At 33.7% G+C, this 134913-nt stretch overlaps 9 protein-coding genes across 11 annotated transcripts; 7 read left to right on the top strand and 2 right to left on the bottom strand.

Moving 5' to 3' along the window:
- Window positions 1–22596: 22596 nt before the first annotated feature.
- Window positions 22597–32498, bottom strand: LOC144852494 (tubulin epsilon and delta complex protein 1-like). Its single transcript, XM_078710331.1, has 6 exons — window positions 32336–32498; window positions 27902–28333; window positions 27194–27292; window positions 25175–25261; window positions 24180–24380; window positions 22597–23264 (listed from the first exon to the last, which is right to left on the bottom strand). The coding sequence occupies exons 1-6, from the start codon at window positions 32492–32494 to the stop codon at window positions 22911–22913; spliced, it is 1332 nt and encodes a 443-aa protein (XP_078566457.1). The 5' UTR covers window positions 32495–32498; the 3' UTR covers window positions 22597–22910.
- A 1087-nt stretch (window positions 32499–33585) lies between these two features.
- Window positions 33586–46674, top strand: LOC144852493 (WD repeat-containing protein 26-like). Of its 2 annotated transcripts, XM_078710330.1 has the most exons (13): window positions 33586–34018; window positions 36352–36451; window positions 37202–37395; window positions 38438–38535; window positions 38894–39050; window positions 39226–39364; window positions 39834–39974; window positions 40549–40668; window positions 40979–41124; window positions 42056–42264; window positions 43267–43434; window positions 43863–43925; window positions 44266–46674. In XM_078710330.1, the coding sequence occupies exons 1-12, from the start codon at window positions 33807–33809 to the stop codon at window positions 43886–43888; spliced, it is 1710 nt and encodes a 569-aa protein (XP_078566456.1). In that variant the 5' UTR covers window positions 33586–33806; the 3' UTR covers window positions 43889–43925; window positions 44266–46674. The 2 variants fall into 2 exon arrangements, with proteins under 2 accessions (XP_078566456.1, XP_078566454.1); XM_078710328.1 differs by having other exon boundaries at window positions 43863–46674.
- Window positions 46675–49462: 2788 nt separating this feature from the next.
- Window positions 49463–51687, top strand: LOC144851952 (uncharacterized). The gene is made up of 4 exons (XM_078709625.1): window positions 49463–50132; window positions 50252–50434; window positions 50551–50685; window positions 50785–51687. The coding sequence occupies exons 1-4, from the start codon at window positions 49811–49813 to the stop codon at window positions 51201–51203; spliced, it is 1059 nt and encodes a 352-aa protein (XP_078565751.1). The 5' UTR covers window positions 49463–49810; the 3' UTR covers window positions 51204–51687.
- A 139-nt stretch (window positions 51688–51826) lies between these two features.
- LOC144851951 (uncharacterized) lies at window positions 51827–54079 on the bottom strand. The gene is made up of 2 exons (XM_078709624.1): window positions 53408–54079; window positions 51827–53056 (listed from the first exon to the last, which is right to left on the bottom strand). The coding sequence occupies exons 1-2, from the start codon at window positions 53649–53651 to the stop codon at window positions 51975–51977; spliced, it is 1326 nt and encodes a 441-aa protein (XP_078565750.1). The 5' UTR covers window positions 53652–54079; the 3' UTR covers window positions 51827–51974.
- An 18154-nt stretch (window positions 54080–72233) lies between these two features.
- Window positions 72234–77826, top strand: LOC144851807 (uncharacterized). Its single transcript, XM_078709430.1, has 6 exons — window positions 72234–72315; window positions 75113–75260; window positions 75931–76053; window positions 76579–76717; window positions 76809–76901; window positions 77474–77826. The coding sequence occupies exons 2-6, from the start codon at window positions 75114–75116 to the stop codon at window positions 77659–77661; spliced, it is 690 nt and encodes a 229-aa protein (XP_078565556.1). The 5' UTR covers window positions 72234–72315; window position 75113; the 3' UTR covers window positions 77662–77826.
- A 1355-nt stretch (window positions 77827–79181) lies between these two features.
- Window positions 79182–83149, top strand: LOC144852093 (multiple coagulation factor deficiency protein 2 homolog). The gene is made up of 5 exons (XM_078709798.1): window positions 79182–79284; window positions 80572–80707; window positions 81606–81692; window positions 81959–82101; window positions 82713–83149. Exons 1-5 carry the CDS (start codon window positions 79260–79262, stop codon window positions 82823–82825), a joined length of 504 nt encoding a protein of 167 aa, XP_078565924.1. The 5' UTR covers window positions 79182–79259; the 3' UTR covers window positions 82826–83149.
- Window positions 83150–95435: 12286 nt separating this feature from the next.
- Window positions 95436–97666, top strand: LOC144852004 (F-box only protein 48-like). Its single transcript, XM_078709680.1, has 3 exons — window positions 95436–95558; window positions 96105–96346; window positions 96873–97666. Exons 2-3 carry the CDS (start codon window positions 96137–96139, stop codon window positions 97032–97034), a joined length of 372 nt encoding a protein of 123 aa, XP_078565806.1. The 5' UTR covers window positions 95436–95558; window positions 96105–96136; the 3' UTR covers window positions 97035–97666.
- Window positions 97667–99768: 2102 nt separating this feature from the next.
- LOC144852505 (methyltransferase-like protein 27) lies at window positions 99769–108404 on the top strand. 2 transcript variants are annotated; one of them, XM_078710348.1, is made up of 6 exons: window positions 99769–99899; window positions 105329–105476; window positions 105777–105899; window positions 106206–106341; window positions 107345–107437; window positions 108198–108404. In XM_078710348.1, the coding sequence occupies exons 2-6, from the start codon at window positions 105330–105332 to the stop codon at window positions 108383–108385; spliced, it is 687 nt and encodes a 228-aa protein (XP_078566474.1). In that variant the 5' UTR covers window positions 99769–99899; window position 105329; the 3' UTR covers window positions 108386–108404. The 2 variants fall into 2 exon arrangements, with proteins under 2 accessions (XP_078566474.1, XP_078566473.1); XM_078710347.1 differs by having other exon boundaries at window positions 99882–99941.
- Window positions 108405–116630: 8226 nt separating this feature from the next.
- LOC144852506 (methyltransferase-like protein 27) lies at window positions 116631–125323 on the top strand. The gene is made up of 6 exons (XM_078710349.1): window positions 116631–116832; window positions 119840–119984; window positions 120153–120275; window positions 122882–123017; window positions 123245–123337; window positions 124025–125323. The coding sequence occupies exons 2-6, from the start codon at window positions 119841–119843 to the stop codon at window positions 124210–124212; spliced, it is 684 nt and encodes a 227-aa protein (XP_078566475.1). The 5' UTR covers window positions 116631–116832; window position 119840; the 3' UTR covers window positions 124213–125323.
- The last annotated feature ends 9590 nt before the right edge of the window (window positions 125324–134913 follow it).

The following is a 134913-nucleotide window of genomic DNA, read 5'->3' on the forward strand; positions in this document are numbered from 1 at the left end:
GTACTAACAACAAACATACAAACACAGTACTATAAAGTGGCAAGCCAAGTAAAAAACAAACACACGCGATCGACTACATATACCTTTTTGGTGGAGATTTTGGAGGCAATCCGGACCACGGTCCCAATTCTGGACCACTTTTTAGTATAATTTTAAAAAACCTATTTCTTTTCAAATTCACTGGGTTTTTTTTGGCGTTGCTATTCTATTGTTAGTCAACTGAAACTATTGTTTATTGAAAGCCAAATGAGCATACACATGGTTGTAGTGAAATTAGCCAAAATGACACACAGCATTAAGACACACACACTTTTCCTGGAGAAATCTTATGTAGGAGAATTTTACAGTAGGCGGAGGTATGCACTCTCGGAGTGGCTTTGTAGTTTATAAGTGAAATCGTAATTTTCTTTAAACAACATTATTCAAACTGCAAAGTATTCAAAGTCTGATTTATTTGTTTTTATTTAAAAAAAAATGTTTTTGGAGTACAATACACATTTAACTGTGAATGCAATTATTAAATAAATATTACAAATATGATGATTATTCATGTTTAGGTATATTTGGGAACACGCTCGTTCTATTAACGATTTGGCGACACAGTTCTATGCATACGGCTACCAACTACTATATCTTCAGCCTAGCTATCAGTGACTTGCTTATGTCATGTTTTGTTGAACCTCTGAAAGTTATGGAGTTTACGTTTTCATCGAACCAGTCATTTTTCAGTGACTCGCTGTGTTCTTTTACCCATTACGTCATGCCTCTGGTTGTGTTTACTGGTATATGGACACTAGTTTCTGTCTCAATTGACCGGTGAGTTTACTAAACGTTTGGTTTAATTCTCTTCTTTAAAAGGATTATTCTATAAAAGTGATTATATTGTAGGTCTAAGTTCAGCTATGGGGAGGGGTTGATCAAATAAAACTATTAGTGGTCGCTGAAATTCTCGGAAAATAGAAATTCAAAAATGAAATTGAATTACTCATCCAATAATTGGTCTAACAACAGCTAACAGAAAAAGGAAAATAGTACGTATGTATCGTTAGGCATTACAGCCAATTCGTTGTTTCTATTAATCAATTGGTTCGATTTACATAGGCCTAAAATACATCGGAAATTTGTCATTAACTTAACTGTATTCATTACCAAAACGGCAAATACAAGATACATAGTAATAAAATACGGTTTTGTTTTGTGAGGTCCTATAACAGTAACTAAATTAGCCTATATCAAACCACATTAAGTGCATTAGCTTTTAAAAAAAAAGATATTTCATCAAAAAAAAATTTGAAGCTAAATGAAATTCCTCGAAATTATATATCATTTCAAATCTATAATTTCTCCATGCTATTATTTACTTCTCATTATATTTGACCTCTACTACAGTATATCGACGCGGTGTAGTATTTTTTCCAAATATTTCACAATATTAATACCACCATGTATCCAAATCATGCGATTTTTGTAGTAACAGAACACGTTTAAAAAACCAACGAGTTTAATTCATTAGCTTGTGACGTGTAAATTGTCGAAAGTAGAAATTTGACATACGTCAGTTTTGTATCAGTAACTTTAAGGCATATTATTTCCATGATTTCTCACGTTCCATTTAATCAAGCGTCCAAATACACCATCGTCCACTTGGCTTAACTTCATTGGCGGCCTGGGTAAGATACTTAACAGGCTATTATATAAACACATAATGTCTTGAATAATAATAATATACTCTTTACCAAATTACATAGAGAAAAGCTTATTCGTTTCATTAATATAAAATAATATAATAGTATTTATAGGGCGCTCTTCTAAAAAAGACCAGAGCGCCGTACATCAAATAAATAAAAATGATAAACATTAACATTATAAATCAGTGAAACAAACTAATATTCGTATTATGCCTTTTTCAGATACATTGTGATCCTATACCCGCTAAAGGCACGTGCGTTCAATACGAAATCACGTGCCAAACGCAATCTGTGCATCATCTGGTTGAGCGCGTGCATTGTGAATACTCCTTATTTGTACCCATTTAAAGCAACTAAATTTCATTTTGAGAGTAAGTACGGTACTATGAGTCGATTGATGTGCATCGATCGGTTTGGACTTGCTTTTGGACAAGTTTTTTCTTCAGTACTCTTTCTTGTGCTCTACTGTGTTCCAGTGGTTATTCTGACTTTCACTTGCTTTTCCATTGCCCGTCGTCTATTCTACGAAACAAATGAGGTGAAAATGCTGAAGAGATCTATTAGGCGCGAACACGAGAAGAGAAAAAAGGTAAATTATACTAGATGATTTATTGTTTGTTATAACCGTTTACACTAATAGGTCTACTTATTATCGTACATTATCATTTGACATATTTTCATAACCCAGTTGTTTAAAAAATGGGATTTATTGGTATAATGGGTTTTATCATTATAAATTATAACTTATAGTGTATTGCATAACATGTTCAATTCTCTTCTTTTGTTATAACAGTACGTTATTTGATACTCTATTTGATTATTATGTTTAATAACACAAGCCACCTACCGCCGTATGTAATCAATATTATTCTTAGCAAATAATGTTTGAGTTTTTGAATAGGCAGAATTTCAAGATTTAATCAAAATATAGCAAAATAAAAAATGGGCACGTGACGTATTGCTTTATTCAAATGTCCTCATAATATTTAGTTTCTATGTCAGAATAGACAACAAAACAAAATGTATTTGTAATTTAATATAAAAACATGTATCCAAGTTATATACAACCGTGCCTCATTGTCGGCAAAACAAACATTGTTGAACGTTGTTGAATGAGCACATTCACACTTATACGCAATTTGGCAAAGATTTTCAAATGTATTAGCTTTTCTACATTGTTGGGTTAGTTCTCTGATTAAATGGGAAAATAGTCATGGAGATTTTGTGACAATAGTTGAAAGCGTGTGCTGAAATTAGCTACTCAAGGTTGATCTGGTAAACTAGTGTTTAAACTTCTTCAAATGTGACAAATTGCAAATCTAGTTTATATTCATTTCCACTAAAAATAAAGTTCGGTGGAATTGATCAAGTTTGTATTTATAGTCACTTAAAATGTTTACGGGCTTAAGCAATGTTGTTGACATATGCATTACTTAAGTTGAAACTTGCCTTGTCATCTAGGTATGTTATGTATACGAAGTCACGTATGAGTAGAAATGAAGAAACTTTGTATAAATAATGTTCAATCTTCTACAATGTTCTGCCTAAAATGACTGCGTCTTATAAGAAATTGAGCATAATACTAGTCAACGTAGCGATGATAATGATCATTTAATCAACATCTAAATATCACGAACTTAAATGATTAGAGCATCCAAACCACCATGTTCTAAAAACTAAGGTCTTTTCTGAGTTTGATAGATGAAGCAATAACACATTTAGATTTGGGTAGTGCATTATGATACAAATTTAGTGATTTGTTTTATGATAGATTATAATCTAACTCAATTATGTACACCTTAAACGTAAGGTCTGTCATTATAAACACAATTTAAGGTTTACAGATTATGACAAATTCATTTGATTTGCTTTCATTCATAATTGCAGGTTGCTAAGATGGTACTGGTTGTGATTGCCGCCTTTGTTGTTTCATGGACACCATTTTTTATGGTCAACATGGCGAATTTAGTGAAACAAATATTACAAATCAGGAACTTTGTATTTATGTTATGCCTCATTCATACGTGTGGTACAATAAACAGTATAGTGAATCCATTCATTTACGTATGTATGAGTGCTCGATTCCGCCAAGGGATGTGTAATGTCTTGGCTTTATTCATTTTCCCCTGTGGCGGTAGACGTTTTGTCAGAAATATTGAACACAAGCGCAAGATAAGTTTAAGCGACAGCGCTCGTTCATCTGAACAAGATTTTAGCTTACGAAGAAAATCATCAGCAATGTCGAATCTGTCGTCCGATCATCGACGGCCATGCGCATCACTGCGATATTTCGCGAATCGTGAAAGTACTAGTACACTTACACATACGACAGTCACGCGAATTTATGACGAAGGAAGCGATGCGAATTCTAAAGCAGTGTCGATTAATAATCAAGAACAAAAAAGCACGGTGTGGATGTAAATCCTACCGAGAACTCAAAAAGCGAATCACAATGAAAACGAGTTAATATCACCAGTATCGCTCTATTTACGTCACGAGTCAATTACGACTTTCGATGATTATAATTCTTCATAACTTCTCTCAATACCTTCTTTTCTGAAATTGTAATTAATTACATCTACATCTTTTATGTGTACTTCAAAGCAAATAAAACAATGCACCGTACCAATTATTAGATGAGGACATTATGTTCAAATGTTTAATGTAACAGTAAAATACACCTCATCCATATTAATGGACATATACTAGTAAGTTAGACAAGTTTGATTACAGTTCAATATTGCAATTGTGCATCTTTTACATTATGACGGACTAAATGCTGGTTTCCTTGTTGCTATGAGCTAATTGTACCAATTATGATGGAAATTATTACTAGGATCAAATGTAGGTAACAGATCACGTGGTGTTTATTGATTGAGCCTATCATGGCTGCTTTAACATTCATGAGGCATGTCCAGTTACCCAAAGTAGAACTTGGTGTCCTAACACTCATTATTGATCGATGAGTAACTGTTTAGCTGTTTAGCTGGCCTATCATGGCTGCTTTAACATTCATAAGGCATGTCCAGTTACCCAAAGTAGAACTTGGTGTCCTAACACTCATTATTGATCGATGAGTAACTGTTTAGCTGTTTAGCTGGCCTATCATGGCTGCTTTAACATTCATGAGGCATGTCCAGTTACCCAAAGTAGAACTTGGTGTCCTAACACTCATTATTGATCGATGAGTACTGTTTAGCTGCCAGCGTGTTGTATATATATTTATATTAGGACCTATTAGACCTAAATGTAAGGATGGTGGCATACTACAATGGGAGGATCTCAGAATGCAGGTAAATGCATTCACCTCCTTGGTGCTCCTCCCCTCCTCGATTAAGTGTATAACTACGAGGAGTGAGAGTGAGATTGGAGCTATAGCTGTCACACGCTGGCTACACTGATGAGACAAGAACGTTAACATAATTGCTCGTTGGTTTGTGAAACTGGCAACCAAATGTAGAAATGTTATTTAATTTCATAATAGAATACATGCCTATGATGTCGGTAAGGAAAATGAGGAAATGGTAATGGTTTAATAATATACCCCTTGTATATAGACGGAAAGAAAGATATATTACAAACATCAATTTCATACTTGTGCCATAATCTACACCTATATTTGTGGTTCAAGTTTAAGTTCATTTTATTTATACAAAGCAAAATTTATTATTATATTTACATAATATGTAGCAAAAGTGTATGAGTTGTGTGTGGAGAAACCAATAAGTTCAAAGACCTTTAACACTGGTTCCACCTGGAAAAAAAGTTCACAAAATACGGATCAGAGTTACAGACGGTAGGGCTACACACACTACACAAGAGACAAAGTATCGATGAAGACAAGACAAACAAGGGTAAAAGTGCAGTTTGAAATTGGTAAAATTAGGGTGAAATATTTAAGTAGTTTTGTATTTTGATATTAGGTATGTTTTGTATTTTAATTTAAATGTTATGAAATTTTGGTCAATTATAGACTTGTTAAGGGAGTTTCAAAGTAAAGGGCCTGTGTGGTTATCGAATAATATTCGATTGTTTTAAAACGTATTCTAATAGTAAATAAAAACAGCACCAACAGAATAAAAAAAGAGGAATACATATACATACATTGTACCAATGATGGCATAAATCAGTGTGATATTTGTTGATATTATTTTGGGTGTGATTTTTTAAGAGATTTACTGGGACTATACTGTATATATAAGTGATGGGATTAGAAGGGCGTAGATACTGGTATAAAACAGTATATTATAATTAATTATAATAGCATCAACGCAAAGCTTAAACTGAGCCACATCGTACCACTTTCATCATAAGCATAGTCATCATCAAATAAAACGAAACGGTTAAAAAATTGTTGATTTCTCACAATGTTTGAATTTGGTCTTTACAAATTAAAATTAATCACAAATAAAAAACTTCGGAGTCTTTTAGTAGTTAAGCCTAAATGCGGTTCCAAAGTATGGCAAGCCTCAGCTGTCTGAAGTATTCAAAATATTATATTATTATATCATTTTTTTATTATATTATATATTGTATTGTAATGAATTATACGTTTTGCATTATATTACTTGGTTTTAGCATTATATTATATCTATTTCTAATATATTATGTGAAAAATGTAACAAATTATTGACTTTTTGTATTATATTATTCGGTTTTGGCATTATATTATGAACATTTACTATTATATTATTAATAAAATACATTATATTATAATATAATTGTATTATATTAAACGCATTTACCTTACTTTATAACATACAACATTATTATATTATACGGATTCGTTAGTTATATTATTATTTTGTATGATGTTTATTATACGTCACGACTTATTTCAGTTCTTCTAACTCTTTCTCTCCCTCCCCCTGCTCACTAACAATCAGCGGCAGAATCTGAATTGTGTGACTGTTGAAGAATAACTAATTATCTTTACTACGTACTAGGCCTAGGCCTACTAGGGGATCTAGCCTAGACGTAGCTAGTTAGACAAGTGACCAAGGACCACCGGACAGCTACAACTAATACTACAATACAATAATACTACTACAATAACTAATACTGCTACTACCTAGGCCTAGCTAGTAGAGTACTAGGTAGCTACTACTAGGCTCTAGGGCGTATGTATGATGTTAACTACTAGGCCTAGGCTAGGCCTACTAGTACTAGGCTAGGCCTAGACTTAAGTTGTAGTAGGCTAGGGCCGGGCCTGCTGCCTTAGGCTAGGCTACTACTACTACTAGGCAGTCAGCCCATGATGGGTACGAGTAAGCCAAAATTTTGGATAAGTAAACCAAAATTTGGGTACGAGCGAGTTGGCATGGGTACGGGTTGACCTGTATCCTTCTAGCTAATTGTACTAGGCCTCAAGTAAGTCTACGCTACCCAGTCCGGCTACAATATGGTTTATTTTGTTTTATAGCTTTATTGATAGCTGGGTTCAAATCTGGGTTGGGATGGCTTTTTCTCATTCAAAAACAGATTTCCTTATCATAATAAAATAATATATGAATTTATTTGTAATATTGTAATGTATACATAATATAAGTAATTGCCATTGCATTTATTATTATTTATTATATATTATACGGTTACCCCTTAATTATACTATAGTATAATTTCCTTGTTATATTTTACAATATTTTCTTCATAATTCTACAATTTTGTCTTTCACAGCACAAATTTATCATACTGAATCATCACACACCAAGTCTCATAAATTTCTACTGTATTTGTCCAAGCTACTCCAGCTACATGGTATTGCCTTGAGGCTAAACTACACGGTATACTGGCACTACCATTATTCCTGGCTCGTCAACCTGGACCACATAAGCACAGTTTCAGTTTCAGTTTATTTACCATTTCAATTTCTGAACATAAGAGATGAACAACTTATATGGATGGATAACCGTAAGAGCGTTTACCGGTCACCCATTAGTGCAGTAACATTACGGACAACATAAAGACAGGACAAAGGTGCAATACATGTGAACACTTGTGTTTGCAACCCCTTGGATAAAATAATATATTTATATAAAGGAGAAAGTTAGATATTATAATATTTCTTTTCGATCATACAATGATAATTTTAAAATTAATTAAATCCTAAGAAGTCATACTACTGATTCAAAATAGTGACTGACTTACACCCTGTGGTCAAGACTTGCTCTTATGCTTATTTCCTCCAACATACAGAGTACATAGGACTATTTTTATTCATAACTGTTGAATTGCATCCCAATACACAGTACCTATTGGTATTACAGTATAACTAAAAATACAAAGGCAACTAACACAGATAGTTCCATATATACAGTACTCTCTTATAAATAGATGTATCTCTCCAATCTACTCCCAACTACCTAATCTAATAATAGTACTATTAGCATACTACTATACACTTTGTAGACAAGAAGTAAGTTGTATACACCTAGAGGACTTATGGTAGTACAGTCGAACGCCCTCTCACTGGCCCGGTCAACATAATCTATACCTAGATTATTGCAGTAATTAAAGTACATTATTACAGAGATTTTTTTTTTGTTGCAGAAATCAAAGTTATGTGTATAGAAAGCAGTACTCGTATTAAAAACTAAGCAGGTTGTACTCTTGAACGCAAACTGGCAGGATATTTTGAATATTTTTTATTGTTGAAATGAATGGAATCCTAACTTCATTTTCTACGAACTGGAGACGAAGACATATTATGACCCTTTTATTTAAATTTATTTGAATAGACCTCCATGTAAATTCATTAAAGGCTACATGATTGTTTTATATTTTAATATGTGATACTAATAGTAGAAAATTATTGTGTATAATGAGGACTAAGAATCTGATATTCACTTGCATTCTCATCTTTTTAAAATTTTATTTATAATGCTGGTAATGAGTTTAAAATTTAATTATATTATATTATAAATTCATTTACATTTCTTTTGTGTAATATAGTTCATATATTATGTATTAAATAAATTGGTAAGGCCCTGTACTGTTATTATTTAAGGAAAGTTTATATACACTTATTTTATGCCTACCAATATTAGTATAATTGTTTATATAAATATTTTGTCTAATTGCCTTGATTTTTTGTATAGGCCAATGGCATCAATGTTTTTCTCAAAGCAAATTAGCCTAATAATGCCACATTTAGACACATGATTCATTGATTTCTGATATTCTGTACTTGTGTATGCATTACTAAAATAACCTAGTAGTTAATATATTTCATTTGTAATGTATGTATAAACATTCATTTTTTTTTCACATTTTTAAATTTAAACATTATTACAATACCTACCTTTCTGATATTGTTACTATTGTATGATATTTTTTGAGGCAGATTGTTTTCAATAAAAAAAAATTTTAACAAACAATTATTTTGACTTATACTGTACTATGTTAGTTCAGGAGATGAAGTGTGTGTGGGCAGAATCTGGTGTGAGGTGTATATTTGTCACTTTAAGACCTAAATTAGATGTTTTCTGAAGAAAAGAAGTAAAAGGATACGCTTTCAAACAACTCCAAGAAGATTCACACAAAAATAATTACTTTCCAATAAAATAGTATAACAGTGTATATTACAGTACATTGAATAAACTCGAGCGGAAAAATAACGCACATAAAAAAACATTCATTTTCTTGTCGAAAGGTGCCCTCTCTAGTTTTCTATTAATTTATTAATAATTATTATTAATTAATGAGTAATATGAACATATTTTTAACATTCAATGCTGGAAACTGGTTCTACTCCTAACAAAGTTTCATACCTCCAAATTTCATCAACGTATTCAAAGCACTTAAATAAATATCATTTAACATTACAAATCCAGGTTTTGATAGAATTTTGCTTAAAAACATATACAAAAAACATCGATAAAAAATACTTTTCGTATTCAAAAACATTTGATACTTGGTATAAATGTTCAATATAGGTTGCTCCATCCATATTGCAAAAAAAAAATAACTATCAAGCCATATCACTGACTTTTTAAATTTACGTTTTTACAAAATGTATACTTATGAAAGACTATACAATTCCAACTCATTTTTTTCAAGCTAATAACTATTTTGAAAAAACAACCAACAAAAAACGTTCATGAATGCAATTTTGTTTCTGTGAATAGAGCAACCTATAGTGAACATTTATACCAAGTATCATCTGTTTTTGAATACGAAAAGTATTTTTTATCGATGTTTTTTGTATATGTTTTTAAGCAAAATTCTATCCAAAACCCGAATTTTTTATGTTAAATGTGATATTTAATATTGAAGTGCTTTGAATACGTTGATGAAATTTGGAGGTATGAAACTTTGTTAGGAGTAGAACCAGTTTCCAGCATTGAATGTTAAAAATATGTTCATATTACTCATTAATTAATAATAATTATTAATAAATTAATAGAAAACTATAGAGTGTTTTTTTATGTGCGTTATTTTTCCGCTCGAGTTTATTCAATGTACTGTAATATACACTGTTATACTATTTTATTGGAAAGTAATTATTTTTGTGTGAATCTTCTTGGAATTGTTTGAAAGCGTATCCTCTTACTTCTTTTCTTCAGAAAACATCTAATTTAGGTCTTAAAGTGACAAATATACACCTCACACCACCAACCTCCAACACACCAGATGCCCACACACATTTCATATCCTGAACTAACATAGTACAGTATAAGTCAAATTAATTGTTTTAATTTTTTTTTATTGCTGCCTCAAAATATATTATACAATAGTAACAATATCAGAAAGGTAGGTATTGTAATAATTTTTAAATTTAAAAATGTGAAAAAAAACTTAATGTTTATACATACATTACAAATGAAATATATTAACTACTTGGTTATTGAAAACAATCTGCCTCAAAAAATATCATACAATAGTAACAATATCAGAAAGGTAGGTATTGTAATAATGTTTAAATTTAAAAATGTGAAAAAAAAATGAATGTTTATACATACATTACAAATGAAATATATTAACTACTAGGTTATTTTAGTAATGCATACTCAAGTACAGAATATCAGAAATCAATGAATCATGTGTTTAAATGTGGCATTATTAGGCTAATTTGCGTTGAGAAAAACATTGATGCCATTGGCCTATACAAAAAATCAAGGCAATTAGACAAAATATTTATATAAACAATTAATACTAAGTAGGCATAAAATAAGTGTATATAAACTTTCCTTAAATAATAACAGTATAGGGCCTTACCAATTTATTCAATACATAATATATGAACTATATTACACAAAAGAAATAATGATTATCAAAACTAGTCAATATAATTAAATTTTAAACTCATTACCAGCATTATAAATAAAATTTTTAAAAGATGAGAATGCAAGTGAATATCAGATTCTTAGTCCTCATTATACACAATGATTTTCTACTATCACATATTAAAATATAAAACAAACATATAGCCTTTAATGAATTTACATGAAGGTCTATTCAAATAAATTTAAATAAAAGGGTCATAATATGTCTTCGTCTCCAGTTGTTGCAAAGAAGTTAGGATTCCATTCATTTCAACAATAAAAAATATTCAAAATATCCTGCCAGTTTGCGTTCAAGAGTACAACCTGCTTAGTTTTTAATACGAGTACTGCTTTCTATACACATAACTTTGATTTCTGCAAAAAAAAAAAAAAAAAATCTCTGTAATAATGTACTTTAATTACTGTAATAATCTAGGTATAGATTATGTTGACCGGGCCAGTGAGAGGGCATTCGACTGTACTACCATAAGTCCTCTAGGTGTATACAACTTACTTCTTGTCTACAAAGTGTATAGTAGTATGCTAATAGTACTATTATTAGATTAGGTAGATTGGAGAGATACATCTATTTATAAGAGAGTACTGTATATATGGAACTATCTGTGTTAGCCGCCTTTGTATTTTTAGATATAATACCAATAGGTACTATGTATTGTATGATAAAAAAGAAATATTATAATATCTATCTTTCTCCTTTATATAAATATATTATTTTATCCAAGGGGTTGCAAACACAAGTGTTCACATGTCTTGTTATGTATTGCACCTTTGTCCTGTCTTTATGTTGTCCGTAATGTCACTGCACTAACGGGTGACCGGTAAACGAGCTTCGCTCTTATGGTTATCCATCCATATAAGTTGTTCATCTCTTATGTTCAGAAATTGAAATGGTAAATAAACTGAAACTGAAACTGTGCTTATGTGGTCCAGGTTGACGAGCCAGGAATGATGGTAGTGCCAGTATACCGTGTAGTTTAGCCTCAAGGCAATACCATGTAGCTGGAGTAGCTTGGACAAATACAGTATGATAAATTTGTGCTGTGAAAGACAAAATTGTAGAATTATAAAGAAAATATTGTAAAATATAACAAGGAAATTATACTATAGTATAATTAAGGGGTAACCGTATAATATATAATTAATAATAATAAATGCAATGGCAATTAGGGCCTAGGTACTATTACAAATAAATTCATATATTATTTTATTATGATAAGGAACTCTGTTTTAGAATGAGAAAAAGCCGTCCCAACCCAGATTTGAACCCAGCTATCAATAAAGCTATAAAACAAAATAGACCATATTGTAGCCGGACTGGGTAGCGTAGACTTACTTGAGGCCTAGGCCTAGTACGATTAGCTAGAAAGAAGGATACAGGTCAACCCGTACCCATGCCAACTCGCTCGTACCCAAATTTTGGTTTACTTATATCCAAAATTTTGGCTTACTCGTAACCATCATGGGCTGGCTGCCTAGTAGTAGTAGTAGTAGTAGTAGCCTAGCCTAGCCTAAGGCAGCAGGCCCGGCCCTAGCCTACTACAACTTAAGTCTAGGCCTAGCCTAGGCTAGTACTAGTAGGCCTAGGCCTAGTAGTTAACATCATACATACGCCCTAACCCCCCTAGAGCCTAGTAGTAGCTAACCTACCTAGTACTCTACTAGCTAGGCCTAAGTATTAGCAGTAGTAGTTATTGCATTAGTAGTATTATTGTATTGTAGTATTAGTTGTAGCTGTCCGGTGGTCCTTGGTCACTTGTCTAACTAGCTACGTCTAGGCTAGATCCCCTAGTAGGCCTAGGCTAGGCCTAGTACGTAGTATAGTTATTCTTCAACAGTCACACAATTCAGATTCTGCCGCTGATTGCTAGTGAACAGGGGGAGGGAGAGAAAGAGTTAGAAGAACTGAAATGAGCCGTGACGTATAATAAACATCATACAAAATAATAATATAACTAACGAATCCGTATAATATAATAATGTTGTATGTTATAAAGTAAGGTAAATGGGTTTAATATAATACAATTATATTATAATATAATGTATTTTATTAATAATATAATAGTAAATGTTCATAATATAATGCCAAAACCGAATAATATAATACAAAAAGTCAATAATTTGTTACATTTTTCACATAATATATTAGAAATAGATATAATATAATGCTAAAACCAAGTAATATAATGCAAAACGTATAATTCATTACAATACAATATATAATATAATAAAAAAATGATATAATAATATAATATTTTGAATACTTCAGACAGCTGAGGCTTGCCATACCAAAGCGTAGTTAATTTGTTATTACTATTATTAACTTAGATATTTGTTTCTACTCTGTCAATTGACGTACGCTTTTTACACTTTAATTAGGAAACCCAATTCGATTATGTCTCCTTAGTGGAAAGATAAAGAAAAAATTAAAATAATTATACATTATACATAACCAGAGAAGAGTGCCATTCTTTTGTTTCTTTCTTTGTGTATTTCTTTCTTTCAGGTATTTATTATTTTTAAAATCAACCAAGATAAAAAAGTTAGGGTAAATGGTATAATAGATTAGTCGTATTCAAAATTTCAGTTATGATTAAAAATGGCTGACTGAATGGTTGAAACCAGGAAGTCGCAAAGTGATGACTCACTGAACACGGAACTAACTTCACTGACAGTTGAAAATCTACCGATGAAATCCAAAATTTCGCTTCAAAACCCTTCATGATAGATGCAAACTAACTTATGGTTGTCCTGCTTGGCGTCCATCAGAATCCAAACTGTCAAAACTCACTGTAACACACAGCCGCTTCTTAAGAAGAATGATCCCTTATAGATTCACAAAAACAAACCCACAAAATAACACCACAGACACAGAGTGTCAAGCAGAAAATAACGAAGGAGAAGAAAAAGAAGAAGAAGATGTGGACTAGATATTTATTATCTCAAATACAGGCGCTATCAGCTTGCAGGAATATTACGAAATGAACCAACAACATAAATGAATCTCGCACGTGATTAGATCAAACAACGAGCCTGTAAAAATCCTCAATTTCCATTGTACCAGCCAAAGAGATGAGGTAGGAAAATAAAATCCACCCCACAAAGCGTAAAATAGAGAGAAGTGGAGATGGTTTCAACTATACGAAAAAAACCCCGATAGTGGTCTAGTGGGATGCAGGAGTGATTGATGTGAGCATCAACATGCAGTGTCTGTAAGCGCTAACTGTATACAGTCAATAGCCACCATATGTGATCTAGTATCACGGTTACAAGGACCAGTACCATCTAAAATGTTGTAGAATATACCTATCGGGGCACACACATGTAACTTCAGGATGAGTAACTGATACGGAGTTGGTAACACGCGTTTTATATTGTGTCTATCTATTCCAGAAATAAGCATATTTAATATATAGATACTAGATTTATGAAGGGATACGATCGACGATAAAGATAACATTTTATTTCTGAATTATGGATAGCTTTAATTAAGGACTGATACAAAATTAGTTTGAATATACTGTCAGATCTTACGCGTTCGCGCCATCGGAAATTACAAACAATCACACAACCAACGTTCTGAAAAAAAAAATCAAAATGATTAAATCTGACAGTTGTCATTGCAAAGACATTTAAAGTTATTGCATTCAGTAGGTGTTAGCATTCAGTTTACATGAACGATACATTTTATTACAACTTGGTTAAGAATACTATTACATCGTCTGATGTGTAATTGCTTTAAAAAGGGGTCGCAGCACTAACTTTTTAACAGAATACATTGAATGACAAGATGATTTGATTTAATAAAGAATTATAAATGGTGGATGCATAATTATCGCGTAGGCGCATGGTATGCATACATATTGTATTTAAGTGCAATGAACCAAACCTAAAGTTAATAGTGATATTATTACTTTTATGCATAGAACATTGCAATAACAAATCAAACACACTTTACGTTAACATAAATAAAGGTCTAGGGAAACATTCTGTTATAAATTTACTGTCGAATGGTAAATGTGAGGGACTTCTTGAGTGTCTTAAAAGACATTGAAGCAAAACCTTCTAAAAACACAAAATGCAACTCATACTAATTAATTTTGCATCTACTATCAACTACTTACTATGATTGTGTTCCCAAGTGTACTGGGTCCCATGCTATTCATTTTTTCGGCAGCATGTACTGATTTCGTTCCTAATTATACGATCGACGGACACTATTGCTTTTCAATTGTACATGCTTCTGAGATTCCAGACTAGACAAATCACCATCCTCATTTAGGCCTACGCCTCTCGTCTGGTTTCCCACTACTTTTGGTTATTGTGTCTCTGTCATGGGCTTTGTGTGTTTGACTAGACAAATGGTAACTTAAAATTGACAGTACAGGCCTAAGATAAAAATAAAAAATAATAATAGCGTTTGATATTCCGCAAGGACGTATGCGCAACGCAAGTGAGTTGACAAATCGCGCCGGCCGTAATGGTCAAATTTCTTTGCGTTGCGTTCAAGAAGTGGGAAGGACAACCATTATGTATTGACTATTAATTGCCTCTCATTTTATACCATTTTACTCTATGATCACAGTTTACTGAATAATGTATGAACATTAAGAATCAGAAAAACTTCAGAATAATGACGCTGCCGTCTAATTATTTTCGAACAGCGCAGTTCACTTTGTAATACGATACTATAATCATCATTTCAACGGCGTAAAGCAATTCATTTCTAATAATGACAATTTTAGATTAATAATGCTATTGTGTGTAGGCTTTTGACAATACTTGATACGTCGACTATATCAGAGGAAATGACAAAAGTGGCGCCGGGGATCACAGACCCGACGAATTGTTAACACGCAAGAGCGCGAGAGCGAGCATGAGTGTTAACAAAGAACTTATAACACAAGAATCTCCTGTTCTTCAATTTGCATTCAAAACACAGTATCGGAAGTACAGGGTTAAAAGGTCAAACTGGGCGACGCCATTTCACAGCATGGAGCAGCGCCCCCTCCAAACTAGGAAGTCAATTACTCGACCCCTCTAGAGTATTAGCAGATCCCCTCTATGATTTTGACTTTCTAATTTGATGCGGGCGCCCTACTCCTCAGTCAATTACTCTACCCCCCCTAGAGTATTAGCAGAACCCCTCTATGATTTTGACTTTCTAATTTGATGCGGGCGCCCTACTCCATGGCTCACAATGGCGCCACCCATAGCTCTATTCTATCCCACAATGCCTTTCGAAATTGTTACGCGCTTCGGACGAACAGGAGATTCTTGTGTTATAAGTTCTTTGGTGTTTAACAACACCGATTTTCGAATTTGTTCACGCGACTCGAAAGCGTCAGAAATACGCAGGCGTATTCATGTTTCCATCTTCAAAATCCCTCTCAACGCATGCATATAAGCTGACGCTTTCAATTCGTGCGAAAAAAATTTAATCTATTGGAAAATAGTACCAATGTTACTTTAAAAAAAAGAGGCGATGAGACGGAGATGGTCGCTGCTGGCGCTATAACCACGAGGAATGAACCGGTCAAAATAATACAGCAGATTGTCCGGATTGTCCAAACCTATTTTTTTTTTAATTAATAAAATACTTTATGGTATCGAAGCTAATACAATAGCAGACATGGGCAGACATAACGTGAGGCGAATGGATCCGTTTAGACTCAACTGTCGATCGATAACCAATAAACTGTTTTAATAAAGGCATTGTTTCCTGAACATAAAAATAAAATAACAGAAAAGTGTTGAATAGGCTCTATATTGTCACATAACCTTTATTAAAAACCCGATCAATTATTGTAATTTAAAGTAGAAACAGTGATTATAACACACAACATTTAATAATGTATGTTGTCTTTATTTATAAGCGCGACCATTAGTAATTGATCAAGTTGAGTAACTTTATTAAAACTATAAAATTACCTATTCAAAGTTTTATTTAATTCATCTTTATTTTTCACGTTTTTACGTGGCACGCGGACACTAAATTTCTGAGCTCCGTAGAATCCCGCATCACATTAAAAGCAGTCTACAAGTTTATTGTACATAAAAAACTCACCGGAATTGTAAATTACATAATATATCTATGATTCACCAAAGAGAAAAAGAAAGATGGACTAGAAGCTATATAAGTTACATATCAGGTTGAAATTAAAGCAATCTAATATCTAGGGCTACAATCTTTTAATAACGACTGACCATGTATAAAAATACACAACTCTGTTAGATTTATTTAATAAAATCATCCTATTTAAACATCCACCAGAATACTGGAATTTAAGTTGAATTATTCCTATCTTTAAAGATGGTGATAAGAGATATTTGAACAATTATCGTGGAATCTCTCTTATATTAATACATATTGTGTTTCAACATTATTTAATAGAGTAATTGCAATTAATGTATCAAGCTATTTGTAAAGTGATAATGCACTGACGAAATTCCAGGGTGGTTTCAGAAAAAAAAGTATAACTGCTTTAAGAAAAAAAGAAAGAAAAAACAGCTATCTGGCTTTCCTGGACTTCCGAGAGGCATTTGATTCCGCCTGGAGAGATGGGCTCCTGAAAGCCAACATAGGAGGATTAGAGGGCGTTTGTGGAGAATTATTGACCACATGTATGCAAATGTAAAAGGGAATGTAAAATTTGGGGATAATGTCACACAATTCTAAAATCAAACGATATAGGAGTACATATTAATACAAATATCTAGGTGTAATGACATCAAGAGGTGCAAATGACCATAGCCATGTAGAATATGTTATACAAAAATGTAACCGACTCATAGGCTATATATAATTGGTAACAATTTTATAGTACATTATGGTGATATACTCTGGCGAACAATTGCACTCCAATCAATAAACATGGTAGTACTATTTGGGTTGGTAGTAAAAGTGATTGTAAAAGAATTGAAAGATTACAATTACAAATGGCAAGGTTTATCCTTAAGGCCTCTCGGAATACCCCTTGTGCTACTCTTTATGGGGAACTTGGGTGATAACAAATGTCATGTATTCAAAATGTACATAGAATTATATGGAAATAATTTTGAAGATGGAAGACTTTAATGATCTCTCATTTAAAATTCCATTATGTGTTCATTGATAATTGGGGTACACGTGATATTTTTTTCTGATATTCGAAATGGTAATGATAACTTTGATGCTCACTTGGCTGCCAATACAAATATTATGAAAGATCTAGCTCTCTCTCATTGGGTTGAAGAATGAACCAAAACTTGAACAGTATCTGCTTCATAAAATTGACTTTAAAGGAGCATCGTTAAAATTTAAGCTGCGATAAAACACACTTCCCTTGAAAGATATGGTGAAATGTAAATTGTGCAACAGAAAAGAAGAAGAAACCATTATGCACTTTCTCTTAACATGCAGCACTCTAGAGGAAGAAAGAAAAACCCAAATTGCTAAATTCAACAACTTTTGGAACTTAATTTTTTTATTTTATGAATATTTTCAAAATTTAGATTTAATCAACAAAACTCTTCTTATTCTATGCAATGACAATGATTTATTTAATAATACAGTACTATTACATCTTTAATTGACAAATTCTGTAAGTCTTGTCTAAACCTTTATGGAAGAAACGAAGTGCTATGTCAATGCTGTTTTGTTATAAATTGCTTTTTCATTCATTCATTCATTCATTCAATCTTTTATTTCGGAAACTCTGGTCCATAGAAAGTAAATTACATATAAATGAAATAAATAGAGTAAACAAAATTACTACTACTTACGGTGGCCCACAACTGTCACGCACACTATATAAATCATATTCACACAATTAAAGAAGGAATCACACAATTAAAGAAGAAATCACACAATTAAAGAAGGAATCGCATATAAACAAGAAAGTATTAAAATATAAAACGAAATGCACAAATAAAGAAGAAACGCGCAATTAAAGAAGAGCTAAGCACAATTAAAGAAGTCCGCAACAAAATCAAAAGCTCCTCGCACAATTAAAGAAGTCCGCAACAAATTCGAAAGCTCCTCGCACAATTAAAGAAGTCCGCAACATTAATTCAAAAGTACCTCGCACAATTAAAGTACAGTAGTCCGTATGGAACGCCATCGCTGCCTCCGGCAGCAAACTTTAATTCTATTCGGCTCTTTTACCATTACGTTCGGCTCTTTTAGCATTCGGCGCATTTCTATTCGGCCCATTTACCATTACGTTCGACTCTTTCAGCATTAGGTGTATTTTTATTTGGCCCATACCATTACCTTCGGCTCTTTCAGCATTCGGCTCTTTTTTATTCGGCCCATTTACCATTACGTTCGGCTCTTTCAGCATTCGGCTCTTTTTTATTCGGCCCATTTACCATTACGTTCGGCTCTTTTTGATTCGGCCCTTTTTTATTCGGCTCTTTCTGCATTACGTTGGGCTCGGCATTTTTTTTATATGGCGCAATTAAAATCTAACCTTTGACATGGGGTCAAATGGAAGAAAATCAACGACTGGAAATAAGTCTATAAAAACTTTACAAACATTTCATCATCATGGCGCCAACCATGAGTAGCCAACCGATTAAAGATGTGTTGAATAACCTAAAATTAATTCATCTTTTAACCAATTTTGAGAGAGAAAGGGTAAATTATTATTATTAAATGTTAGGCTGACACTAGGCTAGGCCTAGATAGCCTAGGCCATAAATCAAACCCTTTCTCTCTCTCAAAATGGTCAATAAGGTAGGACAATTGCTCTAAAACGTTCTCTAAAACACATTAATCATGTCAATAAAATGATTAGTCATATTGAAATAGCCTTCACATTCATTTAATTCAACCAACCAAACACTCTACATGCTGCATCTATAATATGTTTTGTAATTTTTCATAGACTCATTTCCAGCCGTTGATTTTCTTCCATTTGACCCCAAAGTTAGAATTTAATTGCGCCGTATAAAAAAGGGCCAAATCAAAAAGCCGAACGTAATGCAGAAAGAGCCGAATAAAAAAGGGCCGGATTAAAAAGAGCCGAGCGTAATGGTAAATGGGCCGAATAAAAAAGAGCCGAATGCTAAAAGAGCCGAACGTAATGGTAAATGGGCCAAATAGAAATGCGCCGAATGCTGAAAGAGCCGAACGTAATGGTAAAAGAGCCGAATAGAATTAAAGTTTGCTGCCGGAGGCAGCGATGGCGTTCCATACCGGACTACTGTACTTTAATTGTGCGAGGTACTTTCGAATTTGTTGCGAACTTCTTTAATTGTGCGAGGAGCTTTCGAATTTGTTGCGGACTTCTTTAATTGTGCGAGGAGCTTTCGAATTTGTTGCGGACTTCTTTAATTGTGCGAGGAGCTTTCGAATTTGTTGCGGACTTCTTTAATTGTGCTTAGCTCTTCTTTAATTGCGCGTTTCTTCTTTATTTGTGCATTTCGTTTTATATTTTCATGCTTTCTTTTGTTTATATGCGATTTCTTCTTTAATTGTGCGATTTCTTCTTTAATTGTGTGATTCCTTCTTTAATTGTGTAATTCTTTCTTCAATTGTGTGATTCTGTGTTATAGTGTGCGTGACAGTTGTGGGCCACCGTAACTACTCATCTCAGGATGGCATTCCATCTGGAGAGCATCTTCGACTTAACTAAGACGTTGCTTATAATCGTTGAGATTAAAATATTTTTGCTTGCATTAAGTCTACACATCAGACCATATATTGAAATTCTTAACAATTCATAAAAAGAGGACACTTTTGTGTGTCATTTTGATTTCTGTTTAGTTAATGTTGACAAGTTTTTAAGTATCTTTGTTTAATGGTATAGTCTGTACTAATTTGTGTAACAATTATCTCAAAAAGTTAAATGTTAATGATCACAACATTTTCAAAATATCTTTCAAATAATTTAACCTAATCCTAATAAACTTTTCAGCGTGATCACTCATCATGACGTCATTTATACGCCATTTTGTGAAATCACATTATCAAATATATCTCCTTAACTCTTTATCACATATCAATAAAATTCACTATACGTAAACTTCAGGTAAATGGTAAAAATATTAGCAAATAAAAACTTACGCGTTCCAAATTCATGCACGTGAAATTGCACGTTAAAAATTTAAAAAGCTCAAAATTACGTTTTGATCAATTTAGAGCATGAATTAGGCCATTTGCGTGTTTCAAAAAATTACTGCATAAAAACACGTGTTTGCGCGCGCGTTACTTAGAAAGCGTAACAAATATGTATTTTTGTACAAATTGCATTCAACTCGCCCTCCTTAGTACATTCACCAGATTTGAGTCGATTCCGACTTAAAATAACGCTATAAAATAAATATAATACTAGCAGGTTACAAATGAAATGTGCACATAAATTACACAAAAGTGCTGAAAATGGTTAAAAATAAGGCATTTTTAAAATTAAAATAATTCTTCAGAATGCACGATGACCACCAATTTTTTAAAACTTATTCTGGAAGCCATGAGTTGTAGATATTAATTCATGTACACATTTGACGTACAAAATGTTGTGACGTCATCATATGGCCACCTGAATTTAAAAATTAGGATTTGTTATCTTTTTTTGTAGGTTATCATATTCAACAGAGCGCATCTCGGTTATTTGAGCCTAATTTTTGCTCAAATTTCAGTATGTGCTTGCTAAATTAATTATCTTTCTCATACGTTTCCACCATTTTCATTTTGCTGACATCATCACGCGTAAAGTCTTGAATAACGTAGGTCGTGTATTTTCACCTTAAGGGTATATTTGAATATCTTACAGCTCTTCTGAATTAAAGGTGACCTTGATGATTATAATTTATTATGAAAGCTGATGAAATGTAGATATTAATTCATATAAAAATTAAGCCTATCGGATGTTGTGACATTATATGGCCAGTTGAAGTTAAAAAGTGTTTTTTTTTATATCTTTCGTCAAATTAATTGGATGTTTTGCCCTACTCTGACGTAATTTGTACTTTATACTAAGTACATTTGAGAATAATTGCGAAAAAATTCGCAAGTAGTTCTCGGGTGGGACTCGAACCCACGACCTCTAGATCACTAGCCTGGGGTTCATACCTCTAGACCACCGAGCTTGCGCTGATGGCTAGCAGTTAGATTCGAGCCCAAGTAAGCAGCGGGTACTGCACCAACAAGATTGTAATTGTAGTTTTGCGTCAGGGAGTTGAGTAATTGGATGTTTTGCCCTACTCTTTCGTCAAATTTATACAAATTTCAAAGAGCGCGCAGTGCATTACTACGTGCCAAATTTTCTTCCAAGTCTTTTTTTTCCTCAATTCATTATCTTTCGAAATTTTTATCTTCAAGTTTATTTTGATAACATCATCATACCAAATAAATTAGAACATGATATGTGTCCCGTAATTTCACCTATTCTACACTGTATATGGATATACAGTATACTGTACAAATTCTATATGACACATAATAGGTACAACTCAGCACTATAAGCGTATATGCATCGTGTCATCAACTTGTTACGGTCGTATGTTAACGTACGTGCATGTTTTTAAAAATTAAATGTCAGTAATATTATAAAAATGATCATCTATAATTCTAGTTTTATTTTTGTTTTGTATTTCACACTACACTCTATCATTTTTACATTTATTTTGATTCATTTTTAAGTTAATAGTTTTATCTATTCTTGCATGCTGTATTTCACACATTTATTTTGTTTCATTTTAAGTTATTATTTGTTATTACCTTTATCATCAAAGTGTGCCACTGTTGTAAAAGTGAAGTTTCCAATAAATTATTATTATTTTTATACAACAAGACAGACCTCACTATACAAAGTACGTATCCTCTATTTCTAGATTTGCATAGATATATTACATATTTCTTACACTACTGATTCTAGATTTTGAAAGAATAAATTGTTAAATAAGTATTTAAATTAATCAGTACCTAAATCAAATCAATAAATAAATCATTTAAAAGTTAGTTTGTTTTAGCTAAAGGAGGAATACATATACAATTAACACCATCAAGTAAATGTTCTAATCCCTCACGGTGATTAGACATTAATGTATTTATCAATTCCTTTCTTTCTTTTACTTTTAATTCTAGTCTACTTATTTCAGCCTTTATTCCAACAATCTTTTCACTGGTTCCCAACTTTTTTGATTCAACTAAACTTGATCCAGTTTTATTTTGTTTGTAAAGAAACCTTTGATGGTGAACACTCCTATGGACAATGCTTTTAGATTGGTAACCATTTATTTCTGCATCCGTTTCCTGCTGAATTTGAGTCAATTTCATGGAAGGTATTGACAATCTGCTGTCATCTAAGACCTATTGAAGATAATTGGATCATTAGAAAAAACACTTAAAAAATATAAGAAAGTTAACAATTCACAAATCTCCCAACTTGGAAAAATGACAAATCGGGAGGACATTTAAAAGCATGTAAAAACTATAGAGAGTGCAATAATATTTTGGAAAATTACCTCGAACTAATTAGGGGGCTATCAAAAAATAGAAAGATATTGGCATCTATAATAGTAAACATATTGGGAGACTTCAGCCATTATCAAGACAGTTGGGAGGTCTGTACAGTATATACACAACAAAGGGAACACTTCGTGTGTTTATAACCTGTCCCATTAGAGCATACAGTGTTTATAAACTTATATGTATTTTTATTTATTTTATTTTATGTCTTTAGGCAATGTGGCCAAGGATTACCAATAGTGAATTAATCACTGTCCTATCAGATAGGTGGTAATCCCCCTGATACAGGGGCTATTTTGTGAACCAGTTCACCGGGGTAACCCCCTACTCTTTTCGAATAATGAACTGGGTTTTTTAAAGTGCACACAGGTTATAACTGTGTACACTGGACCTACAGTTTATATATATATATACGACATACATCATTAAATTGGAAATTACCATAAGTAAATCACACAAGCTATGATATGGTCTGTACATAATTCAACCCATTGTTATAAGCATTTGAAATTATAACGTAGGTAATCTATTTTTCCATTTTGATGAGATTGATTTCAAATTAAGCTAATAATAATATAACAATAACAGGCTCTTGAAATGTTCCAAAAGGAATGTATTCATAATTGATGCTTTTATACATTTTTGTATTAATCATTCAGACCTATTTTGTTGATTATATCTGTGACGTCACCAATGATGATAATCATGTTTTGGTGAGACCTCATTTATTTAATCTTTTAGAGAGAAGAAACTTACTAAGGTTTTTACCATGTCATTCAAATGTATTAACTTGCACTGTTCTAAAGATGATAATAACTGACAGTTTAATTTGCGAAGTTGTTGAGTTCTTCGTTTCCTACTATCATTATGAACAGTTGGAACATGTATGGCTGGAGTAAATACTTGCAAACCGTCTGATGCAGTATTATTTTGCAATTTCAAATTAACAACACTCACCTTCAAATTATGAAGAAAATAAAGACTGGTAAAATATATACCTTACAAAATTTTAATACGAGAATTTTAAAGAATTAAAAAATAATTAGCCTTTTACACAAAAATAATTCGTACACAGTTAAATTTAACCAGAAACCCAATTGACTTTGAAACAATCGGTTGACATTTATGTTTTTTTTATCACTGTTTTATCAATTATTTTTTTCATTCATTTATTCTTTATTTTGTAATCCTTTTTTTTCTCTTTTGTGGGTGCAGCCCACTTTATTTACTTATTTTATAATCCAATGTATAACAGTAGAAAATATAACATTACATAAAGCAAAAACAGTGCACATTCATTGATGAGCCATAAAGGGCATTTCTCATAATATAATGCACATAACCAAAACGTTATTAGAGTGTTTAATTCTTAGTGAGAAACCATAAAAAGATTGTCTGATGTTTTCTTTGAAAGATAAGAAACCATTATGACAAACCATTATGTGACATTAAAATGGCATATTAAAAAAGATGTTGCATCAGGCGGATATATCTATAATTTAAGTGTGATGTTAAATTAATCAATTGGATCCAGATGATAATATTTCAAAAGTAAAATAATAAATTATATTTGTTATTGTTTCCAAGTACTAAAGACACAGTACAAAAATTAATAAACAATTTGTGCTTCGAAGTACTGTATCCAGTGGAGACAATAAACAAAAAAATATAAAAACTATTACATTTTTTTTAAAAGTACTAAAACAAATACGACAAGCAAAATTATAAAAATGCATTATTAATAGTCTTACCATCCAGCTCCAAAATACAGATTCATTTTCCTTCCATTTTAAATATGATTCTAACTTACAATTTGTTCTCTCTAAAATCAACTGCACCTACAAAATTGAAATACATTTTTTTTCAAATTACATAAACATTGTGGCAAGCCACAGTGAAGGAAAACAGATAAATATTCAATATATCATTATTTATCCATCATGGGGCAATTAAAATGGATTATTTAAGTTTATAAATATATAATACAACAAATTATAAAATGTTAGTTTTCTAAAATGTTTAGTTTAAAATAGTAGAGAGCTTTTGCTATCTCAATTGGGAAACTTATTGTGTATGACGTAACTGGTTTAGGGTTTTTTTGACCGATCCTGTTATCTTCGTGGATCAAATGCTTGTTCTCGTCCGGTGAATCGAAAATGAAATATAATTTGTCTGATATAATTACTGTGAGATATTGATAAAATTCACTCAATACTCGCCTTGAAAAAAACAAAAAAACATTCTTCTTATATTTTTAAGCCTAATTAAGTAGGGCAATACAGTACAGTATTTGTAGTAGCCTAGGTTGCTGGGTCTGCACGACTCTGCGCCATTTAGAGTGTAGCTGTGTAAACAGAACAGGAAGGAAAATGTCTTGTCGTACCGTTTTCCCATTGAGATAGAGAAAGCTCCCAAAAATAAAATTTTAAAATATATTTATTATAATATATAAAGCATTTGTTTTTGTTTAAATGAAAATAAATAATGCAGACAAAATAATATTTACAATTTGACAAATTAAAAAAAAGCTGAAAATATAAACTACAAAATAATACTGCAAAGGATTGCAATTCATTAACTAATTGCCATGACCATGAGTGAGAATAATCAGTGATTACTTGTCATCAACTTAGTTAAATATAGTGATGTGGGTTTTGTCATTGATTTGACCTTTAAAAATTAATTCTACGATAAGGGAATTTCATTCTTCCCTGTTTACAACAGTCATATTCTTAATATTCTAATTAAAGCAGGTAGATGGTTAAAGGGATACCTCAACACATACTCTCCAAGAGTTTAATTAACACGTATACATGGTTTCTCAACAATAAATAAAATGTACCTGCAATACTAATGTCTAAAGCATAGAATAACGTGGGATAGTATACAAATAATGAACAAGTGTAATGGAGTAATAATTTCATGAGGTGAAAGATGAAATGTATAATATTCATGTTACCCACATTCCTCTAATAAAATGACCATAATAATGGTTAATACAATTTTAAACTAGTATTTCACCTACTAAAACTCATAAGACAACTCCATATTTATGATCTAAACACTGGGGTAAACAGATTTAATAGACGCATAGGGACACAACAGGGACTCACAATGTCAAAGATATTCCCATTTTAATGTCTGTTTATTTTTAGAGTCAAGAAAATCACTCACTAATAGTAATACTGTATTTATTTAGTGATTGGGTTGCTCAGCAAAACTAAACAATCAACAATTTAAAGTTATTATTAACGCTATATAAAAAAAAATAAGTAAGAAAAGAAATGAGGGCAGTATTATTGTTTTGCTGACAAACTTTGTCTGAATTATGGCTGAATGTGAATGGGTCTTATTGAAGTTTCTTGTCGATGTGAATGGTATAGCATTTCACAGACCCATTAGTACATATTTCTCTAGAGTTTCATCCCAAAGGTTAATCCCCTAAACTGAGCAGTTCATACATGAATGTTAACTGCCTGTTATGAACAGCGGAATGTCAGCCACAGCCAAACGTCTGCTACTATAATAACTTGAGCTCACTAACCGACCAAATTTGGCCGGTCCTCAAGTAGCCATTTCAAGTAGCCTTTCCTGGTGGTTTAGTAATTACACAGAATCCATTTCTGTTTATACAACATGCCAACGTAGGACCGTGTTGATTTAGCGTGTTGTATAAACGGGCCTTTAGTCTCAATGTTATTGGAAGTAGAAAAGTGAGTCAAAGAAGCTCTCCAGATGGAATATTAATTCTAATTAAAAGAATTAGTTACCTTGTGTAGATATTGTGGATGTCGTAATAAGAAAACTTCCAGACCTGAGAGATGTTCAGAAAAAGACGAAATAGAAACACCACAAGTATAGCTGTTAATCTAAAAAAACACCAAAAAACAATGAAAATATTGCATTAGAAACACATTTCAACACAAAGAAAGTATGGTTGGTAAATTCTTAATTTAGTCTGGTGTGCTTCAACACATTTTCTGTATTTGATTTGAACTTTATGTGTTGTGTTGAGTTGAGTTACAGTTAGTAACTCAACGAACAACCTTGTGAAGAGTTAAAATGTAAATTATTACCATTCAAACGACAAAATTTAGATATTCTGTTCAGCACAATATTTCATAATTTACCTAGGATTCAAATCATTTTCAGTTTTAGCTAAATTGAATACGCCAATTAAACAACTGACTTTTAAGAATGCATCCGCTCCGATTGAAAATATATGTTTATCTTAATTTTTAATCTAGTATTCCAGAATTCAAGCTGTTAAATGGTGTCAACAATGTCAACGATCAGAGCAAAACAAATGTTTAGTTATGTTTATGTTTTTGCTTGTGTTGTTGCTTTGTATTTATGGTACTTTTTTCTACCGTTTTAACTCTTAATTTTATACTGTTGATGTTATGTTTCTTGACTGCACCACAGACTTTGTGAGTGCCCAACCATGTTCGGAAAATATGGAAGTATACTCTGCCTACCTTGTGGAATAATGCTGTATACTCTTGAATATAAAGACTTAAACTTCTCATTCTCATCTTACATTTGCCCAAAAGCCAAGCAACTTGTTTAATCTTATCATCACTCATTTCAATGTTTGATGAAAATATAATAGGATTGTCTGTCTTCTGTTTACCCAATTTTTGCAAACAATGTATATCAACAGGAATAGTCTTCAGAGCATTGATTACAATTCTTTCAGCAAGATGTTCCTTGGCAAGAAGCCAACTAAATGCAAGAAGTAGATCTTGGCTTTCTGTATACTTGCCGAGTGCTACATGGTAACCATACATTTCCATGGTCTCTGTTACTAATGCAATTACTTCAGAGGTATTTGGATGTACTTCATTTGGCAACTGATCAGTAGATACCAAAACACACATATCAAACAACAGATTCCAAAGCGGCGTCACCTAGAGTAGCAAGAAACACATGTTATACATTATCACATTGTAAATGCCTTTTCGGGTTTTCAGATTTCCAAGCAAAAACATTACATTGTAAAGATCCTCTATTATATCTAATCTTCCAAATTACTGGACTTACAGTACACTGTTTTTGGAGATTAGTTATTTTAGAGGTGTGGTTGTCCAGGGGTAGTTGTTCTAGATGGTAGTTATTCTAGTGGGTAGTTGTCCTGGAGGGTAGTTGTCCTAGTAGGCAATAATTGTCCTAGGGGTAGTTGTTGCAGAAGGTAATTGTTTTAGGTAGGGGATAGTTGTCCTACTGTAGGGGGTAGTTGTCCTACTGTAGGGGGTAGTTGTTGCAGAGGGTAATTGTTTTAGGTAGGGGATAGTTGTCCTACTGTAGGGGTAGTTGTCCTACTGTAGGGGGTAGTTGTCCTACTGTAGGGGGTAGTTGTCCTACTGTAGGGGGTAGTTGTTGCAGAGGGTAATTGTTTTAGGTAGGGGATAGTTGTCCTACTGTAGGTTTAGTTGTCCTGCTGTAGGGGTAGTTGTCCTACTGTAGGGGGTAGGATTTCGATCCAAGTCGGCCCTAAACCGTCTCGGCCAAAGTCAAGTCGGCCCCAAGTCAAGTCGGCCCCAAGTCAAGTCGGCCCCAAGTCAACTCGGCCACACGTCAACTCGGCCAAAAAATAATCGGTCAACTCGGCCCCATTAAAGTATGGAACGCAAAAAGTGCTTAATATTATTATGATTATTACTATCCACACTTTAAAAAAATGAAGAAACTACCCCCTACGGTTTGGGGCCGACTTGACCTGCACCCGGGGGTAGTTATCCTACTGTAGGGGGTAGTTGTCCTACTGTAGGAGTAGTTATCCTACTGTAGGGATAGTTGTTCTAGGTAGGGGATAGTTTTTCTAGGTAGGGGGTAGCTGTCCTACTGTAGGGGTAGTTGTCCTACTGTAGGGGGTAGTTGTTCTAGGTATGGGGTAGTTGTCCTACTGTAGGGGTAGTTGTCCTACTGTAGGGGGTAGTTGTCCTACTGTAGGGGGTAGTTGTCCTGCTGTAGGGGATAGTTGTCCTACTGTAGGTGTAGTTGTCCTACTGTAGGGGGTAGTTGTCCTACTGTAGGGGGTAGTTGTCCTACTGTAGTGGGTAGTTGTCCTACTGTAGGTGTAGTTGTCCTACTGTAGGGGTAGTTGTCCTACTGTAGTGGGTAGTTGTCCTACTGTAGTGGGTAGTTGTCCTACTGTAGAGGATAGTTGTCCTACTGTAGGGGATAGTTGTCCTACTGTAGAGGATAGTTGTCCTACTGTAGGGGGTAGTTGTCCTACTGTAGGTGTAGTTGTCCTACTGTAGTGGGTAGTTGTCCTACTGTAGAGGATAGTTGTCCTACTGTAGGGGGTAGTTGTCCTACTGTAGTGGGTAGTTGTCCTACTGTAGAGGATAGTTGTCCTACTGTAGAGGATAGTTGTCCTACTGTAGGGGTAGTTGTCCTACTGTAGTGGGTAGTTGTCCTACTGTAGAGGATAGTTGTCCTACTGTAGGGGGTAGTTGTCCTACTGTAGGGGGTAGTTGTCCTACTGTAGGGGGTAGTTGTCCTACTGTAGGGGGTAGTTGTCCTACTGTAGGGGTAGTTGTCCTACTGTAGGGGGTAGTTGTCCTACTGTAGGGGGTAGTTGTCCTACTGTAGGGGTAGTTGTCCTACTGTAGGGGGTAGTTGTCCTACTGTAGGGGGTAGTTGTCCTACTGTAGGGGGTAGTTGTCCTACTGTAGGGGTAGTTGTCCTACTGTAGGGGGTAGTTGTCCTACTGTAGGGGGTAGTTGTCCTACTGTAGGGGGTAGTTGTCCTACTGTAGGGGGTAGTTGTCCTACTGTAGGGGGTAGTTGTCCTACTGTAGGGGTAGTTGTCCTACTGTAGGGGTAGTTGTCCTACTGTAGGGGGTAGTGTAGTAATTGTCTGACAAACTATTTTGATGACCTAAAAAAATGGACTTTTATTAATTTTAGATTAGACAAAAAACTTTAAAGATGGTTAGATAGAAATCAATTTAGGGGAAGTGGAATGTTAGAGCCTGTCAACATTTGATTACTCTAAGCCCTGTTTTAGACACATAATAATTAAGCCTCGTATTGAAATTGTATATAAAATGTGCATAAAATCAGATCTAAATAAGATAGATGCATGATCTTAGTGTCTAAACACATGCATTTCAGACAAAGAATCCATTAGGCCTTGTTTACATCTCAGTTTTTCCTTTGTATTGAAATGGTTGCCATTTTGAAAAATGACTGCCAATTTTATATAAAATATGCATAAAATCAGACCTAAATTTAAGATAGATGCAGAATCTTGGTGTCAAAACACATGTACTTCAGACAAGGAATTCAGTTGTTCCCTTGTATTGAAATGACAGCTTTGACAACTGTATTGTCTCTAGTGACATGGTGCATCTACACGTTATTGTCTATTAATATTATTTGAAGTTCTGTTTAGACATTTCAAAATTATGCTCTAAATTATAAAAGAGTTTCTATACCATCTAGGTCGGTCAGACTTCAGACAAGGAATTCATAAATATATTTTAATAGTATTATATTTAGGCTTATTTTCTGAAATGGCCACTTAATTTTTGTTTCTAAAATGTGCTTAAAATCGAATCTAAATTAAGCTTGATGCATGATTTTGGTGTCTAATCATGTACTTCCAACAAAGTATTTGATTTATAATAAAAACACCATTTAATTTTATGAACTATTTAAATTTATAACAACATGAGTTTAGACACCAATATAATTTACCTACAGTAGCTTAATGATTTTTTGAATAATTAAGCAGCCATTAAAAAAATTAGCAGCCAGTTAAGCCTAAATACAATTAACTTTTAACCTAATCATATTTAATATTATAAATCTAATGGATTCCTTGTCTGAAGTAAACCAAGATCATACATCGATCTTCTTACTATGTGTTTCTTTCTATATTTGTAAGTTAGCAGGATTACTCAAAAGATTTTAAAGGATGGTTCATAGCTATATGGGAACATGTCATTACATTTTCATATGCCTAGGAGGAGGTTTGCGCTCTTTGAATTAGGTAATGGTTTTATATCTGAAACTGAATCATATAAATATCTCGGTTTACATATTTCTCGTAAATTTAATGACCATATACAGTACAAATTGAGAATGTTTTAAAAAAAGGCCAAAGATTAATAGCGTACATTAAATCAATTATCAGTAGCTTTGATAACTTTAACAGAGTATATTATGGGGATACTCTGTGATGAGACGATATAAACCTTCCTGTGCGCCTGTTGTTCTTCAGCACATGATTTTGTTTACTGTGATACAATCTGGGGATTCTCCAAAATACGGAATAAACATCAAAGCAGTAACAGTTGCCTGCCAAAAGTGGAAACAGTTTGAATTTATATTTTCAATAAGGTTCTCTGTCATTATAATTGCAGTAAAATAAAAAGCAAATAAAAAAGTCTGTGTCTTATACAATGGTTTGTAATTAACATCTAGTTAATTTCTGCATGTACACTTTTGTGGGTAATCATATTCTTATATCCATCATAGCAATATGCTACGGTAGATTCATCTTTCCTCAATCAACAGTATTATTTTATTATAATATTGGGTTAAAAAATGTAATCTGGTAATGGTATTCCACTTGTATTGTAGGCATAGAAAGAACTAATAAAAATAACTCTATTACTAATTATAAACTATTTTAACTAGGTCTAGGCCCCCTATTAATTTCTTTTTTTGGGACGACTTTGCGATGGGGCGACTTTGTGTTGGGGCGACTTTGCGATGGGGCGACTGTGTCAGGGCGACTTTGTTTTGGGGCGACTTTGCGATGGGCCGACTTGACTAGCATTCCCGTATAGGGCCTAGTAGTAGGCTGGCCTAGTACTAGCTTAGTAGTAACTAGTAGGCCTAGGCCTAGGCCTCTAGGGCCTAGCTAGGCCTAGAGTGTAGCAGTCAAAATTTACTCACGGCTTCTTTCTTGTCAAATTTGGCCTGTCTAATAATTTCAGGTACAACTGAAAATGTACTATCTACTATGTACAGTATTTTACATAATGATTCTATAGACAACCTTACTTTTTGATGGGGTTTTCCACCACCACCAAATTCGACATTCCGCTTAGCCATTGTTTGGTTGTGTTTTGTTGATGTTGTTTTTGTTTGTAAAAAAACCCGCCACCTACAGTTTTCCCAAGCACGCATAGTAGTAGGCCTACACTTATTGCTGCTCCGGTTTTTCAAACGCGGGAGAGACACAGGGGGGTTAAAATAATGGAAATCCATAATTAAAACTGTATTATGAAAAATTTAACGGCGAATGTACTGCAAGATAGCACATTAACATTAGTCAGTCCCAGTCAGTAAATGTTTCTATCTGTGTCATATTTTTTAAATAAATAAACAGTTTTTTTTATATATGGGTCATTCTTCAGTAATATTGTCTAATTTCAGGTTTATGGAAAAAAAAAACGATTTTAAAACTTGCATTTTTTTAAGTTTTAAGAGTTTATTCAGATAAATCAACATGTATTACATGGCAAGCGTATGTTTTGCGCAATCTTTATTTTATATTTCGTATTTTATTCGTATTTTTAAATACATGGTTCCATATGTTAGTGTCATTATCCGTCACTTTTATGGAATACAAAGATAGACAAAATAACGGGTTAGGAATTGTAAAAGTATTTCCATTATTAATTCTTTGATACTATACAGTATTTTTTTATCGATTACTCAAACAAAAATGATTGTTTAAACATAGGATTAGTACCGTATGATGTTAAACGTTCAAAACGATTTACTAATTCCAAAATCATAATTAACTAACTTTTTACAATATTGTCATGAACAAAGTCCATCAAATATAGGCCTACGGTGATCATAAAATTGAGAATGACCCATAGGCCTAGCCTATACTTTACTCTAAATAACCTTTTAGGCTCAATGGGCCACTCGATCCAAACTACTCCATTTTCTTCCAATTTCCATTTAAAGACCACAATTCAAATTCAAGTTTTTAAATGCATTTTTAAGGTAGAAGAACTTGCTGAAAAGAAACAGATTTTTGTGAACAAAACAACAAAGTAGGCCTAACAAAGTCAAAACAATCCAACAAAAGTTTTCTTTGTTCGTGATAAAAAAAATGACGCATGCGTAATACATTGGTTAAAACTCATGACGTCATTGAAAATAAAGCACAGAGACAGCAGCTTCGAGCAGCTGACGGTGATGGGGTGTATTATGGAATTGTTTCATAAGGATTCCGTCAAAATATTATGAACATTTTGTTAAAATATTGCCAATTGGCCGATCTAGCTGAAGTAGTCAGATAAGTACTTTATTTGAAGCAATTCTGGCCTCTTCGTCCGATTCAGAGAACGGTGGTTTGTCTCCGCCACCGCCGAAAAAACAACGCCTGTCTGCTACTACTGCAGCAGTCATGCAAACCAATGGTTCGGGCCCGAGCTTTGAAAATGGAGACACTGCTGCTCCGTTGTTGGTTAACCTTAATGGAGCTGCAAGCTCGGCTAGCAGTAATGGATCTTTCGTACCAGAAGATGTTTCTCGTAATCCTGTAACGATTACTCTTAGTCAGGGCGACAAAGATATTATTCGCCTAATAGGGCAACATCTGAAAGATCTAGGTCTTCAGTAAGTATATAATTTAGGCCTGACTAGGTTAGGGCCTAGCTAGCCTACCTAGGAATAGTTATTTGAGTTCCCCTGTCCTACCTTTAGGCCTAGGCCGAAAAGTATAGACCTAGGCCATAGCCAGTCTCTAGTTAAACAAATGTTTATTAATTTGTTGCCGCGCTGGGGCCTACTACTTGCTTGGAGCTTTAGGCTAGTCCTACCTAGTCTACTTGATTTTGGTTGTGATTCAAATCAGTCAATAGTCATGTCTCGCATCGGTCGTGTTGTGCATTTCGGTTGCTGCACCGCTTGACTTGGTATGTAAATTACCAAATATTATGGACCGCCGTCAGCCAGTGTTGCTTTTATTAGTAAAGTACTACTTTATTACTACATTCATTCCTCTTTTCCTGATTATATATGTGTATGGCAGGTAATGAACAATATGTCGGGAAAACAAAAAACACACTCCGTATGAGAATGACACAACACAGATCATCTATCAAAACACTAAAGCTTGATCAACATATAGCCGAACATTTTAATTCAGCTGGTCACTCGATTGGAAATTTCAGAGTTATTGAAATAGACCACTGTCAAATGGAGCGACAAAACTCGCAAAGACAAAGAAAACCACTGGGAATTACTACTTAAAACCACAAAACCTTTTGGACTTAACATTATGAACATACTCTCAGATTGGTAAAATTACTCCATTGACGACCTAAATTTAAGTTTCAATATTAACCACCATTTAAGCTGTTAAATTTTAGTTTTATTCCAAAATTGTTTCTACCAAGCTATCTTCCTTGTTTTCTACCTTTACTATCTCCACCCTCTATTCACCAGCCTGTGCCTCTCCACTCAGGCAGTGCTTGCCTGATATATCTATCTATCTTTGTCCAAGTACCTTCACTTGCACTGATGACGGGCTAGTGTTGCCCTAAAGCTCTGCTAACTTTTCTGGCTGTTTTACTTTATCGTTTTGATTTAGCTTCTCACTTTTTTTTTGTATCCATTGAGATCCAGCCACTGATAGTGATACCCACAGCATTGTCATTTTTCCAGTGTTTTGCCTTTGGAGTTGTGTATGGTAATGAATAGGCCTATTGAGATATAAAATTGAGAATAAATGATAAATACTAGTATTAATATTATTTATTATCTGTGTATAATTTAAGCACTATATAAGATTAATTATTATATATTGGGTACATTTAAACTTCCTGTATATATCATATTATTATGCATTCATTATTGGAATGGCACTGCTATATATATCAAACGATTGATTATTTCCGTATCTTTGGTGCACCAATGGAAACCTATGGTTTGCAAAAAAAAAAAGAATGTTTTTTTATATTTTGTACCTTATCAAGGCCATTATTGTTTGCTTGAATCATGTTGCCCATACGGTATGACCCTGCATGAATGAGCAAAGATAAATATACATAAGGCATGGCATGGATTTGAAAAGCAACCCATTTGAAAAGCGACCCATTCAAACCACGACCAATTTCAAGCCAGCTATGGCTACACTAGGAAGCTAGGTCTAGATGCTAAAGCTGCTAATAATAGGCTTACAAAACCTTCTGTCAACTTACTAAACTGTACCCAAGAAAGAAATCCATCAAAAGTAAGGAATATAAATTAGATAACTAAATATCAAATAATTGGCAATATTATTAAATTTAAATATAATGAAGAATTTTGGGCTTATTCAACCCAGATTTGTGTGATGATTCCATCCACTTTTTGGCCCAAACGTCCTACAGTACTTAACTAGGCCGAACTAAATGATTGCTAAATAATGTTAATGTGTATATTATGTGATATTTATTATTTTTTTAAAAGCTGTTTAAAACAATCATGCATTTCAATTTCTGAACTATAGAATATCTTTGTTAAATTAAATATTTTAGAGATTTTCAATTCAACCCCACTGATCTTTTTGGCATATGCAATTTGCAAAATACTTATTGAGTAATTTCATTCAATTTCAAGTGCATGTCGATCACTGTACAGTACTTTACTTCCCAAAAAAACAACCGTGTAGGTAATGATGAGTAAAAACAAAGTAAAGTCAAGCTGACCGCAATATTGGTTACAATACAATCCAGGTTGTCTGTCATAGGTCATTTTTATGCTGCGAAGATATAACCGGTTATTAAACCATGTGAATAAATTAGTTAACTTCAATTCCTTACAGCTGAAACGGGACAAATTTTCAGTATAAATGGTTAAATGGCGGCATGAAAATAATTGTTAAAAACCCCTAATTAATAATAATATAATAGATTTGGCCATTTATTTGCAATCAATTATTCATTTTCTTGCTGTTTATATTATAGCCAATCTGTTGAACAATTGATGAAGGAATCTGGATGTACCTTAGAACACTCTGCTGCAGCTCAATTCCGTACTCATGTAATGGAAGGAAAATGGCAGAATGTAAGTACTGTACTAATTACAAAACACCAAATCATGGCCTAAAAGTGATCCACAATTTGGATCTTGGTCTGAATTTCCACAAAATTTGGTAAGATTCCTCTTTTAGTTTTAGTTATCCTGCTTTACTAACAGAACAAATAAAACAAACAAATACATTTCACGGAAGAAAATAACCTCCTTGGCTAAGGCAATAATACATATACCTAGTAGTAGTAGTGGAAGTCAGGGAAGTCATTTCAAAATTTGAGAGGGCCTGCTTATTATTTGTTAACAATTTACACTTAGACATGTTTTGTTTAAAAAAAATCTCTTGAATTCTAATTCTAGACAATGAAGCTATCATTTTAGTTAGAACAGGACAATGTTACAACAATACAGTACCTACTATATGCTATAATTAAGACATTTTAAAGAGCTTTATTGGAATCATGTATTAGAGCAAGTTTCTTGTCAAATGCACGATCCAAAAGAAAAAGATAAAAAAAAACTACTACAATGCAACAAAAAGCATTTCAGAAAAAATGACTTACAACGTATTCTAAAGTATAAGTGATTTGAAATTTAAAACCTTTTAATTTTTTTTAAAAGATAAATATGGATTTAGCATGTCTTGTCTAATCTTGCTTAGTTTCTATAATGAGTTGTGTCTTTATTTGAAATCTTATTTAAAGAAATTTTTATTTCAAACAAAATACCCTGAAAATTCCTTTTATTTATTTAAATTTTAGCAATTTTGTTTTTTATATTCAGGCTGAAGAAGACTTGCAAGAAATTCGGCTTCTTATAACCAGTCCACAAGAACTGTTAAAGATGCAATTTCTACTATTAGAACAAAAGTACCTAGAATATTTAGAAGAGGGTCAACTTAATGAAGCCTTGCATTGTCTTCGTCATGAATTAACACCTCTCAAGTATAACTCAGAACGGGTTCATTCGCTAAGCAGGTTTGTTACATTTTGAAGGTTCATTTGGGCCTGTTTCTGCTGCATTTCTCTAGAAAAATATACATCATAAAATATGAATGTTGTCTATCCTGTTAAAGTTAAATCCTCTATATTTATTACCCAAAATATATTTTTTAAGTTGGAAAAGCTTTCCGACAAATGTGATTTCTTTTAAGAATACTGCAATTTTTCATTTTCTTTTTAAAGTTGCAGCGAAAACAATTTTACACCTCTCTTAAGCTACAACCTAAACATTTTAGATTGGGCTTTTAGAAGATTTGACCATGTCATGTGTAAACAAATATACAGTATTTTTAAGGCATAAAACTGTATAATATCCACAAATCAATTAGAGAAATATACGGTGTATAATATTAAGATACATATTTTATGACCCCCAATTCTTACTGCTAACAACTGTTTAATGCCATTAACAATATCTGTATACAGTAAGCTTTTACAGTGAACATCTTTTATTTATAAAGTTCACTATACATGTTTACCATTTCTTAAAGCACGATAGTCCAATGTGAGTAGTAATGTAAGCGCAGGTAATGATGGTAGCATCTATTTATCTTATTTATAGAGGGTGACCCTAAACAGCGTATGCTGACAATCAAGGGGCCCTCTTGATGAGTAATGAGAAGTGTTTGTGTGCGACAGTCACAGTGTGAATACTAGTACACTGGGGTAACCTCCTACTCATCTCAATAGTATTAGGTTCTTCAAAGTGCACATGAGCCAGATGTGTACACTGGACCTACGGTTTATAGTCCTTATCCTTGAGGACCCGTTCTACCACCAGAACCATGGAGGGAGTAAGGCTTGAACCCTTGCCGATTTTAATATGGCAGGGTATTACGGTTCCACTGTCTTAACCGCTTGGCCATATACCAGCAATTCCCGACAATCATAGTGTCGGTTTGTTTTACACAGGGCTTAAAAAATTCTTTTCTTTTCCTAAGACAAACAGAAAGCTCAGGGTTTCTAATAATCTACTCCCAACCTGATTTGTTTAATTTTCAATTTATCTTATATTCAGTTTTTTAATGTACACTAACAAAGATGAATTACATAAGCAAGCCAATTGGGAAGGAAAAGGACTTGCATCTAGAACAAAGCTAATGGAGCAGCTACAAGGTAAACATACATTCATACCTTGAATTTACACTGATGATAATGGTTGCTGCAAATCCGACTATATAAAACACCACTACAATTAGGCCAATTAAAAAAATATGTCAATGTCATGGCCAAACATCAAAGGACAATTACAAGTTTCTATCTTGGCAAGGCGAGCTCAGTGTCCTGTTGTTAGATTGTCTTGATCTAACACAGCCATATTTGATGCCTATAAAGGTTGCCGAATTGACACAGAAACATAGATATATATGTTATATTTTAAAAATGTTTGTATGTAAATCGAGTGTGTATTGTATTTTTATGGAGACAAAATAAATGAAATGTATGTATTTCCAAATCTCAATTTTTGTTTTAGTTTTTTTCCCGCCATCTGTGATGCTACCACCAAAACGAATGCATAATCTATTGAAACAAGCACTTGAGTATCAGCAGCAGAGGTGTCCTTACCATAATACTAAAATACCTGATAGCATAGAATCAGTTTCATTACTTACAGATCACACCTGTAGTAGGTAAGGTTAACATATTATTATTTACTTCATTATTCTCATTTTAAGTGAGTTCATTCAATTTCCATCTCAAATTACGTGGCAATCCCTTTCACAAGACAAACATCGTTTTTAGTTATTTTGTAATTGTATTTTTGAGAAATAAATATATTATCATTATTTATTTTGTTTTATATAGATTGTCATTTCCTTGCAAGACTAAACAGATTTTAACAGAGCACTGTGATGAGGTGCTGTATAGTTGTTTTTCTCCAAATGGGTGCAAATTAGCCACAGGTTCTAAGGATGGTACACTGATTATTTGGGAAGTTGTTAAGGTAAATCAAGATAATCTAGCACTTTTTTTTAATGTTGACGCGTAACGTCTATTTGTATTGTAGCTAGCATAAATAGTACCAATACCAGGACCAATAATCACCTAAATCGTGCTGCCAAATTTAAGAAATTATAGCATGTAACATGGCCAATTAACATTATTACTATCATGGACAAAAGAACGCAAGGACTTGAATCACTCTAAGCTCAAATGTCAAGCAACACATATCATGCGTTTATGTTTGAGGGCGTGTAGTGATGCAAAAAAAGCATGTTTGTTTGATTGACAGCAGTGCTTTAGCATATGCAAGCATGTTAGTTAATCTTTTGTCCATGGCATCATTCAGAAAAAAACACATTTTGCTAAGATCGGTTTACTTTCTTAATATATAATATGTCTATAATTAGTTTGCCATGTGTCAATATATTAAAATAAAAGTCCTTTAGTATTAAAAAATGATATTTTTTCAGGAAACACACAAACTAAAGTTGGCTCACACTCTTGATGGTCATTCTAGTGGTGTGTTTTTTATGTCTTGGAGTCCAGATAGTAAATTTATTATAGCATGTGGACCAGATGATTGTGCTGATTTATGGATATGGAATACTGAGGTATGGCTTCTTAATACTGTGCATTTAGAACCTCTTCTTTTGGGACACCCCTCTTGTAAATGTAAAAACTTAAAATGTAAAATTAGATTGCTACCGAGTGAAAAGCTAGGCCTTGATCAGCTGGCACCTCATCCTCAGTCTAAAATCGCTAAATTGTAAATAGCTTGTTATTATAAAGTTTGCGGTACAACACATATATATAGTTCTGAGAAGAACTGTTGAGGTTATCGACGTTTCGATAAACATATTTTGATCTTCCTCCAGAGTGAAAACATATTGATTTCACCATGCACACCTCCAAACAATAGTAAATAGCTTATAACATTTCTTGGGTAAATTTTTAAGTTATACTTGTAATGTGTGTGTGTTTAAAGTTGGGTGTAATTATTCCACCATTACCTTGTGTTTCTGGAACATGAGGTACTGTAGATCCATGATGGCAAAATACATTCGCCAAGAGTATATATTTTTTTAAACTGGTTCTCTAATTGCTATTGTCTATTTGGCGAATGAATAGTGCGAGCGTGTTTATGTACACCTTTTGATTATCATGTGATGTGTTTTATACCTTTAGACTGGTATATTAAAAACTAAGATGACACATTCACCAGAAGATAGTCTAACATGTGCTGCTTGGAATGTAGATGGCAAGAGGTTTGTTACTGGTGGAATCAAGGGTCAATTTTATAGATGTGTAAGTTTTTGTTAAAATTTGGCATTTAACATTACATTATATTATGAAATGTTTGTTCATGAACTTTGTAATCTGTGACATCAATATAGATTATATACAAAATTATACCACAGTGAGTGTATTTGAACAACATATGTGTTGTTCAGTATAGATCTACTGAAATGAAGTGATGTTTATGTGAACAGTACTTTTTGTGAAAATGTTGAGAATTTTTCTGCTGGCTGATCTGCATTAAAAAATCAATGTTATAGTGTGCGTCTTCAATAATACCAATTGGATAATCTAAAAAGCACATTCTCTTTTCATTCAGCATATTGATGGTGGAATTATTGATTCCTGGGAAGGGGTTAGAGTTCATAGTATATGTACTAAGTCCGATGGCAAGACTGTTCTCGCATCGGATACGCACAAAAGAATCAGAGCTTACATTTTTGAAGAAATTACTGACTATAATGTGTAAGTAAAATACAGAATTATTAGTGAATTTATCAATTCAAAGAACCAGGGTGTGCCTACACTGTGTGGAGCTACAGTATGCCACAGAATTCTATGGATGCGATTTTTTAAAGATGTTATTGCAACATTAAAAACATTAAGAGGAAATAGTGAAAAGTTCTTGAAATTTTCTGGAGAGCTATTTGATGGCGGTCAATGCACCCAACACTCGGATATATTTGGGCACATCCCTGAAGGAAAATGATGTTAATCCAATCGAACGTCAATGTTTCGTTTTCCAATCGATTGGCGCATAGCCATGTAGAGCGAAAACGAAACATTGATGTTTGATTCGCCTGACCGGAACCGTGCCGGAACAGGTGTGAAAGACCCTTTACTCTTGCTATTATTGCACTGAATGTGAGATGAAATTATGATATAGTGCATTAAATAAATATAATATATGATGATATTTTAATGTAAGTAAAAAGCAAAATAATAAATATTCGAAATTTGAATTTGAGATGAATTTGATTAAAGATGTATTGTCCCCCAAAAACATGAAAAATGAAGATTAATTAAATCAGACTTTGAATTTGTTATTTTGTAGTTTTAATAAAGTTAATCACTTCCATAGAAAACAAATGAAAAAAGTAATGTTTTCACCTATAAATTGACAAAATAAATGGTTAAATTCAACCAAAAACCCATTGGCTGGCAGCCAATTTGGCCATTTTTTGCTTTAAATTACAGTTTTTTCAGGTAAATACATTTTTTTTCGATCCAATTTTTGGTCAAAGTGGATAACTATTATGTTACATTAAAATGGCATATTCAACAAAAATGTTGTTAAGAATTATTTTTTCAGGGGGACAATACATAGATTAAGTAAATACACTGTATTTATTTCTATTTCCTACTAAAATTAAGCATTTTCTGACTTTCATTTCAGAATTCAAGAAGATCACCCAATCATGTCTTTTGTTTTGAGTTCTAATGAACGATATGCATTGTTAAATGTTGCCAACCAAGGAGTTCATATGTGGGATATTAAGGATAAGATATTGGTGCGCAAGTTTCAGGGAATCACACAGGGCTTCTATGCCATTCATGCTTGTTTTGGAGGTGTAGGGGAAAATTTCATTGCCAGTGGTAGTGAAGGTATGTTAAATTTCTAGGTGCTTCAAAATATAGATAGTGCCAAAGCCATGTTATGTCAGTAAATTGAAGTTGTTTTACCCTTTTCTAATAAAAAACAGTATAGAGCTCATGGCATTTAGGTATACAGTGCTTGCAGAACCTTGCTTGCAATTAAACGTCAGCTATTTAGAATTTCTCTACATATAGATCCAAGTTTCTCCAAGCTGGACACTTGCCTAAAGAACTGTCTTATAAGATTGATAGCAAGGAAGACTTCCTTGTTATATGTACTGTGTGGTAGGGAAGGTAACCCCTGGGTTTCCTCCGTTTGCTTTTGCAAGTTATCAATTCTACAAGATGAAGCATACCAGCTGATTGGTAGCCAGATAAGCATTGTATTTCAAATTCTTGATTTTGCAATTTACAATTTACTGCTGTCCAAAATATTTTTTATATGTGCATTGTTTATACAAAAGTTTGAAATATGTAATTGTACATCATACTAAAATAATGTATCTACAGTATAAAATGATCATGGCTACTGTAACTAATTAAAATTCAAATTTTAAAATTCTGCAAGACCTGGTATAAATACAACAAAATCATCAGAATAGAGTAGAGCTCAATTGAATACACTTTTGAATAATTGAGACAACACATTCTGTTTGGCACGATACAACCCATCCACTACGTTATGAGGTTCTACATAGTGAAAGATGTTACTGATCGATCATCATCTGTTGTATAGATAGCTTTTTGCTTAAATTATTTGTTATTTCCATTTAGATCCAGCCACTGATACCCACAGCATTGTCATTATTTTCAGTAATTTGCCTTTTGATTAATATATTTTGTATTATATACACATAGTGGAAATGATGTTTCCACCAATAAATGGAAAAAAAATATAATAAAATGTATTTATAATTATAACTGTATGTTGTTAATGTTATTATTATAATGCATTTATGAACTCCATCCATATTCAGTAAAGTAAATTAAATACATTTTTGCAAATTGCAGATAATAATGTTTATATATGGCATATAAAACGTGAACGGCCATTAGTAGTATTACAAGGTCATACAAGAACTGTTAACTGTGCATCCTGGAACCCAAAGGTGCCTAGCATGTTGGTAACGGTTTCAGATGACTTTACTGTTCGTGTATGGGGCCCAGAAAGCAATGAAGGTTGGTGAATAGCTTTTTAAAAAACTGCAAATGATTTGTAAATTTTGTTGGAACACATTGTTTTGATGTTTCCTTTACATTTAACGAACACAAATAGAGTCATTTTAATCTTTTAAAGTTTTTTTTCCTATAGAAGTGATTAACTTTATTAAAACTACAAAATAACCCATTCAAAGTCTGATTTAATTAATCTTCATTTTTCATGTTTTTGGGTGACAATACATCTTTAAATGAATGATTTCTACGAACTTTGATTTTTGAGTAGTACTGTATTGATAATAATCACAGAGCTTTGGTGGTTAAAATTCTAACTCCCTGTTTTTATTTTTCTCTTCAAATTGGAAAACTGATTATTGTGAGTGATATGGTTGTATATTTGTCGATTGACACAGTATTGAGTTCAATTATGTCATTGTTTTTTTTTCCAGATAATGTATGCAGTACAGCAGTGTGATGCTGGCTCAAATGTTCTATTTGAATGTACAAAATAGGTAAACAGGGATTTTAAGTTTTAACTTTAGCATGCCGACTAATATGAACTGTACAAAGCAACTAAACAATATTAAAATGTTTCAATTTGAGGGATTGATCCATTTTGTCTCTTAAAGTAATTGTTTGATTGCATATTGCCATGTTCAGCATTTCTATGGTTACAATTTTAAAACTGTTTGTACGTTAGACAGCAGATTCAGCAGAATGTGCACCAGCAAAGACATTTGTGTCTGTCTTTATTTTTATGGGATTCAGTTATGACAACGATTATGGGGTGTGATCATATTTGAAAGTTGAAATGATTATTTGACACTAGATTCTACAACCTTGTATGTACAGATTCTCTTCTGGCCTAGGCCTGGAAAAGTCTATGTGTTGGCTGTGCAGCATAGCATAAATTACAGCATGAGATCATATTTAAGCATGGAATTTTAGTTTGCCAAATAGATACCAGCCTTGTGAACTTATTGCCTACCATCAGCACTGAACTATGTCTAGACAAATGTTCTCATATCTAGCCAAATTCTGTACAACACATCGTGTATGATCAGTGCAACATAAGGACTTATCCTAAGGTACATAGAGTGTCACATGTGACATTGTTCCTATGATACAGTAGTGGCATACTTGAATCTCTCCAAAGAAAAGCATGCAATGATGTTTATGAATGTGAAACTACAGTATTACTGTAATCCAATTGTTGAATGAATGTACAGTATTGTATAATAACTGCCTTATAATAGTGAAAACTCTACTTTATTTGAAGATAATAAACATTATTATTTATATAGCCCTTTTAAAAGGTATGTTAAACATGTATTGCAATTAGTATGATATCTTATACATTTCGATTGTGGATTTTAGGTTGTTAAAGACGCTGTACTGTTTAAATGTTTCATTTAGATTTGTATAAGCAAATAAAAACTATGTACAGAGGTTTTTCAAGTACAATACAATCCATCAAAAATGTATTTAAATTCTTCATGAGTGCATATATATGATGTTTTTTAAACATACAAATTGGAATAAGTGCAAAGATGCATCAAAACAGTGAGTTAAGAGTGAGTTGATGTACTATTTTCTTTGGTTTTATAATTATCACATATTTCAAATAATTATTCTGTGATATTGTGTTAAGCCTGATTTTCACTAAAATGTTTTATACAACACAGACATTTCTGAAGTATATCAAGTATGAGTGAGACTTTATACAAATGGAAGCCACAATGACAGTGTATTAGGTTGTGATTCAGTATTTTAGGGGTTTTATTAGAAAATGAATAACTAATGAAGTTTAGAAATTCAGACTTTTGCTGTTGTATAGTAATTTTACTTAAAGTTAAATGACATACAGTGACCGTTTATGTTGGTTGATTTTTAAAAAATTATTTTGGCTAAAACTACTGTGTACTGTATATAAGTTTATATTATTCAATAATTCTTTAATGAAAGTAAACTAGAGATAGTTTATTACATAATGTATTGTTTTTATTAAGACCAAAATCCTGAGTCCACTAAACCCACACAATAACTTAGTGCATGCAGAGCATTGTGAATATTATCTGTTTAAACTTAGTTGACATTGTCAAAGTAGTTTATTATTTGTTCCGACAATGATCACCTGTTATAAATTACGAAATCCAGCATGCAACATGTATAGTTTTAAGTCAATGCAATCCACCCTTAAATACCACCTGGTAGCAATATCAAGATGTACTAATGTAACTCCCACAAAATATCTGAATTTCTTTGATTTAGAACGGGTAAATGCTATTACTTTCGGCTGGTGAAACTTTTTTCTAATATGATGACTGGTAATTGGTTCTTATGTTTTCTGTGCATTGTACACAGTGTACACTACACAGATAGTGAGCTGATATGAGAAGGTTTGCACATGGTGCATTGTACATCACAGTAGATTGTGAGCTAGGAGTAGAGAACCAACAGGTTTGCACATGGTGCATTGTACATCACAGTAGATTGTGAGCTAGGAGTAGAGAACCAACAGGTTTGCACATGGTGCATTGTACATCACAGTAGATTGTGAGCTAGGAGTAGAGAACCAACAGGTTTGCACATGGTGCATTGTACATCACAGTAGATTGTGAGCTAGGAGTAGAGAACCAACAGGTTTGCACATGGTGCATTGTACATCACAGTAGATTGTGAGCTAGGAGTAGAGAACCAACAGGTTTGCACATGGTGCATTGTACATCACAGTAGATTGTGAGCTAGGAGTAGAGAACCAACAGGTTTGCATATGGTGCATTTATTCACAATAATCTGGGAGCGAAATGTATGTAAATTGGTGTTGTAGCTGATCTATATACGCAACTTAACCGTTTTTATATACAAAACCAGTTTTATGGAATAATGGAACAGCTCGTGAAGATATAAATAAATGAACTCATTAATGGGTAATATATTTTGTACATAAGTAATTACAAGCTATAATAATCAGTAATAATAAATTAACTTTTGTAATTTCTTATTTACAATTTTTTTTTCCTAGAGATAAGCTTTTTGATATCTAATCAGATTAATAAAGTTTATATTGTAAATGCATAGTTTTAGATAAACTAGTTGCAGTGGCTGTATTTTGCTTTACTATTTATTTATCTTCTATTTACTGTAATAGTAAACTTGTATTTTGTGTAAATGTTTTGTTTGTTTTCATTGTCAATAAAGGTATTAAATTACTGATGATTTAAACTTGTGCACAAGGTGAAATAAAGAGATTCGAATTCACCTTGTGGGTGTTTTTACATTTATTTATTTGTGCAGTGAACACTGGTCAAATGTTTTTAACATCCATCTCGCAATTAAATGGTTGGTCAATATTAAAGGTCCTATGACAAGACTCGCATCGCACACGCCAAATAATCGGAGTTTACATAATAATGTAGAACATGTTTTTAGTCGCGTGGACGCGACTCTATAGTTCACTATGTCGGTCGGTCGGTCGGTCGGTCTGTCGGTCTGTCTGTCTGTCGGTCCGGTATCACTATGCATTGTAGCACGCGACTTAATGGCTGTTGGCCTTGTTAAATAGGAGTTTACTACCAACAATAGTACAGTATTATAGACTAGTCCAGATTTGAGAAAAAATAAATGCTGTAGGCATTTCGTGTTAAAAGCAAAAAAACATGTGTTTTAGGGTAATTTCGGGGTGCTGAATTCAAATCTGCTGTATACCCGGCTCAATTTTTAGATCTTCACCCTTAAAATGTGAAAAACAAAATGGCCGCCATTCCAGACTTATTTTGGCTTATAACTTGACTTTTAAGTGACGTAGCAAGTTAAAAATGGTGTCTATACCCATGTTTGTGATAGTGAAGATTCCAAATATATTGTTATTAAACTTGTAAATATTCTATTTCAGCCGCCATGTTGAAATCCAAGATGGCCGCCATTTAAAACGTATTTTGCCTTAGAACTTGACTTTTAAGTAACATAGTAGGTTAAAAATGATGTCTTTACCTATGTTTGTGATACTGAGGATTCTAAATATATTGTTACTAAAAAGTTGTAAATATTCTATTTCAGCCGCCATGTTGAAATCCAAGATGGCCGCCATTTAAAACGTATTTTGGCTTATAACTTGACTTATAAGTAACATAGAAAGTTAAAAACGATGTCTATACCTATGTTTGTGAGACTGAGGATTCCAAATATATTGTTATTAAAGTTGTAAACAGCCGCCATGTTGAAATCCAATATGACGCCTATTTTAAACACACACACACACATATAATTATATATATACAGATGAAGGGCTAGTGTTGCCCGAAAGCTCTGCTAACATTTCTGGCTGTTTTACTTTATCGTTTTGATTTAGTTTTTCGTTTTTTTGTATCTCTATTGAGATCCAGCCACATGATACCCACAGCATTGTCATTTTTTCAGTAATTTGCCTTTGGATTTATATACTGTATATATATATATACAGTATATAAACATCACAGGCACAGAATAAATTCTAATCCGTCCGGTGATATAATGAAATTTAATTAATTAGAAACAATAAAAATGACGAAACCTGTGAGAATGAGAGAAAGCCCTAACTGAGATTCGAACCCGGAACCTTCTGCTTAATATGCAGATGTTCTAACCATTAGACCACTGGGGCTTTCATTGTATTGTTCCAATTCGATTGGACAGACTCGCGGTGGGGTATGGCTGAATGTATCTGTACATAGCTGTGCCTACTGTAGGGTGTGTAGAAAGCGACGACCTCGAATTGGACGACCCCAACGACCCGGGCGACCTCGAATTGGACGACCTAGAATTGGACGACCCATAACACGAAACCGACGACCCCTACAGCCTAGCCTAGCCTGGTAACGGGACGATTCGGCCCTGAGACGATTCGGCCCGGGACGATTCGGCCCTGGGACGATTCGGCCCGGGACTATTCGGCCCGGCACGATTCGGCCCTGAGACGATTCGGCACACTTACATTTATCGGCTTTGATATGCATTTATAAGCATAAAATAAGCTTTTCTCCCCAAACTTTATTTTCAGAGAGACTATGGGGTAGCACTACTAGGGATAAAGATGCAATAAAGCAAACATTTTGAAAACATTGTCGAAAATAATCATTTTTTAGTCACGCGAACGATGTAAACAAGTTACGCCCTCTGTTGGCCGCTTGGCGAATGCACGAAATAAACAAGGTTTTCAAAGTAAAAAATTGAATATAAATTTACGTTTTTTAAAAATTTATTATATATATTATATCAACTTTGTCAATATCAATAAAATACGGATTGTTAAACACCTTTAAAAACTTGATAAATAAAAAAAAAATGAATATGAATTTGGTCTAAAGTGAGACGTTTCGGCCCACAAAGTGGAATGTTTCGGCCCAAAAGTGGGCCGAATCGTCCCACCAAAAGTGGGCCGAATAGTCCCGGGCCGAATCGTCTCAGGGCCGAATCGTCCCTGAACCCCTAGCCTAGCCTAAGTGTGGTATAACATCCCGAAGCCGAACATAGCCAAAGATCTTTAAACCATACTTTATATAATAATCGCAAGCAAGCAATTGATTGAAAAAATACAGAAATATCGCCATTTGATACTGAATGTGTCGACACGAACAAACGAACAGATATGGAACGCAAACTGGTGGATATACGGTATATATATTGCTGCTACTAAATTTGTCGAGTAATTTTACGTATCTCCTCCGAAACCGCTGAATGGTACGTGCTCACATTTGGCACACTAATGTTTCTTGATGGGCCGGACACGATAGGCTATATCACTTTCATGAATTTTAAGGATAAACACTAAAAAAGGGCAAAAAATAATAGTATATTGACGTCTCAGTAGCCATGTTTCGCGATTGTTACGTCACATATCAACTACGCAACCTGCGTGTTTAGTCTCGGCAGCCGGCCAACCGTATCAACTGGTCACACGTCGTTGAAGTTTTAATCAATTACACCTATCCTTTGAACAGAATTAATTGCATAAATCATGGTGAGCTCAGTGAGTAAAACTCATTTTGGGCATATCCTATAGGCCATAAGCAGTAGCTCAAAAGATGCCTAGAACATGGATTTCGTTCCCACCTCTTGGATCTACATTTTGAAAGTTGATATTGTGAAATGAATATAGCCTCATTCGCACTTGATTAAATTATAGGCAGATTTTACCGAGATCCCGGTAAAGTTTCCGAAGGTAAAATCTTACCATCATTCGCACTTGGATTGTTCCACTTGGTTAGTTTAACCTCAACTAACAAAACAGCCTAAACAAGTAACTATTGAGGGCGCAATATTGTGACCTTCATAGTGACCTTTACTTCCACATTGTCAAAAATCGCGCGAACGGTAAACCATTTTGAGAAACAAAACTAGCTGTAGAGAACGTATAACGATGGCAGACAAAAGGAAGAAGAAAACTGAAATAAGAAAAAGAAACTGGAGCCATGCGGAGACGCATGCTCTTATTGAAATATGGGGCCAGAAATCCCATCAAGAAGGATTCGAGGGAATGAAGTACAATTCGAGGGTTTGGGGCAGTATCACCCGAGAATTGCTGGAAGCCTTTCCAGATTGCCCATACAAGACATGGGAATCTGTACGGGATAGAATTGAATATCTAAAAAAAAAATACCGTGCCGCCAAAAAATTAAACAATAGCAGCGGACGTGGACGGACGACATCGCCGTTTTACAACGAGATCGATGAGATTCTTGGTAAGTGATCAGGCTTACTTACAAATTGAAAATATGTAAACTAGTAATAGGCCTAGGCCTATATATAGTAATGTTCAGTAATTGTAAAATATGAATTACTTATGTTGCATTCATCGCAGGGAGAAGACCAATGAATAATGTTAAGGCCTACCACCACATGGACGCCAATCTGAGTGGGTCAGATGAAGAGGTTACAGTTCATGTGGGGGAGGTTTCAGAGCCACCAAACCAAGCTGAACCTGGTTCATCGGGGATGGAGTTAACAGGCCTGGATTCAACAAGCCTAGATGAAGAGAACAGAGGTATGGTCTAACTATTGCTTTTAATTTATATCTAGTTTATTTTGTTCTAAATAAAAAGAGTATTTAAAATAATTAGAATCAAAAGTTCAAATCTGATCTTTTTATTTGTTTAACAGATTCTGACACTTCATTTGAAGTTCCGCCGCCAGAAAATGAGAACTCACTGCTTGATGGCTCGCTCGACGAAGGTCCCGCAAAAAAAAAAATAAAACTTAAAAGTACAGAGCGCAAGACTGAAGCAAAACATGATGGTAATTATGTTGTATTTTAATTTGTTTAAAAATTGGCTGAACATCCCCTAATTTCATAGCATGATTTTACTGTGATCTATGTTGTATTGCTTTTATTAGGGTCAGTTTTTAGAAAGAGAAGAGGAAAGAAATCCCAAATGGAAGATGCCCTTGATAAGTCAATTTCCAAACTGATTGACTATCAACAAACGCAGAACAATCAAACAACAAATACTCTAATGGAAATGGAAAGGGAACGCCTCCAATGGGAGAAGAGTTTAGAAGAAGAAAGAAAACGAAATGAAGCAGTGAGAGAAGAAAGGGAGGAAAGGCGGAGGCAAGAAAACAATCAATTCCTGTTGCAGTTGGCAGGTATTCTTGGTAATGCAATGCAAAATTTTGGCAGCAATTCTGGAGGCAATACTGGCGGCAACCAATTTCCTCCAAACAATTATGCCCCAAACAATTATGCCCCAAATAATTATGGACCAAACAATGAAACACCACCTACATTTTGGCAAGATCCCCGAAACATGTAAAGTTTAACAAATGTTGTTACCATTACTACCAATAATTCAAACCAAAGTTCCTTAATATTTAAACAGTTCCCTAACCAATATATTTTGTAGTGCAAAAACACCTTGTAAAGTTTACTTGTAAATAAAATCAAATCCAACTATAACAAATTTTCAATATGCAAGTCAAATTGTTCATATCTGTGTTTGTGTTTAAAAACAACTATTGGTGCTAATACATTTTATTTGTATTTTAATTTTTTATATTTTTACATTTATTGTACATTTACTACAGTATTTACATTTTATATATATATTATATATCACCTTGCCTTGTTTTATTCTAGCCAAAAGTTCACATCTATAATACATTTTAATAGGGTATTTTCTGTATGTGTGACAGAATGCAAAAATAGTGATCTTTCATTTTTATCACAAAACATGTGTTGGTGCTAACTTGTATTGTCTTTCTTTATATTAATGTTATTAAAATTATCAGTGTTGAGAAGTATTGTGTTTTTATTATTGATGTTCTGTTATGCATCATTCAAGTTGTACTAAAGAACAATGTCTGTTACAGTACGAGTTGCTCAGGAGTTGGCACATCTTCATGATCAAGGGTATGAAAACAAAAACACAAACTGCAATTTAAAAGCAACTTTGTATTGTTTTATTAGCATGTAACCTACTCCAAATTTAATATACACAAAATTCTTATTACATTGCATTTGCTAATTTATCTAGTGGGATAGTACTGGTACATTTTGCAACCAAATCAGACAATTATTGATGAATCTAATATGGGTGATTAATAAAATATTGTGTAAGGGTTGAGCGAATTTGGTTTTCATCAACAGCATTCTCATCTGGATGGTATTCATTACCAGCTGGTTGGTCAAGCCCATTGTCTACATGCTCTTCATAGTCCATGTTCCAAATTTCACAAAAATTATGTAGGACAATGCATGCAGTAACGACGATGTGAATATTTTGTGAATTGGTATCATTTCGCTTCATAATTGATCGCCACCTTCCCTTTAACCTACCAAATGTATGCTCAACTATTATGCGCGTACGTGATAATCTTTCATTAAAACGTTTTTGGGATTGGTTAGCTAAACCCTCGGGATACGGCTTCATAAGAAATTTTGATAGTGGATAGGCAGAATCACCAAGTAATACAATTGGAATTTCTTTATTATCAATTGTTTTTGTAAGTGGGGGGTAGAATGTTCCGGCTGTAAGCTTTTTGAATAGTTTTGAAGATTCATACACATATGCATCGTGGCACTTACCAGGATGGCCAACATCAAAGTCTATAAACTTATATTCATGATCCACAAGACCTTGCAAAACAACACTGTACCAACCCTTCCTGTTATAGTAGTCAGTATGATATTTTTTGGGTGCAATAATAGGAATGTGTGACCCATCAATGGCCCCACCACACATAGGAAAACCAAATTTATGTTCAAAAATTTGAAGCATTCTTTGAACTTCGTCACCTTTGGGGCGCTTAACATACATGGGTTTAAGGTTTGTACATAAAGCAATACATACATCCCAAAATGCTTCATAGGCAGTGGTCATACCCACACCAAATAGGTTACTTATTGTTCTGAAACTTTCACCGGTGGCCAAACGGTACAAAGTCATAGCAACTAATTTTATGACGGATACAGGCCGTCTCATCCGGGTGTCCATACGTACAATGTGTGGGTGTAACTGGTTGCAGAGTAGGTGGAATGGGCCTCTGGTCATCCGGAAGTTCGCATACCACTGTTGGTCATCATACTGCATCAGACAGTCAATATCCCACCACTGCGTACTGCGGTTCCTACTCCAAATTGATGCTGCAGGTGCACACAATGCAGCCACTAAAAATACAATGATAAATTTGCTTATAAATTAATTATATGGCCCTATATATTAATAATAATAAATTGAATAAGCTTTTAGTTTATTTACATTGGATTTTTATTTTTTTAATAGCATACTGTATGTGAATTCTTTCCGTCCGTATGGGCTACCACTACAGATCCATAGTACATACAGTATTACTGGTGTCAGTGATACTAGGCCTAGTGTAGGCATAGCATATTCTATATTATTATAGAGCTGGCCTGGGCTAGCCTAGTAGGCTACATACAGAGTACTACTAGCCTATTCTATTTCATTCATTTTCTTAATATTTTTATACATTTACAAATTATCATACTGTAACTTACTAACTCCAGATATAAAAATTGCTATATTTATGATAGTTTCAGATTGGGCTTGTTGTTGTTCGCGAACCATTGATTTGATCAAGCGAAACCGCCGCCTTGCTTGGTCATTTCTTCGTCTGATTATAACACGGTCAGCTGCATCATCATCGCCGTCCAGATCAGGCCTCCTCCGAGGGTTATTGTCTGGCCTAGTAGGCCTACCAAGACGTAACAAATCGTTTAAAATATAATTTATATCAACCATTCTACAGGGGAAGCAATCGACTAACCGACAGAGTAAAATAATATCAAAAGTTATAATAAAATTATCGAAAATTCAACAGACGTACAGAAATCTCGCGCGTATTTGTTGTTTTCCTGTCTTTGATCTTTAGGTCATATGAATTGTACGCATGCGTTATTGTTCAACAAAGCGATAAAGGTCAACCAATTAGAAGCAATCTCAGTAACCTCGGTAGGTTTAACCGATTCCCGCTGTTCGCACTGGATTATTCAGGCCGGTTAATCTCCCTCGGTCAGTTTTCCTGGGCACATTTCACTCCAGAAAACTAACCGCCGTGAAAGGGTAAGTTTAACGGAGTGAGACTTCCTGGGATGTACGCACTGGACTTTTTCCGGTCAAACTAACATACATGTCGGTTAGTTTGACTGAATTAAGTCCAGTGCGAATGAGGCTTATGTTACACATACTATATCAAAAGTTCTCCATGAAATACTTGTACACTTTTGAGCAATGGCCTCTCAAAGGTACCCCACTACTGCAAAAAAGGCACTTTTTGAGGTCTGGAGGTACTTTTATGGGCCAATATCTTTAAAAGTCTTTGTCCAAATGCAATTGTCTTTTCTCTGTGAGTTGTCCAGTATATTGTGAACACTTTTCCAAAATTTAAAATTTTAAAAATAAGTATTTTGTATGTGAGGAAAACTGAAAAATTACAATTATTTAGTTGTAATTGCACTTTTCAAGATTTTTAAGACACAATATCTTCGTAACTAATTGACATACCATATTTATATTTTTTTCCCAACTATTTGAGAGGGTTGTTAAACAAGATTCAAAGTTTCAACTTGTCAGCTTCAGGAAGTTTTTATTTATGAAGATGCAAAAACTGAGATTTGGCCAATTTTAATATCTTTTAGTCGTTTTTTGAGCAGTTATAATTATCTTAATAATCAACTCTCACTATGTATTTATATTCATGCAATGGGTATCCTAGTGAGTTAGTGACACACAAGTGAAGTTTCAACGCAAAAGAAATTATTATGCAATAATATGATTGTAACTTACATTGCATTTTTTTTGTTTTTAGTGCCAATTTTGTGTGAACTCGACTCAAACCATAAAAGGCGCCTGCATAAATACTATGCCTTTTCTGTACAACTACCCGAGAGGGTTGATAAACAACCTTTTCAAACCAGCTTGATGATTTTTTTTATATAGGAAGATGCACTGCACCAGCTGAGAATTTGCTAATTTTATAGATAATTTTGATGTTTTATTTGTTTTTGAGGAGTACGTCGTAAGCCTACATGATTTCTTAGAAAGTGACTTGCCATAATAATATGGGTATGCTAGTAGGTTAGTGACACCCGAGTAAATTTTCAACACAAACAATAAATGATTATGCAATAACTTATTTATTGTAACTTAAATATTGCATTTTTTAGGAGTTTTTAGTGCCAATTTAGGCCAGGAGCTTCCATAAAAACAACCCATTTTTTTCTGAAACATCAGATAAGTAGGCCTGCCAGCCCATTTTTACTGTTGTTATATTGATAACATGAATGTAACTCTTGTGGAGAGAATTATTATTGTTGATTATCAACAATAATAATATGAACTGGACATATACACACAATATACAACAAATACCTTGTGTACATGTACCTCATGGTACATGTATTTTCTTTTTTTTTTTTTTTGTTTCTTTTGGATTTGTGTTTTTTTACAACCCTACATGTTGCATGCCCAATATACAATGTATATAATCCTACTCTTCTCTAGATACGTTGTACCAGCAAAACTAGTAGTCAATTAGAAAAGTTGTCAATTTCAGGTGCGGCATGGCCAGTGTACAATGGAAATACCAAATATACTTTAACTAATTAATAAGTAATAATTACTATGTGCAATATCCTTCATATACAGTATGTACATACTACGTTGTAGGTAGGTACAATTAAACAGAGAGATTCAGCAACATTTGCAGTAAGTATTTTACATTCAGCCAGTTGATGTTTGTGAAGTTTTTGAAAAATTCAAGATGACGACAATTGTTTTGAAGCTGGTATCATTTCTGTAACAAATAATCAAGAATAGATTATCTAATTTATATCGATTACTTAATATTTTAGTTAAACTGAATATTATTAAATTACAATGAATCTTTTTGGTTTTATATTTAAAAACATTCTCAACTTTACTTACTCTACCACACACTTTACATTACTATATAGTGTTTATTGACAATGCAACCTGATATATAAAACATTTTTAAAGTAATGGATGTTTTTCAGCTATTTCAATACAATAGGATGATCATAAGATGCATCATTTCTTCGTTTACAGTAGAATTTGTTCGGTGGGGAAATCAAACAAATTTTCCTCCACGTCTAGTTACTCCATTTATGATTGAATATTTTTGTCCACGTGTGACGTTGCCGTGTGTGAGTTTTGGGGATTCCCCTCATCTGTAACCAGAGCATGATTGGTGAAATACGATCACGTGGTACAGTTTTTAAGACGTTGCGGATAATTTGAACGTGTAACGTTCGGCCCGACCAAATCACTCACGCGGTGTATATTAAAATAAAGTACCAAAATAAAACAGTAATTTCTCAAAATTGTCTAACACGATTATGGAGAACTTTTGATATGTTGTTATTTATAAAATTATTATTCTAAATATGTAAAGAAATTGTAGATCCATGACATCGGAACGAGATGAAACGTTAGAATTTACTGCTTATGGCCTACTAGGCCTGTTGTGAAAAATAGTTCTCTGTGCCATGGGGACCTGTGAATATCTAGACCACACCCTTAGTTATGTAGCATGCATATAGCCGGCCTAGCCCATCAAACAATTATTACTCAATAAACATTAAGCTATATGCTTTGTAATTAGTGGTAGGCCTAATATGTAGGCCTACACACATATATAAGTTTAATTTGTAGTATAATAATTATATATCAAATTAATAGTTTCATACAATAATATCGTGGATTTATATAGTGCCTAATGTTGTGAAACCTCTAAGCGCTGAACATTATTACCCCAGTCATTTTTGTGGATCAAACGCGTATGGAAACATCCAAAATTGAAATGACACATGAAATAAATAATGTCATATTGCAGTTTTTGGTATCAGCATCAGGGAGATGTTTACATCTCCCTGGTATCATCTTCATCTGCAATCAAAGTTGCTATTGAATTGAATTTTACCTGTTTGGTGACCAAGTCAACAACTTTTTTGGCTTATATTATAATGCTGTTTCTATTCTATGAGCATAACAAGGACATTCAATATTGTGCCAACATTACAAGAATGAAGAACCATCAGTTAAAGATACTGCATATCAACGGCATTCAAAAGGACTTGGGAGTATAGTAAAGTAATTTTCGAACTTGCCACCACTACCAGTGACCGGTAAACAAGCTTTGCTCTTATGGTCATCCACACCAGCATTTGTTATAAATCTTTATTATGAATTTGAAATGGTGAATAAATTGATAATTGGTACTTAATTACAGTATTTAAATTTCTACAAGCAGTATTTAACTTCCTTGGCAAAAAAATGTCAGGAAATGGAATCGAAACTTTGAATGCAGATGGAGCATTACATCTATTAGGGGCCTACTATTACTTTGCCATCATTAAAAAATGATTGTGTTTTAAGACAGAAGAAGCAATATAGTGGAAAAATCTGTAGTTAAAGAAAACATTGGGGAGGAAATTGCAATATCTTCAATGGCATTTTGAATGTGAAACGATCTGTACTTGCAAAGAAACAAAGGGATGAATTATGAATGAATTCAAAACATACATCTTCTGTTCAGTCCAAAATTAACAAGACATCAGAAAAGCCAGGGGAGTAGATTTGCTGTGCCTATAAGGTGAAACTTTTGGATAGCTTTGATTCCTGGCAAAAGAAAGACATTTTAGCTTTGAAGGTTTCCATAAGTATTTTGACGGCGCCAACGATTACATATTTTATCTATATGTACTTTGGATGTACCGTTAAGGAGATGCGGAGCTTCAAAATGGTACAGTAAATAGCAGCCATTTAAGCAGTTATAACATAATATGTGACATCACAACTATCTTATGACATCATAGGTACGTATGATAATTAAAATATCCTATTTATAACTACTCGTAATGCACTTACAGTAGGTGGTCTATAAGTTAAACCGTTAAGGAGATAATATACAAGGCTTCAAAATGGTAAATGGCGGCCTTTTTAATTTATGCTAATGAACCCACTTCCCGATGTCCGATTTTGGTAAACTTTGGATATGATGTTAATTTGGACCATATCAACCAGACAAAACAAAAGAAATTCTGTTGCAATTTGTTCTAGGTGTAACCATACTTTTACTAGACTATGGTATAAAAACCATTTTTAACTTGCTATGTTAATTAAAAGTCAAGTTATAAGCCAAAATACGTTTAAAATGATGGCGGCCATCTTGGATTTCAAAATGGCGGCTGAAATAGAATATTTACAACTTTAATAACAATATATTTGGAATCCTCAGTATCACAAACATGGGTATAGACACCATTTTTAACTTGCTACATCACTTAAAAGTCAAGTTATAAGCCAAAATAAGTCTGAAATGGCGGCCATTTTGTTTTTCACATTTTAAGGGTGAAGATCTAAAAATTACCCTAAAACACATATTTTTTCGCTTTTAACACGAAATGCCTACAGCATCTTATTAGAGTGGAAATATGACTATCTGGACTCTTTGTTATGCATGATTAGTTTAAGACAAAAAAAACTACGAATGAATTTTACTTACTTGCAGAATTCTCAACGTCAATATGTGAGAACCCCCATTCATGATTTTGAATTTCGAACGAATAGAATGGCTGTTTAGCATGGCAATAGTTCGTTCACCTGTCAGCAGTGTAACCGGCTTATGTACACTAGAATGTAAATAGGTATTTGTATACCAATGTAGCCTTAGTAACCGTTAAAGATGGTTCCCAAAAAACATGAAAAATGATTAATTAAAACAGGCCATTTTAAGTTTATTTACTTAAAAAAAATAATGATTTCACTTATGAAAATTAAGACCAAATGATTGTTATATTTGACTAATTTTACGAAAATGAGTAAAAATCATTATTTTACGTAGAAAGCTCTAATTGTAACGCAAATTTAAAATTTATTTTTGACATCCAATGCCATATTGGAGGTTTTACTGCATTAAAGACTCGCTTTGTTGATATCACAGTTGTTTATTCAATAATACGTATAATACACAATGCAATATAATTATACAGAAACAGGAACATAGTATAATAGTAGAGGAAGCAATGCCCAAAAAGTGGCTTATTTAAGGAGTTAGTGCAACCGGCAAATTAACAAGCTGAATTATATATCAAAATGTTTATAATTTTATAGGCTTTCAGAAACTGCATGATGACACTTTCAAAACTGCTGGCATTTTTTATTACAACCCTTTAAAGACAACTCACTTTTTTATTCTATGAAAAAAATCCACAAGTAGTTTTAAAAAGTTTTTGTAACTTATCATTATAAAATGGGGAAAATATGAATTTTTTTTTTCCGGTTGTAGATTTTTATATCTTCACTTCTATTTCATGATAGGTTTTCTTGTTAAATTTCGATTAAACTTAAAATATTATGAGAAAAAAATAAAAGAACCTGCTATTCAATATTCTCTAGGTTCTTTTTTAGTTTAATACATCCCTATTTTTCATAATGGAAGAGTCCAAAACTTGTGTGTTTACATTTTTCGCTGGTCATTTGCTGACTATTTCAACTTGAATTGTAAGACTATCTTTTAATTTTTTTAATTAATATTTTATATATAACTACAATCTGTAAAGTAGTATTAATAACTTAATAAATCATATAGCATCATAGTAGCTTCTCAAAACATTGATTCTAGCATTACTATGTGTGTTTGCTGTGTTTTTGTAGAAATACTAAAGAAATATGTGTAAATTATATACAAAAAGATTATTAAGAGAAACAAAAAACTTTGATTACAAAGAAATGTATTTATTTGAAATGGAAATATAGGTGAGTGATTCTCACAAAAGACAAAAAAAATTCATTTTATGACATGAAAGTAATTTGTGTTTTCTATCAATTACTACTATGGCAATTCATACAATAGGTTGGCAATATCCTAATTTAATCTTAAAATGACCTCAATTATCTAGAATGTTTTGCATAATTAATTTTTAAAATTTTTTTTTTAAATGACATGTCAGGGCAGTTTTTGAAAATAAATTGCATTGAGTTGACAGGATTTTTTTACATTATTTTGAAAAATATTTTGAATACATGCAATTTTTGAGCTAATAACAATAAAAACTACATTTTTTCCCCAAAATTTTAACCAAAATAGTATGAAACCCATCAAAATTTTGTATAAATTAAAAAATAAAGTAATCATCTTCAATACGACCAAAAAATAATTAGTGTCTTTTATCTCAAATTCTATGAAAATAGCTGTCTTATTGCCATAGGTTGCCAATATCCCAATTTCATCTTAAAATGACCTCAAATGACCTCAATTATCTAGAATGTTTTGCATAATTAATTTTTTAATTTTTTTAAAAAAATGACATGTCAGGGCAGTTTTTGAAAATAAATTGCATTGAGTTGACAGGATTTTTTTACATTATTTTGAAAAATATTTGGAATACATGCAATTTTTGAGCTAAAAACAATAAAAACTACATTTTTTCCCCAAAATTTTAACCAAAATAGTATGAAACCCATCCAAATTTTGTATAAATTAAAAAATAAAGTAATCATCTTCAATACGACCAAAAAATAATTAGTGTCTTTTATCTCAAATTCTATGAAAATAGCTGTCTTATTGCCATAGGTTGCCAATATCCCAATTTCATCTTAAAATGACCTCAAATGACCTCAATTATCTAGAATGTTTTGCATATTTAATTTTTTAAATTTTTTTAAATTTTTTTTTTTAATGACATGTCAGGGCAGTTTTTGAAAATAAATTTCATTGAGTTGACAGCATTTTTTTTACATTTATTTTGACAAATATTTTGAATACATGCAATTTTTGAGCTAAAAAACAATCACAATTACAGTTTTTGTCCCTAAATTTGTAACAAAATGATATCAAACCCACTAAAATTTAGTATCAGTTTAAAGAAAAAAAAATTATCTTTAATATGACATAAAAATATTTTTTAAATTTTATAACAGTAATAAGATAGACCTAAAGATAGGAGTGTATATCAAATTTGACCTCAATTGACCTTTGATAACCTGTAAAAAAAGTTGCCATGGCAACCAAAAATTAAATCATCCATTTTTATGACCCCAATATGTCATAGAACATATTTATACATGTTTCAGCTTGTTAATTTGCCGGTTGCGGTACAATTTTTTTTTTGCTCCAATTTTCCTCTACTATAAGTGATGCTGTAAGTGAGGCGTTGCTGTAGATTTGCTTCTGAGGAAGTGTCGGTAAGGTGTGTTTGGAGGCTCCTCGAACTTGCGGGTATATTGGCTTCAGTTCATTAGCATATGTCATTACATCTGTGAGGTAATGATTGGTCCTAAGTCAGTGTCCAGGTACGTTTGGAGGGGAGTGATTAATCTTATCCGGGGGGGGGGGGGGGGGTGGTTTTAAATTGATGAATTGGTCCTGTCGAATCTCTGCTTAAAACTGTCAATATCTAATAGTTTTTTACGCTGTGAACTGTTAGAGGTAAAATCAACTGTTTTCTTTTGGGATCTAATTATGGACATTAAAACATCTGGACAATTTCTTCACTGGATCTTTCTGGGGCAAATCCGTGGACCCAATTGAATTGTAATACAAAGGTTGATTTCTCAATTATAAATCTATATCATTACATTACAATAATGACTTAAATTACTTAAAAATAATCAATGTTTAGATGAGTACATATGTTTCTCGAATAAACAGTAATTTCAGCATAAACAAAACTGGCGATTTCAAATAGACTAGGTGATTTATGTAGTCAAATATCACCCCGGGAATTACTACAAAATGTGACCATACTCCCTTTTAAAGAAACAATGACGAGGGACTTCAGCCAGTTAGTACCAACCTATCCGATTAGTGGATACCTTTCCTTAGCTGACGAGAAACATCATAAGTTAGGTAGGTATGTTTTATATTAACTATAATAATAGGCATTTGTCGTACGAGGTGGCTTCCACTAATCTTTTCTGGATCTGAACATGTTTATTTCGACTTTCTATTGTAAATAATCACGGTCAAGAGAAAGGGAAACAAATTATTCCGTAAGCCATGGGATATCAGGGTATGTTCAGATCTATGGAGTTATGCTTTCGTATCGCAAGCAATGTCATATTATAATGAGCGTCTAACAGAAAAGTGTTCAACTAACGCTTTCGTTTCAAACTGAAGTGTCACTGATTTGGGTGAACATGGTATGCAGGAGTAAATTTGATTGGTTACAGGTCAAAATCGTTGATGCATGACTTTCATATTGTAAGCGGCGTCCACTAATCTTGTACCTTGAGCTGTCGTAACGAGGTAGCTTCCACTAATCTTTTCCTGGTTCAGACCTATGGAGTTGTACGCCCCCGCGTACAATACGAAAGCATAACTCCGTAGGTCTGAACAGGCCCTAAGTTCTCTTCCTCCTGACCGTCAACTTGGGAGCATGAATCACAAATATCTGTAAAAATTCTTGTCCAAATTTCCCACTTTAGTGCCAATTTTGCAACCAAACAGTGATTTTTAATACGTTTCCAGCGAGCTGTTTATCTACTTAAGAAGTTCATACCAAGTTCATTCAACGAAGTCTTGGAATCGTCCATTATAGTGCGGGCTACTAAATACCCCGTTGAGCGTGTACAGAGTGTACGAGGAATAAACTTATACACTACTATGCTGTACGTAGGCCTACTACATAATTGCAAATCACATTGAATGACAGAAAGAAACAGTTTAAGTGGTATATTTTATTGTATACTTTTAATGCCCATAATTAAAACTATATTATTATTCCATAACAATCTAGGGCCTACATAGCGATAATTCCGTAAGTTTTTCTGCCTATCAAATTTGATTTTATTTAATAGATAGTCCCACATATTTTTCTACTATTACGGTACTGTATAATACTAATACCAATAGTCATTATAATTATATTAATACTCATAATTCATAAATTGATTCTGCATTTTACTTATATAAACTGGATTAATTATTTGGATTACTATATAACTACAATCATAATATTTTATTATACTAATTTATTATTAAAAAAAGATGAATTGTACATTGTTTTTGTATCATGGGTTTTCTCCATGCTTACATGAACGTACATTATGGCCTGCTTTATGGCCGGCCATTAGGGTCAAAATAGACAAACGTTGCCGTACGAACAATTCCGCTCCCGTAAAGCAAACTAATGGCGTTAAAGACATAATTCCTCGAGTGACAAACAAATATTGCCGTACAGACACACAAACACATTGCCATATGAACAAATTGCCGTATGGTTAAATTGGCGTAAGGACAAACATTGGCGTAAGGACAAAAATTGGCGTAAGGACAAAAATTGCCGAAAGGACAAAATTGCGGAAAGAACAAAAATTGGCGTACGGACAAATTGGCGTACAGTCTAACTAAATACAGTCCAGTCCTGCTGGGGAATAAAAACATAATAGTGGAAGGCTTGTGTCAAGCTAGCCAACAATAGGCCAGCCGACAATAAGCCAGACCACTTTTATTTTTTCCAGCCAACAATAACTATGAAACGCCGTTTGTGTATTTTATTACGATTTTTAATATTATAGTGAAATTCGATCAATCAATCAATCCGCCGTTTTCTCACAAATACAGTATACAATTCAAAAGATAAATGCTGAGTAAACGGGACCAGCGGTCATATATATATGCACTACTGAAGTTAGAACTTCTTACAAAAGTGAAAGAGAATTTATCAGCCTCTAGGATAAACGACCCTGAGGTAACAATACATATACCTATTCAACAGGAAACGTTCTATAGATTCATCCGAGAAACTGATGCTACAGAAGACGGTATCAAGTATCGCTTACATTAAAGGTGGTTTCGAATGTTTTGGGTGAAGAATGGGCCATCAGAATTATCAATGATGCTGACTACTCAAAAATCGAAGAGTGCACTTTGAGAGTATGGCTCTCAGAAAGGAGAGTTTTGACTGAATATTGTATTGTTAATGGCCAGTTAGTTCAAAAGCGGCTTCATAGAGGTTTTTTATTAGTTTTAAGATCTGTACGCACTTCTGGAAATAAATTTGATTTAGGTGCTTTGGGATATAACGTTGATAACATCCAGTAAATACAATTCTCTAAAATATAGCACGATTTTACTTAGATAAACATGCGGCCAAAAATGTGTCTTTTATTTACTTGCATATTGTATAACCTTTTTATTTCTTGTTTTAATCAATCTGATGAATGGATAATAACATTAAATAATTATGCTTTTTATGAAATTTCAATTAAGTACCATCATTTAAATGTGCGATTGCGGGCTGAGAAGGCCTCGAGTGTATATTCCAAGGGGATAATATTGATAAGACCATAGTTGAAAATTATGACTTGTCTTGTTATGCGAGTAAAAAATAAGTATCGATCAATTCGAAGTTCAATTAGCAAACTTAAACATGGTGGTAGGCAACGGACCCAATTTTTCCATGATATGCACAGTAAAATTTTCAATTAAATTAGGTGGTGTGAAAAGAAAATTAATGTGTGATTATGAGAAAAAAGAAAAGAAACAATTAAAAGAATCTACTTCCAATCTAAAATATGCTAAAAAGGAATTGAAGAAAGCGCGTTTAACAATTCAAAGATTATTAAAGAGAAAAGTCCTTGGCAGAAAAATGACCAGAATTCAAACCGAGGCAAACAATTGGCGACAGAAAAAAAAAGAAAACAATGTGTTACTGAATCAATTAGAAATGTAACGTATTTCTGATCTTGCGTCTGCCCCGTGTTTTGTGATGCGTTCGAGCATGCTTACGAGGCCATATGAATCTCTTATCGACTCAACGCATGCCGTTGGGACACGACTACCGCTGATTTGATACGGGTTGGGTAGTTGTAGGGTAATTGTTCGTACGGCAATGTTTGTATATTTTGGCCCTAATGGCCGCCCATATTGCTTTGCCACATTTACCGCAATGGTGAACAAGGATTGGGTCCCTTTGGCAATCTTTTGTGAGGCACTCGATTCGATTATTTTTTTGAAACAGTTGCGTCATCGCCTCTAACAACCTATGGTTAGTGCCTTTAAAGTAAGTTTTAGTTAAAGTATCATTTAACTTTTCATAACCCTGTTGGGAAAATGTTGATAATGACCCATGTCTTCTGATAGCATCACCAACATGTGAACACATTACGTGCATATATACAGTTATGTCTTTAGAGGGTAGGCTCTTCGCCAGTCCTCTAACCATAGTTTTGAATCTGCTTCAAATTTTAAAATTTCGTGTTCCTCTGAAATATGTTCAAGTCTGCTATTAATTGAGGAAATAGGCCTACTGCACATACAATTTTAAGTCAAAAAAAACGATCTGTTGCCCAATGCTTTTTAGAAGAGTAGTAATAATAATTTGTAACATAATGTGGTAATTACTATTAACATTTAAACATAATTTTGACCAAACCCAGTAGTATTAAATAAATAACCTAATAAAATTTTTCTTTTTGGCGTATTTTGGCATGATTTGCGTATTTTGGCAAAGCATAGCGCCCTCAATTTGCGTATTTTGGCAAAGCATAGCGCCCTCAATTTGCGTATTTTGGCATGATTTGCGTATTTTGGCAAAGCATAGCGCCCTCAATTTGCGTATTTTGGCAAAATTCTTGCGTATTTTGGCAGGGTACTCACCAACCCTAATGGATTTAGATGCATTCGGTTCAAGATAATTATCATCACAATACTTTAAAAATAAAATTATGAATTTATTGTATATAGTGGGAATTATCATCGTTTTTAATGAAGCCGAACATATCAGAAATCATCCACAAATGTGCGTTGTTATTTTGCAAATAAAGTACATAAAAATGAATGGAATTTATAACAAAAGGTTTGAAGAACAAAAATCAACGACTAAGACAGCATTTCTACGCTAAATACTGGCTGTGTGTACAAGTACGCACGTGCAACGCAAACAAAATTAAAATTTTGAAATGATCAATATGGCCTGAAACGTGCTCAAAATTAATATAATTTTTATTGCGCGTAACACGCAAACACGTAAAACTTGCTCCATATTACAAAGTCAAGTTAAATGTTGGTTCTGAATTTAATGACTAATCAGAGAATTTCGTAAACTCGCACGTAACTTTGCGCTGTGCGGCTCTGACGTCATAAAATGAAGGTTGCTGCTGTACATCACATAAAGGTCTATATTCATTCAAAGTCGCAAAATGTACTGTGTACAAGTTTTAGACAAACCTTCCAGACAAAAGTTGCATAAAGAAATATTAAAAAAAGATCCCGACAATCACAATGGTTATCCGCTAAGTGACGATAACCAATTATTGAATCGTGGTGGCCTATTGCATTTATGATATTCAGAACCATTCTAAACATGCTTGTACCACCTATCAAGAAGCCCAAGATATCTAACTTGAAAAGGTATGGAAACATTAGTCTAATATAAACCAGAAAATATCTTAAGATAATAGGATCAATATACGCATTCAGCGGCCATTCAAAGTATGCTATAGAATTATTATGCAAAATAACAGTAATAAATCAAATTTTAACCTTTTTCAAATGAAAGCCCATGGCCCAATACCCCACTTTGCAACTTTAAAGCATTCAAATAGGCCGTTTAGAGGTCAAATTATTGAATTTTGGCATTTATTTTTTATATTTTATGCAAATTAGACGTCTCTTCCCTATTAGGATTTGTTGGGACTTTTAGTATAGTGTTTGAAAAATTCTGTTGCAATTAGTTCCAAGTTTGGCTAAATTTTAGGCTAAAATTATTAGACATATCTAGAACTGAAAGTATAGCCTACTAGTTGGGACCTGGTAATATAGGTGAATTCAACATTTCATTTATCCTTCCAGAGTTAAGGTTTAGAATGAGTTCTTCGTCTGATACATTAGGTTTTAAAAACAACATACTGCGTGTCCAATAGCGTGTAATATTTATGAAGATACGTAAAAAAATATGTTGTTTTTTAGAGATCCATTCGTTCATACCAGCTCTGTTAAGGGTTTCATATTGTAGAAATATCATTTATAGGTTTCATGGATATTATTAACATTTACAAAAACAATTATCGCGCTCAGCATATGGACGACAGAGAAGTATTTATCGTAAAAGTTCAAATGTTTTTGATAATTTACAGGGTGATACACACAAAAACGTAATTCAGGAAACCAGAGGCGGATTTTTATTTCTTATATTTATCTCTATTGTTCAAAGATGTCTGTTACTTTAAAACAAAAGCAGTGATGAATATCCTGTGGTTGTCACCAATGCAATCCAACCACAAGATGCAGATCTCCGAAAATCTTTAGTTTATCTGTGGCTGCGACATGATCAGTTCCACGCCCCTTCAGACACCAGCCACCGTAGAGAATATGTACATAGTACAGTACTGGTATTTGTTCCGTATATAAAAATATGTACATGGACAAATTGTTTTCCTCGACAGAAAAATATGGCCAAAAAAATTTCAATTAAAAACATTCAATAAAACATACATCAATCCCACATAAAAATACTATGTTATATTTAGGTTAAAAATGATATTCCCATTTAAAAACTGTAAAACGCTATTATGATCTAACAATCTTTAAATTAAACATAACATGGGATTTGGTACAAATGACAGTCGGTTTCTTGACGTCTCAGTTTTCAAAGTGAAATAAAGAAATCTACACGCCTGTGAAAACGGTACATAAATTACATTTAATACATTATAAAAAGAAATGTATATATCTTCCAAATGACTTTCATTGTCTATCCTTGCATCTCTCTAGGTGTCTGTTTGTCCATGTCCGTTTCTCTTTTTAGTTTTATCTGTTTAAAACACAATCCTATTGTAATAATGTATTGTTGTAATGGTTTTTACTGTGTAAAGTATATTGAAATGCAAATAAAAATCAAAGCAAATCGCAATCCCATCAGAATTTGAACCATCCTTGGAAGTCCGTTTTTGATTGTGTCATTTTATTGTCACATAATAATTATTCACGTTAAAGCCCCCTTCCCTACGTTTTTTAGATCTAATTTAAGATCACAAACTATATTTAATGTAAAAATAATACTATATGGTCCTATTGCGATAACTTTTTTCGTCTTTAAACGGTTAAAAATGTGAAAAATAAGTCGATTCTAATAATTATAGCGGCCCGCTATAAATCCCAAAATGCATTGCGCGCGGATTGATATTTTTGTTTTTCACCTGTAATTCGCCCACTTTTCGATCGATCGTGAGGCCAAAACAAATGGAAGACTCCTAACTTTTCAGCGAAAATACCGGGTTTTCCCCAATTTTGTATCAACGGAGTCTGGCAAAAATAGAAAGACAATTAATGCAGCAACTATACAACGTCAGGCTAGGTATATAGCTAGCGTACGATGTTCGTACGTTACCGATGTTTACCAGCTAGGCCTACAAAACTAAGCCTAGCTAGGCTAGGCCTAAGACCGTCCACGAGAGGTCGATCGCCGCGAGCTACTTAGGTAGTGCATTGTTTCTCACTTTTTATCATAATTTACCATAAAACGTACATTTAAGACAAGGAATGACATGGTTTAATGTTTTTAAAGTGATATATATGTATTATTTTCCAAAAAACGTCCAAAATTGCAGGGAAGGGGTCTTTAACCAAACAATTACTATTTACCTAAAAATTGTAATTTAAAGCAAAAAATACTTAAATTTTCTGTCAGACAATGGTTTTTGGGTTATAATTAAACGTTTATTTTCTCTTTTTATACGTGAATAAATATTATTTTTTTTTATACAGAAGTGAATAACTTTTGTATTTGAAGTAAAATACAACAAGAATTCATACTTTGATATGTCATACTTTTGAAATTGAAAAATAAAAAATACTGAATCTGTAAAAGATGATATGCTTATTAAATAATTTAAATAAAAATGATGTCTAAATAATATTACTTTATTTCTGTCACTTTAGTTTATTTTATTGCTAATGTCAAGTCTGGTCTTGATTGACAGTCAAATGGGACTCATTGTAAATACCAGAAATAATGTTTTGATTTTTTGACAGTGAATTATTATAATACTTGTCTAGGTTGACAGCAAGAACAAAGTCATTATTTATTGAACAAGATGTTATAGTTACTGTCTATATGCATTTATGTAATACTGTATTATCAGCAAATTTTTTCATAGACTCTCTTCTCACAGACGTGCTTTGGGGTTTGTAATTTTAGTATTACCCGTCCTAGTTTACAAATTATCAAAAACGTCGGCCTCTAGAACTATAACTACACTACCACACCCGTACCTACAGTACATACATTTTTATTCATAATAAACAATACAAACTATACTTGTCAAATGTATATGTTGTAGGGGAAGAGTTGGGCTAGTACAGGCCCTATCGCCCTGTTAAACAAAATTGAGAAAATGACAGTTACTTTCTGGCAGCTAGTTACTTTTTATGTTGGTAGCAACACTTAATAGTTGGCAGTATTTAACACCTGACACCCATCTCAGTTTTCGCCGCATTCGTTTGACTGTTGATAACGAAAAAAAAGTCTCCAGTTCTTCTGAATATTATAATATCACTACTGTAACCTTTTCGGCATGTGCCTTATCATCACGATCCACCACTTCGTCGAGAATATCCATATGTTTAATTTCAATTTTGGAAGGTCGTCCGGAACGGCTACTGTCTGCAATGCTTGAAGTACGTTTGTACCTTTGAATTATACGTCTGATGGTAGATTGGTCTGGTACATGGCCATCGGTTTCTAGTACACTTTGTATACGGTTAACCGTGTAACCGGCAGCGTTGAGTCTTATTATTTTCGATCTGATTATACGATGTTCGTCCCATTGCAAAAATAATTTTGATAATAAATTTAAAACGTTAGTAGATATTTATATACCAGACGGGTATATCGTTGTTGTAAGGTTGGACTGACTAACGCCCAGATTTTACCCTTTTGTTTCATTGACTTAATTTTGTATTACTATCTCTTTTATTTTACGTTACTGCACACTAAGTATGTTATCACACTAGTACCGTATATAAAACAAACAGCCACGCATGTAATATGTATGTTTTGTTGGTCAAATAAATAAATGAAATGTACTGCACTAATATTATTTCATCTTTAACATCAAAGTAAAAACGTAATAACAATAACATATTCAACAATATTTTGGACTTTATTACAAAATTATCTGTCTTAAAAATGAATCTTAAATATCAGTAACAGAACTATATAGTTGGTTATTTACAATACTGGAACATCTTTTAATTTTGCTTTTAAGTGTCGCCTATGTGTGTCTATTGATTTAATACATTCTTTCCAAAGTCTTTCTTCTTCACTGGGAGGAGCTGGAGCAATCTTAAATGTCTCTTTCCTAACTACATCCATTCGCTTAAAATCTAATTTTAACGCCCCGTTTCTGCCAGACACATTGCTGCTTAACCTTTCCTCGTAAGTAAAAAAATTCTCTACAAGTAGCCTAGCTACTTTTCTTCTATCATCATTGAATGCCAAAATCCTATTTCTAACTGATTCAGGTAACAATGAGTCTTCAGTATTGACATTTACCGGGGCATTTACAATATTAATAGGTGTGCTTATAATTTGATTAGGCGTAGGTTTGTTTTCTAACACATTGATTCGTTGGTGTATTTGAATCATTACTCTGTGTGTGCTTTTTAGCTGCATCTCTAACTCATGGTTCTTGTTTACTAAGGTTGTGTTCGCCTCTTCTAGTTGTCGCATTTGGTGCTCAATTTTATTTATCCATGCTCTAGGGTTTTCTGCTGGCCACTGGGATGTTGCTAAAACTGTCTTTGTGTCTTTTTGCAGCGTATCCATTAGTTGTTGCCTTTCGTCGTTGGCTAAAGGCCGGTATGTGAAAACACGATCTTCTTCGCTATCTACAATACCATTTAACGATATAGTAGTCGTTGCTGCCTAAAAAGAAATATAAGACAGAAATTTAAATAATAGATACAAAAACGTAATTTATGTTATCGTTCCTATTAAACCGTTTATCATAATGCACCGTAAAACTCACGTAACACGAGTTTCATGGCACATATACGATAACAGTAAATATGGAACGATAAAGAACGAAATAAAAATAAGTATCAATAATAAATACAGAAGTTGGGCTATTTGCAGTATTTGAGATACATTTTACCATCTAAATTTGTAGGTCTATTTAATTTTTTTTAGAATGATAATTGAATATTAACATTCCATGTTGGGCTATATTTAATTTATTTATGTTGGTAGCAACACTTACTAGTTGGAAGTATTTAACACCTTCTGACACCCATAGTTTGTTGATAACGAAAGAAAAAAAAGTATCCAGTTCTTCTGAATATAATATTACTAACCTTTTCGGCATGTGCCTTATCATCACGATCCATCACCTCGTCGAGAATATCCATATGTTTAATTTCAATTTTGGAAGGTCGTCCGGAACGGCTACTGTCTGCAATGCTTCAAGTACGTTTGTACCTTTGAATTATACGTCTGATGGTAGATTGGTCTGGTACATGGCCATCAGTTTCTAGTACACTTTGTATACGGTTAACCGTGTAACCGGCAGCGTTGAGTCTTATTATTTTCGATCTGATAGTATACGATGTTCGTCCCATTGCAAAATTAATTTTGATAATAAATTTAAAACGTTAGTAGATATTTATATACCAGACGGGTATATCGTTGTTGTAAGGTTGGACTGACTAACGCCCAGATTTTACCCTTTTGTTTCATTGTCTTTTTGTAGGCCTATTGTTATCTCTATTTTGTATTATTGCACAGGGTGTTATTACACATAGCAAATAAAACAAATAGCCACGCATGTAATAATATTGTTTCAACTTTATTTAACATCAAAGTAAAAAGGTAATAACAATATTTTGAACACATCAAATCTTAAATATCAATATTTACCAGAACAATTTATTTACAATCCTGGAACATATTTTAATTTTGCTTTTAAGTGTCGCCCATTCTTTCCAAAGTCTTTCATCTTCGCTAGGTAGATATACTTGAAAACTCTATGATTTACATTTATTGATACGCAAATAATTGTAGTCTAACATAAGCCTATGGTAGGCTAAATATAACCTTTCAGTAAATTATTTTTTAAAAGATAAAACTTATTAAAACAAGAAAGAAAATATGTTAAAAGTGATTACATTTTGTAGACAAGTGCTTTTAGTTAAAGTTAAATTTAGATCGTACGTACTTGGCATCAAAATGAGGCCCATTTCCATAGTAGATTCTATAACCAACATTTGCACACGCCCATTTAGCCAAAATACAGCATATGTTAATAACACGTTATTCTTTCATTTCCGTTTAACAACCTTTTTGGCTAGTGGCCCATCATATAAAGAAACAACAATGAGGGACTTTCGATTAGTTAAAACCTTCTTTAGCTGACGTGGTGTTTAAGCATCGTCATAAGTAAGGTATGGTTTACATCATTATATTTATTTTGTACTGACAATTTTTTGATTGTGAGTCTCGTATACGACCCACTGGAAACATTTCAGGAGATTGGGGTGCGGTGAGAGAGAGAACGAGTTATCAATCGACTATGACAGTGACAGTTTTAACAAAGTATTAAATCGCAAACGTTTTACTGTACTTAGTGGTATATTATTTATAGGCATATGAAACATTTCGTTACTGAGTGGTTAAAGAATATATTTAAAAATTGTTCCTATTGTACCCATCCTCTTCCCCATCCCTCAACCCTAATGTTACATACAAAACACAAATTGGGTTTGTTTGTGAGTCCAAATCAAAATGTGGACTCACTCATGTTTCTCTTTCGGAAGTAATTCCCAAGTTTAGTTGGCTACATAAATCATCGTGTCTATTTATTCGTTGCTGTAAACGACAATTATAGTGCCGTACGTACATTTAAAATCGCTAGTTTTTTTACGTTGAAATTACTGTGTATTCGAGAACCATCTAGTACATTATAATTCATAATGAGTGTGCATAAGTACAAATATGTAAAATGCCCATGGACTACTGGGGTAACTACACAGTTGGACCATCTCTTTAAATTACAGAAAAAGCGCTTCGTATTTGTTCTAAACTTATCTAGCCCATACCAAACCACTCTTTTTAAAATTTAAAACATTAAATATATTTGATATCAATAGTTTGCAATCTGCTTTCTTTATGTACAAATAATAAAATAATAAACTCCCAAAATCATTTAATAACTATTTACTTTCTAGATATGTTGAACGTTAAATATATATATTTTACCAGACCAGTTAAGATAGGATAATATGGTTAAATAGAAATTGTAGCTTTGTTTTCTTTTACTTATTTTTAGTTTATGAATATTTTTTATTCTTTTCGTATTCGTATTTAATGTTATATCTTGGAGTGGGTCAAACTTAAAGTCTTTCTGACTTATATGACTCTCCCCCACGTATGCTTCATTGCATTTAGTATCTTGTACGTATGTTATTATATTGTGAAAATAAATTAAATTGAAATTAAAATAAAATGTATCCATTAATCGACATTTATTATTTATTTATCTTTATCATTTCTATATTTATATCCATAAACCTATAGGCCTATAAATAATTAAAGCAGCATTGTGCTGGTTATAATCAGCACTGTATCTACATGTGCACGTGCACACACACACAAACACTTTTTTATATAATTTATTTATATAACTATTTATTTTTCAATGTTTAGGGGCTGAACCTGATAAGTTTTAACTATTTTAAACCCATCACTTCATATATTTTGTTTATACTTTATATCTGTGGGTAAATAAAAGAAAGAATATAACAATAACTCAGTGACGTGCGTTACAGAAAGATACATTCTAAATCTGGGTCATTGATGATAAGTTTATGATAAAGTTAGTAACATAATAAAGAAGAGGCCCATTCACTTCATAGTAATTATCAATGGTTAAGAACTGGAAGGCGATTGAGGACTGGTCGAGCTAGAAAAAAAAGCGTGTCCTTAATTCTTTTGTTCCACGTTCAATCTGGCTTTTTAATAAATATAATTATTGTTCGATAAATATTGGGACAATAAGGCTGGTTGCCCATTGCTGTGGAAATTGGCCTCTATTATAAATTGTATTATATCATTTTGTTATTAAATTGATTACATTTTGAGATGAGTGTATACATAGTGCTGGTAACTAAGAGTCATTCGTAACAGTCTTAATATCAATAATCAATAAATATGTTGATTTTTGGCCCTCTGTCTTTTAATTTCAACTCCTTTCTACTTGTCTATATATAAATTATGGTTAATTCTGACATAGGCGAGCACAATGGAAAAACTTCGGGACAAATCTCCGCCTTGGAAATATCCTGATCTATCTCAGATGTACCGCGAAACGTAGAGTTGATAACATTATTTCTCACTATTACGATAGTATTCTATATTTCTATCTTAGGAAGATATTATACCCGGGTTTTAAAACAAAATTTCTGATTCCCTCGGTAGATTTTCAGCTGTACGCGGTCAAACTAATTTCCGGGTTTACGGTGAGTTCACAGGTTCACCTTCTTGCAACTTCCTCTGGTTTTAACTAAGTTGGCCGTTGGTGGCGATAGCCATTTTAGTGTTTTTTTTATTTTCGGTCCGCGCGTGTGAAGGTCCAGTAGTTAGCAAAATAAAAATTATACTGCAAATTAATAAAGATCAAATTAAACAAACGCTATAAAACATCGGAGTATATTGTGTTGGATATTATATCAAATTACATGGGTGTTTGAAATCGGGTGAAACCCAGAGTTATTAATAAGCTTACATCAATAACTGTTAGCTTTCTGTGTCCCGTTAAGCAGTTGTTATTCTTTTTTACCACCTTTCATATCAGAGGATTTTATTTGATTATAAATGTTACCATATTATTAAAACTAAACATGGCCATATACATGGCTGCAGTCGCGTGCTCAAGTTAGTGTTTACCGACCGACATAGTGAGCTGTAGAGACTAAAAATTAAACGTATCCCTTGAATAAGCCCTACCAAACAATAAACACTATACTTTAAAATCATCTAAGACACTGTGAAACAGAGTAGGTTTAGTTTTACGAATATCAATCATTTCAATAATAGTAACCGACCGAAAACGTACAAGCCAGAACGTCATTCTAAAACCTTTCTACCCGAGTCATTATCATTCCGACAACCATTGTCTACACTTCCTAGAGAGGGAGCGAGCAAAGCGAGCTCACCCTCTAGTACTAATAATTGTTTGTATAGGATGAAATCTGAGGATGCGCCATATGGGCAGTATGAAGATATCAACGCAGACAATAGACCGTCTCGCTTCAATAAGTGTTTGACAGATAGCATCAGTACGACTGAACGGATTGCACACTACGATAAGTGGTCAAACACTTATGATGAGGTATTGTTTTGTGAATTAAAAATTTTAGTAAAAGGGCTCAGGAAGATAATAAAAAAACATACGACCATTTTATTAAGCACTTGAATATGCACAGGTCAAATGTGTCGACCAAAGATTTTATATAGCTGGTGTCGACATACATTTTGTTAGACACGGTAAGCACTCAGTATGTGGCCATACCAGGAGGTGAATGGTGATACCTAAATACGCGCGCAAATTAACTGTGCGAAACTTGATTCCCACACTAGGACGTAACACAAGGACGCAACGCAAGCGTGTTTACCAATGGCAAACGACAGTGATTGGTGAAATTACTGGTGTTGCGCTTACGATGTTGTTGCGTTGCGTCCTAGTGGAAAACAAGCATGCCAGTACATATCATAGTCATGCTTTTTCTGATTGAGCCACGTCCTTATTGGCCCAGCTTGCATCCAACAAGACATCATAAATTCATCATTATTGTGATTTTGATTTGAATGGTTTATTTTTTTTCATGCTAAAACATTTTAAAATAAACAAGATAATTTAGCATTAATACTGAAGTGATACTTTAGTGACACGGAACCAACAGAAATATCAACATTAGCATCGTCTGCTCACGTCTATATAACATGTGGTGCTAAAAGCTTTTCGTATTCCATTTTCACGAATTACAATTTTTGTTTATAAGGACATGAGGTCATATGGTTTTACTGGACCGGAGATAACTGTTGAATATATGAAGAGGTATTTTACAGACATACATGGCAGATACTTGGATTGTGCATCTGGTACTGGTCTTTTAGGTGTGCATGTAAGTGTTTGTTATCTCAACGATTTAAACAATTTTCACCTATCACTGATAATCTATCTGCATTGGATTTCAACATGGCGCCTTTTTTGTTTATGACATTTGTAACAATTTTATTTTGCTAAAATGATTGGTAGTGTCCGGTCATCCACTCATATTTATTGTTTATACTGAATATTATTTTTTAGTTTAATGTATGAGAAGAAGAAAAAAGTTTTAAAAAAACAAACAAAATCAGCATCATGATAATCTACTGCAGCCAATGTCATGTAACTCTGGCGCTAGAGCTGTGCAAACTTGGATTTATTAAAGAAATCATGAAAATCGCATCTTTTAGTCCAGGCGTATCAAGAGTTATAATCTTATTTTACATTCACACAGATTACTGTGTATTTTATCTTAATGTAAATTGTTAATGTTGAAACACGCCTTGAAAACACATTTTTTTAAATTTCAGGGCTAAAGTACAAGATTCATCATCTACGTCAATTATTGTTCTTTTTTTCTATTCTATTCTATGTTAACTAGATTAAGGAGTTAGGGTACACAGACTTCCACGCAATCGATGCATCGAGTGTGTCACTCGAGAAGGCAAAATCTCGACAAGCATATTCTAAACTTATTCAAGAATTGATTACTGCAGAAGAAAAGCTCAGCATGGAGGCAGGTAAGAAAGTGTTAGAAAGGCGATGGGATAGAAGCATTATAAAAGTCAATGACACATTGTATGAAAATGTTCTACTTTTTTTATCTTAAAGATACATATGATGGTTTGGTAAGTCTCGCTTGTTTTGCATCCGGGCATTTAGAACCAGACTGTGTTGAAGATTGGTGCCGTATTGTTAAACCAGGTAGGCCTACTACGTAGACAATGATTCGCATTTTATAATTTTGTAACAATATCTAAGCAGTTGAATCTGAGCAGTTTTCTCCTTCGATCTTGTCCTCCTTCTTCTAACCGTCTTTCTAAGACATTCAGTATCATTGACTTGCTGTTGACATTCATAATAATATAGTGGCTTCTACTTTTTTTACTTTAGGAGATCACCATCAAAATGTAATTTTAGACTAATATGTATTTCAATAATTTATACCAATGGTATGAAATATTAACATTACGGAAACATAAAACAACTAACTCCCAACTATTATTTGAATTTATATGTTTAAAAAAGCTCTTACAAAATGGTGTAATTCACAGATTTTATTAACTGCTTACTGAAGTTTCGGTGAAATGTTCTTTTCTCCTCCTGATCGACGTTTTTGTTGAATCGTCGGCGCGTACTTTCGGCTAACTGCATCTTCAATAGCAGCCTAATTCATTATTAAATGAAATGAAATAAGATGTTTTATAATTTTTGTATTGTAATTTATATTATTTTTCTGAATAATTGATTCAACAATTTTGTATTATCTTATTTAGGTGGCATTGTGTTAATTGTAATGAATCAACGATGGCTATTTCATGAGCCATCTTACAACGAAGGGAAGCTTGAAGCTGCCTTCCAGAAACGTGTCAATGAAGGCAAATGGGAGTTTGTTGTTAGAGAACAGAGAGATAAATATTTTGCCAAGGATGTAGCAGAAGTGTTTGTTTTCAAAGTGAAATAAAGAAATCTACACACACGCCTGTGAAAACAGTACATAAATTACATTTAATTTATTAAAAAACGAAATTTATATATCTTCCAAATGACTTTCATGGGCTATCCATCTCTCTGTCTGGTTTTTACTGTGTAAAGTATATTGAGATACAAATAAATAAAAGCCAATCGATCTAAATCTATTTTTAGCCAGTGAAGTTATTTAAATACATGATACACATGATCAAACAATTAATTTAAAAACCATAGCTTGGCTGCCTTATTTTGCAAAACTTGAAGACGTTTGATTTCATTTCATGATGAATGTCGCTCTTCTTTGTGAATTGAAATGAATAATTAATGCATTAACATGCATCACTGGATAAAAGTACAAATAATGTTGATATTATTCTGTATATCTGTATTTCGAACTTAAAAAGGTTGCACATAAAGTCCTTATCTTATTAACATCGGAAAAGAAATCCTTGCTCTAAAAAGTAAATGGCTACTGTAGGTATAGATGTAAACGGATATCAATTGCCTGATCAAATTATCCGATTAACGAAATCATTACTTACTTAATTATGACAACACATTATTCTTTGGTAACAACGCTTTAATTTTAAATGTTTTTAAAATCATTAACATTTATCCAGATTATCAAGTTTGCATTTAAATAAAATAAAACAGCAGGCCCTTTGGCTTAGTAGTAATTAATAATAGTTTATTATGTCGGTATTAACTAAAACCTCAAACTTTAAACAAGATTATTTGGTACAACCCCTGTATTAAATATTAAAAAAGTAATTAGGCCTATATTAAAAAATAATAATAGACATTAGGATTGCTATAATAATAAAGTCGTAATTCCACTTGTACATAGATAATAATGTTGTATCAATAGGGTCTGAATAGCAATAATGAATGAAATCATCCATTAATACTTTAAACACCCAGTCAAGCCCATATTTTAAATGAGAGGATATTTATAACAACATAATACTTGATTCCTAATATCTGCAAGAGTAAAATTCTCTACAAACTGGAAAACCTAATTAATCAAACACATATTTAACTTTTAAGACTTGTTTCTATTCAGGTCTTTATGTGCACTTTAAAAAAAGAAACACATCCATCACTTTTCTAGTTTCGGTTCTATAATTAACCCCATGGATTTTTTTTTTAAATAGCCTCTCCATTTGAAATCCTGGATATGCTATTAATTTTGCTCCTTTTCCATGATGAAAAGAAAACCCACTACACTACTGCACATGGTCATATTATGTACTGCTGCACCGATGCCCACTTACGATTATTCGAACATAATAAAACTGATATTATTTTACCTAAGTGACAGAATTAGACTTTCAAACGATGTACAGCAGTGGTTAAATTATTATTTGGTTTACTGTAGACCTAGACCCATTGTTAAATACGTACACAAAAGACCTTCTAAGAATAATAATGTCTAGCGCACTTTCCATCACCGCTGTAATCAGTATGCTATCGCATTGAACCACTAGATCGTGGTTGATAACGTATCGTTCATTAACATAATTATTCAATCTATTATGCATCTGAGCGTACGTTCATAGAAACAAGAATCCATATTAAGTACTTTCAACAATGATTCGGATAGCAAGCATAAGCGGTAAGTATCTCTATTTTAAAGCTTATTGGACATATCTAAAACTGAAAGTATAGCCTACTAGTTGGGGGCCTGGTAATAAAGGTGAATTCAACATTTCATTTATCCTTCCAGAGTTAAGGTTTCGGATAAGTTCTTCGTCTTATACATTAGGTTTAAAAACAACATATTGCGTGTCCATAGCGTGTAATATTTATGAAGATACGTAAAAAAACCATATGTTGTTTTTGAGAGATCCATTCGTTCATACCAGCTCTGTTAAGGGTATTATAAATATTGTAGGAATATCATTTATAGGTTTCATGAATATTATCACCATTTGCAAAAAAATTATCGCGCTAAGCATATGGACGACAGAGGAGTATTTATCGTACAAATGTTTCTGATAATTCACAGGCTGATATAAATTTGATACACACAAAAACGTAATTCAGGAAACCAGAAGCGGATTTTATTTCTTATATTTATCTCTATTGTTCAAAGATTTAGTACTGTCTGTTATTTTAAAACAAAAGCAGTGATGAATTTCCTGTAGTTGTCACCAAGGCAATCTAACGACAAGATACAGAGCTCCGTAAATCAAAGAGTTTATCTGTGGCTGCGACACGATCAGTTCCACGCCTCTTCAGACACCAGGCGCCGCAGAGAATATGTACATAGTAGCCTGCCTGACTTGTTCTTATAACATCTCACATGTAATGGATGTTCTTCTAAAATGTTACTTAATTTACTTGGGACCTGTTTTTCATAAAGATATCTTAAATCATTAACAGTACAACCAATTATATTTGAAGCTATCTTAGTAATTTTAATGAGACCTTTCTAGTGTGTGTGTTCAAATTTGTGTAAATTAGACTATTTAAAGTATATGCAACCTAAATTTCAAATTTCGTTGGGTTGACAATAAATAATGATATGATTTGTATATATACATTTCGACTCGCATAGAGCCGGCCCGTATCTAAGTACAAACAATTACTTTTGATTATTAATTTGTTAGGCGTGTGGGATAAACCACATGGCTAACAAATAGTATCAATTAAACTCCAACCTGACCTTATACAGATTGTTTTATAATATTATTGATAAAATAGCAAATTTTCAACGATGCGGGCGATTTTTAAAGAGTCCAGAGTAATGTTAACATCAGCGCACATTTCTATGATAAACGCATAATCACTTTACATAACATTGGTTGAAATATTATTACTACTTATAAAGGTAAATAAGGACCTGTCTATTGTAATCTCTACCAATATCATTTTTGTTTTGCATTTGTTGTTAAAATAGGTATATTGCGTTTAAAGATGCCATTTCACATTGTAATGCTGACGTTTTTAGTTTTGATTGGTGGAGATTATTGTCGATTATCTTCAGCGGAAGAGCACTCTAGGTTTCACGATAAAGACATTGTTAGAGACGAAGAGTAAGTTTTCGTTGTTATTTTAAAACTGTTTATTTTATGAAATATAAGTGAAAATTATTTATCCGAAATTCATTAATTAATTCCGAAATTCACCACGTCTCAAACTGGTTCAAAACTAACAAACTTTCATTAAATATTGATAAAATTAACTTTAGGCTATACACTTCTCAAATCTAAAGAAAACCCTATCGAAATCTTCATGTTTTAATTAAGCAAGTTGATCATACTCAATTCCTTGGAGTGGAAACTGACGATAAACTGAATTGGAAGCGTCACATTAATACAATCTCTCGATCTATAGATATAATAATAAACAAACTCATTCACTTTCCCTCAAAACATCTTACTTTCCCTTTATAATACCCTTATTGGTACATTGCTTTTTATCAGATCGTCTAAACTTTAATAACCTATTCACAAACATATTATTTTCCTTCTATTTCATATTGATTTAAAAAAACAAATCATTTATTTACAAACATTTTATTTTTTACTTTAAAATTATTTTGTTTTTAAATTATTCATCAATTTAAACATATGATTATTATTGCATTATCATCATTACTAGCAAACAAAGTTATTGTATTTTCATTCATTTTTATGAACAATATACAGAGTATACTCTATATCAGTCGGATAAGCCCTTCATTTTAAAATTTAGAAAAATGGAACATCGCCTAATCAAATTCCAGAAGTTTACACACACTTATCACAGAACGCAGTTTTAACGCTTTTGCACAGCAATGTTGGTATTATTTGCTATGGTTTTACCATATGTGTAGTACTACATTTTCAGACTTCACTAATTAATATTCTTGCAAAAATTATTGTAAAAAAGTGCATTACCAACCATAACAATTTACTAAATTCATAACTATTGCGTAAACCTTTTTTATAGTCATATCAAGGAGCATCTTCAACAAGAAATGGACATTGACATTGAAGAGAAGATGTCGGATGAAGAGCTAGAGTTTCATTATTTTAAGTAATATAACGTTTGAATTGTTACCTCCGCTTATTATTCTTTACTCAAAGATTTATCCTCTTGTCTTATTTCGCCCCTATATTCTTTTATTCTTACAAATAATATTAAATTGTTGAATGGTGTTTTTCACCAACAATTATTATTTTGAACATTGCTATAGTCAAATATTTCATATTGGTATGATTGAAAAAAAAATAGATAGCCGACGTGTAACGTATAATACTGTGATTATGTAATACACAACGGTAACAACTTTCCTTTTACAGATTACACGATTTTGATAATAATACAAAACTAGATGGCCTAGAAATACTCACTGCGATCTCTCATGTATTGCCGTTTGAACCAAAATCACCTGAAACAAAAACTCAACAGCAGATATTAGACGAAAAAATGGAATATTTTGCGGGTTGGTTAGCTATTCTGTTACATAAATATTTGCATATATCAGTTCCAGTAATTTTTCCTAACGTTAACATTATTAGATGAAAGAAACTGACAGAAGGAGATCTGTGTCTATGGAAGCTTGAAATATTTATTTAGATACCGGAAAAGAAGCCCTTCTTGCAAAGAAATCCCCTTTTTGGTCTGCAAAAGTAATCTCGAAAAGAAGCCCATCTCGAAATCCACTGGGCTTCTTTTCAAGATACTATGGCTTCTTTTCGAGTACGGTATCAAAGGAACAAGATGAATTAATGCAAAATACAGATATAATGTATGATCGAGTATCGTACATTAATTTATTCAACAATTTAAAATGGTAGTTTGATCATAAATATGTAAAATTGGCATGTAATGTCTAAAAAACCCTATTATTGTAGTAGAGATTCACAAACTTTCATATCAAAAAGTTATCTCGAAAAGAAAAGCCCATCTTGAAAAGAAGTCATCTTTTCGAGCTTTTACTGTATGTTGCATGATAAAGATAACTCACACTTGTTTCGTGATACGGAACAAGTTTAAGTGTAGCTTTGAGTCTAAATAATTCAAACAATTAGTTTTGATTTCTTTATTTTGCAGAAGTTATTGAGCAAGTTCTTCAGGAAGATGACTACAACAATGATGGTTATTTAACTTATTTAGAATACGTTTTATCAAGACGTAGAACCGATCGCCATGATAGAAATAATTGAGTTTAATCTTGACTTATGCTTTATAGTCCACCAGTATGAAAGTATATGTACGTTTTTATCAAGCAGTTTTCGCCATATATACCCGGACTGTATCATCTTTATTTCAGTTTCATAAAATAAAAACACAATATTTTTAAGCATTACAATCTTGCATACTAAATCGGTTCACAAAATAGTGAATTATGTTGTTCAATAGACTCGTTTTTAAACTTCATCATTATTTCAAAAATATACAAGCAAGTGCCTGGATCTTCTGATTCTACTAAACTGCTATGAGACAAAAATGAGGTGTAGATAAGTATTCATTGTAAGATTTTATGGAAAATAAAGGCCTTGCTATTCATATTTGTTTAGTTCAAGAGATTTTAAATATTAGATAATGTTCAGTATGACTAAATGGCACGAATGTATTGGGCTTACTTACCTTTTCAACTCGACATTTTTTGTCATCCTCTTGCTCTGATCTGTCTTATCATCTTATTCTATATGACGTACATGTCTGCTCTTATTTGTCATCATCTTCTTCTTCTATGCCATCTTCCTGCTCTAGTCCGTCTTCTTCTTTATCATCTTTCACTATATTTCTTTCACTTTCATTATTCTTCTGATCTAGTACAGTACGTCGTATTGTCTTCTCCTCCATCATCATCCTCCTGCCTTAGTCCGTCTTCTTTATCATCTTTCACTTTATCATTCTTCTGCTCTAATACAGTACGTCGTATCATGTTCTTCTTTATCATCATCCTCCTGCTTTAGTCCGTCTTCTATATCATCTTTCACTCTACCATCCTTCTTCTCTCATTCCTCTTCTTTATCACCTTTTTCGCTGTCATCGTCTTGCTCTAATCTGTATTCTTTATCATTCTTCTGCTCTAGTACAGTAAGTCGTATTGTCTTCTCCTCCATCATCATCCTCCTGCTTTAATCTGTCTATTTCTTCTTCACTATCATCCTTCTGCTCTAGTCCGTCTTCTTCATCATCAATATTATCATTCCAGTCTACCATCCACCTGCTCTGGTTCGTCTTCAGTACCTGCTCTGGTTCATCTTCTTTATCACCTTCCAGTCTATCATTATATACGCGTGGACTAGTGCTGTTCCGCCGTACCACGCCGAGAATGTTAAAGAGTCGCTATCCAATCGAGTTTGAACAATACCACGAAAGCCCCAGTGGTCTAATGGTAGGACATCTGCATATCAAGCAGAAGGTTCCGGATTCGAGTCTCGGTTGGGGCGACATTCTCTCATTCTTACAGATTTCCTCATCTTTTTCGTTTCAATTTAAATTAATAATTACATATCAGTATATCACCGGGCGGTTTAGAATTAATGTTCTATGCCTGATGTGTTTATATATATAAGCCCCCAGTGGTCTAATGGCTAGGGCAACTGCATATCAAGCAGACGGTCCGAGTTCGAGTCTCGGTTGGGGCTTTTTCTCATTCTCACAGATTTCCTCATCTCTATCGTTTCAAATTAATTAATTACATTTCAGTATATCACCGGGCGGTTTAGAATTAATGTTCTTTGCCTAATGTGTTTATATATATATATCATACTCCTATTCAGACTCCACCCTGCCTCCTTTTGTTGTATTTCTTTTATTCCTGTCCACCCAGGCAGGGCACTTGCTAGCTCTTATACTATGACGTTATCCAAATTCCTTCACTTGCACTGATGAAGGGCTAATGTTGCCCGAAGCTCTGCTAAATTTTCTGGCTGTTTTACTTATCGTTTTGATTTAGCTTTTCGCTTTTTTTTGTATCTCCATTGAGATCCAGCCACTGATACCCACAGCATTGTCATTTTTCAGTAATTTGCCTTTGGATTTATATATATATATATCATATATAAATAAAATAACAGCAGAAAACTTGGTTACTTCATTGTTTTAATCACTACAAATTTGTTTCGTACGACCAGCATGTAGCTGGCCGCACTCTTCAGGTGAAATGTAAAACATAAGTGACACAGTTGTCTCATAGTGCTTAATAGAAGTGAGTCATCAGGAAGTCGTATACAATAGCCTATTGTTTTAGATTTAGATAAACTATTTGGATCTGCAATTTAGTAAGAATTTTTTCCTATGTCTACAAGTAGAGACTAACTCGTTCTTACGGTTCAGTGAGCATAGCTCTGGTTGACATAATAATATACTTTTCATATATACATAAATTACATCTTTTGTTAATATTTGAGTAAGGTTTGCATTTCTTTATAATTTTCCATTTAATTGAGTAATTTGTTTTAGAGTCTTTAAGTGTCCATATATATTTACTGAGTTCCGTTGCGTTTCTTAGTTTTTCGTTTCGGAATGAAGACGTATGGTTTCTGTATCTGGTTTTAAACTGGTTTTCAGTTAGTCCGAAATATGTTTCTTCTTTTGATGAATCTTCTCTCTTTACTGTAGCTTGGTAAACTACACCTTTTGTTAGGCAGTTACCTGGGAGCGGGCATTCATTGGGATTGCGGCAGTTACATTCGCTTGTTTTCGCGTTGGTTTCAGTAGACTTTTCTTTGGCTATCACATATTTGTTGTGTGCGTTAATTACTTTGTCTACGCTCGGCATGCAACTGTAGCTTAGTTTCAAGGTATTTCTGTTAAATATTTTTCTGAGCTTGTTGCCGGTAGGAAAACAATCTTCTACTATAGCTAAAAACTTGTGGCCGATGTTGGTTGCTACGTTTTTGCTGAATGGTGGGTTAAACCAAATTATGTTTCTGGTACGCGATTTTTTGGGCTTCTGCTGTTCAGCATTGAACTCAAGTTGATGATTATACCCGCTTTCTTTGAGGGCTTCCTGGTACAGGGGTGCAGATGCATGGAATGTATCTTTGTCTGATGAGATGTCAGAAAGGCGTCTATTTATAGCAAGTGGGATGTTGCGGATACTAGATGGAGGATGGTTGCTGTCATGGTGCACGTAGGTTGGTTTGTTATTAGGCTTAGTGAAAGGTCGGAAGATCCCTGTCCTTAGGTCGAACGTTACATCCAAATAATTGACTATTTTCTTGTTAGCATCAATTGTTAGCTTGAGGTTGTTCTCCTGGAAAACCTTACAAATATCTTTCTTGATTAGCTCAATTGTTTTGGCTGATTCGCGAAACGCAGCTAGGCCATCGTCGCGGTATAGACCAATTTGGTTGCCATATTTGTTAGACAGTTGCGACAAAAGATATGTATCTACGATTTCACAGGTTTCAGCACCGTCAAAGCTTCCCATTGTGACGTCAAACACAGGTTGGTTTTCAGTTCCTTTTTTGCACCATGTAGCGTTATCATGGAAAAGGAGTGACTTTTTCGCTTGGATGATAATATTTGTTTCTTCATCGGAGATTGCTTCAAACTCGGATGCGAATTCAAGGGCTTTTTTAAGTAGGTCAATGGTTATTGACGGGTAGAAATCAACTATGTCGAAGCAAATAAACGAGTGCTTCTCCTTGTTTTGAATGTTCTTATACCAATCAATAACAGAATTAGTGTTCTTCCATTGATTTAATCCTGTTGACGCTATTATTTTCTTATTTATTCTTTCAAGGATTTGTTTACTTACGATGCCAATTTCTGATTTCGATGGGTTGATCAATCTACATGTCAGGTTGTTCTCGAAGTTGGGTTTGTGGTCTTTTAGTGTTATAAAAGCTTCCTTCTCGGCTAAGCATTCGATTCTGCTTTCCAATTTTAGTTTTGCGGCGGTTTCATATTCATCTCTGGCTAATTTTGAAGTTGTGCTTTTGTTCGTCTTCTTATGGGGCATTCCACAGTATTTTTTTGTTACGGACGGGACATTTTTGAGAATATAACTAAACATATCTTAAAAATAAAAAAGAATACAAGATTCAAAGTAGAATAAATGTATACATATATGGCCAATGTTTATTATGAAAGTCAAAAAAAGAAAAAAGACTGTACAAAAAAATTTTTATTATGAAAATTGTATGCGTCGCGGACAGGACGGCAAATGGACATGACTTTTGAGAAGGTTTATGTATTGTAATATTTCTCCTCATTTAAAAGAGATTTTAAAATTTGTTTTGTATTATTATGTTGCCAGATAGTTGTTTTAGATAACTGAATGTTAATTATAAAAATTGAACTGCAAATTTATTAATAAATATGATTTATATGTCGTTACGGACAGGACATTTCTAACGTCGCGGACAGGACAACTTTGTCCACGTTAAAAAATTGTATAATTTTGCTATTAAAAAAATTAAAAAATAAGTTTTTTACATCAGTGTAATCTTTTATTTACAAATCAAAAAATAATTCAAACTTTGAAACACTGTTTAAAAGTTTATGTCAAGTGAAAATATTAAAATTCATAAATATGAAATATTATTTATAAAATTAATTATTCAAAGAGTTATAATGAGAAGCAATATTGTAAAATGTTATCAAAATATTTATTTACACTAATATAAAAGTTATGCTTGGCATATTAAACAAGACTTCAAGATATTAACACATTTAAGGCGAATCTTTAAAAATTGGCGTTGGCGTTTGTCTAAATTTGTTAGTGGATTCAAGTTGCATCTGAAATTTTCTTCTATCCTTGCTTAGATTTAATAACTGTAGGCCTACTTCTATTAAAATTCAATCTTAATTATTTAGTATCTGATTTATAAAAGGTTCTTGGTTGCAAATTCACCAAAGAATGAAATCTACAAAGCGATGACCGCACCCAATACTCCCATTCATACTGGTCATGTTGTTTTGAATTTAGGTATTGTTCTTTTGTGGATTGTTATTTTAAATACAGACCACAATGTTTTGTGATTAATAAACAACAGTTAACACCTTTGTACAGTACTTCTCAGCCTACAGTACAAAAACACTTTTTCATTCTTACAATATTGTCATCACATCTTTAAAAAAAATGTCCCATCCGTAACATTCAATAAATTTTGATAGTAATGTATTTTTAATAAAAAAATACAAGTTTTAAAAAACTTGTTTAAATCTATTGCAATTTAATATCCTTAGGAGTTGAAAATTAAGATTTAAAATTAGGAATTAAATAACAATTTTGAAGCCATTACTTCAATAAAAAGTGAGGAAAAACCCCCAATCGAAATGTCAATTATGAATTTTGAAATGCAAGTATGAAATTAATAAACAATTTTAATAAAATACTTTATTATGAATAATTGGAGCTTACTTTGAAAAAAAAGTAACTGCAGTATATTTATGGGCAAAAATGTTAACAAGATGCATGGTTTTATTATGAAATAAAAAGGATTTAAATGATATGTCCCGTCCTTAACAAAAATGTCTGTCCCGTGCCTACGAAAAATGTCATCAATATATTTTTGAATATGATATTTTCACCAAAAGTTTCAAAATATTTGTTTATAATATATTGCATATAGTTTTAAAAGGAGAAAACAAAATATTAAATTGTGGTATCAATACTTTTAACTGAAATGTAAAAAACACCATAAAACTACTATTAAAATGTCGCGGATGGGACAATTATGAATTTTGAAATGTATATATGAAATTTAATAAACAAAATATGTGTTATAAAATGCTTGAATATGTATAATAGGGACATAGAGTAACTATATCTGGCAAAAAAATGTTCAAAAGATGCATGGTTTGTGAAATAACTAGGATTTAAATGATATGTCCCGTCCGTAACAAAAATGTCCCGTCCGTAACAATATATTTTTGAAATATGATATTTTCATCAAAATCTAAAATTAAAAAAAAATTTGTTCATAATATAATGAGATATAGTCCTCAGGAGGAGAAAATGAAATATCAAGATTTTTGCATCATTACTTTTAAAATAAATGTAAAAAAAACACCTAAAACGTCGCGGACGGGACATTTATGAATTTGAAATGGATGTATGAAATTAATAAACAACAAAATTTTAATTAAATACTTGATTATGTATTATTGAGACATAAAGTAACTATATCTGTTGAAAAAACAGTAATAAGATGCATAGTTTATGAAATAAATAGGATTAAAAATGTCCCGTCCGTAACGCCAAATATGACTTTTTCATATTTAATATTCAATAACTTAAAAAATCAATATCAGAAAAATAAAAAAAATGTTATTTAATAAACTTCAACATGTCTACTTTGAGAAATGGCCAAGAGTTACATCAAAATCAGTAAATGAAATTTTTAAACCCACGGACCAAATACTGTGGAATGCCCCTTATAAGATTTTGTAACATTGTTGTTGAGTAGGTTGTTGTATACTGGGGTATCGACTCGATAAAAATTCGTTGTTTTGTCGGCGGGTATTATTAGCTTGTTGTCTTTCTTGATTTTCTTGACATCTTCTAGCAATTTATCTTGGAATTCACTGTTGCAACTCTTGAATTGAACATTTCTGACAAGATTTAACATTTTTTCTTCAAATTCACAAAGCTCCACTACGGGTTTCGGAGATGTAGATGTTTTAAATCCATACGTTTCATTTTTTGTTGATGTTTGCGGTTGCGGATTAAGGAAATAATATGCTTTCCAGCGAACTCTTCTAAGGAACGACTCAGTCTTCTCGATTAAACACTTCAAATAATCCTGTGGTTGTGCCAGTGGGATGTTTTTAGTGGAGTATCCAAGGTTAATGCGTTCCATATTGATCTGGAGAGTGCTCGACAATTAAGGAGCGTAATATTCAGGTTGAAATTATCAGACCGTTAGGGATAGAGTGCTCAATACCAAGGTAGAGCATAAATAAATAAAATACAGCAGAAAACTTGGTTACTTCATTGTTTTAATCACTACAAATTTGTTTTGTACGACCAGCATGTAGCTGGCCGCACTCTTCAGGTGAAATGTAAAACATAAGTGACACAGTTGTCTCATAGTGCTTAATAGAAGTGAGTCATCAGGAAGTCGTATACAATAGCCTATTGTTTTAGATTTAGATAAACTATTTGGATCTGCAATTTAGTAAGAATTTTTTCCTATGTCTACAAGTAGAGACTAACTCGTTCTTACGGTTCAGTGAGCATAGCTCTGGTTGACATATAATAATATACTTTTCATATATACATAAATTACATCTTTTGTTAATATTTGAGTAAGGTTTGCATTTCTTTATAATTTTCCATTTAATTGAGTAATTTGTTTTAGAGTCTTTAAGTGTCCATATATATTTACTGAGTTCCGTTGCGTTTCTTAGTTTTTCGTTTCGGAATGAAGACGTATGGTTTCTGTATCTGGTTTTAAACTGGTTTTCAGTTAGTCCGACATATGTTTCTTCTTTTGATGAATCTTCTCTCTTTACTGTAGCTTGGTAAACTACACCTTTTGTTAGGCAGTTACCTGGAAGCGGGCATTCATTGGGATTGCGGCAGTTACATCCGCTTGTTTTCGCGTTGGTTTCAGTAGACTTTTCTTTGGCTATCACATATTTGTTGTGTGCGTTAATTACTTTGTCTACGCTCGGCATGCAACTGTAGCTTAGTTTCAAGGTATTTCTGTTAAATATTTTTCTGAGCTTGTTGCCGGCAGGAAAACAATCTTCTACTATAGCTAAAAACTTGTGGCCGATGTTGGTTGCTACGTTTTTGCTGAATGGTGGGTTAAACCAAATTATGTTTCTGGTACGCGATTTTTTCGGCTTCTGCTGTTCAGCATTGAACTCAAGTTGATGATTATATCCGCTTTCTTTGAGGGCTTCCTGGTACAGGGGTGCAGATGCATGGAATGTATCTTCCAGCTACATGCTGGTCGTACGAAACAAATTTGTAGTGATTAAAACAATGAAGTAACCAAGTTGTCTGCTGTTATTTTATTTATTTATGCTCTACCTTGGTATTGAGCACTCTATCCCTAACGGTCTGATAATTTCAACCTGAATATTACGCTCCTTAATTGTCGAGCACTCTCCAGATCAATATGGAACGCATTAACCTTGGATACTCCACTAAAAACATCCCACTGGCACAACCACAGGATTATTTGAAGTGTTTAATCGAGAAGACTGAGTCGTTCCTTAGAAGAGTTCGCTGGAAAGCATATTATTTCCTTAATCCGCAACCGCAAACATCAACAAAAAATGAAACGTATGGATTTAAAACATCTACATCTCCGAAACCCGTAGTGGAGCTTTGTGAATTTGAAGAAAAAATGTTAAATCTTGTCAGAAATGTTCAATTCAAGAGTTGCAACAGTGAATTCCAAGATAAATTGCTAGAAGATGCCAAGAAAATCAAGAAAGACAACAAGCTAATAATACCCGCCGACAAAACAACGAATTTTTATCGAGTCGATACCCCAGTATACAACAACCTACTCAACAACAATGTTACAAAATCTTATAAGAAGACGAACAAAAGCACAACTTCAAAATTAGCCAGAGATGAATATGAAACCGCCGCAAAACTAAAATTGGAAAGCAGAATCGAACGCTTAGCCGAGAAGGAAGCTTTTATAACACTAAAAGACCACAAACCCAACTTCGAGAACAAACCGACATGTAGATTGATCAACCCATCGAAATCAGAAATTGGCATCGTAAGTAAACAAATCCATGAAAGAATAAATAAGAAAATAATAGCGTCAACAGGATTAAATCAATGGAAGAACACTAATTCTGTTATTGATTGGTATAAGAACATTCAAAACAAGGAGAAGCACTCGTTTATTTGCTTCGACATAGTTGATTTCTACCCGTCAATAACCATTGACCTACTTAAAAAAGCCCTTGAATTCGCATCCGAGTTTGAAGCAATCTCCGATGAAGAAACAAATATTATCATCCAAGCGAAAAAGTCACTCCTTTTCCATGATAACGCTACATGGTGCAAAAAAGGAACTGAAAACCAACCTGTGTTTGACGTCACAATGGGAAGCTTTGACGGTGCTGAAACCTGTGAAATCGTAGGTACATATCTTTTGTCGCAACTGTCTAACAAACATGGCAACCAAATTGGTCTATACCGCGACGATGGCCTAGCTACGTTTCGCGAATCAGCCAAAACAATTGAGCTAATCAAGAAAGATATTTGTAAGGTTTTCCAGGAGAACAACCTCAAGCTAACAATTGATGCTAACAAGAAAATAGTCAATTATTTGGATGTAACGTTCGACCTAAGGACAGGGATCTTCCGACCTTTCACTAAGCCTAATAACAAACCAACCTACGTGCACCATGACAGCAACCATCCTCCATCTATTATCCGCAACATCCCACTTGCTATAAATAGACGCCTTTCTGACATCTCATCAGACAAAGATACATTCCATGCATCTGCACCCCTGTACCAGGATGCCCTCAAAGAAAGCGGATATAATCATCAACTTGAGTTCAATGCTGAACAGCAGAAGCCCAAAAAATCGCGTACCAGAAACATAATTTGGTTTAACCCACCATTCAGCAAAAACGTAGCAACCAACATCGGCCACAAGTTTTTAGCTATAGTAGAAGATTGTTTTCCTGCCGGCAACAAGCTCAGAAAAATATTTAACAGAAATACCTTGAAACTAAGCTACAGTTGCATGCCGAGCGTAGACAAAGTAATTAACGCACACAACAAATATGTGATAGCCAAAGAAAAGTCTACTGAAACCAACGCGAAAACAAGCGGATGTAACTGCCGCAATCCCAATGAATGCCCGCTCCCAGGTAACTGCCTAACAAAAGGTGTAGTTTACCAAGCTACAGTAAAGAGAGAAGATTCATCAAAAGAAGAAACATATGTCGGACTAACTGAAAACCAGTTTAAAACCAGATACAGAAACCATACGTCTTCATTCCGAAACGAAAAACTAAGAAACGCAACGGAACTCAGTAAATATATATGGACACTTAAAGACTCTAAAACAAATTACTCAATTAAATGGAAAATTATAAAGAAATGCAAACCTTACTCAAATATTAACAAAAGATGTAATTTATGTATATATGAAAAGTATATTATTATATGTCAACCAGAGCTATGCTCACTGAACCGTAAGAACGAGTTAGTCTCTACTTGTAGACATAGGAAAAAATTCTTACTAAATTGCAGATCCAAATAGTTTATCTGAATCTAAAACAATAGGCTATTGTATACGACTTCCTGATGACTCACTTCAAAGCACTATGAGTTGGGATCCAGTCAAGTCGCCCCATCGCAAAGTCGCCTCATACAAAGTCGCCCAATACAAAGTCGCCCCATCGCAAAGTCGCCCCAAAACAAAGTCGCCCCGGCACAGTCGCCCCATCGCAAAGTCGCCCCATTACAAAGTCGCCCCAACGCAAAGTCGCCCCATCGCAAAGTCGCCCCACCGCAAAGTCGCCCCATCGCAAAGTCGCCCACGGTTTTATTTCTGTATGATTATGAAGCGCCGCCGCTAGTAGTACGCTGTTTTAATCATATCGGTTGCGTTTGATATCGATTGCGTTGTTACTTTGGTCGCGCTAAATGTCGCATACATTATAATGTTTATCCTATTATATACATAATTTGTGTTTTAATTTTTATTTTACAGGTTTTAATGGAGTGATGTGCTTTTAAAAATCATTAAAAAAATACTCCCTTGTTTGAAAGTTCTAAAAAGATTATCCCTGATTTATAGTTTCGAAAATGTTAATTTAATATGATTTTAAAATTAGTTACCAGAGCCACAATTACGAATCTTTCTTCAACCTACGCGTGGATACCAGCTCAATTTTTAGGATAATATAATAAATGTATAAATGTGTAGTAGGCCTTCGTATAGATTTACAGTAGTTAAAACAATAACAGTGTTGTAAGACAATGAGTGTTATAGGCTACTTGATCATTTTGCATTTATTGACAAGTTATGTGTCTTAATTTTATGACTTTTCAAAATGAAGAAAAAAAAAAAATATTTCATCGCCGATATGATTGTTTTACATGCAGGTATTTTAGTAAAATTTAAAACGCTACATATTGACCATGGAAAAACCATCGTACAGTATCGTGTGCGTGTTTTTTAAAAAGGGGAATCCCCGACGGTCAGCAGAAAGACGTAGCAGCTGTGAGGAAACAGATACCAGAAGGCGCAGCTCCGATTGGTTTCAGAGTTTCAGATGGCGAGTCGCCTTTTATTCAACAGCACAATGATCATTTTACTGAAGAAATTCTTTTCAACCCTTTTGGTTATAGAACATTCTAATTATCATGCCTAATAAATATCCTCATATCGGGTGTTTATTTAATTTTAAATTAAACAAGACAGAGACACGGAGTAATACGTACACGGACGTACGACGAATACACACACGCACGTCATCATTTACGACATATAGTGGTGATATGATGCAATTTTATAATGGATATAATGATGGGATTGCCTTTCAAGGCTTACAATCAATGTTCATTGTAATACTATGTATATAATAGTAAACTGAATGTTTATAAATAAATTGTTTTACGTAATTTGTTGCATATAAAATAAAAGACACAGACGCAGCCTACGTTTCCTATAAAATATTTCACATTTAAATAATTATGTAATGTTAAATGACATTACATTATGCTGGATAATACTATAATCTTAAACTATGTTTACAAATTGTCATTTTTTAAGGCACACATCTTTCTCATCATACTGACCTGTAAAATAAAAACAAAAATCAATTATTAATATAGGCCTAATAATAATAAATATTCATCGACCAAAGTAAAAATAATCTAGATAGTATAACATCATTTTATCGCGACCAAAATTAAACGCGACCGATTTCGAACGCGACTGATATCATCGTAAAACTCCGGCGGGGTTTCCCCATCTTCAGATGATGCGTTGTAGTGCGACAACGGCGGAGTATTACGGGGGTTTCCCTCTGGTAAGCTAGCACGTTAGTGCGACCGCGGAGTGATTAGTCGGGGTTTCCTCTCTGATGATCAGGGTGCGTGACGATCGTGTAACCTGAGACTACATGGCGGGACTTCCCCTTTTATGCATACACGTTCCGTGTTATTTTGTGTATCATTGCGACATTTTACGCACTTGTAAACTATTTTTTAACGTTTTGGGGCGACTTTGCGATAGGGCGACTTTGTGATGGGGCGACTTTGCGATGGGGCGACTTTGCGTTGGGGCGACTTTGCGTTGGGGCGACTTTGCGATGGGGCGACTGTGTCGGGGCGACTTTGTTTTGGGGCGACTTTGCGATGGGGCGACTGTGTAAGGGGCGACTTTGTATGGGGCGACTTTGCGATGGGGCGACTTGACTAGCATCCTATGAGACAACTGTGTCACTTATGTTTTACATTTCACCTGAAGAGTGCGGCCAGCTACATGCTGGTCGTACGAAACAAATTTGTAGTGATTAAAACAATGAAGTAACCAAGTTTTCTGCTGTTATTTTATTTATTTATTTATGCTCTACCTTGGTATTGAGCACTCTATCCCTAACGGTCTGATAATTTCAACCTGAATATATATCATATATATATATATCTAAATTTACCGAAATAGACATTGCTAAGACGGTTTGATAAATAAGCTTAAGTTCAGCTTAAGCAACGATAATATTTTTATATTATAAGCAAATATTGATAATGACAACCCTAATTTTTAGCACAATTGCTGATTTCACAACAGATGCTGTAATGCCGTTTTGGCGTGCCATGAATATTAGAACTCGTTGTTTGTTGTTTGTTTATAGAAACATCCGGGATGTCAAAATGGGCGTGTGACGTCGCGTTTAAATGCCAAGAGATGATGATGTGGGATTTCCCCTCGTCGTAAGATAAATAGGTTTCTCTAGATAAATGACCATCTATGTAGAATGGAAATTGTGGTGAGTTTTGCCTAATTAATACTTATTAATAAGCTAGGCCTAGCAAGGTCAGGTATAGCTAGGCCTAGACTAGCCTTACTTACTAGCTATAGGCCTAGGCCTAGTTTAGTAAGGTCGGGCCCGGCTGATAGAGCGACTATAATAGGCTAGCCCATACATAGTACTGTAGGTAGGTCAGCAGCTGCTACTACTATGTAGGGTGTCCCTATGCAGGTAGGCCTAGGCCAGACTTAGAAAGCCTACTACTATGTGGAAACATCTTGACGTCTTATTATAGTTAGTAATACATTTTTTTGTATTGGATGATGTTTCATTAGAGTACATTTTTGTTTATGAGGAATTTCCTTCCTTCCACATAAAGAAGCAACTTGCTGGTTAAGTTGTTATTGTTAGTGGAAGGTTTAAACAACTCCCTGGTTTAAATTAAGAGCTTATTTTAGGAAACAATGATTAATTTTTTAATTATTATTCAGCCTTGATACTTACTGTTATACTTTTATTTTGAAATAGGGCAAACTATCATTTACAGTATTCTTTAAATTTTAGATTTGTGGTTGTTTTGATAAAACAATTCAATAATGGATTTCATAGATGTGCTTCCTCCTGAGATGATTTGCAATATACTACTGAACCTGGACTCAAGAAGCATGTGCAGCATGTCTGAATCCTGTAAGATATTGCATGACATGGTTGAGACTGATTGGCTCTGGATGAAGTTGTGTAGCAACCATTGTGATACATCTAATCAACTGTTTCTCAGTGACCGAAGTCAAGGTTTGTCTTGGAAAGTAAGGGAATGATTTTTGCAACTGAAATTGTCTTAATATACAAAATAATGAATGTTTATGAGTTGGATGCTGAGAATATTTCATGAGTTGAAAAATTGACTGCTGTATATTTAATGAGGCGGAGCCAAGTATAGAACTCAAACAATTTTTCGTAAATAAAATATTCTCTCCACACAATGAATACAAGACATTCATTATTTTGTTTTATAACAAACCTAATTTTTTTTCACTTTATTCATCGTAAATTATTGACAAACGCTAGGCTGGGAAACTAGGCTAAAATAGGCAGTACTCCAACTTCAGATGCTGGGAAGAACAGTTATAGGGGGTAATATTTTAGGGGGTGGTGTCAGGATACTATGAATGGTGGTTAGCCATGCATACAGTATAGCTACATCCTAATAATATTAAAGTTATATCTAATAGTCATGATCACCACCACTAGAGGGAAGTGCAACAAACATTGCACTGCATATCTAAAATGAGTTAATTTCAACCATAATAATTTTCATTTTTATTTTTTCAGGAAACTTATATACGCAATGTTGGCTGTAATCTGATAAGGAGGAAATGGAAGCATGGACTTTTCAGCAATATTACTTGCTATGAAGATCTTCCATCGCAAGTGTTCTGTCAAATGGACCGAGAAACATGGGGGGAAATACTAGAATTAGAGTTAACAAGATAGAGATGGCAAACTGTAGGAATAGTGTTTCATACAGAAGATCACTAAAATGTGTAAAGAATGAAAGAAAACAAGATGACTGGATTTTATCAAAGATATGAAGTTCTTGGTGGTTTGGATGTGTTGCTACTATTCCCTGGGTTCAAATACTGTCAAATTTATTGTTTCATTTTTAACTATAATCCCAAAAACTTTCAAGACGTTGTTTGTGTAGCACATGTTATGTCCTGTAAAACAGATTGCTGCTTCTCTTGAGGACAGACAGCGTAATGCAACATAAAATACATTTCATCGGTTGCAATATTCTTATTCAATATATATATACTTCAATATTTTATTTTATTCTTCAATTGCACATTTTAAATTATGCTATACTGTTGCTATAATAGTATTTTTAAATCAAGGAATTATAATAGTTTATAAAAATGTATAAGAAAATGTATATTATTTAACTCATTTAGAAAAAAAGAACTTAAAATAGCTCTTAAATTTACCACTAAATTGTTAATGTAAAAACATATATTTATATATTATTATATTGTAAATATAAATAGTTTTGAGATGCAATATGCAGTGATGCATATGGTTTTATAAAATATGATTTTTAATATAATAGAACTAAAATACAAGTGTATATATTATCATATATTATCAGAGAATTTTAATAGTTAAAACTATTAAACTATTATAAATTATCATTTCTTATTTTATATATTCATTTTTCTAATTTATTTTATCAAATTGAAAAAAATCATCATCATATAAATTTTCGTTTATAGTGAACGACACATTTGTCCTTCACTATAAACGAAAATTTGGTTTCATATCTTGTTTTATTTATAGTATGTGCACTTTAATCAAGGCAATCTAACAACTTGCCTGGCTATAATACAGTACTTATAATAAAGTATTGTAGTTATAATGTATAACTAATATTTTAATTTGCAATTTATTATTTGATTATAAACAGATATACTCTTGACTCGACTCTTTGTGCGCGCGTGGTGAACCGTTTATAATCGCGCACCTCTACAAAAAGACCACCATCTCTATTAAGGGACCGCTTCTCATAATCGACCACCTCTCTTAAAAACGATTAACATATCTTGCATGGGACCACCTCTCAATATCGACCATATTTCATAACACCTCTGGTAAGCGACCACCTCTCCTAAAGGACCACCTTCTCTCATAAGGCACTGCTTTTAATAATCGACCGTGGCTCGTAAGCGAGAACCTAGCTCTCTCCTAACGACCATTAGGCCTACCTCTCGTAAGCGACCAACTATTTAAAAGTACCACCACCTCTCGTAAAGCCACCACCTCTTGTAAGGGTCAAAGTCTAATAGACCACCTCTCGTAATCATATCTTAATAATAACCACCACCTCTTTTAAACGACCACCTTCTCTCATAATTGACTACCTCTCTTAACGACCACCACATCTGATGATACCATCTCTTTTATATTTATATTACTGTATATTTATATTTTATTAATTTCGGCAAACACAGTTATACAGACATAAATCAGCCGGTAGCCCATTCCACATACGAATAAATCGAATTGGAATACAATATTTTTTGCTATCGGTTTTAGATATGAGATGTTTGAAAGTTAAAACATTCAAATGCCTGCTGTCAATAATCAGCGTATTTAAAATCAAACAATTCTGTTTCTTGTATAAAATATTTAAAACAAAAATAAAAGTGAAATAATTGCTTTTAGATTCAATAGTGTTTGATTTAAGTACAAGTAATCTGTCTGCATAAGACGGTTCCAAAATTCGCTGGTGAAGTATAAATCTGCTAGCTCTTCTTTGAATCTTCTCTATCTTATCTATGTGAAATTTTCAGTAATGATACCAGATTGGAGAACAGTATTGGACATGAGGCAAAACAAGAGATTATTTACATTATTATTAGAGTTGCAGCAGGACTGAAGTAGAACATCCGGTTGCAATGGATCGAAAACCCAGCATCTTATTGCATTTTAATGAAACCTTGTCCACTTGATGTGACCAAGACAAATCATGAGATATTACAACTCCAAGTAAAGTAATATCCTTAACATTTGAAAGCAAATTTCCATCAATTTGATGGAGTAGAAGGAACGATCGCCTTCTCGACAATGTTAGCACTTGGCCATCACTTCTCGTAAGCGCAACCTCTCTTAACAAGCACTATAACCCCTCTATTTAGTGACCACCTCTGTTAAAGAAGACCACCTCTCGTAAGACCATCTTTTTTAAAGGACCACCTCGCGTAGAGATGGTTGTCGATAATGAAGCGGTCCTTATAATTATGAGAGGAGGCGGTCATTTACGAGAGGTGGTCGATTAAGACGCGGTCCCTTAAGAGAGCGGGTGGTCGTTTATGAGATGTGGTCGTTTTAGGTAATCGATTATAAGAAGCGGTCTCTTAAGGGAGGTGGCCGCTTTTTGAAAGTAGGTCACTTACGAGAGGTGGATGTAAAGATGCATTTGCACATGATTAGACACTAAAATATACTGTATAACATCATTTCTACATTTGCTGGTAATACTATTATAAACATTATCTTGAAGAAATTTCCGTTACTACATTAGCCGTTGACTGTTCTACATTAGCTGGTGTACTACATAAGCTGTTGGTGTTTCTACATTTGCTGGCCATACTATATTATAAACATTATCTTGAGGAAATTTCCGTTACTACTGTACTTAGCCGCTGACTGTTCTACACAGCTGGAGTTTTTACAGGCCCTCTAGGAAGGAGGAGAATTATATGATACCCCATTTTGGCTACCATCTAATACCCGATTATTCTGAAACCTTATGCAGGTTTAAGCTGCTACAGCTGTAGTACATCAACATTCAACATAAGCTAAGTATGTTTTAGATCAATGACATATCATTCCATGATACACTAGGTAATTGAGTAATTGTACATTCGTATACAATAGAACAGTTGAAGGCTTGTCAGTAATACCTCAGTGGTACTGAGGTTTGTTGTTCGGGTGGTTCAGCGGTGTGTACAACGGCTGCTGCAGTTACCGATCACCCTGGCTGCTGGTAAGCAATGCCTCGTCTGTTGTTTTGTTCGATATTTTCTATGATAAATACATGGGGAGTAGGCCTACATAAAGACAAATTCCGACTCGTAGCTGGCCTACTTGCCTTGGTGATTAATGGTAGTACGTTCACATCTATAGATATCTATTTATTCGATTGTAGGCTTAGGTTAGGTTTTGTGTGAAGGTCAGAAGGTTAAAATACATAACCTCGTACGATTGATGTAGGCGATAATATGATCTGCCCATGAAATTATACCTCCATGATCTGCCATTAACTGCTACCCAAGTCGATAAAAGTTCAATAAAAGTGAACGCTGTTCATTACTTTTTCTTATGAATAAACATTAACATTATATTCGAAATAGATTATATTTCAAGGCTCGCTGAATTGTCTGGCCAACTCTAAAGTGATTTCAAGATAGCCATTACATATTGAATTGTAGTAATACAGGCTGGAAGCCTAATCTGTTGTGAAGAAAAAAAAACACAATCATGTCCGGCGAGCGATATTTCTTTTTGTACAAAGCTGGGGACCCCTCGTGAAACGTCACAAAATAAACATGAATATTCATTAGACATATCCATAATAAGGTGTGACGTAAGAATTGAGCTAACTACAATTCGCTAAAGCAAACGATTTTAGTCTGTGTAGTCGAGTGGATAAGACTATGAACTTTACATGTCGATGTATGGGGTTCGACTCCCATGAGCTACTTATTTTACTTTATAGTGAGAGAGAGATTATTTAGAGGGTTATGTTTAGTTATATTTAGGAAGTAATTCGGCTATCTTATACATGGGGTCCCCAACTTATGTACGAAAAAAAAAAATCGCCTACATGCGTACCATTTCAGATATCATGGATCACAGACCCTTCTGAGACTGCAGCTGTAGGCTAATAACTTCTGTTACTTACCAGCAAAAATAGTAATAGCTTTGATTGATTAATAATTCTATAATAAAATATGATTATATCAACGTAAGATGAAGCGGCTGACTTACCGTATTGAACTTAACTGTATATCCGGCATCCCCATAAGGCTATAGCTAATGGGCGTAAGGCTAATCACCTTTCCCTGACAGCTGTTGCAACCAGCTGGAAGGGCAGTCTATGAAGTGTATAGATCCTGACCAGTTGATGACTATCCCCTACACGTCAGACAGCCAGACATACTGAATGTAAATGGAGGATACAGTACTTGTGCTCCGACAATTCCATGCCCAGATCGGAATATAAGAGCAATTATATATTTGACCTCCTCTGTCTGTCTGTGCCAAATTCTGATAAGTTAGTATCACATCGTGACATAAACCATCACGGAATAGGGAAGAAAAAAGTCTCCTGTTGACCCTTTGTGCGGAGAGACAACTGGTAATTACTAACACATTGTACAACCTGGAGTCATCTCCGTTGGCAACAAGTAGATTTTGTCATCATCAGACAACGCGATTTTCATGTCAAGCATCAACTTGCCATTCAGACTAGCATACATTAAACTATTAACATACGTTAACATTTGAACGGCAAAAATGATTATACCATCCTATGACAATGACATGAAGTAAATGTTTAGAGTTATGAATTGTGTCTATTTTGTTTCATACAGTACACAGTATTTTTACAGAATACACTGTATATATTATATACAGTGTAGCATAGAAGAAATTGTGAGACCCATCTTTTATTCTAATTTTTAACATGATGACGTCATCAAAATGAAACATGAAGGTAACAATTTTAGAGCATAATTATCTGAATAATTACATTCTTAAAAAGTAAGATGCGCGCTCTTTTAAACGCGACAAACATTTACGAACGAGATGAAAATCCGACTTTTTTAATTCAACTGGCCATATGATGACGTCATGACATCAGATAGACAAATCTGTATATGAATTCATATCTACAATTCATCAGCTTCCATAATAAGTTTAAATCACGTGGGTCACTTTTCATTCCGAGGAGCTATAACAGGTTAAAATATAACGTATCGATGAAATTAAGTAAATCACGTTATTCTATTTTTTATATGATGGCGTAGTAAACATTAAAATTGTTTTAACTCATGTGAAAGAAAATTGATTTAGCAAGAACATATTAAAATCTAGGAAAAAATGGGGAACGCATTAGCGCAATGCGCTCTATTAAATGGGATTACTTAATACAAAAGAGAAACAAATTAAAATTCGCGTGGCCATATGGTGACATCCTGTAGGTACAAATTGTACATGAATTGATATCTACAACTCATTAGCTTCTATAATACATTTATAAAAATGGTGTAACCGGCCATCCTGAGGAGCTATAACTGATTAAAAATAGGTATATTTTTGCACAAATTTGCAGTAAATTACCTTAGCACACGATTATTAAAGTTTAACATGCACGTGCGTCTTTATTTTGCAATTAAAGTTCATCAAAATAAATGAAATCTACTACAGGTGGTATGAAAAATAAAATTCAATTGCAATAACCATTTTGTACGAGCTGTGCGCAAAACGCAAACAATATAGAAAACTCTGAAATGCTCAAAATGACCTAAAATGTACGCGAAATTGATTAGAAATTAGACAATTTTCCGTATTTTTTGCGTAGCATGCTATTTTTATCATGTCAAAATTTGCTCTATATTATGAAATACACTTTTGTTTATAAGTTTCACAGAAAAATGAATTTTTGTTCAGAATTTATGATCAACCATAACATTTCATAAAATCGCGCGTAACTTACGCTGCGCGACTCTAAAGTCATATAACAAAGTTTCTTGCACATTTACAGTTAGAGGTCAATCTTCTGACAAAATTCATAGAAAGAAAGACGAATAAGATAGAAAAAAGATCCTGACAATAACCAGGGGTTATCCGCCAAGATAAGAGATATGGCAATGCCTTAAAATTTGGGTCAATATATGGTACTTACGGTAATTTTCTTTCATAAATACTTAGAGTAATTAGGAATGTTTCATCATCAACTAAATTGAGGAGGATTATCAACAGAATTCTTATTATAATTAACAAATTCAACAAAGTTCTTATATGAATCATTTTTAACACAGTTCAATAACTTCCTGTTAAAAGTAACATTAACATTGGTCAATAGAAAAATATCACTTAAATTTGGACATATTAAATTAAAAAAGAATAAAAATAGATATAACAAGCACGAATGTGCAATACTCGGGGTACAGCGAAAGAAGCTGTAATGACGTCATAAGACCGGATGTAAAGTCACATACACATCAATAACCGCGCTACCAAATACGGCTATACGGTACCATCTTCGAGACGTGATGTGGCTGCATCCGGTATGAAATTAAACAATGCCATATAGATGGCTGCAGTCGCGTGCTCATTAGGTTTACCGACCGACCGACCAACTTACCAACTGACCGAAATTACTGAACATGTTTAAAAATGTTGAAATGTAATTTCGAGTTGAAAAGTAAGTCAAGAAAACAGAAATCGGGCAAAAAGAGTGCGCAATAACATTTAACGCGCACTCATGGCAATTTTGTAAACGCTTAAAATTGCCTGAAACGTACTCTTATTTCATCGAAAATAAATTTTGAAATTTTTAAGCGCGCGTACGCATGCGTTACATGCGCTACGCACGTAATTGTATTGCCATATGATGATTTATGCCATGAAATTTATGAGTACCAAATTTTATTTAATTGTGATTCATGGTTGTGAAGATATGATTACAAACGTGATTTCGTTAAATCGTGCGTAGACCGCGTAATTTTTTATTGCGCGCCGTGAAAACATAACCACATCGATTCCTGGCCATAAGGAATATACTGTGAAAAATTTACATAGCTAGATTAAACTGATATCAAGATAAGGTCAGAAAGCGATAAAACGCATAGTGATACCGGACCGACAGACAGACCGACCGACAGACCGACCGACCGACATAGCGAACTATAGAGTCGCGTCCACGCGACCAAAAATCCGGCTCTATAGCTTTGAGGACATGTCCCTGTAGTATATTCATGCTAAATCCGAGCTCAATACTACAACGAATAAGGGAGGAGTAGTACTTTATAAATCGCACTTTTTGCTCAATAGTGTCCGGATGGAAGAAGAAGACGAAAAGATGAGAGAGTCCTAGACTCAGGTACCCCGAGTAATAAAACGAGATATACTCTATATCATATTACGTATACAGGATATTTCACCATAAAGTTAAAGAAAAATTGGTTTCACCAGGGCTCGAACCGAGACCTTCTGTGTGTTAAGCAATCTTGACAACCACTACACTACGAAACCACTTACACTAAAAATGTGGGTTACAGAAAGTTTTTTAATCCATTTAAATTACAAATAAATATGGTAATAAGCACAAAGCAAAATAAACATGTGTAAAAGTGATAATTACCGATTACACAAAATAAGTATTTAAAAAAATAATAAAAATAAGATATACTGTATAATTATCATATTGCGTATACAGTACTTTTCACCATAGTTTAAAAAAAAAGGTTTCGCCCGGGCTCGAACCAGGTACCTTCTGCGTGTTAACGTGATAACCACTACGCCAAGAAGCCGCATATAACTACATAACGCTGTGGTGTGTGTCACACATTGTTAACAAATTAATTAACAAAAAAGCACGAATGTGCGTATACTCGGGGTACAGCAAATGAAGCTGCAATGACGTCATAAGACGGGATGTGACGTCACATACACATCAATAACCTACCAAATACGGCTATATGGTACCATCTTCGAGACGTCATATGGCTGCATCCGGTTTGAAATTTAAAAATCCGGCTCTATAGATTTGAGGACATGTCCCTGTAGTATATTCATGCCAAATCCCAGCTCAATACTACAACTAATAAGGGAGGAGTAGTACTTTAAAATCGCACTTTTTACTCAATAGTGTCCAGATGGAGGAGGAGGAGGAGGAGAAAATGAGTAAGTCTTAGACTCGGGTACCCCGAGTAAAAAGAATCGCGTATGGGCTTGTTTAACCACAGCATGAAGCACCAGTCTGCGTCATTTGGTACTTAAACAGAAATTCAATATAATGTCTGTCTTGCACTGTAATCTGGAAAAGTAATATTTTTTCAATAAAAAAACATGTTGGAACTTAAAAATAAAACATTAAACTAGATTGCTATAAGGAATCAAAATGAATGTCGAAATGTCTGGTCGGTGAAATGTTCGGTTGGCGAAAAGTCTGTCGACGAAGTGGCGTTCCGTTGTAACCTTAATTTTATTTATGTTCTTTGTAGGATGTCGTCTGAGCCTGCGCCGTACGGACAGTATGAAGATATCAACGCAGACAATAGACCGTCTCGCTTCAATAAGTGTTTGGCAGATAGCATCAGTACGACTGATCGGATTGCACACTACGACACATGGGCAAAGACATATGACGAGGTTAGAATTGCGATAAAGGGCAAAAACAACACTTTTTAAACGCGCGAGTAAATGTGTTTAAAGCCTGTTTTCCATTAGCGAATATAATCACGCTAATCAAACATTACTTACAAACGTTTCTAGTTCTGATCATAATTGCGCATTTTTCATATCAGAGATCCATGATCTGAATGGGTTGTTTCTTAACGCTTAGAGGATGAACGTTTCGCATGTCTGAAATCCTGTAAAGTTTTTTTACTATGGAAATTGGAGTAATTGCATATACATTTTAGATTGATATTAAACATTTTCTTTTTCAAGGATATGAGGTCATACGGTTTCACTGGACCAGAAATAGCCGTTGAATATATGAAGAGGTATTTTACAAATACCAACGCCAAATATTTGGATTGTGGAGCCGGTACTGGACTTTTAGGTGTACACGTAGGTTATTGTTACTCGGATTCATTAAAAAAAACACTATCATAACAATAGAAATTTTGAGATAATCTCCTACAACCGACAGCGTTTTTATATTTGATTTTCGACTCATTTTTAATTTATTTTATTTCATCAAACCCAACAGCAACGAAAGTTGCCACTTAAAGGTATGAAACAGAACAGATACAGTAAATACTATATAAAGCAAACTTAAAAAAATAAAAAAAATATGTTAAATTAGCCTCTTGAGCACAATGGATGGTACAAGGATTAGCATTATCAATTTGTTTCTATTTCGTTTTCGACTAGATTAAGGAGTTGGGGTACACAGACTTCCACGCACTAGATGCATCCAGCGTGGCACTGGAGAAGGCAAAATCCAGACAAGCATATACTAAATTTATTGAAGAATTCATTACTACAGGGAAACTTGGCATAGAAACAGGTATGACAGTGCTGGAGGGTGAAGGGCTGAGGCCTTTACTTGTTGTGTAGTACTGATGATTTTACCAGAATGAAACAGCTTCTAGCGTCGGACATAGCGCTCGCAAAGAGACATAGTTAGTTAGTTTTTAGCTTGAATGAATGCGTGAATGGCATGGCTCTAGCTAGGCCTAAAAGAGGACGGGATCGCAGTCCCTATGTTTAAATACAAGGTGCATTTATTTATTTCAATTGTTAGAAGAAATAATGGTATCAGTTAATATTTAGTTTGTAGCCTAGTTTTTTTTCAACAGTTGTATTTGTAGTCAAGTTGGGCCTTATTTATTCTAGCCTTTGCTCTAGCTAGGCCTAAAAGAGGACGGGATCGCAGTCCCTATGTTTAAATACAAGGTGCATTTATTTATTTCATTTCATAGAAAAAAATAATGGTATCAGTTAATATTTAGTTTGTAGCCTAGTTTTTTTTTCAACAGTTGTATATGTAGTCAAGTTAGGCCTTATTTATTCTAGGCTTTTTTGTTGTTGAAATCCATCTCACACATTGACTATGACCAACTGTTCAGACACACATTCTTTTAGCGTCGTACGCTAAAACGGTCTAACGCCATGGGTCTGAACAGGGCCATAGTGTCCCCTACGTCTGCACATGGAGAAATAAGTTAAGAAGGAGTAACATCAATCATAGCCTACATCAAATGAACAGACCTCCTCTCCGCTAATTGAATTATATTACTGTTACGTAACATTTAATTGACGCTGATTTGTCACGTGTCAAATCTGAGCATACGATATCCATTGTTTTGCTTGTGACGCGTCATCACTCGAGACTCGACCAAACGGACGGTTCAGCGAGGGCCCACGCGGTGCTGTGACTGCCTTGTTTTTTATCACACAACGTTCTCGAAAACGTAAATTTTTGTTTGCGCTTTAAAATCATCAATAATTAATTTGTATGTAAATTTCTGTCGTTTTCTATCTGCATTTTCTACGTTTTTGGTCTTTAGATACATATGATGGTTTGGTGTGTTGTGGTTGTTTTGTTCCCGGGCATTTAGAACCAGATTGTGTTGAAGATTGGTGCCGTATTGTTAAACCAGGTAGGCGTGACACGATTATTATTTTATTTTTTATGGCCGATGTCTGTCATTCATCTGGATTGATGAAACTAAGCCAGGACTGTTTAAAACACCTTTGGCCGGTCCTACCATTGACCAAGGGCTTCTCTCGTCCCGGGCCCATCTTGACCAGAAAAGAGGCATAAGCCAATGCGGCCATAAGAGTCAGCAGCGCTGATTTCAAATGCCTAATGTGACCCCAGCACCATATACAGCACCCAATATTGCCAGATGGTCTCCCATCCAGCTCTACCGACCCAACGTTAACTTCGGTGATCTCACGAAAAGAAGAACCGGTGTTTCAACGTGGTAAGGCCGCATACACGATACACGATATATTTATTCTCACCTTTGGAAAATACAAAAGTAATTTTTTTTTCTGATGCTAAAACAAGTAAAACGATTACTTAAAAAAGTAGATATGGTGTGGATTTAACATAAATTTTGTAACAATAAACGTAACCACCAAATGACCACGTAAAATAAGGTCCAGCTTTGATTTTATTAGAATTTGGAAAATTATTACTAAAAATACATACAAAGTGATAATATTAACTACTGACATTTACAAATGAATCTATATTAGATTTTCCAATAATGCCCAAAAATTGAGTGAACGTTACCGGTCGACCACAGGTGTTTCTGCCAATAAACGAATTGTTCAACGAAGTGCTTTATGTTGGTATCGAGCTTTGCTCCATTTCTTAATGATTTATCTAAACAGTTTTTTCTCGCTTTTTAGGTGGTATTGTATTCATTGTAATGAACCAACGATGGCTATCGCAAGAACCAGCTTACAACGAAGGCAAACTTGAGGCTGCTTTCCAGAAACGTGTCGACGAAGGCAAATGGGAGTTAGTTGTTAGAGAACAGAGAGATAAATATTTTACAAATGATGTAGCAGAAGTGTTTGTTTTCAAAATAAAATAACTACATAGACACACCTACACAGGGTCGTCAAATCGAAAGCCCCTAATATATAGCATTTCCGTACATATTATACAGTACAATTTAACTTGTACAACACTATACTTAAATTCTATAAAAGTCATTTAAAACCATGTATAAAATAGTTTATGTAATAAAGTAATTAACAGTTCTTTAGAATATAATTATATGTTATTATATACACCCTTTAAATGTAGGCCTATTTTTGGTGATCGATTTCCGTCAGTGATAAAACGTTTTTGTTTGGGTAATTATAATGTTTAAAGTGATTTAAAATTATACACTATGGAAATGCATTTCCATGTACGTCACATAACCGACCCGGGTTTAAGTAGGCAACGTTGTGCCTCAGTAGATGACCTAACCAGCTAATTACCAGGCACGACAAAATTAAATCTTATAAAGGAACTTAGCTTTAGGACGTTTCCGGAACAATATAATCAAATATAAAAATCGCATATTTCATTATACGCCTAAACAGCGGTCGTAAGAAAATGAACTTTCCGTGGTCCAATTTTGATGACAACATTAAAGGCAGTTGTTCATAAAAATGTTTGTTGTCGATTAATCCTCGACGCATATACATCATGTCAATAGAGAGACTGACATTAGACTGTGCATACGAGATACATAAGTACAGTATCGTTGTGATTGATTTAGGATATTACCATTGATTTGCAACTTCCTATAGAGGGCCACGGTGTTAATAGAGATTGTTTGAACTTTATTGACAGAGCATTGTCCCCACTCCGAAACCTTGTTTAGCTGCAGCACTGACTGGGTGTGATAAACATCATTTCTTCAACATAAGCTAAGTATGTTTTAGATCAATATGACGTATATATTATAGATAGTTAGGCCTACGACAATTTGTCTATGTCACTCTGTTGGTACAGAATACGTGTTGGATAGCTTAACACAATAAGAGGTGGGAAAGGGGACGTATGCGAACAATTGTAATGGAAAAAATGGTTAGTACACATAACTGCAACATGTTCGATTTTTCAAAAATTATAATCGTTTTTGAGCTCCTAAAAGATAAAAATATGTAATATACATAGCCTATCGGCCTATATTATATATATATTCTAGCTGTATACCAATGGTATCGAGCACTACGTAACCAGACGATATAGTTAATTATCTCTTACTCGTATAGTCGTATACATAATTATATTAGTATCTTGTTTTGTAGAGCACTCTTCAATTCGAAACGGTGTATTTTTGTTGTAAATACTAATGGAATATTGCATAGCACGCTTGAGTATGTGTACTCTTTATGCTCATAATAAGTTTACCATGTCCCACATAAATGCCTCTGCATATTATATTGTGCCAGTTTTGCCTCACATGAGGCAAAACTGGCTCAGATGGGGAAGAAATTCATGAGTTTAGAAAAATAAACTATACATCCCTGGAAAACTTTCGCATTGATGTGGCTTCACAACAATGGCTTGAAGTTATAAATACTGACGATCCCAACACTGCATATAACAATTTTGACAATAAATTAAAATCACTTTATAATAAACACTTTCCCCTCCAAAAATCAAAAAAAAAAAAAAATAAAATAAAATCCTGGATGACTAATGGATTGCTAAATTCAGTTAAATATAAACAGAAACTTTATTCTAAATTCCTCCACTGTCCTTCTGTCGCCAATGAAAAAACATACAAAAAATTTCGCAATAAACTAAATACTTTGGTCAAACTGGCTAAAAAATTACATTACAAGGACACTTTCATTAAACATAAAAATAATATCAAGGCAACCTGGAAAACTATCAATTCACTACTCAAAAACCCCAATAATCGAAACTCTGATATCTCTATCAACTGTAACGGTGAACTGACTAAAGATCCCAATACAATATGTAATGCTTTTAACAAATACTTTGTAGAAATCGGTCCCTCCCTTGCTAACAAAATTCCCAATGTCAACAACTCATTTAAAGACTTTCTGCCAAATCCAACTCATAATTCTTTATTTCTTAATCCAGTTGATGAGACGGAAGTTATAAAAATTATCACATCCTTTGAAACAAACAAATCCCCTGGCATTGACGATTTTAAAACTAAACCCATTAAATATGTCGCCAATTTGATCTCCTTCCCTTTATCCCATATTTTTAATCTTGTTTTAACTAATGGTGTGTTCCCAGACAGGATGAAGATAGCGCGCGTTACTCCTATTTATAAGTCCGGAAACAAATCTGATCTCTCCAACTATCGTCCTATCTCAATTCTTTCAATTTTCTCGAAAGCCTTGGAGAGAGTGATTTATGAACGTACGTCCTCATTCATAAATAAATACAACATTCTCTACAAAAAACAATTTGGATTTAGAAAAAGCCACAATACTGCATCCGCTCTAATCGACCTAACTAATAAAATTGTTGATGGTTTCGAAGACCGTCACCTCACATTAGGAATTTTTATAGACCTCTCCAAGGCTTTCGATACAATTGATCACAATATACTCTTATTCAAATTATCTCACTATGGAATCCGTGGCCCTGCTTTAAATCTCTTCAAAAGTTACCTCTCTAATCGTGTCCAATGCACAAAATTCTCCAATTCAATCTCTAATTTCAATCATGTAACTTGTGGTGTTCCCCAAGGCTCCTTACTCGGTCCCCTTTTATTTATTCTGTACATTAACGATATCTATCTTTCTTCCCCATTACTTGATTTTTACCTATACGCTGACGACACAACTGTCACTTATTCTCACCCTGAAATCCAAACTCTGTTTAATACTACCAACTCCCACCTAGAGATGTTGTCCCAATACTTTGCTGCTAATAAACTTTCTATAAACCATAAAAAATGTAACTTCATCCTGTTTGGGACTCCCCAGAAGTTAAAAAATGTTGACCCATCACTATACAATATTACCATTGAAAATATAAACATCCCCTCTGTTCAATCAGCAAAATTCTTAGGTGTCCATCTTGACTCTGGCCTGACGTGGAAAACACACATTAGTGTAACTGAAAACAAAATTTCCAAAAGCCTTGGTATTATTTTTCGTTTGTCTTCATATTTACCCCCTAATATCCTACGCATCCTGTATTGCTCTATGATTCTTCCCTATTTGAGTTATTGTAATATTGTTTGGTGCAACACATACCCCACAAACCTTAATAAATTGCATACCCTCCAAAAGAAGGCTATCAGAATTATATCTGGCGCGCCTCCGCTTTCCCATTCCTCTCATTTATTTTCAAATCTTAATCTCATCAAACTTAATGATATCAACTTAATTCAACAAACCATTTTTGTCTACTCTGCCTTAAACAACATCCTTGCTCACCATCTTTGTTATATATTTACTTCCAATTCCTTCTATCATTCCCATCACACACGTACTAAAAATAAATTATCTATACCCTCCCATAGAACAAATTTTTTCCAACATAACATTCGATACTCTGGACCCACCCTATGGAACAACCTACCACCCTCCATTTTAAAATCTGCTTCCCCTAAGATACTTCTCTCAAAATTAAAAAAATACACCTTTTCTACTTATTAAATATTTATTAATCGGTCATGTCTCGATCTGCAGTACCAACAGATTTTTTTTTTTCTGTTATTCATATTTTAGATTATGAAATTTATTATGATTTTCTTCAATGCATTTCTTTTCTTTTTTATTTGTTTTAAGGCTCGCCCAACACAAGATGTTACAAACATCTTTCTGGGCTTTTGCCTTCATTTTCTGATATACTTTTATAATTCTGTACAATCCTGTTTCTTGTTTTCCTACTGTTTGTATTCAGATTTTGTAAATAAATGTCTTTTGAATTGAATTGAATTGAATTGAAACATGAGTTGCACTGACGAGAGCTAATATAAGGTCGTGTCACTATCAAACTAGTTTGTCAAAAAATTGTAGACAGAGCTTAAGATTGAAACAGTATGCCTACTGTATGTAGATTGCATAGCCTATATACCGTACTATATATTTCTCCCGCATGAGAGTAAGAAAGACTGAGATGCATTATTTTTCCCTCAACACTTGCATTTTGTATACTGTATTGTTGTGAGGTCAAACCTTTTTTACGAAAGAGTATTCCTCTGCTACAAAAGAGTGTGCTCTATATCAAGCTTTACTTCTGTTGTGTGTAAACTCCTTGAGAAGTTTATAAAAAAATATATTATGTACCATCTTGAATCTAATAATTTATTGAGCAACCACCAACACGGGTTTTTTTCGATCCCATCGATCCTGTCTTATCCAATTTTTAAAATGTTTACACAATGATAAGGACGATGGTGACCCAATTGATATTAGAGAGGTTTCGCAATCTTACGAATACGATAACGAAAACGGATACGTCACGCACACGTATTCGTTTTCGTAAGCCAGTAAAAATCTGTTTCGCATGGCAACGAAATATTGAGGGCGCCCAAAATATGACTGCGGTAAATATGAGCGAAGCGCAGGTACGTGTTGCTTGGTTCTTGGCTGCCTAGGCCTAGCGTAACATAAAAGCAAGTGAGGACTTTAAAAACTGCTATTAATCAAAATTGACCTGGCATTTTAGTAAATTACTTTAGTAAATTACTTTCAATAAATCTATAATTATATTATAATCATGAATCATTCCTGATTCAAATGCAAAATGTGCAAAATAGATCAAAAACTATACTCGTTTTGTAGTTACGAATATGACTGGTGATATTCGTCAACACGAATACGCTTTACGAATATGAAATGGGGATCAGCTCAAAAGTTTCACAAATGCGTGACGTATCCGTTTTCGCTATCGTATTCGTAAGGTTGCGAAACCTCCCTAATATCTATTGCAGAAAGGCTTTTGAAACTGTACCGCATATGCGTCTCATGTCCAAAATTAAGGCTAACGGTATAAATGGTATTCTTATTCTAGACGTCAATGTTTCCGTCAAAGGATCATTTTCTCCATAGCTTCCAGCTTAGGGCTCCATCCTGCTTTGAATTTACAGACCAATACGTAGCCCAGCCCATCCGGTTTACGCGTGATATGTTCCATCCAGGGACCAGAATGTTGGTACTGTAGTTACTTTCCAGACGAAGGAAATAAACTGATTTCTCCAACGGAAAATGGTCTACGCTTGCGGACGCATTCCCCTCCCAAAAAAGGCAAACAGGGCCACTTTTTAGCCCTCTAGGCCTGATATTTTTTAAGTATAAGCGTAATTTTTGAAGACCTGCAGCTAGTTTCCAAAATTTTCTTAGCTCAGTCCCAATTATAGAGCTGGTCATGGATACTTTTACATTTCGTTTCATATTTCGAAGTATAATACAGTCAGTGCATTGTGTCTCGCGCATTTACAATTTTCGCACTCCAGACAGCAACCAGCCTACGCCTCTGCGATTAACGATATACCTCTTGGCCCATGGGTAGGTTTTACGTTCGTGTATACTTTCTATGATAGGCATATTGAACTTTAAACACTTCATTTTTAAAATTGAAAGAATGGATTTACACAGTCATCGCAGCGGACCTTGTGCAATGTGTTTTTCACACAGTATTTTATTTATGTACCATAAAAAATGGAAAAAGTTGGCTAACCTACACTCATCTGATTAAAACGGCCTCAAATTATATAACGCGTTACTTCCTGGGAATTCGCCCCCTAAACCCCAGCCTAAGTGATGCTCTCGCCCCCGCATCGGAAAGATTCGGCGCCACCGCTGCGCTGGAGTCATAAATGGTTGTTACATTTCAAAGAAAAGAAATGCACAACTTTGGATGTTGGACTACGAAATCCACAACATAGTTATTGCTTAGGTGGCTCATTGTTAACTACGGTACCTCTAAAGAGCAAAACGATTTAGGTATTACTGTTACCTCTGACTTCAAGTCTACGGTCCATGTTGGTAAGCTTGCCGCAAAAACAAATTCAATGTTAGGTACAATTTGACAGGCCTTTACCTTTATGGATTCTGAAATGTTTCTTGCCTTATACAAAACTTTAGTTCGTCCTATTTTGGAGTTTCTGTTCAATTATGGTCACCACATCTTAAGAATGATATTATTAAACTTGAGAAGGGTCATAATCCTCCAATAAAAAAGCTAGTGCCAGAACTCCAAAATCTTTCTGCACAGGAACGGCTTTTCTAGTTTTTGGGTCTTTTGTCACTCGAAGATAGACGTAGTAGAGGTGATTGAAACTTATAAGATTGTCCATGGTCTCGAAAAGGTTTGTTTTTCTGATTTTTTGGCCATTTTACACGAGGTCATCCTTTTAAGCTGTGTAAACTTTGGTTTAATACCTTCGGTAGAACTTCTTTCTTTGACTTACGTATCATAAACAAATGGAATTCATTACCTTACCACATTGTTTCAAGCCCAACACCAACATTGTCAAAAAACATGACTCACACATAAAAACTATATGCGAGAAGCCTATACGAGTAATACTCTTTGCCTCCTTCATTCGATTAAGGTAAGCATCACCTAAGGTAAGCTCAGCATTTTGTTCGATTGCATTGGCTGAAGACTTTTTTTCAGGCACGTCTAATCAAATAGATTATTATACAATGGGCCTTTTTATTCCACAGGAAATCTAGTACACTGTATTACTGTATACAAAATGAATGGTTATGAATTGGATTGTAGAGAATATTTAATAAGTTGAAAAATGGACTGCTATTTACAGGGGCTGGAACCTTGAAGAAAAGAGGGGCGTAGTTCGTGACGAATATTCAGCTGGAAAAAATTATGAATGTTAATGTAGGACTAATACATTTGAACTCGGCTCCGGCTCGTTTAATAGAGCAGTCAATCTTTCATCGAATGAAATTCTCTCCATTTAAATTCAACATTTTCGAACGCGGAGATTCTTAAAATGTTTAAAAAAAAGCTGAAGGTGCATTAGTATACAAATAATGAATGTATATATGAGTTGGATGGTGGAGGAAAATATATGAAAGCAGTCAATCTTTCAACATTGTTTTCACATATTTCACTTTCACATATTATTAATCCATCATGATTCATGATAAGTTGTCTGGAGAAATTACCAACATTTAGTACACAGTAAACCATATAAATATAATTCTTTTATTGGTGCCGTATAAAACTCGTATTATTAATTTATTAATAAAAGATATCCAGTAGAATAGCGCTGCTTTTTATAAAAAACAAGGTCGGAATACATGGTTCAGTTATAGGTCTACAAACAGTATAGTACACCTTTCACGCTTGAACGCACATCGCCTAGCAAGAGTATTGTGACGTCCTAATTAGTCTGGGCTCCAGACGGAGTTTTGTAAAAATATAAATATTTTTGCAAATATGGCGTTTCATACGTGTATTACTTGAGTTTGGATACTCCGTCTGGGGAAACACGCATAAGTCACGTGGTTTGACACCAAGAATTCTTGGTGCATAAATTATCCAGTTGACTAGTTTCAGCCGCATGCCATTGGCTACTCACTCGTACGTCGTTTTAATATTCATATTTCAGAATTTCAAAGACTCAACGTCTAAGACGATGCGCATGCGCTATGTTACGTTTAGACAATGTGTACTTGGGTACATTGATGAAAGTTTCTGAAGGCTAAAAATGATTTTATATGCCTAGTAGTCTGGTAAACATTTGATGAGATTTTTCCCAAGAACATGAAAACTCGTCTTGATATGATATGATAGGCTATATAGCTTCTCCGCCAAATCTAACATTGAATGGATCATTTATTATGCGGAGAAAATTTGATTTAATTCCCACCCAGACCCTGTCCTGTTCTGTGTGGTGGTGTAGCCCTGTTGTGTGCCGGTCGGTGGTGGTATGTACCTTATTGACGTTTTTGGAAGGTCATACGTACGAGTTGAGTAGCCCTACGAAGGAGGCCTAGGTCAGGACTGGACTAAACAATTAATATTAATAAACAAAACAACTTGGCAACACGATTTTATATTTCAACAGTTGTTCAGTCTCGATCGTACATTCAGCACACTGTACGTACTCGATCTTTTTCATTTTGAAACAAAATGATCATTGGTTGATTCGAAATCCATATTTACATACCGCCCGCCCCATATAGCCAAATACGGTATGATAACCTACGTCATTCTTATCGGATGTTTGCGGTTTGCAAATCGATTTCTATACGTGTTTCACAAGTCTGTATTTTCAGACAAAAATCGCGGTCGAAATAAAAACAAATAAATAAAAAAAAAGACAATAAATACAGACTTGGGGCAAGTCTACGTCCTAATACGCATGTACTTACACCAAAATTGACCGTCCGTGGGCAGTAAACATTGTAATCATTGCTAATTGGGTTACGTAACGGCAGTGTTTAGCACCTATTAAATACTCATTACAAGCATAGCCTTAAGGAAGCGGTAAACACGGTGAACTGACTGAACTATTCAAGTTGTTTCTCCTCTTATTCTTTACTCCATGCATGCTAAGACACTGTGAAACAGGTTAGTGAGTAAGTTTAGTTTTACGAATATGAAGCATTTCAATAATGGTAACCGGCCGAAAACGTCCAGGCCAGAATGTCCTTCTAAAACCTTTTTACCTGAGTCATTATCATTCCGAGAACCATCACCTACACTACCTAGAGGGGGAGCGAGCGAAGCGAGCTCACCCTCTAGTATACATAATGTATCTATATTTATGTAACACCTCCTAACGCACTATTAAAAGATAACTTAATAGTACCTTTTTTGTGTACGAAACAAAATCTGTTTTTTATACTATTAAACGTCACGTGATATTCGATTTTGTCGATAGGTGGCGGTATAAATTACGCAATATTTGTCTGCATGACGATTGGTGTGTACTGCATGACGATTGGTGTGTACTGCATAACCATTGGTGTGTACTGCATGACCATTGGTGTGTACTGCATGACGATTGGTGTGTACTGCATGACGATTGGTGTGTACTGCATGGTGATTGGTGTGTACTGCATGATGTTTGGTGTGTACTGCATGACGATTGGTGTGTACTGCATGATGTTTAGTGTGTACTGCATGACGATTGGTGTGTACTGCATGACCATTGGTTTGTACTGCATGACGATTGGTGTGTACTGCATAATAAATGTGAACTGAAGGCAGAGGAGGCGTTCCATAACTTTCTGCAATTGTTGGTTTTATTGTTATGTGAAATGTTTTGGCCTTCCGAAAAATGCATTTTTTGGACCTAGGTCAAAGGTCAAATGCTCAAAAAGTGCAATTCAGTGACCCCAAAAAGTCAACCCGTACATATATGGGCCTCGTGTCCTAGGACAGTAAATTACCCGTATGGGATACGGGCCACGTCTTCAAAAGGTTAAAATAATTTCAAATTTTATCCATGGGTTTTCACAGACTGGCTTATTGAGCTCAGTTAGTTTAGCTAAATGTAAATTATATATTAAAAACACCGGAACATGCCCTATTTCAGGAGTTCGAACTGCTACTTCCTGTGTAGAAAAAACGATTCTTTTATGTAACCATATGGATGGGTCTGGGATTATTCCTCCCAGTGACAATTGTTCATGGGTCATAGTATTATGATTTATGTAAAGGATAAATATGGATCTTGTAAATTTAAGATGTTACGTTATTATTACTATGTATTTTATTTATTTATCATTTCAGTCCTTGTTGAAATTGCCCCACGTGGGATAAATAAAGAATTTGAATTGAATTGATGATACCGTTAACCGCAATAGAGTATAAATAATTTCTTATATTTACAGTTACACCCTAGAAGGAGTTCCTTAAACGAACTACTGCTGTTGCATATTATTTTACATACGTTTGACAAGTTTTCTCGATGCGGTTCAAATCAGCGGGGCTCACACCCGTCGTAGACGGGTACTAATTCTAGTATCTTATATAATATCTAGAATCTGAATTGTTTCATCAACCTAATTTAAACTACAACACTTTGTTCCAATCCAATTGGTGTTTGTCATACCAGACACCTTACACAAATTAGTAACAATATTTAAACCAATCTCTATGCTTTCTTCGTTTGGTACAAAGAGCACAGTGTCATCTGCAATATGTGCACCTCTTCGTAGATATTATTATTAGGTAAAGATATACCTTTATAACCTGTATCATTTCTTATATTGCAAGCCATGACTTCCACAACAGGTATAAAGAGTAGCGCCGACAATGGGAAACCCTGTCTAATTCCATATTCCATTTCGAAACTTTCTAACGTCGAACCACTATTAATGGTAACACATTCTGTCCTATTATTTTGTTTGTAAATGGGTCTCTAGCGATATTTCGAATTGATCGCCATCGTCATCATTGGAATAATCAGAAGAATCAAAAGGATAATCAACAACTGCCTGTTCGAGATGTCGGATACTCTTTATAAAGGCGCTGACAAGCCAAACACTGGTTGCAACTTACTTCATAAAGGCTTTTGGCTCCATTGATCTATGATGTTCGATTGCCACGCTCTTACCAGACGCCATTCTCTGAATGGGTTACTCTTTCTTGTGGTGTCCCTCGGAACACCAACTTTGAAACAATTATATTTATTTTTTGTAATTAATGATGCTTCTGACAATGCCCAATTATTCAAATTTAAGTATGTTGACGATCAAAGCTTTGTTGAGGTCCGTCGTGTTGATCATCCTACTTAAATATGTTGATTCGGACATTTACGTTCTATACAACTATATGCCAACTTTATAACAAATATTTAAAGCCATGAATTACAAGTTTATTTTAAAATCACCCGCCCGTCCCTCCAAACTTAGTCATGAGGATGGGTGGTAGAATGCTGGATTTAGTTCCCGAAATAAAAAATGATTGGTATTCATATTCAAGGCAATTTTAAAGTGGGATATAATTATTGTTTGTAATATGTTTTCTAATAGTAGTCCTGAAGGATCTATTGGTCGTTTAGCTTGTCTTCTGTGGACAAAAAATCAGTCAAATCCGTCGCTATTAGTCGAGGTAGACGTGTTTCAGTCACAGATTTAGTTCATTTTCTGAATTAAAATGACGACCAAAGTATGAGTATGATGGGAAATAGGGTCATGACTCTTTCATTATCGTATGTCGCACATCTGCGACACTGAAGCTGGTAGGTACCACCAGCAACATTATTACAGTACATTATGTTATTTGGGTTAATAATTACGTAAAATATGAAATAATAGTTGATGCTGCTTTAGCTTGTCTGTTCCGAACGAATAACGAAATAAAAATGATGAAATTCCGTCTGGATTTAGTAGAAGTAGTAGTAGAAGTAGTGACTTAGTCACATATTAGTTAAAACGATGACCAAATAATACGGCTTAGGGTCATATTTGTTTTGGTTACTAATTAACCAAAAAATCAAACTCTTTCAACAACAAAATATTTTATTTAAAGGCATTGACTTTTTGCAACGCGATTTCACTTTCTAAAATCATTAAATTGTATTTTGCAATTTGGATTTATTGTATTTCGTAATTATATTGATGTTTAGGATGACGACTGAGCCTGCACCGTACGGTCATGAAGATACCAACACAGACGATAGACCGTCGCGCTTCAAAAAGGCAATATCTGGAGGCTTCAGTGTTACTGAGAAGATTGCACACTACGATGCATGGGCAAATACATATGACGAGGTATAATATTGTGAAGATAATGGGCGCAATTTATTAGCGTTTGTTAAAACGCGCGAGAGACAATTTTAAGTCTGTATATAGATAATCTGACAGAATTACTTTCTGGAGTATAGTCGAAGAATAGCCTCGGAAGCATAATACATTTATATTATACTTTTTCCTTTTAAGGATATGAGGTCATATGGTTTTACCGGACCGGAAATAGCCGTTGAATATATGAAGAGGTATTTTAAAGATACCAACGGCAAATATTTGGACTGTGGAGCCGGTACTGGACTTTTAGGTGTACACGTACGTTTTTTTACTCTTCTTAGATGTAGTCCTAAACATAATTGTTACTATTAAAAACTTAACAGAAAAAAATTACAAAACCTTTTCTTTTAAAGGGGCATTCCACAGTATTCGGTCCGTGGGTTTAAAAATTTCATTTACTGATTTTGATGTAACTCTTGGCCATTTCTCAAAGTAGACATGTTGAAGTTTATTAAATAACATTTTTTTTATTTTTCTGATATTGATTTTTTAAGTTATTGAATATTAAATATGAAAAAGTCATATTTGGCGTTACGGACGGGACATTTTTAATCCTATTTATTTCATAAACTATGCATCTTAATATTGTTTTTTCAACAGATATAGTTAATTTATGTCTCAATAATACATAATCAAGTAAATTTTGTTTATTAATTTCATACATCCATTTTAAATTCATAAATGTCCCGTCCGCGACGTTTTAGGCGGTTTTTTTACATTTATTTTAAAAGTAATGATGCAAAAATCTTGATATTTCATTTTCTCCTCCTGAGGACTATATCTCATTATATTATGAACAAATTTTTGGAAAATTTTAGATTTTGATGAAAATATCATATTTCAATAATATATTGTTACGGACGGGACATTTTTGTTACGGACGGGACATATCATTTAAATCCTAATTATTTCACAAACCATGCATCTTTTAAACATTTTTTTGCCAGATATAGTTACTCTATGTCCCTATTGTACATATTCAAGCATTTAATAACACATATTTTGTTTATTAAATTTCATATATACATTTCAAAATTCATAATTGTCCCATCCGCGACATTTTAATAGTAGTTTTATGGTGTTTTTTACATTTCAGTTAAAAGTATTGATACCACAATTTAATATTTTGTTTTCTCCTTTTAAAACTATATGCAATACATTATAAACAAATATTTTGAAACTTTTGGTGAAAATATCATATTCAAAAATATATTGATGACATTTTTCGTAGGCACGGGACAGACATTTTTGTTAAGGACGGCACATCATTTAAATCCTTTTTATTTCATAATAAAACCATGCATCTTGTTAACATTTTTGCCCATAAATATACTGCAGTTACTTTTTTTTTAAAGTAAGCTCCAATTATTCATAATAAAGTATTTTATTAAAATTGTTTATTAATTTCATACTTGCATTTCAAAATTCATAATTGTTACTTCTGAGACATTTCGATTGGGGGTTTTTCCTCATTTGTGTTTATTGAAGTAATGGCTTTAAAATTGTTATTTAATTCCTAATTTTAAATCTTAATTTTCAACTCCTAAGGATATTAAATTGCAATAGATTTAAACAAGTTTTTTAAAACTTGTATTTTTTTATTAAAAAAACATTACCATCAAAATTTATTGAATGTTACGGATGGGACATTTTTTTATGGATGTGATGACAATATTGTAAGAATTAAAAAGTGTTTTTGTACTGTAGGCTGAAAAGTACTGTACAAAGGTGTTAACTGTTGTTTATTAATCACAAAACATTGTGGTCTGTATTTAAAATAACAATCCACAAAAGAACAATACCTAAATCCAAAACAACATGACCAGTATGAATGGGAGTATTGGGTGCGGTCATCGCTTTGTAGATTTCATTCTTTGGTGAATTTGCAACCAAGAACCTTTTATAAATCAGATACTAAATAATTAAGATTGAATTTTAATAGAAGTAGGCCTACAGTTATTAAATCCAAGCAAGGATAGAAGGAAATTTCAGATGCAACTTGGATCCACTAACAAATTCAGACGTCAAACGCCAACGCCAATTTTTAAAGATTCGCCTTAAATGTGTTAATATCTTGAAGTCTTGTTTAATATGCCAAGCATAACTTTTATATTAGTGTAAATAAATATTTTGAGAACATTTACAATATTGCTTCTCGTTCTAACTCTTCGAATAATTAATTTTATAAATAATATTTCATATTTATGAATTTTAATATTTTCACTTGACATAAACTTTTAAACAGTGTTTCAAAGGTTGAATTATATTTTGATTTGTAAATAAAAGATTACATTGATGTAAAAAACTTATTTTAAAATTTTTTTAATAGCAAAATTATACAATTTTTTAACGTGGACAAAGTTGTCCTGTCCGCGACGTTAGAAATGTCCCGTCCGTAACGACATATAAATCATATTTATTAATAAATTTTCAGTTCAATTTTTATAATTAACATTCAGTTATCTAAAACAACTATCTGGCAACATAATAATACAAAACAAATTTTAAAATCTCTTTTAAATGAGGAGAAATATTACAATACGTAAACCTTCTCAAAAGTCATGTCCATTTACCGTCCCATCCGCGACGCATACAATTTTCATAATAAAATTTTTTGTGTATAGTCTTTTTTCTTTTTTTGACTTTCATAATAAACATTGGCCATATATGTATACATTTATTCTACTTTGAATTTTGTATTCTTTTTTATTTCTAAGATTTGTCTAGTTATATTCTCAAAAATGTCCCGTCCGTAACAAAAAAATACTGTGGAATGCCCCTAAAACGGGTTCACAACTCACTTTACAGTTACGTGAAGTTAGATTAATATAATCTAAGTTGAATTTCTATTCCTTGTTGACTAGATTAAGGAGTTGGGGTACACAGACTTCCACGCACTCGATGCATCCAGCGTGGCACTGGAGAAAGCAAAATCCAGACAAGCATATACTAAATTTATTGAAGAATTCATTACTACAGGGAAACTTAGCATAGAAACAGGTATGACAGTTAGTAGCAGAGAGATGAGCAGACTTTGTTTAGTCGTTTAGGTCTACCTACATTTCCTATTTAATATGGATTTAGTTGTGAGACTCGCTTCTAGATTCTAATCACTTCCCGAGAAAACCTGGAAAATATGGTTTTGGAGTTGCTGACAACAAAGTTTTTTTTTGCTTCCCATGTCAGAATGTAAAAAGCGACAATAACTTTCCTTTCCCGAATTCTAGATACATATGATGGTTTAGTCTGCTGTGGTTGTTTTGTTCCTGGACATTTAGAACCAGATTGTGTTGAAGATTGGTGCCGTATTGTTAAACCAGGTAACGATACATTGATGTGTTAGGCTTTATCTGAGTATATATAACTAATATTTTAATAGCCCTTAGATTTTGGAAAATTTGGAGCATTTAATAAATTATGATGACTACGTCACCTAATTAGAAATTCCATCGCGTTATGCACCCTACTTCATGTGGTTTCCCTTCTACGACTGTATGTTTTATGTCAGTTTGATCATGATGTAGACACATAACTATTGAAATATTCACATTAATGTAACTTATCTGAACCTGCAATCCGTATATTTGGTCAGCCATGTTCTCGTCACTGCAAAGTTATTCTGTGAATAATTTTCTATTTTGAGAAAAGCGATTAACTACATTTTTTTTCGAAATTGAGATTTTTGTCTTATTTATTGACCAGTTATCCTAAAATATGTCTATAAATATGAAATTTATAATAATAATTATTATTATAATATAGAAATATTTTGACAAAAGTCCTCAACTACAGAAGTTGACCAATCAGATAACAGTATGATGAATATATAATGATTCAAAATTATTGCTCTTAGGAGAAAAGTCTTTTTCATATATTTTGTAATTTTAGCAAAATTTTGTAAAATTAGCTTTTTGTCGATACCCTTTTTCTCAAAGTACAGCAGTATTGATTTTCATGTTGAAGCTCTATTCCATTTTAATAATGAATATTTTCGTTTGCTTTATTAGGTGGAATTGTGTTCATTGTGTTGTGCCAACGATGGCTATCGCAAGAACCAGCTTACAACGAAGGCAAACTTGAGGGTGCCTTCCAGAAACGTGTCGACGAAGGCAAATGGAAGTTAGTTGTTAGAGAACAGAGAGATAAATATCTAACCGAGGATGTAGCAGAAGTATTTGTTTTTAAAGTGAAATAACAAATGTGTAACACGTCATGTCAATAATTTAGATATTAGTCATATATATTTTAGAAACTTTGAAAATGATGAAATCTGTGAGAGCTAAACAAAATAAAATTCTGGGCTGGGCTTTCATGGTTGGTATGTTCGATTGGCTCTAAATACTGAAATTACTAACAATTTAGGAAAGTTTCTTCTAGTTCGATTCTTATTTAGAAATTGTGTATAATTATATATTGTACACCGTTGAAATGTATTAATTTAATCAATCAGATGAATATAAAAGTTCGGAAAAGGAATGAATGAACAAAATATGGAATTGATTGATCTTGTGGTTTCTTAGCTTAATGTCATCAAGTGATCTATGCACAAAAGTAAAAAACAGTTATTATAACACCTGCAGTTATTTCTTTTTCAAATAGGCCTCTAAACAAAACAAATTCAATATTCTCATTTTTTGAAAAAAAAATGCAGTTTCTATAATTATGGATAAAACAGGAATGTATTTTAGGGTAGTAGGCCTACTTACTGTAAGTTAGTACTTGTATGTTGTGCCATATCAAAACACAATACATTAATATTACAAGCACAAACACCTTATATATCGTATCAACATACATTCCACATACTGTAATCAAATGTGAGCAATGGCATAAATGCACATTTTTTTTATCAAAAATATAGCTAAAAACTAAAATGTCCGGCCAACTAAAAGGTAATTAAATGGACAACCACATTTATAAAGACATTTCTAAAAAAATAAAGCAGGAGTTCGGAATCAGGGCCGTAGCCAGGATCTGTCAAGGGGGGGTTCGGAAACTAAGTATTTGGGTCACTGCCCCGCGCCACCCCAACCCGGTGGGGTCTGAGGCGAATTTTGTTAAATGACACCCCTTGATGGCCGGAAATGGTACTCTCGCCCATAACATTCATGATAAATGGCACCTCTAATTGGCCGGAAAAAACACTCTCATGCAGCATGCTACCATTGAACAAAACTTTTTTCCTCCTCCTCACACACGTGGACTATTTAAAGGACGATAACATTTGTTGCCGTATCTTAGATGCGCGTGCCCTGTGTGCGGAACCACCGCCGATTGTTTGATCATTCACTCGGTATTTTGTTTTGCGTTCAAGTTACAAGCCCCCCCCCCCCCCCCCCCAAAAAAGCACAATTTGGGTGAGAAGGCAAATTCAATGCTTATTATAGCCAGGGGCGGACCCAGGGGTGTTTTCCTTGTGACCCGGACAACACCCTTAATTTCATACTAAATGTTGTTTCTGCCACTAAATTAAAATTGAGTTCCATTTCATCGCATACAATATCCATCCGGACCCGGAACTTGATAGGCTTAGTCATAAAGTAGTTACAGAGTTGCAGGGCATTTTATCATTGTTGAAGGTTTTGATATTAGCCTAATTGTTAAAACGACCTTCACAACCAAAATATTTCTTTGTAATAAAATTTATTTTAAATGGAACGCTATAAAAATAATTCCTCTGCTTCATCAGAGCATGAATACCTAATAACCAGACAAGAACGTATCTTTATTACGTTTTACTATCAATCCATTTTCATATCACGCAATCCATTTTTCAACAATATAGTATAACAATAACATTTTGATTGAATAGTGAGGGATTAGTTACAGTTTGACTTTGAATAAACCATTGGTAATTTACTGAAAATCCAAAATGAACTTGTGTTATAATACAAACAATATTATTCAATCAAAGAAACGCTCTACTACACATGCTACACATGAGAAATAGATGTCGGTCGATAAACTTCTGACGACGACTGAAACAACGACAATCAGCTAAATGTTAGTGATTCTATTTCATCTCTGGCTTGTTACATTTTTCATGACACATTACCGGACTCCCCCCTCCTCTCGCAATGAACTACAGTACAGATCTTCCCTATCTAGGCTCGTGTATGTAGCATACTATGCTATTCACAAATTACCCACGCATAGCAGTGTTACTAGAGCCACCACAGATTACCTCTAATGGATCAATCATTCACACATGAATTCAAAAATTCATCGACAAACGAAATATAGCCTATATTCATTCCTTTTAAATATTAGGCATATTGCCAAGGCTAATAATCGATTTGTCCATAATTATTGCGTTTTGCCGGGGGTTTTCATAATCTAAGGCCAATTTTTTGGCCAAATCATAATTGTGCGTATAGTTTTGTATTTCCGATGCGTGTAGTACCCTATTTATCTTCATTTCCGTACGTTCGTAAATATTAGGCCGAATTTCCGTAGTAATTTATAGACGTTCCGAAATTTGAACCGTGTTATACCGGTAGCAAAGCAAAGTTTGCTTCTTTCATGTCCTATCATTATTTTCTTTGTTTTATTTGAAGTGTGGTTTAAAACAACACTTTTGTAAAGTTTATAGTGGATAAATAAAAATGAATTTTTGGAAATTGTGGTTTTAACATCTGACTTTATTTAGCATTTTTAAATGAATTAAAATTCCAAATTATACAATTTAACCTTTTGCTCAATATATTTATAGCAACAGCTTCATATTTTTTGTATAACTTTTTAAAATTATTATTTGATAATTAATTTACATTAATTGAGTACAGTTATTAGAATGTATTACCGTACCAAAAGTACCTTCATCGGGGACTTCCATGTGACGTTCGCATTGAACGATAAAAAATTTATCATGAATTTTATGTGCGAGAGTACCATTTACGGCCATCTAGGGGTGTCATTTAACAATTTGCTTGCTCAAATACTCAGTGTCTACAGCCCTGGAGTCTTTGGGCAGCCCTCTTAAAATGGTTTACGATGAAATCGGTCGCGTCTGAAATCGGTCGCGTTTGAAATCGGTCGCGATAAAATCAACTTCCGGTATTTTATATGGCGCGCCGCTAGAGCTATACTTTTGATGATATCGGTCGCGTTTGAAATCGGTCGCGCTATTTTTTATGGATCGAGCGGGATGCATGCTAGAGCGGGATATACATTTTTCGTTTATATAGATTTAATTGATATTTTTTAGGAACTAGATTATTTATGTGGATATTTTTTACTTGGTTAATAAATATTTATTATCAATCATTAAATAATTTTTTTTTTTGTATTTCACAGGTCTCGGAGAAGGATTGTGTCTTTTCAAAATGGCCATTTCTAAACACGTTTAAATATTATATATTAATTAGGCATAATGTTATATTAGGCATATAATAATTTACCTCTATTTATATGTACTGTAATTAATATATTATATAGAGAATATACGTCTGTCGTGTCTTTTATTATGCAAACAATTACGTAAAAGAGAACAATTTATTTAAAAACAATAATGTTTACAATATAGCCCGTAAAGCCAGCGTATCTATTTTTATACTTATGCATACTGTGGCAGATTATATATCCATGTCGTTAACAACATACTATTCGATCACCTTATTTTTATTTCTATTTTATTAATTTCCGTTATGTAGGATATTATTAGGTGTATAATGATTATTGTTGAGGCAAATCACGTGTATATTTTTATTTCTAATGTTTAAAATAGTTTTTAGTAAAATGATCATTATATGCGGATGGTTAAAAGGCGAGAATACTGAAATAAACCCCCGAACAAGCCATATCGGTGATGCGCCTTCTATGATCGTGCAGCTGTTTCCTCTAACAATACGTTATTTTGCTGACGGGGTTTCCCCTTTTTCAAAAACACGCACTTGTTAGTGTGTCAAACCATGGACAAAACACGTCCGATCGTTGTCCATGGCGAGTAAAGATGACGTCTAGGCCTATTACTAATAACCATACGTTTGAAACGTCTAGAGGCCTCCTGCACGTGTTTTTGTGAAACGATCCAATGAGCTATAGATGCTCGACGCGATTATGAGATCATGTTCATTCATTAATTCATTCTTTATTTAGCCTTTAAAATCGAACCAAATCAAGACACGTGGAAATATAAGGAGGCAAGGATAATCAAAAGCAATTAAAGTCGCTGTAGCTCACAGGCTTGCTTATCCATAATAATTCCGAATAAAGCACTTTTTCTATAATTTACGTATATACGTCGGCGATACTATAGATTTTAATTTGAATATCTTTTATTTCTTCATTTATAATAATCATTTAATGTAAATAAGTAAGTGCAACTCAGTGTCTCACATTCGTACGCCGTTCGTAAATCTAAATGTTTAAAAATCAGTGCAGATTACCTCTTTGAGAATCGTGTCCACCTTTATTATCCATACATTATTATTCTCATATCTATCATTGTACATCATAGTCCTACTGTAGGCCGGTAGATTGATTTATAACGGCATATTATCTATATATTTTATTAATATCCTAAAACCATACGTAATTGTTTGCATAATAATAGATACGACAGACGTATATTCTCTATATAATATATTAATTACAGTACATATAAATAGAGGTAAATTATTATATGCCTAATATAATATTTAAACGTGTTTAGAAATGGCCATTTTGAAAAGACACAGTCCTTCTCCGAGACCTGTGAAATACAAAAAAAAAATTAATTTAATGATTGATAATAAATATTTATTAACCAAGTAAAAAATATCCACATAAATAATCTAGTTCCTAAAAAATATCAATTAAATCTATATAAACGAAAAATGTATATCCCGCTCTAGCATACATCCCGCTCGATCCATACAAAATAGCGCGACCGATTTCAAACGCGACCGATATAATCAAAAGTATAGCTCTAGCGGCGCGCCATACAAAATACCGGAAGTTGATTTTATCGCGACCGATTTCAAACGCGACCGATTTCAAGCGCGACCGATTTCATCTGACACCCTTAAAATAGTCTTGCGACTGCCCCTGATAGCTCTATCTATATTTATTTACAGCAATTTGTTGAGGAAACTAAATATATCAATGTAAATAGGTGGTATTGATACAGTTGAGTAGGCCTACGTATCGGCTGGTGGTCTAGAAAAAAATAATCGAATGCTATAGGCCTAATGTAAACTACAGTACATGATACCATAGATATTATAGTGTAATATATTAAATTCACTATAATCCTCTATGATGATGATGATACATTATACTTCATAGAACAGGGTTCGCTGTAAAGGGGGGTTCGCCCGAACCATAAAAACCCCCCCTGGCTACGGGCCTGGGAATAGACCTGCTCCAAAGCAAGTAAATTCAAAGCTAAAGAGCCTGCAAAAGCAGTACACCATTGCAAAAGACAATAACTCGGGGAGGGAACGAATTACTTGTCCCCATTACGATGTTTTCTGTGCTCTCACAACATCTCTATCACTAGGGCTAGGCTCTTGAAAGTGAGGCGTAAAACTCCCTTTATTTTAATTATCGACCAAATAAATGAATGGCAAGATGAACTTTAACACGACCACCCAAGAAGTATTGTTAGCAGAAACAGGGTACTAAAAAATACAGTATAAAAAATACCGTATTTTATACCGTATTTTCATACCGTATTTTGTGCAGTTGCAGCAAAAAACAGGCCCATAGAGACATGTATTTGGTCTTAAATTGTTCCAAACATATGTTTATTTTCATTCTAATGAAACATTTTATCAATATGTGGTAATTTGTTTTTACTCGTTGTAAGGATGTGATTTCTGACATAATTCCGTAATTCTATTTTTTAACACATAATTCCATAATTATATTTCTGAACAAATTAAAGGCCAAAAATAGTACAAAATTTCTTTTTACTCCAAATTGTTTAATTGGAAAAAGACATTGCTGCAAGTTATTGTTATTATTCAGACAAATTAATGATGACACTGCCTGGAATTTTGTTTCAATAAAACATAAAGTATAGTATAGTAGGCCTACCATTACAGTAGATATAAAATACGGACATTTTAAAAATAAAAATAAATTTGAATTTGGAAAATTAGAGCTAATAATGCATAAAGCATCTATGTGTAATTATGGTGGCGCTAGACCCCAATTTGCATACACACCTGAGTGGTGGCGTGCTAGGTATTACTGTATATAAAGGACGTGTTGTTTTGCCATTAAACACTTGTACTTATCGTAACTTACATGGTCGTCTCTCTGTCTCATTTCTTTCGTCTAACACCAGATTTTACACTATGCGCTTCACAAAAATATAACACGTTTTCAATAAAACAACAGAAACTAAACTACCAACATCTTGCCAAACCCACATAACTATATTCGGTTTACCAGCAATTTCATACCTAGACAAAGTGAATCAGGGAAGAATGCAATTACATGTTTTAATGTTTGATGTAAGATTCGCGAGTTTTCCATGTAATTCACAATAAAGAATGAAAGTGTTTGTCGAAGAGGTGATTTTTAAAAGCTGCTTAAATATGGGGATTGAAAGAGTCTGATGATTGACGAAAAGTATGTTCGCAATGCAATTTTGTAGATAGACAATACTGGTATGAACAAGAGTCTGAAAAAATACAGGTCTCAAATACCTAATTCTAGTCACTATCAGACAAAATGTTTGTTATAATGAATACAAAAATATACATGCTCTGACCAATTTAAATCAAATGTTAACTTTGTGTGATCAATATATATTGAGATACAAGAAAACCGAGGTCAAATGTCAATTCAGCCATTTCTGGCCACAATTTACTAAAATTACAATCATTAGAATGAATATAAACATATATGTTCGGAACAATTTAAGACCAAATACATGTCTCTATGACCAGTAGTTATCAAGATAGGAGGTCAGGGTCAAAGGTTAATGAAGCCATTTCTGGCCACATATTGATAACATGTTTTATTAGAATGAATATAAACATATATGTTCCGAAGAATTTAAGACCAAATACATGTCTCTATGACCAGCAGTTATCGAGATAGAAGGTCAGAGTAAAAGATCAATAGCAATATTTCCATTCATGTCTCTCGGTTGAAGTTGTTATTGCATAATTATAGAAGACGCGCTGTTCTCTCGGTTGTAAACTGAATGCTTAAACATTGACGCGCGCTGTCATTGGCGTCGAAGGAAAGCTTTTCATTATTTTTTGCTAATGCTATGTCTCTACCTGTTGAATGCTTTAACAATAAACGCGCACTGTCCTTGGGTCTTGAAGATGAGTTTTTCATAGATGTTTAATGTCCCAAAGCATTATATACATCGAACGGATGCTATTGTTTAAACGGCAAGTTATGTAATATACCCGCCTACTACCTGTTAAATGCTTAAACACAATGATGCGCGCTTTGCCAGATTAGCTCTATCGTCGACAAAGAGAGATGGTCTATTGCAGAGGATTTCTGTTTGCAATCTTCTGCTTACACAATAAAGGCGCGGGCTGTCGTTGATTAATTTAACAATGGATTATAACCAACAGCTGTATAAACTTTTGCCCTGGCTTGATGATCTCGTTTCTTTAGAACAATTACATATAAGGCATTGTGATTATCTACAATATATCCTAAGGTATTTAACAATTGTAAAAAACTAATAAAAGTTAATTTTACAAGAAACTCTATAACTATATATTCACTCCGGAACTTTCCAGAATTTACCAGATCTTAAATATTTATATCTAAACAACAATAAGATTACCAGTATACCACTATTCGCATCTAAAGGTTCATCGCGATTACAATGATGACTCTAGATAACAACTTGCTGACTAAAATCACAAAGTATGCTGGACTCCAAAATCTGACTCAATTACAGTTTCTAAATTTGGCGTACAACAAATTTCATTGTGATTTGGTGTGGTTTAGAAAATGGATTGGGACAACGAATGTTACAATTCAAGACATCAACAACACAAAATGTATCCCATATGAAGGCGTCCATTACAAGAAAATAATGGAATTTAATCCTAATGAACTAAACAACAGCAAATTTGAAAAAATCTTTAAATATACAATTCCCTCTCTTTCAGCTGGGCTTAGTGTTGTAATTGTGTATGCTGTTTTTTACCGTTACATATTCTATTTAAGGTAAGATCAGGTGTATTATAAATAAAAAAAACCCAAAAGTGAAATATCGATATCTGATTAGTTAGTTTTTTTTCAACATTTTCAATATTAAATATAGACCTATTTAATCATATTGAATGTTACCGTTTTATAAATGTTTAAACCATACGTTTTTCTTTTTAATTTTAATTTTAAAATCAAATATATTGCGAAAGATAAGTTAATTGTAAGTAAGTAAGCCCCTCTGCTAAAATCAGAAGCAAGATAATATATAGAAACACGTCGAGGGACACACAAGCTTCGGCTTTATAAGTCTCAACATCAAGTAAATCAAGATAAAACTATTTTATGAATTATCTTGCATTATGTAAATCGGCAATGAATTTTATTTATTTCAATGCAACCAAGGACTTCCTACTGTTAACGAAGAAAACATTCGGTATGACGTGTTTGTCTGTTACAACAGCAAAGACCAACAATGGGTTCTGAAAACCTTACAGCCATCGTTGGAGGTGCAGCGAAATGTTAGACTCTTTGTTGACTATCTAGACTTTATTCCAGGAGAAGCAATCGTTACAAACATTGCAAATGGTGTTAAACACTGTCGTAAGGTTTTGTTAGTTGTGTCCAAATATTTTTCCAAAGTAAGTGGTGTAACTTCGAATAAGAGATGGCGCGCATGCGTATGTTTGACAACCATAAAGATATCTTGATAATGGTATTACTTGAAAAGGTGTCACCTAAAGACATGCCGATACTCAATCATTTCTAACAGCAAGCACATGACTCAAGTTAATGCTTTCTGACTAATACCACATTCACATCGACTAGCAAACTCCACACCTGTGTTATTTTGGTGTGCGTTCCGGCAGGGAAGACTAAAATTAAATTTTACTCTTCCTTGATTCAGGTGTGCTTAAACTCCAAAATATCTGAGGCAAAGGAAAAGGGTATGATGTATAGTATTATGATTAGGCAGTAGTGCTCTTTTTGGCAATGAGAAATATCCTGATGATATTGCCTTATAAATTGATTGTACTCTAAATGTAGTACTGTATATAATGCTTTTAAAAGTTCTATTAGGTTAAATTAACTATTAAGAATTGACTTTTTAATAATTAATTAATTAATTAATTAAACTACTTATTAATGTGTCTTCCTCTCGTATCTAATTTGCTAATTAAAGCTTTGTTAATGTATTTCTTTATTTGTAACTGACTTATGCTTGCATACGGATCCGAATATATGTACATGTGGTATCTGATTGGCTAATTCTTGCTTCAACCTTAAACTCCCTACATATTCTAAGTACATGTGTTATCTGATTGGCTAATTCTTGCTTCAACCTTAAACTCCCTACATAATCTATGTACATCTGGTATCTGATTGGCTAATTCTTGCTTCAACCTTAAACTTCCTAAATATTCTATGTACATATGTTATCTGATTGGCTAATTCTTACTTCAACCTAAAACTTCCTACATATTCTATGTACATGTGTTATCTGATTAGCTAATTCTTACTTCAACCTAAAACTTCCTACATATTCTATGTACATGTGTTATCTGATTGGCTAATTCTTGCTTCAACCTTAAACTCTCCACAAATTCTAAGTAAATGTGTTCTCTGATTGGCTAATTTTTGCTTCAACCATAAACTCCCTACATATTCTATGTACATATGGTATCCGATTGGCTAATTGTTGCTTCAACCTTAAACTTCCTACATATTCTATGTACATATGGTATCTGATTGGCTAATTCTTGCTTCAACCTTAAACTCCCTACATAATCTATATACATATGTTATCTGATTGGCTAATTCTTACTTCAACCTTAAACTTCCTAAATATTCTATGTACATGTGTTATCTGATTGGCTAATTCTTACTTCAACCTTAAACTCCCTACATAATCTATGTACATCTGGTATCTGATTGGCTAATTCTTGCTTCAACCTTAAACTTCCTAAATATTCTATGTACATATGTTATCTGATTGGCTAATTCTTACTTCAACCTAAAACTTCCTACATATTCTATGTACATGTGTTATCTGATTAGCTAATTCTTACTTCAACCTAAAACTTCCTACATATTCTATGTACATGTGTTATCTGATTGGCTAATTCTTGCTTCAACCTTAAACTCTCCACAAATTCTAAGTAAATGTGTTCTCTGATTGGCTAATTTTTGCTTCAACCATAAACTCCCTACATATTCTATGTACATGTGGTATCTGATTGGCTAATTCTTGCTTCAACCTTAAACTCTCCACAAATTCTAAGTAAATGTGTTCTCTGATTGGCTAATTTTTGCTTCAACCATAAACTCCCTACATATTCTATGTACATATGGTATCCGATTGGCTAATTGTTGCTTCAACCTTAAACTTCCTACATATTCTATGTACATATGGTATCTGATTGGCTAATTCTTGCTTCAACCTTAAACTCCCTACATAATCTATATACATATGTTATCTGATTGGCTAATTCTTACTTCAACCTTAAACTTCCTAAATATTCTATGTACATATGTTATCCGATTGGCTAATTCTGACTTCAACCTAAAACTTCCTACATATTCTATGTACATGTGTTATCTGATTAGCTAATTCTTACTTCAACCTAAAACTTCCTACATATTCTATGTACATGTGTTATCTGATTAGCTAATTCTTACTTCAACCTTAAACTCCCTACACATTCTATGTACATCTGGTATCTGATTTGCTAATTCTTACTTCAACCTTAAACTCCCTACATAATCTATGTACATAAGG

This window comes from Antedon bifida, chromosome 9 (assembly GCF_963402885.1).
Source record: "Antedon bifida chromosome 9, ecAntBifi1.1, whole genome shotgun sequence".
In the NCBI taxonomy this organism is placed as follows: domain Eukaryota; kingdom Metazoa; phylum Echinodermata; class Crinoidea; order Comatulida; family Antedonidae; genus Antedon; species Antedon bifida.

What these genes read in the sequence shown, in the direction of transcription:
- LOC144852093 (XM_078709798.1), top strand. Translation starts at nt 79,260, where the DNA reads ATGATTCGGATAGCAAGCATAAGCG. An exon ending in TCGGATAGCAAGCATAAGCG is followed by an intron (nt 79,285 to 80,571) that starts GTAAGTATCTCT and finishes TTGTTAAAATAG; the next exon opens with GTATATTGCGTTTAAAGATG. An exon ending in GACATTGTTAGAGACGAAGA is followed by an intron (nt 80,708 to 81,605) that starts GTAAGTTTTCGT and finishes CCTTTTTTATAG; the next exon opens with TCATATCAAGGAGCATCTTC.
- LOC144851807 (XM_078709430.1), top strand. Translation starts at nt 75,114, where the DNA reads ATGAAATCTGAGGATGCGCCATATGGGCAGTATGAAGATATCAACGCA. An exon ending in CTGGTCTTTTAGGTGTGCAT is followed by an intron (nt 76,054 to 76,578) that starts GTAAGTGTTTGT and finishes TATGTTAACTAG; the next exon opens with ATTAAGGAGTTAGGGTACAC. An exon ending in AAAGCTCAGCATGGAGGCAG is followed by an intron (nt 76,718 to 76,808) that starts GTAAGAAAGTGT and finishes TTTATCTTAAAG; the next exon opens with ATACATATGATGGTTTGGTA.
- LOC144852505 (XM_078710348.1), top strand. Translation starts at nt 105,330, where the DNA reads ATGTCGTCTGAGCCTGCGCCGTACGGACAGTATGAAGATATCAACGCA. An exon ending in CTGGACTTTTAGGTGTACAC is followed by an intron (nt 105,900 to 106,205) that starts GTAGGTTATTGT and finishes GTTTTCGACTAG; the next exon opens with ATTAAGGAGTTGGGGTACAC. An exon ending in GAAACTTGGCATAGAAACAG is followed by an intron (nt 106,342 to 107,344) that starts GTATGACAGTGC and finishes TTTGGTCTTTAG; the next exon opens with ATACATATGATGGTTTGGTG.
- LOC144851951 (XM_078709624.1), bottom strand. Translation starts at nt 53,651, where the DNA reads ATGGTTGATATAAATTATATTTTAAACGATTTGTTACGTCTTGGTAGG. An exon ending in AATTTTTATATCTGGAGTTA is followed by an intron (nt 53,057 to 53,407) that starts GTAAGTTACAGT and finishes TTGTATTTTTAG; the next exon opens with TGGCTGCATTGTGTGCACCT.
- LOC144852506 (XM_078710349.1), top strand. Translation starts at nt 119,841, where the DNA reads ATGACGACTGAGCCTGCACCGTACGGTCATGAAGATACCAACACAGAC. An exon ending in GGGCAAATACATATGACGAG is followed by an intron (nt 119,985 to 120,152) that starts GTATAATATTGT and finishes TTTCCTTTTAAG; the next exon opens with GATATGAGGTCATATGGTTT. An exon ending in GAAACTTAGCATAGAAACAG is followed by an intron (nt 123,018 to 123,244) that starts GTATGACAGTTA and finishes CCCGAATTCTAG; the next exon opens with ATACATATGATGGTTTAGTC.
- LOC144852004 (XM_078709680.1), top strand. Translation starts at nt 96,137, where the DNA reads ATGGATTTCATAGATGTGCTTCCTCCTGAGATGATTTGCAATATACTA. An exon ending in GTCAAGGTTTGTCTTGGAAA is followed by an intron (nt 96,347 to 96,872) that starts GTAAGGGAATGA and finishes TTATTTTTTCAG; the next exon opens with GAAACTTATATACGCAATGT.
- LOC144851952 (XM_078709625.1), top strand. Translation starts at nt 49,811, where the DNA reads ATGGCAGACAAAAGGAAGAAGAAAACTGAAATAAGAAAAAGAAACTGG. An exon ending in CCTAGATGAAGAGAACAGAG is followed by an intron (nt 50,435 to 50,550) that starts GTATGGTCTAAC and finishes TTTGTTTAACAG; the next exon opens with ATTCTGACACTTCATTTGAA. An exon ending in GACTGAAGCAAAACATGATG is followed by an intron (nt 50,686 to 50,784) that starts GTAATTATGTTG and finishes TGCTTTTATTAG; the next exon opens with GGTCAGTTTTTAGAAAGAGA.
- LOC144852493 (XM_078710328.1), top strand. Translation starts at nt 33,807, where the DNA reads ATGCAAACCAATGGTTCGGGCCCGAGCTTTGAAAATGGAGACACTGCT. An exon ending in GCTAATGGAGCAGCTACAAG is followed by an intron (nt 38,536 to 38,893) that starts GTAAACATACAT and finishes TTTTTGTTTTAG; the next exon opens with TTTTTTTCCCGCCATCTGTG. An exon ending in CATTGCCAGTGGTAGTGAAG is followed by an intron (nt 42,265 to 43,266) that starts GTATGTTAAATT and finishes TGCAAATTGCAG; the next exon opens with ATAATAATGTTTATATATGG.
- LOC144852494 (XM_078710331.1), bottom strand. Translation starts at nt 32,494, where the DNA reads ATGGCTAAGCGGAATGTCGAATTTGGTGGTGGTGGAAAACCCCATCAA. An exon ending in ATCCACAATATCTACACAAG is followed by an intron (nt 25,262 to 27,193) that starts GTAACTAATTCT and finishes TCAATTTTGTAG; the next exon opens with GTGCAGTTGATTTTAGAGAG. An exon ending in ATGACATGGTAAAAACCTTA is followed by an intron (nt 23,265 to 24,179) that starts GTAAGTTTCTTC and finishes TATCTTCAATAG; the next exon opens with GTCTTAGATGACAGCAGATT.